Source organism: Protopterus annectens, chromosome 1.part0, assembly GCF_019279795.1.
Source record: "Protopterus annectens isolate FY-2018-M chromosome 1.part0, PAN1.0, whole genome shotgun sequence".
Classification (NCBI taxonomy): domain Eukaryota; kingdom Metazoa; phylum Chordata; order Ceratodontiformes; family Protopteridae; genus Protopterus; species Protopterus annectens.
This window is the reverse complement of record NC_056725.1, coordinates 629,434,470-629,578,648: the sequence shown is the minus strand read 5'-3', so window position 1 is coordinate 629,578,648 and position 144,179 is coordinate 629,434,470.

The following is a 144,179-nucleotide window of genomic DNA, read 5'->3' as shown; positions in this document are numbered from 1 at the left end:
ATCCATTCCAGGGAAACCTCCTATGAGGGTACTGCTCCAATCATGCATGCAAAGTTTGTCCATTAATAAGGGGAGTCTGCTGAACATCCTACTACCAGTCCTCTCAAAAAGGCAATACACCCCTAGAACCCCTAAAATTACCCATACCTCTTATTGTATAGTTTATTTATATGAGGGTTCCATCATAGGTGTTTATCCCTGAATTTGACATTGTGTATGTATTATGGGGGCCAATAACTTGATACATTCCCAAGAGAGTACTGTTAGGTTTGATAGAGAAGGATGTCTGTTTAGATATGTTGCATAGGCAGCAGATGCAATGGAGTGGGTTAAGTAGTTGTCTGTGATATGGTGCATAGTTTTATTTGCTGTGGGAAGGATATAAAGAAGTTTAAGGTCATTGCCCTGTCTTAAGAGTCTGAATGTGAATTGATTTCTTAGGAACATATTCAAAGCCCTTCCAATAACAGCATCACTTTTGGTGTTGGGTCTAAAAGAGCGGTAGGCTTCAAACCCTGCACTACAAGGGAGCGATCACTGTTCTGAAGCCACTTATCAGAATCAGAATATACTCATGTATGTTTAGTTTCAAGAATTAGGAAAGCCTCTAAGGAGTGCAATGTCTTGTTTCGGCTTACAGTATTGAGCGGCACTATCTTTGTATAGTTTTGATTTTTGTCTATGTAGGTAATTTGAAGATACCGACTTTTCTTAAAAAGACACTGTGGGGAAAGAAAAAACTTTAGCCAAGATACAAAAGACATGAGAAGGGAGGTGCAGGCCATCCCTGTAAAAGCAGCTATGGCTGTCTGTCATCTCATCCTTGGATGATATATTCTGGATACCCTTAGAGGAACATCAGTAGCTAAAACAATTAAAGTAAGCTATCTTTTGTTTCTGTTGTGGCATCATTCTTTACAGGTGTAAGATGTTGCTACCAATTGCAGATGCATATCCTGAGAACTCCATCATGTCCTCCTTCATATGATTGAAGAAGGCGTGCCACAAGTTACTTTCTTCCACGTATGTAATAACCATGTTATAGAAGTACCTGGAATTAAGAGGCTTGAGGGTCCTAGTATGGCCCTACTGGCACATGACATGCAGCTACTCATCACTCTGTCTTTGTACAGCCAGGTCAGTGGTGCATCTGCATGTCTAACTATGGTGTCACCTATAACTAAGATGTTACCTGATGAACTGGCCTTTCCTTGCTGATCTAAAGGCTTTGGCTTGAAAGTTGAAAGACCACTTTTTATAGTTAGATTTTCTGTAGTCTGTGTATGTTGTTTTTTTGTAGGTAAAGGATGTCTTCTATACAAAATCTTCATTTAGCAGGCCTTTGTAGTTTTGACAAGGACTTATTGGTTAATATAGAACATAGCAGGCATGATTGTGTAACGGGGTGTCAGAACTGACAATTTGCTAGGTGCAGTTAACAAGGTTACAGTGTCTGCGCCTGTACAAGTAGCACACTTGGCTTTGGAGATGAAAGATTAGAAATCCATGAGTTCTATTACCACAGCAGGTACTTGGATTAATGTTTTGGCACTGACACTACAGTGTAGCATAAGTTTGCACTGTGCTGAGTGTGCTATTCTTTACAACTTAGGAAAATCAACCACAACCTATTTTACTAATGACATGGGGAAACTATCTTACAATACCCAGCAAAAGAACCATACTCATCAAGAAGGAGACTCTGATAGCACACCACCATAAATGGAAGGAAGTGAGTATAGTTTCCCAGAAATCAATATGTAAGAATTCCAGGAAGCCAGGACATACACTTTACTAGCATCCCGAACAGCCACTACTCTGCACCTGTCAGCCAACTACAGAGATGTGTCAGACTCACTGTTAAGGAATTGCCATGCTTTTTAGCATTGCTTATGTCTAGTGGATTTTTTCCACCAGCAACATACTTACACAAAAAGATACCACTGTTTTGAATCTAATAAAGCAGACCTCCTAGCCCACATCTCCCCACTATAGCATTTAAAACCCCTGTTAGTACCGCTTGATCTGAAGTAATCTTGTAACTGACAAAGGTGATCACCATGATCACCTTCAATAAAGATCTGAAAAAGGAGTCTTCCTTGCTGTGTTTTTTTTTTCTTTTAAACTGGAGCTCAGGAAGTTTACATTTATCATTCAAAACTGAATGCTTCTTCTTAACTTTCATCTGAACTGCTACTATCTGGCATATCCTACTTACACTTATCTATCTATACACACACACACATACACACACACACACACACACACACACACACACACACACACACACACACACACACACACACACACACACACTCAAGCATATATATACATACACATTTACATTATTTACATATTTTCAATACCATATTGATTCTATTTACATATTTTTGCAATTCCTTCATTAGCAGTTCAAAACAGTTTTTGTAAACACGTCTTCCATTCCCCATTTCTTTAATTTTCATGTATCCTTTGCAATACGTTTTCCACAACTATTTTCTTATTCTGCCACTGCATCTTTGTCCCTTCTATTGGTGTTATATAATAGTCCTTCAAACCTTCTTTTCCACAATACTTGAATTGTAACATTTTATCGTCCTTATCAATTTACTCCTTCCTTTTACATATTTACCATTTACCATATTAATTTCCTTGAAGTCTTCCCAACTATATATATTTTAAACTTTTTCCTAAAAGGTTTATTCATTTTATATTCTAAAAGAACAATATTTTGCAGTTTCCTCTGCCTTACAATCATAACATATTCTTTCTTTAATTACTTTATTCAATAAGTCAATGAACTGAAATTCAAACTCAGAGCCAAGGCCATTTAAGAGTATGCCTAATTTCCTTTCCCATTGAGTATTTACAATTTGCAAATCTGTTCTCTAAATTGAACTTAAAGGTTTCTAAATCATCCAAACATCTAATAAATTCTGGTAAAGAATTTTACAATCTTTCGACCCTTGCTTGAGAAAAGGTGGACTTTAATCTTGAATTAACAGAAGCAGGCTTAAACGATTACTATTTCTTCTATAAAATCTATGTCTATTAAATTATATTCCTAACATAGCTGCCACATAATAATCATACAAACACTTATAAGTCAAGATTATGTCACTCCCTCAGAAGCCTATAGTCTGCAGAGCAGACAGATAAGTTCTTAAGCCTGTTCTCCTAAGTCATTGACTCATGACATTTAATTTGTCTTGTTACCATTTTCTGAATGTGCTCCAGGGACTTCAACTGTCTGAGGTTACAAGAACAAAAAGATCCTTCATATTCAATAAGTGGGTGAACACTAGTAACATACTTTTGTCTCTGCTAGAAAAACAGTGCAGTAAATTGTTAATTAAGCCATAACCTCTAATTACTTGTCTGGTGTTAGCCTCATAATTCAACTGAAAATCAACCAGGATACCCATATCTCTTACCAAGCCTGAAGGTTTACATATTTGATTATCCAGCATATATGAAAATACTAAATTCCTTTATCCATATTGATCTCTTTCCATATTTCTGGGACATATACAACTTCCAAAGATTTGTGAAATAGTTAATTTATACAAACGCCAGACTCAATGCAAGTACCTTACAAAAACAGCCAGTTAAGCCATCTGGCTCAGGTGAGTCATTAGCTTTAATATCCTATAACACCTTCCTTATGTCCCCTTCCTTGAAAAGTGGGCAATCCACAGATATAAGTTTACATAAACAGGAAGTATTTTTTTGCATGAAAAACTACAAAAAAAATCTTCCATGAACATATTCACAAGAATATTAGGCTTCATAACATAGTCAATGCCATCAAATAAACTTAACTTTGAAAGATCATCTAACCCATACCATCTGACATGTTTGAATAATGCCTTTTTATTGTCTTTTAGATTATATGCCAGGCTAATCTCATATAAAGACCTAGTACTGATTTTTTTTTTACTGAAATAACTTCTTACAGTTATTATTATAAGATAACTTGTTCTATAATGAAGGACAAGTCCGTAATGTGGAATGTTTCCATAACTTCCTCTTTCTATTTTTAATTCTGGATACATGTATTAACAAGTTGCTAACTTCTTTGCATTTCAAATTGGGTAAAGACCAGTGAATGTTAGGCTTGTTGAGGTCAACAGCTACTATATCAAAATCACCAAGAAACACTTTGCAATATATTTACAAAGTAGAACATCATCTGCTTTACTGATATTAGGAGGATGATAAAAAAATTGCTATATTCCTGCAGTGTTTCTTATCTATTATTTTCTCTGCTAAGAATTCAGTATTGTATTAGCAAACATAGGGGAGGGTGAAAATCTTGATGAAATATAAAGAGAAACTCACCCACCCTTCTTAACTGTCTACAGACATGATTTCCTGTGTATCCTGGGATAGGCAAATGTCTTCTATTATCACAGAGCCAGGTTTTATTTATTAGAAGAATATCAAATTCAACACTTACTATAGTAGCCTCAAGATCTGATATTTATTATTAAGGCTTCAAGTATTGGACAAAAGACATGACAAACAGTTCTTTCCATTACTACTCAAAGCCCACTATTCACTCTAAAAAGATTTAACCATCTTTATTATTCCTCTACTAGCCAAGTGATTACCTTGATTTCCTAAACGGAATATATCATTACAAAATACGACTAATTTATGTCCAGCTTTTCCCAAATACAGATAACATCCACTGCCCTCTTTGAAGATTCTTTCCTAATACAATTCATAAAAGACCTTGCTTTCCCCTTTAATGGCACCACAAAAATGTGGTGTAGGAATAATAACACAAAGACCAACTTGAAATCATTAGCCATATGTAAATCAATCATTTCCCTCATCACCTTTAGTTCTAGTAACATCATTCATTTGAGATACAACAATGATTGTACTATATAGTGTACTATTAGTACACATTTTATTTATGCCATCTATAATATCTTCTTTCATGCATGACAAATAACTAAATCCCTCTTTAATGTGGGAACCAGGTTTTTCACGCCACTTAAAATAAAGTCACCTATTATTAATATTTCCTTTCCTCTGTCATTGCAGAGGTTAGATGAATTGCTTGACCAAGAGGTTTGATTATTTAGACTTATGGGGAGAAATATTTGTTAACGAATGCCCTATAGCCCTTCTTTTCCTTTTCAGACTATGTGGGGGCTCACTATCTATCTCAGAACATTCAATGTTACTCCCTAGTTTTAGTTTCTTATTGTGAACTACACCACTGTTACTTGTAGTCTTTGATGTAACATCACTGCATGAATCAGTATCTATCAATCCATATGACTTAGTCATAATTTCTCTGTGTATGACTTTCACTATCTTGATCAAAATTATAAATAAATACCATTGAATTACTTAGAGAAGTCTGCATATAACTATTCAATTGTTGAGTATTATCTCCCCCCAAAGTTTCTACTGAGACAATTTTGACACATTCAACCATTGTGTGCACTTCAACAGTAGTCTTATTTAAAAACAATCTGTGTTGACATAAAAGACCTTTTTAGTATCTTAGCCACAAGGTAAGCAATATTTTTCTTTTTCATATGTTGTTTATTACCAGTGGAAAGAACTTCAATATTTATTTCACAATTTTTACAACTTTTACCTTCATATCCCATACATTTTAGACTTAATGCATCTTAGCAACTAACTTCTAAAAAGTAAAACCATAAACAATAATCATCTATTTGACCAATATTCAAAAAGGGTCTCTCTCTCTCCTATGTACAAATTAAAAACTTACTAATTGCAAAAAATAAAAATGCAGCTTTAACTTATTTTGTAAAACTTTTACAAGAATTAATGCCACACTGCCACTCACTGCCCAACAAGGTTGACACTTAAGTCTTTGCCTCCTTATGAGGTGCATCTACTCATGATGGGAGATAATATAACAGTCAACACACTGCCTTGGTGTCAAGACACACACCCCTTTAACAAGCATGTAATGTTCATGTTTCAGATGTAAAAAAAAAAAATCAGCTGCATTTATTCCCTAAACCTGTGGCTTTAAAAGACAATCAAGAAAAGGATCTTTGACACCGTAAATGCCTTCTGTTAATGAATAATAGCATCTCCTTGTGGGTGGAGCAACTATAACAGCCGACATATCACCCTGAAGTCAAGACATGCCTCCCTTTAACAGGCATGTACTGCCCATGCTGCAGATGTAAAAAAAAATAAACTTGTGTTCTTAAATTATATTTCCTATTTCCCTCAACAGATAACTTAGTTAACAAAATTCTCTACAGAAAACTCCCCAGCTTCACAGAAATCTTCAAACATGTTCCTTCTTTGCTTTATCACATTTTTGTCATCATCTGATAAATCACTCCATGGATATGCAAGAAAAAAGTGTTGCATATTTTCTTCAATACTACTCACTCCTTTTCTCATTTTGGTCATCAGTAATTTCCATAACTTTTCCTTACTGACACATTCTTTTCTCCGTAATGTTTTTATTTTTGTCATCCCTTAATTTTATGTTTTCTTTTCTCCATATCTCTTCATACCTCTCATATAATAATTTCCCACCATTTTATTCTCCATTTTTCATACAATCAATAACTCAAAACAGGTGCATTGATGCAAAAAAAAAAAAAAAAAAAAGATTTTTAGATCTTCTACTTTTTTGTATATTCCTCTTTTAACAGGATTAAGTTTTGAACCCCAAATAAAACTGAAAAATATTCTAGCAATTCCTTTTCCATTTTTCATGGAAACATATTGGATTCACAACTGAATAGATAACACAAGCATAATTCCCACCTTCTTCCTCCTAATTTCACTTTTCCTTCTGATTTTCTTAGAGTTTCAAATGTCAAGGGGGATTCATAAAAGTTACCAGAAAGTGTAGACTACATGTACAGTTAGTATAATCTTTCTAAATGACTAGACAGTACAAAAAATGTGGTAGAGATGTTCTTGAATGCAGATCATGTATATATAGTTTACACTTAGTGTACTCTTACTCATGAATCCATCTCACCCAGCATAAGCAAGTTTACCTAAAATATATGTATTTAACATATGCACATTTTTATAATATGACAAATTGAAATGTTTTTCATCATACCAATATTTTTATTTCATTCAGTTTCTCTTTCCACTGAATCCCTAGATTTTCATATTCCCTAAACATGACCCTTAATATATTAATGCCCATCCAATTATAATACATTTCATTCAACCTCCTTACTTCACCAAACCTCTTAATTAATTCATTCTTAATCTCACCTTTTCTAAAAAAATGTCAATTCATATAACACTTTCATTCAGTCCTCCTCTATTTTTGCTACAATAACCAAATCAACTGCATAAGACAGATATACTGGTTTCTCAATTTTGTTTCCCATCTTTCAACATACTTCATCAATTTCTGACATAAACATTTGAATAATTCCATTTATTACTAGAAGAATGCACATACTTAAGGAATAGCCCTGTGTAGCTCTTTTCACATCCATGTATTTACCATAACTTTCACCCATGAATTTGCATAACTTTTTTTCTAGTTTCCACTATTTTTAACTTATTTCATATGCTTGCATAATTTGTAATATCTCCTTATGATTTACCAAATGCCTTCTCTACATCACATGTAACCAATCTTATCTTGTTTTCCTGGGAAATTATATCTATCATTCCCATTACTATTATTAACTCTTCTGTTTACACCAAACACACCAGCTCTTCTTACTTCATTTAGTATTTTTGCAGCCTTTTCTTAATTCTATGCAAAAATATTTTATAATCAGTATTTGAGAAAGTAATAGGCCTTCAAATTATTATGTCTTTGTTTTCATCTTTCTCAATATAAATTTTATGTCCATGCATACTTCTTCCTGGACTATCCATTTAACTAATCATTCATATAATACTTTAATCTAATCTTCTTTTTCTTCCATTTATGTTTGCTTGTAAAACTCATAATTAAGTCCATCTAATCCTGGTGCTGTTTTTTTCTCTATTTTACTCTCTTTTTCTCTTTCCTCTACTTACATTATTTCTTTTTGTTCATGTCTTACATCACCCATTTCATATATCACAGCCATTGATTCTTCTTTTATTCGCAGTTGTTTTGCTAAATAGTGCAATAGCTCTTCTTTCTTACATTTTAGGAAACATATTTGCCTAAATAATATATTTTTAAGATTCTGTCTAGTTTTGTCATATAGCTTTCTTTCTGTCTCTCTGTTTTTATTCTTTTTCATTTTTTCTCAATTTCTGCTTGAAGCTTTTCCATTATTTCTTTATGTTCCTTTTTAATTTTCTTTTTTGTTCTACTTTATACCATTAAAACAGTTTTTTTATTCTTTTCTTTAAACATTACCCACCATACAGACAAATGTTCATAAAATTCCCTCATTAGCATATGTTCTTATAGTTTCTTCCTCCACAGCTTAATTTCCTCTGTTTAACTAATTTGATTAGTAAACTATTTTATTCCTTTTCCTTCATTACCTCATTATTCAAAGCTATTCTTGCCCATAACTCTGTGATCAGAAAATTCAGTAATTTCGACACCTCTTACTATTTAATTAATTCCATTAGAACACATTGCTTAATCCGTCTCTGTTTAAATGTCTCTCTCTGATAAATCCATACTTTTTTGTACCAGTAGTCCTCTACATTTTATAACTTCCTTCAATACTTTTACATATTGTTTTACTTTCTCTTTCTCTTGCCTTAAATTACTTTTAATGTCTCATGTCATAATAATAAGCAAGTTAGCTAAAACATATTTTTAAGACTTCTAACATGTTAATGAATGGATACACTGCAAATAGTCATACACAGCTTTCTCTTTTCCTTATGTCAAACATTTCCATCCTATCTGGTTTTGGAACTGCAAGATGTTTAAATTCTTCATTTATTATAAAAATCCCTATACCTGAGCTTTCCCAATTTCCTGCAAACCATATAATTTAGTTTCCCTACAAGGCTTCACTTCTATCCCTTTTTGCTTTGTTAATACATATTTTATCTACTAAACATATAATTTTTCCTCTGTGACTTTCTTACACAATTCACCATTAGCATCTTGATATCATTTCTAATACTGTTCACATTAAAACTTAGAATCCTTAAATCATACCTTCCTTTATTTCTTTTTGTCCAACTTTTATTTTAGTTTTCTTCTTCTTAGCCTTCCTCCAATTGCCTTTTTGTTCTTGCTCTTCTCCTGTGTCATATTTAACCTCCTCTCCTTCATTACTTCTTATCAAATCATACCTATTTTCTATCTGTAGTAAAACATATTTTTCCCCAATATTTAACTGCATTTCTTCTGAATTCATTGCATGTTCTTGTATATTTTATTCCACAACACTATTTCATCTTATTTGCTATTATTTTCAGTATTTTCTTCAGCTATTCTTTAATTCTGTAACATAGGACAATCAAACTCAAAATGCCATTGGGCATGGACTACACTTCACAGTTTTTAGGTGTATGTCCCTCCTCTTCATATTGCTTGTATCTTCTTTTTTCACAGTCCTGTACTAAATACCTCTCATCACCTCAAAAGCAGGCCTTTGGATGGCCACAGTATCTCATGGTCCCCCTCTTTCCAATAACATGTATTATATTTTGAACTTGGTGCATCTTTCTCTCTATTACATTTAATTTGGCTAATACTTCCCACCCCAGTCCACATATTTCTTTCATTAAATACTTATGTCATGCACTTATTTACAAATAGATTAAAAAAAACTTCATCTCAAGAGTGTCAATGTCAGAAGTTCTGAATTGCACGTCTTCTTTTTATGTTGCAGTCCAAAAGTCAAAAATATATTCTGCTTGATTGTCTGGTTTACATTGCTCTTTCAAATTCTGTAATTCATGTGCTGGTAATCCACATCCTTCTAAATCTGTTACAATAATTTCCTCAGTTCCAACATGTTTAATCACTTCTCAATCTGCTTCTTACACAGCGTTGCCACCTTTCATTGTGGCTAAAACTGGAGTAAAGCCACACTCCTTGCATCACCAGTAACCCCACCCACCCCACCCCCTCTCCCACCTATATTCCGCCCATTTTGTGACATCACTATTACATCACCTGGAGGGACACCCTCTTTTTCTATTCCTATTGCCTGTTTTTGCCTGATTTACTATGATTTTCTGTAAAAAAGCATAGTAAATCAGACAATTTCCAAACAAACAAAACAAAAAATGGAGGGGTGGCAACCCTATTCTTACAAAATATACATTCCTCCATCTCATGGCATCCTCCATCTTGGATTTCTCACAAACAAATCATTAGCAGCCCTCTGGTGCCATCTAGTGGTTATAATGTAATAGAACAAGACAAAAGACTGGGGTAAATTCCATTATGCCCTGTCCAAATTTCCCCTTGTCAGTATGAGTACCACCCCAAAAACTGGACACTGCCCTGGTGGAAGTAACCCAGTCAACAAACAGTAAATAAAAAATAATTGAAGACAGGCTACCCTTTACGGTTAGTAGATACTAACAATTTTCATAAATAGATTTGTCTAGTGAAAAACAGAAATAGTTGTCAATGATCATGAGGCAGGTCTTGCATTGCATCAATGTGCCTAATACTATAAAGCTGGCAATAGATGGTAAGGCAATCTGTGATTCATATGTATAATGATTGGTGAAATAAGGGTTACTAATGAGTTTTAATGAAGTACAATTGTAGAAAAGGGTATACAGCCCAGCACACAAGGAGAAACAATGAGTTAAAGCACCAGAGTTGCAATTATATATGTACAGCAGCAGTACTTGAAGAGTACAAATATCGGTAAAAAGTATAGCAACAATAAAGGATACCTGAATCAATAACTACCAACTTCACTTGGGTGCCACAATAACAGCTTAGTAGAAGTGATTTGGTTCAGGTTTCACAACATCTTAGTACAGTGATGAGACAATCAGTAGTCTAGAGCAACGACTGGACTCAGGGTCTGAATGTCCACAGCAGACAAAGCAAATGATTAAGTAGAAAAGGCAGTAAGGGCAATTAGAGTAAGTTACAGTTTCTTAAAAATGAATATAAATTGTCTCAGATGCCACAACTGCAGTTTTAATGCAAATTTACAAATTATAGCAATAACCAGACTTAGGTTCATATTGCAAACAGCTGGCAGAAGCAGTGACATGAGACAATCAGCAGTATAACTACAGCAAGAGAGAACTCTGTGCTAAATGATATGGATACTATCTGCAAGTATTTTCAGTAGCTATTCTAAAGTACACACAGCTGCACTTGTACATCTGCAACTGTCCCCAACTGTGCTCAGTTGTCACTGGAGTTCTTAAATAATAATAAGACCCATTTGTTAACCAGGTTGGCCCATTGGATACACAGTCTCATTTCAAGTGTGACCCAGGAACAATATCTAGTTAACGGACTTGCTCAAGGTAGGCAAATGAAGGCTGATGGAATCAAACCCTGTATTGCAGGAATTACACATCACAGCCTTAACCCTTGGCACCATCTGACATACACACCTGGGTTGGTACATTTGCAACTATTCACAGATGTACTTGGTCATCTGCAGGAGTGTGAGATGTCCATTTGGATGACGTCATCTGCTCAATTCAATACCTAGTGAGTAAGAGTTAGAGGTGGCACAATGTCACAGTTTTTTTTTTTTTTTTACAGATCTCGACATGCAAATACTTGGGACATTCATATAAATAGCTCTCAACAGTGATCACCCATGCGGACTATACAGCATGTTCCAGGTGTGGTGCAGTTTAATTATGAGGTCAACTCTGAGTAGGTATCCTCAGCATCCTTGTGTGGTCATGCAGCCAGAGTACATAGATGACATCTGCAGCCAAAATGATTTGATGCAAACAAACCAGGGCATGCAGCCAATTAAAAACACACTTCTCTTGCAATCAATAGCAAATTTTGAACAGAACAATAGCAATACCCCATCTCTTGTCAGGAGCTTGCTTGTTAAACCAGTTTTAAATGCAGAAATCCACCACAGGACACAATACAATGAAGTATTTAAAATCAGCACAGACTCACTCTAATTTAAGTGCTAAACAGAAACTTGTTGTTAAATGTAGTAAAATGCGGTTATGAGGTCAAGTCTGAGTTGGTATCCTTAGGTGTCTTGGTGTAGTCGCAGCCCAGCAGAGTACATCAGTGAAGTCACAGATACTGGATTTAAACAAACTAGAGCACACACGCCAATTAAAAACATACTGCCCCTGCACCAATAGCAACTTTACCTACAACTGTGTGTTACCAGGAGAAAACTTGCTTAAACAAGTTTTAAATGCAGAAATCTGCCACAGCACAAAAAATATAGTAGAATGTTTAAAATCAGTACCGGCACAGTCTGATTTAAGTGCAAAACCAAAAACTTGTACTTACCAGATGTACTGGTGCTTGGTAATTAGGTTAAGTTCGAGTAGATATCCTCAGGTACCCTTGAGAAAAAATAAGAAAGAGAACAATTAATGAAATTATATATGCAAATTAGATATAGTTGTGCTGTATTGGCCTTCTTTAGTCTTGTAAGCCTATAGAATTTGTAAATGTTGTAGCCTCGGTCAATTAACTCCTGCATGCTGCCTTTTTCCATGCTGGTCAATCTGATGTCTAATATTATACCTATTTCCTAGACAGCTCTGATTCTGTCTTATTATAGTTCATTAGAACAATATTAATTTGTAACTAGAAATGATACAAAACTCCAAATATCGGTCTGAACTCTGAATTTGGCATGATGAAAAAAAAAACTGCAGAACTGTGTCACTGGCCACAGAAGTTATTCATATTGTGATAATATAATTCTCAACTTCTTGACTAAATTCTGTTATTGGCTTTAATCATAGCCTTCTTTATGTGGGTGTCTTAGTGTTTAATTTTTGCAAACTCCTCACTCCTAAACTCTTCTCTCATTCTACACTTTTCAAAATAACACCTCCTGTTTTATAATCTTCTTTTAGATTATTGAACTTTGGCTGAAGTAGCTTGAATTTCTCTTTATTAAGTTTTCGCTGGAATCTTTCTGCCATTCCTCCTACCTCTTCAGTAAGTTCCCTTTGAAGGTTTTCACCTTTATCCTATACTGCCTCAACTGTCTTACTATTATCTGTAGAAGAAACAAAGTTATTCCCACTCCCTCTTTTATGGCCTGTGAGGATAGGACTGAAGGAATTACAGACCCTTAGGTTCATAGGTTCATAGGTGTTTACTAGGCTAACAACCACAAGGGCCTTTTTAAGCCTAACAATGCATCCCAAATCTCTGACAAGTTCTGGTACCCTTGATAAGTGTAAGGACGGGTTTAGGTGATGAAACATTTACAAGCAGGGGCCTGGGAAATTAATCATTTACAGGTTGCCTCTGTCCATTAGAGACATGGGCACCAAACCAGGGATGAATTTCCTGTTGCTCATCCAATTGTCCAAGTTGCACTTGAATGGGTTAAGGAAGAACCCTGCTTCACATGGATGAGGAGTAGATGGGGTAGTCTCTGGATACATACTTATCTCTTCAGCAGGTCCTATTTATATCACAGGCAAGATTTAAGTCTTTAGAATGGGTAATTCTGGTGCTATTTGTTTTGTGGATATGAAGGAGGTCCATCAGAGTGGGGTCTGACAATGCCCTGTATACCAGGTATGGATCTCCCCTCAACAGTCTGCATGAAACAGAATACAGGGATAGGGCCTTGAGGCAGTCTGCAGTGGACATTTTACTTATGGCCCATATTCTTTTAGTAAGAAACCTCTGTGGATGTTCCAGTTGTTGGATATGCCTGGTTAGGTACATACAGAAGGAGGCACTGTACTCAGTGATAGGTCTGATGAATGCCAAATACAGTGGAACAATAACTTCCTTGGACCTAGATGTCATACCTTTGTTTATAAGTTGTACAACATAGAATGAGTTCCTCACTACTGTAGATACATGATGGTCAAAGGCTAGATTACTGTCTGTGTGTGTCCCCAGTTCCCTGATTATTAGATCACCTCTAAGGGGTGTGTTGTCAATATGATTGTCACCACGGGTGGATGACTTCCCGAAGGATGCTATTATGCATTTCTTGGCATTTAGTTTTAGTACATGGCTCTGACACCAGTTGTTTGTCTGTGCCAGTCCTTCCTGCAGAACATTTGTGTCAGTGTGAGAATTCAATGACACCACCTAATTTGCAGTCATCTGCAAATTTGGTCAGCCAGAGACCATTGAAACTGGCCTTGATTTCAGTGAAGTAAATGACAAAAAAGAGCATTTCAAGGAATGATGCCTGAGGGACTCCACTTCTGACTGGCCTCTTTGCAGAGGTGGACTCGCCAATTTTAACTTCCTGGGTCCTGTCTGTGAGCTAATTAGCTATCCACCAGGTGACATATGGGTTTGTACCTAACCTCTTGGGTTTGTCACCAATGCCCGAGTAGGATATTGTGTCAAATGCCTTGGCCAGGTCAAGGTAGGCAGTGTGAACCATTTTGCTCATTATCCATTGCTTTGGTGACCTTCTCAAAGAAGTCCACCAGGTTGAGTAAGCATGATCTGCCCTTGACAAAACCAAACTGAGTTAGGTCCAGTGCCTGGAGGTTTACTATATCATTATTGATTATTTCCATGATAATTCTTTCTATGGCTTTGCAGGTATGACTAGTGAGACTTATGGGTTAGTAGTATCCAGGGTCTGCAAATGTCCCACCTTTGTGCAGAGGGATGACTGTTGCTGTTCTCCATTTATGAGGCATGAAGTCTTTGTGGTGCTACAGTTAAATAGCAATGCCAGAGGGCCTGATAGGTTGTGTTTCATGTTATTTAGAGGGCATCCCGGGATATTGGCTGGGCTCACTAATGCAGTGTTCATGGCCTTAGAGAGAGCATTAAGTACCTGTTACCTGTTGATAGCAGGAGGAATTATATTTGATGGTATTTTCTGAGGGAAGGTTGAGGGGTATGGAGGGGTAAAGTTGGAGCTGAATTTATCAGCCAATAGGTTTGTTACATCTTCGGGCTCAGTATAGGTGGCTCCATTTACAAAGAACTCTGCACACAATTGTGCATTGCCTTTGAGGTTGTGGGCATAGCTAAAGAATGCCTTGTGATTGTCCTTGGCTTGGGATGCCAAATTTACAACAGATTTGGCTTTGGTAGACTTTATTTGTCTTCTGTGTTGTTTGTTTAGTTTGATGAGAGTGCTTTTATCTTCCTGGGTGCTGCACCTCCTATTTTTCGCCATGATTTTCTTTCTCCTGTTATACAGGGTCTATATTATATCATCGAACACTTAAAAAAGCGAACGCTGATTGATCGACCTAATTTAAGCGAAAGCTTACAATCTCGAACTGTCAGATCAGCGATTTTTTTTCCCAGGGAAAAAAAATGCTGATCCAAAACACATACACACAACACAAGCACACCAAACAAACAGAAATCCACACACATACACCTAAAATCTGATACCTAACCCTACACTAAACTATGCACACACCACTAACTACCCACTTACCTTAACCCAAACCCTAACCCTAAGGTCCGTCACTATCGCACACTCACCTCACCCGCTCCCTAACCCTAACTCACTTAAATCCACCCTAACCCTCATGTCCACTCAAGTGCACACACACCTAATGCGAGCCCTAACCCTAACTCACCTAAATCACCCTAACACTCACATCCACACAATCGCACACTTACCTGAATCCAACTGGCAACTTTCCACCATAACACTGAAAATACTGAAGCAACAGAAAGAGACAACTGAATTCTTTCCCTAGGAAAAAATTTGAGTTTCTGCTGCTTCGATATTTTGCAGTTTCGCGAAAATAAGTTAGATCAATCAGCATTCGAGGATATAATATAGACCCGTTATACAGCCTATTGATGTTGTTATTCCACCAGGGCGGCTTGTTTTTTTGTTAGTTCTGTACTTCTTCCTGGTGGGTACCGCTGCCTCTGTGCAGTTATTAACATGCTTGCATATGATTTCTATAAAGAGTTTGCATAGGCAGCAGTGTTCTCAGGGTTTATGGGGGCTTGAAATGTTGCCAGGTTATCACTTAATAGAATGAAGTTAGCCTTAGAGTAGTTCCTCAATATGTCATGTTTAGTTGGAGGTCCAGGTTTTATTTTTACTTCAAAGGAGACTATTTTGTGGTCTGACCTTACCAGGGAAGACATTACACTAGGGGGTGTGCAGCACTCTCTCATATTAGTGATGTCCAGATCGAGTGGTTGCACCCCTGGTTGGTATATTGACAATCTGGTCCAGGAATTTTGGTTTACAAAATCCAGGAATTTCTGCGCATGTACATTTGGTGTTGTATAGGATTCCCAGTAAATAGTGGGGTAATTAAAGTCACTCATGAATATGGTATTGTGTTGGATGGTTAGTGTTTCTAATAAGTTTACATACATGGTATAGGTTTCCTGGATCATAGAGGGAGACCTATAGCTTGCAAGGAAGTTGTATTAGATTTTGCCTATGGTGATTTGAACATGGAGCAACTCAAGTGTATTGTCCTGTTTGACCAGCTTTGATATATATTTATTTTGGATGTAAATTGAGACACCTCCACCTTTAGTCCCTTCCTGTGAAGTCGCTGGCCTATATGTGTGGAAGGGATTATATCCTTGCACTGTTGGTGTGCTGTCCACAGCTTTAAACCACGTCTCAGTGACCACATAGACATCATCATTCTCTAGGGTTTAGAGAGCTTCTAGGGAGTCGAGTTTTTTGTTTAGACTCCTTGTATTGAGAAGTAATACCTTTAGATTTTCTTGTTTTTGGATTTGCTATGTCAGAAGTTATTTCAGTTTGGCATTGCCTAAAAAATACACCATGGGGGAAGACAATGTTTTAGCTAATATTCAAATCCTAGACAGGGGAGGTGCAGACCACCCTGGAAAAACAACATGGTCTGTTGACCATCTCTTTCCATGCTGACAGATATTGCATTCCCCTTAAAATGACACCAGAATCTAAGCCAGTTATTAAAGTCAGTCATCTTTTGTTCATATTGTGGCATCATTCTTGGAGGAGGTAAAATACTGCTCAATGCTAGAATCATACCAGCCTCAGACACATATTCTGAGAGCTCCATGATGTCTCTCTTCATATAGTCTAGGAAAGTATGTCTCAGGTCATTTACACCCACATGGACTATAATTGAGTCATACTGGTCCATGTGGTCTAATGACCTGAGTGCATGTGTAATGTGGCAGATCCTAGCTCCTGATTAGCAACTGACCGTGACATTCTCCTTACTGAGCCTGGTGAGAGGAACATCAGTGTGCCTCATGATGGAGTCTCCAATGACCAGAATGCTGAATTGTGCGGTGGCTTGCCTTATGGGCTTAGAAGTAGAGACTCCATGAGATGTGGCTATATGTGTTGATGTGGGTGTTGTTTTGAAAGAGTGCATTTGAGGTTGCTGAGGGTATTTGTTATGTGTACTTCATCTAGGTGGCCTTTGATGTTTAGAAAGGTTACATTTAAGTGCCTTAGCATATGTGGGTCTATATGTCTGCTTTGAAATGTGTGTGATGGGTGCAGTGCAAGTACTACTGACAACCTTATTGACATTAGGAATACTTTTATGTGAGAGCTTTGCCTCCAGTGACATTGTGTAAATACATCTCTCACATACCATATCAGTTTGTTTGAGAATGAAGTCATTGTCAGTAAACATGAGACAATTTCAGCATTGTCTCAGGATGCCCATATCCACCAAGCTGATAATAAAGATAGTGAGAACGTTCATATCCATGGCAACAGACCCTTTTTTATTGATTAGACAGTTGGAGTGAGAATATAAAGCAATGTCAGGAGTATCCAGTTTGCAACTCTAGGGACATTGCTTGTCACTGCAAACTAGTCATCTTGTGTGCAACTAGCTATTGGTGAAATTTTAATTGAGGTTTTACAGGAAAAATGTCACTCAAGGTGTCTGTGTCTATACAGGGTCTGCAAAACACTTGAGGAAACTAATAAGTAGACCCTGAACATTTAAGGATGAAGTATTTCGTCAGATATTTTGAAGTTAGAAAAAATCAAGCAGTGCTTACTGAAAACAAAGAATTACCTTGTCAAGAATGATGAAAAGAGGGGAGTTCCATGAATGGCTACTGCCAGAGTATTACTAGAGCTGGTCTCACCACAGCTTTTCTCTACTGAGCTATAATGTTCCTTTACTTCTTCTCTCAACAGAAGCAAACATTAACACCAATCCCAAGATGAGAAGCAGGCCACAGCCCATTTAGTGATCCTAGATGAAGCTAGGGTCTGTAGGCTTGTTGTAGCCTTTTCCTGGTAGATGCCTTGAATAGCAACCAAAGTAATCAGGAATGTCCAGCACAGACAGTCACTGCCCAACAAGAAACAGTCAGGAATCAATGTACCCTGCTCCTTCTCTCACCAGGGGTGAAATATAAGCACAAATTCCAAGCTGTCGCCTATGAAGAAGTTATTAGGCTTTCCAGTAATCAGCAGTCTCTAGGAAATAATGTCCCTGTGCTCCTTCTCTCACCAGGAGAAAACAGAAGCATTAATCCCAAGATGACTACTGAGAGACAGAATAAGAGCTCTCCAATAACTGGTAGTCTTGCAATAGATGCTGCAGATTTTAAAGGTAAGATGAAGAAAATGGGTTCATATCCTAAGCACTGCAGTATGCACTAAGTAATTAGATATGAAAGATGGGGTAACTTAAGCTTTAGCTGTCTAAGTGTAAAGACACTGATTTTAAAAGATCAAGATAGAGTAAAAGTGGGTAGGCACTTTGTATTCTGGTTCTATGGAATACAGTGAGATGGCCAGTAAACTAAAATAGTTGAAGGGGAGTGATTTCAAAAAATGATAATGTTGTGTTTACTAAGTTTATTGCAGCAAAGCTTTCAGGCAAAATACCCTTCCTCAGTGCTAGCATTGACTAGACTAGCACTGAGGAAGGGTATTTTGCCCGAAAGCTTTGGTCCGATAAACTCTGTTTCTAGAGTTGGATTCATTTTCTTTGTTGCTATATTCCTGATCTCCAGTTACCATTGTATCAACTTTTGGTCTTCAGTGTTGTATTTACTCACAACAGCCAATGAAAGGAGAGAGGGAAGGACATATGTGGTCAAATTAACGTAAGTGACATGCAACTAGAAAGACAGTTGTTTTGGGGGAAAAAATTCTGTGTGACTCACAAGAGACACAGCTGTGGTCTCTCTCCTAATTTCAATATGAAATTAAAAGCAGAATACAAGTAAAACACAGCATAAAGAAAACAAATCACAGTATACAAAATATAAGAAAGCAATAAAGTAATACAAAATATAAGAAAGCAAAAGCAAACTAACCTTTCCCTTACATACAAGCTGTGGCAGAGTGTGGGTGAGCCTTTTCTTACTTCTCTTACTATATATATCTCCTGTCACAATTAATCTAACAACCGCTCTTTTTTCCTGTCACATAGTAGCTCTTTTATTTATTTACTGATTTTGTTGACTGGGGTAGTCCAAATGGGCTGTGGTAGCATCTTTTCAGTGGAGGCCAAGGAAGAAAAGCTTCGGTAACCAAATAGGTCATTTTATGCAAGACAGAAAAATGTAAAGATTACAAATTATGATATGGACATACAATAAATGAAAGACAAGCTATACATGAGAAAATGTGCAATCAGTAAAATGTAGAGTCACTACATATTAATACAAAACAAGCTGTCGCTTACAGTAAGGTTTGAAATGTCAAATTACAATTACACATTTATGGATAGCAGAAATTAGAGGAAGTATGAGAGAGAGGAGTAGACAGCAGAAAGGAGGTAATAAGAAAAGAAAGCAGAGAGTAGGTGGGGACAGTTGAGTATTGTGTATATTTGTTAGGTGATATTGAGAAAAGTGAAGTTGACATAGCTGTAGAAGGTATTCAGTACGAGCTGGAATTTTGCTGGAGAGAAAAACTTTTACCCATTTTTTTACTCATTTGTCTGGCATTTAGCACAGAGGATTAAAGCTCTTGTTAATGAATTATTCATGTAGTCAGTGACACAGTGATTGATTCCTTCGGCCTCCAATTGCCTACTGTGTGTCTCTGGGCAAGTCATTTAACCAGGCTGTGCTCCATGATTGTCCCTGAAAAGGAGCACTATATCTGCTGAGTTTACATAGTTAGCATATAGTTAAAATAAAATAAAACTTTTATTTTAGTTTCCACCAAATTCCACTACTTCCACATTATCTGATAGTCTCTGGTGTGGTACACAATCCAAGGCATTGCTAAAATGTATGTATGCCACATTTGGTGAATTTCCTTGTCTTGCTGCAGCCAAAAAGTTAAATTGACTTAACACTGTATAATCTTTTGCCACAAAAGAACAGTGTTATTTACCATGTAAGTTGTTAACTCTTAGGATCTGAGTTATTTGATCAGTACCTTCTGAATTTATTTTTGTGATGCAGATAATAAGGCTTACTGGGTTGTCATTGCCAGGCTTGTTTTGGTGTGTTAAGATCGTGGTTCCTCTCTGGTCATCATGAATGACAGCACTACACAATAACTGATACTGCTGATATTTCAAAAAGTTAGCAAGTATCAAGTATTCCCTCAGCTCATTTGTCTTTTCGGTTCTTTTATTTCTGTTACCCTGCTTCTTTACTTATAATAATAGTAATAATCTTGCTATCAGTTCTCTCCTCTTTCATTATTTCCTTTAGAATACGATACCCTCTCTGTGTCTTCAGTCTTGACTCCTGATGCAAACACTCATTTGTAATCTCAGACGAATCTGCCTCATCATGTATTATGTTCCTATTTGTTTTCTTTTGCCCCTGTGGTTTCTGCATTTCTGTTTCTACCTTCCTATGCTCACTTCTGTACTTTTTGTTTTTGTTGACGGCCCTGTCTGCAAGCATGTCTAGTGGCTTTGCCACTGTTGATGTCCTTTCTTGATTCCTCCTGTTCCTGTCTGTAACCTCATTTTATTTTGTTTCTGAACGCTAATTCCTCAGCTCTTGCAACATCTGTAATTCGGTGTTAAAACACACCGCCCTCTCTTATCCTTACTCTTTTCTTTCTTCTCTAAGTAGTTTCTCATGTTCACAATTCCATTCACACTTTCTGTAGTTCTACTTCACACACTTTTTGCAGCCAAAAAGACAGTGCACATTCCCAAAATTTTCAAATATTTCACCCTTTTTTGTAATATACATTTCAATAGTCCCAACATACACTTATGTCCAATTGCTTGTTCCCATTTTTCCCCAGTACAAACCATAAAAAGGGAAAGGTATTATTTACGTGTGCCTTTTTTGGCGAGATCCCATATGTTATCAATTTTGGTTAGTACTACTGCAAGAATATTTCGACTGTATAAAGTCAAAACCATCACAACACCGACACTTCACAATCACAAAACCAAAATATCGAACATACACAATATAGCACACAACACACAAACCATAACACCCACACCACCAAACAATTAAATACAACAAAACACCACACAGACACACACCTACACTACACAAATGTATGGAGGCAAGTCCCCTTGCACACCCACCCCCCTACTTATATATATACTAACTCTGAGATTGCACAAAGAGTAAAGAAAAAAATAATCACACACAGCCAACACACACTACCATACCTCCACCTCCCTATCCTAACCCACTCATACAAGTTAGAAAAACACACATGCACACTCACTCACCTTAAACTGCAGACACCATCCCAGCCAAACACTTCCGCAAAATAACGTACATGCATAAGCACGAATTTGGCATAGTCCTATTCGCGCTTATGCACTTTCGTTATTTTGCAGTTTCGACTTCATGGACACGAATTTCTAAAATTCAATATTTCAGCAATTCATGTTTATGAAGTGAAACCGTATATGCATGTATTGCAGTATATAGCACACACTGGAGACAATCTCTTTGGTTCAAGTGCAGTTTATGTACAGTGAAGAAATAAAAATTGGAGTTCATGTGCAATTTAAACAAGAATAATATGCTATTGCTTAATATAGCTGCTGCTTGCTTACATGCACACACACACACACACACACACACACACACACACACACACACACACACACACACACACACACACACACACACAGACACACATGCAATACACACACACAGACACACATGCAATACACAGACTTACACACACACACACACACACACACACACATCTTTCCTCTTTCTGGAGTGATTAATTTTCTGTTTTTGAAATTATGCTCTGTAGGAAATGATGTGTTTAGTTTATTGGATGTCTCCTACTTTCTAATTAGGTACTGTACTTAAATTTCAGGTTTCAGTGCTTTTATTACTGCAGAAGTGAACTTCATTTGTATCATACTGCTGATTTCTGTTTTGTTACACATCGTTTTATTATTTGTATGCAGATGTAGAAATGTACATGAATAGCAAATGTGAATTTTTTATGTTTGATATTGTTTTTTATAGATTTACTTTTTTCTGTATTTCTGGATTTGACAGTTTTCTCTGCTAGATGATTTTCTATGATTATGGCAGTTTGCTGGACAGTGAAGCCTGGGGACTTATTTGTAAATGTTAGCTCCAGGTGGCCTGTATTAGTTTCTTCCTGGCATTGAAACAACTTTGATGCGAGGTAGCTGGACATTTGATGGGTTAAATTTCCTTGCCCATTTTATAAATATAATATCTATGTAACTATGCACAAGCATATACACAGACATGCACCTGACTCTCTCTTTATATATATATATATATATATATATATATATATATATATATATATATATATTAGATATAGATATAAATAAATACACACATATATATAAAATCTTTCTCCCTCTCTCTCTATATATATATATATATATATATATATATATATATATATATAAAATATATATATATATATATATATATATATATATATATATAAAATCTATATATATATAATCTATATATAATCTATATATATATAAAATATATATATATATATAGATAGATATATAGATATATATACATTTACAGTGTAATGGGTTGTGTCAAACCTTTTTTTAAATCAAAGTTCACACCTTGTTGAATGTGTGGATCTGACTTTGTGTTGGAGCTTCACACTGAGGTTTAAGAATTTTTCCATTTTCCCTACAGTTGTCAGATCTCAGAAACTGGCATGTATAAGTAGCAAAGGGTGTATGGGGGCTTGCCCACATGCAAAAAAAGCTTTTTTCTAAAGTGTTTTATGCACCTTTGATTGTTTGTGTGGTGATGGGATTATGTTTGTCAATATTCATGTCAGTGGTATAATGTTTGGTACTCTTGATGTTGGTAGTTTCGGTGTTCAGTGTCCATTAGAAATATAGGTGCTAAAGGTGGGGATTAAACCTTGCACTTTGTGTTTGTGAGGTAAGCATCTTAAATACTGTGTCATTCCCAAAGTCTTAATTTGCAGGTTTATGGGTGAGTTCTAGGCTAGCCACCCTTCTGGACTATTTTAAGCCTTTCTAATTTCCCTTTAATGAGAATCAAACCCAGTACTTCTTGCCTCTGTGGTAAACATTTTAAATATTAAGCTAATTCCAGCTCCTAATTTAGAGGTTCATAGGGAAGTACTAGGCTAGCTGCCCTTGTGGACTGTTTTAAGCCTAGCAAATTTCCTTCAATGAGACTCAAACCCTGTACCTCTTGTCTGTGCAGTGAACACATTAAATATCAGATGCTAATAGTTTCTCTTTTTCCATTTTAACTATTTCCATGCCAGTTTCAGTCTCCCAATCATTTCAGTGGGTATGTAGTTTTGCCACGTTTAATTAAAATAGGATTGCTGCATTATTTTTCAACAATGGATCTTATCAAGTAGTGAGAGGAAGCTACCTCTGCTGAATATGTCTTTACATTATTTTGCAGCTTTTATTACTACTTGTAGTTTTTTTTCATTACCCCTGGAAATAAAATGATTCAAAAATAGACAGAAAAAATAAATTAAAGTAGTAAAGAATAAAGAAAAATAAACCCAGTTCACCGAATCAGAAAATATCATTATCAGCAAAATAGCCTGGCATTAAAATCTGCTGTAAATGAGACAATGCCTAAGTAAAACACAAAAGCAAATTGTCACGTTCCACTTTAAAAAAGATACCAGACACCAGAGGATCTTTGACGATCTTTATTACTTGAACATATAAAATAAATGCATCAGACTTTATTAAACATAACCTTCTTTCATTGAACAATGATAAAACATTAAATGACCATTCATAAGGGCAGCATACCACCAGTCACCCCTGGGAATAAGCATTGTCTTCTGTCTGCTTGCTTATCCTCACACTTCCAGGCAGCATTCAACTGCTCACCTTCATCCCATCACCTCCTTTCTAACCAAACCACCAAGTCCAAGGAGCGTCCACACACTCACTTCCACCACTCCAAAATTCCTTCCTCCAATTATACACCAGTGGTGGAACAGAAGAGGGGTAAGCCTATCCTTCTTCTCTGCCCCAGAGCCTCACCCCAGTCAAACACTGAGAATCTCTAACACCCACAACTTCCATCATAAAAAGGAGGGAAGCGACAGGCGGGCAACAAAATCATGCCAAAATGTGACTGCCAGCAGATCACTCCCCACCTAAAAGCCCCAAAGGCCCTCCCCTTTCCATACCTCACTTCCTCTCTTCATCCTTCCACTAGTTAACCTTTCATGCCTACTCTCCTTATAAATCTGTCCTGCTAACTATCTTTTCTACCTCACCTTTCCCTAACCACCCAACTACACCCCCCATAAAGATGTCCCATGACAAATTTGTCTGTTCCAAACATCATATATAATTCTAACAAATCTTAGCATAACTCTCACTACACTGCTACAATACCACAAGAATTAAAGAGATGTTTAAAAAAAGATTAAAGTTTGCCTCACAATTAAACTACAAAACCAACTATATGGCAGCAACTTCATAAAAAGATACATAACCTTTGAAAAGCTGTATTTGACAAACAATGCAATCACTGCATCCATTTGCAGATTGCTAGGAAGCAACAATCCAGCCTTTTAATTTTAATTTAATGAAGTAATTTGTTAACCATTCACCATATATCACAGTAATAAGACTGGATTTCTTGATTACCTTAGTGTCACTTTTAGAACCTGTGCTAACATTCAGAACCAGGTGCTGGATGTAGTAAAATCTTTTTGTTTCAATTTATGAAACATTTTTTAAGATACAGCACCTACTATCTCAAGTTGATTTTGCAGTTGTCGTTCATGCATTCATAGGTTCATAGGTGTGTACTAGGCTAATCCCCTGGGGCCTTTACAAGCCTAGCCATAGGTTTACCCTGGCATAGTGCCACCTGACCTTAGTTCCCAGTGCCTCTGTCGAGTAGAGCCACTGGAGTTATCCTCACTGTGAATTTTCTGTTTCCCATCCACGCATCAAGATTTCTCTTGAAGAGGGTCAGCAAAGTGCTCTGCTTGACATGAATAGGAAGTCTGTTCCATATCATGGGCAGTCTCTGGGTTATGAACTTGTCCCTCCAGCATGTTCTGTTAATTGTGGTAATGAGGTTGAGGTCTCTGGAGCGTGTGGTGCGGAGGGATTGGGATTTCTTTAGATGTAGCATTTCTAACAGAGCTGGGTCAGACATGGCTTTGTAAGTCAAGCAGAGATCGTATCTAAGTAGGTGATATAAGACAGAGAATAGCTGGATTTTGTTGAGTCTGCCCATATAGGACAAGTGTTTAAGGCCTAAGATCCTCTTTGTAAGGTACTTTTGTGGCCTCTCCAGTTGTTGGAGGTGTCTAGTGAGGTACATGCCAAATAGGGCATTGTACTTGATGATTGGCCTAATGATGGAAGAGTAGAGGGAGACAATGACCTCTTTCTTCCAGGATGCAAAACCCTTTATAATGAGATGTGCCACACATAAGGACTTTCTGACCACAGTGGCAATGTGGTGATCAAAAGAGAGGTTGCTGTCAACCTGTGTTCCCAGATCTCTTATAACACCTTCTGTGTTCAGTGGACTACCATCAATGTGGTAATTCATGGGAACCGGGTTTTCCCAAAGAGGATGACGACACATTTTTTTGGCATTGAGCTTAAGACCATGGTTCTGACACCAGTTGTTGGTCTCAGTGAGGCCATTCTGTAGGGTGTCAACATCACTTGGGAAGTTAATAATAGCTCCCAACTTGCAATTGTCTGCGAAATTTGTCAGCCAGAGAAGTAGACACCAAACAGGAGAAGACACAGGATCGAACCCTGTGGGACTCCACACATGACTAGTCAGGAGTCTGACTTGGAGTCAGCTACTTCCACACTGTGGGTTCTATCTGTTAGCCAGTTTGCAACCCACCTAGTGATATAGGGGTTGATGCCAAGCTTATTGAGTTTTTCTATGATTCCTGAGTGGCGAATGGTATCAAAAGCCTTGGCCAAATCAAGGTAGGCTGTATGAAACACCTTGCCTTCATCCACAGCTCTGGTGACTGACTCAAAGAAGTCAACCAAGTTGAGCAGGCATGATCTACCCTTCATAAACAAACTGTGCGGGATCCAGAGATTGGAGATTCCCTATATCCTTCTTTATTAGGTCCATGATGATGCATTCCATAGCTTTGCATATCAGACTTGTCAGACTAATGGGGCGATAGTTCCCAGGGTCTGTACTTGATCTTCCTTTGTGGAGGGATGACTGTAGCAGTGTGTCATTCGGTGGGGAGAAAGCCTGAGGTGAGGCTGTGATTGAACAGGGCCCACAGGTGAGGTGCCAGTTCACTCTGCAGTTCATGTAGAACACAACCAGGGATATTGTCAGGTCTGATAGAAGCTGTATTCTTGGCCTTGAACAGTGCTGTTTTAACCTGTGCAGCAGTAATACTGGGTACCTGGCAATCTACTGGTATTGTGATTGGTCCTTTGGGGGGGTAAAGTTGGCACTGAATCTGTCGGCCAGTATAATGGCAATATCTGTTGGCACGGTATAGGAGGTACCATTGTGCAGTAGCTCACAGCAAATCTGGGTATTGCCATGAAGATTATTTACATAACTATAGAAGGCCTTGTTGTTGTCTTTACTATCTGCTGCAATTCTGTTTTCATAGCTAGCTTTAGAGAATTTGATGAGGGATCTCAACTTTTTGTTGAGGCTGATAAGGGAGTTTTTCCAGTCTTGGAACTTCACCGTATTCGCATCAATTTCCTTCTTCTGTTGTAGAGTTTGTTTATGGCAGGGGACCACCAGATTGGCTTCCTTTTTTTGGAGGAGAATGTCTTGGTTCTTTTGGGTATGGTGAGATTCATGCATTTTTGTATATGTTTGCACAGTGCATTGGTGTATGATTCTGCAGTCATGTAACTATTCTCCATTTGCATGGGTGCCGTGAAGGTAGCCACCTCTGTTTTAAGGAGCCCAAGGTTAGCTTTGTAGAAGTTTTTTATGGTGGTTACCTTTGTGGGGGGGGGGGTGGATTTCCAAGGTGATTAGTTTGTGGTTGGATCTAACCAGGGAGGAGCTGACTACTGGTGAAGAGTAACAGTCACCCATGTTAGTAATGACCAGGTCAAGGATGCTGGTGCCTCTAGTGGGGGTAAGAATGAGCTGGTTCAGGGCACTGGAATTCATCTCTTCAGTAATGAAATATTGCAATACCCTATACTTGGGAAGGAATTAGAGGGCACATCATTGGGTGCTGTTTAGCCCAAACTCTGCAGCAAGGCTTATGACAGGTACAGTACATTGTTAGCACACCATGTCTGTTTTTCCAGTTTGCCTTAGGTTCCTCTGCATCAAAATATTATTACACACCTTAAAAAGATGCAAAATGAAATCCTGTAACAGTCAGTTGATGGTATTTATGCAGTAAAACAATGTATGGCTTGGTAAAACAACAGTAAAAAAATGTTGAACATTTTGTTTAAAATAAAGGTAACTCTTGGTGTCTAACATACACAAAGTCTCATTGTTATGGTCATCGGAAAGAGACATCCCTTTGGCAGAAGATAGGAAGCATAAATCCATGGAGTAACAAAATCATTTGTGTAAGTGTCAAGTCATGTGACATATTCTGATAGATGCTTGATATATGACAGTGGCTTTGTAATTCTGGGAATTAGCATATTTCCATTGCCATCCACAGCTAGCATGTAGTGTGTATTATCTCCCTTTTAAACATGGATAGCAATGCCTGGTTGTGCTTAGGGAAGCAGATTTCTTCAGTAGTTAGCACAATCATTACTAACAGCATAATTCACTGCTGAGCTCTAAGTACAAGTCTTTATAATACACATGCAATTCTATAACTTAAAATGACCACTCTGATTATCTCTGATTAGAGCTCCTTCAGCTTCCCATAAGGCTGTTTGAAATGTTTTGGTGGGAAAATAATGAGCACACTGACAGAATATTATTGGCTACAACCTCTCAAGTTGGCAGTTAATGGAGTTTTCATACTTAGCCAAAAGATAAAGAAGATTGAAGAGAGAGAGAGAGAGAGAGGGGAAGATACATATAAAGATAATCTGAGCAGTAGTGAACCAAAACAAAACTTGAGATCAGGTTTAAGGAGTAACATGACAGATGCAACATGGCAACATATCAGAAAAGAGATGGAAAACAAAGAGCTAAGAATACAGCAAAACTTCAGGTTCTTTGTTTAAGCACGAAACAACAATCCGACTTTAAGGAACTAAATACCACTGCTGAGTACAGAGCAAAATGTCTTATTAAGATATCATATTGACAAAGTAGTATGCATTTGGAGAAAACCGTGAAACCGAAGAGTTGTAGCTAATTATGCACTGTTCTTTGAAAGTGTAACTGAATTATTCTCAGTAACTACTTACAATTACTCATCTAAACCTACCCTTCAAAATATGAATTTTTGAGATTAAAAGTACAAACATTCTTAACACTGGATAAGCCAAAATAGACACACCATTAATTGGAAGAAGTACTAAAGCAGTCCTGAGGACTTTCATCTTGGAATATCACAAACTCTTAAGAGCTCTCAGCAGATTCTTAACCTGACATAAAAATGCAATCAAGGTAAATTATAATTGCAAGATTACAAGGCAGACTACAGCATATAAGTGCCACCAGCATCACAAATTATGTTCTGTCACCAACAAGGAACATGCAGTTAGTCCGGCCAGTAATATTCCTGCATCTCGTACTAGATGAAAACATGCCTAGACTGAGCCACAGAGCATGTATGTAGTTTGCAGACTGTGGCCAACAATAGTATCCAAGTTTGAATGTGAAGGTTCTAGCTGGTCAGAAGGCACATAATAAAGAAGGCCTACTGTCCTCATGATCTTTGACTATGCTTTTAGTTTAGCTGGAAAGGGATAGTTATACATTATTATATAACTGCATTGTTTTGGACAGGGCTTCTTGTAGAGTATTACATTTTTAATTTCTCTAATTTTTCTGTGTTTCTAATACCATGGTGGGAATGGACCACATTCTTAAGTGAAAGTATGATTCAAGTTCATGAAATCAATATTGTTTCAATCTTTGATGTTAGCCAGAGGTGCTCTTTGCAGCACCCACAGTATGCCCAGTAATGACTCCTTCTGCAATTCATATGGAGTTACATGTATCGGTAACATATCTAAATAAAACTGTAGATTCTTTTTTATAAGACCTGTTTCTCCTAGTACTATTTGAACTGTGTGGGTACCCTTCTTCCACTTTGCCCTTGTTTCTGCCTGCAAATCCCGGTATTTTATGACTTTGTGTCCCTCTGTACAATATAGTCACTAGGTGTAGTAATTTCAACGATCAATGCTACTTTTTACTACTTTTCATGGATTACTACATCTGGTTTTCTCACATCTATTTTTTGAACTGTTGGTAATGGGTAATCCCATGTGATATAAACTTCATTTTCTATAATACTTTGAGGTTCATGTTTCCAGTCTTTTTCAGCTGCTGTAATATTATGTTTGCACAATCCCCAGTGCAGCAGTCCCTCCACATTATTATGCTTTTCAGTGTACAGTCCTTCTACCATTAGTATATCACACGCAACAACAAGGTGTGTGACTGTTTCCATTTCTGTTTTACAAAACCTATATATGTCTATTTCTCCCACATGTTCAATGGACCTTGTAAACCAACGTGTGTGTAGCCCACTATCTTGGGCTGCCAATATTAACCTTTCATCTTTTGGTTTAAATTCACCTGTCCTTAACCATTCCTCTGTTCAATCCTGATCAACACAAGGTCGTTCTGAGAGTTTTCTATACTTTCAACTGTATTTATGCATTCTCCACCTTTCTTGTATTCTCTTCTTATCCTTCGCCTTATATTATTTCTTTTGTTTTTTGGCAGATTCAGTTACTGCCTGATTTTTATCTACTTCTGGTATGATTTCCATTCCCGCTTGACACAGATATGTTTCTGCTAAAGTTAGCAGGGAAGTCATCTTAGACTTATTCTCCACGTTTCAAAACGAACACTACATTTGGGTCTTGTGAGGTCAGCAGATATGTATGCAGTCCCACGATTGCAGATCTATACATGTACTCAATTTCAAGGATGCCCATACCTCCTTCAGAATGGGGAATATATAGTCTTCGTATGCACTGATTTTTATAAATCATGTGGTGAGCATGAAGCACCCTTCTTGCTTTCCTGTCCAACTGATCCAACACCTTTTGGGGTCAGTCAGTCATTCCAAAACTGTAAGTTAGGAAAGGAAGAGCAAATTGGTTTATAGCTTGGACTTTGTTCCTAGATGTCAGCGCTGTTTTCAGTGTTAATTTTAGTCTTCTAAAATATTCCTTACTAAGTTTCTTTCACATCTGTTCATGCTTTATCGTTGATCTTTCATCAATTCCCAAATATTTATACACTCCTTCTTGCTCTTTCGTATTACATTCCTGTACCAAACTGATGTTTTCTTGGTGCTGCAACTTTCTTGCTTTAAAGGTTTCTTCTGAACATTTGTCAAGACCAAATGATATTCTTATATCATCTGAAAAAGGTTTGACCACTTGCAGTTGTGCTTTCAGTTTCTCATCTGATGAGCTATACGGTTTTAAATCATCTACAAAAAGAAAATGAGAAGTCTTTATACTTTGTTGTTCTCTGGAAGCCAAATAATAGCCATGGCCTAATCTGTTAAGTAGACAGCTTAATGGGTTAAGCGGAAGACAAAAGAGGAGCAGTGACAGAGAGTCACCCTGGAATATCCCCCTTTGAATTTGTATCCCTGGAATAATAATTTGTCCTTTATCATACTTAACTGTAAAGTGGTTTGCCACTGTTTCCTGGTCACTGTAATGTAATCGATCAGTGTCGGGTATATCCTATACATTTTTAAGCACTTTTTTATCCATGAACATGGGATACTGTCAAATGATTTTCTGTAGTCTAGCCATACCATAGTTAGATTCTTCCCCTTTTTACAGTTCTCCATTATGACTTTATTTAACTTTGTTCCATATTACTTTTTGTTACCCTTTTGTTCTATTGCCATGATTGAGTTTTCTTCTAAATGACTGTAAACTCTGTCAGCATCAATTCTACTGTATAGTTTACATGTCGTCGGAAGGCAAGTTATTGGTCTATAGTTTTTAGGATAGCTTGTAGGTTCACTGTTAAGTAAGAGCATTAGTTTTCCTGCTGTTAACCAGGCTGGTGTCTGTTCAGGTTGCACATGTAAATAATTCTTATTCATTGGTAAATCTTCACATAAAGATGTTAATACTTTTAGTCAGAGGTTAGGTACTGCATCTAGGCCTTGGGTTTTCCAGTCAGGAACTTTTTTTAACTTTGTTTTAATCTCTCTGGCAGTTACTTCATCCCATTTCATATCCTGTACATTTCAACTTCTTATTCTTTCTTTTACTTCTTCTATCCATTTAGCATCTTTGTTATGTTCCACAGATCTTCATAGATATTTCTCCAAAATGTATCTACTTCTTCTTTTTTGGTGTTGTTTCAATTAATTTTGCCTTGTTTCCCAATTCTGCATAAAAATAGTTTTTTGGGATATCAATAAATTGTTTATTTTGTACTTTTCCTTTATATTTATCTGCATATCTTCTAAGTTTTTCTGCCTGTGCTGATTTTTTAGCTTATTATTTACAATAGTATATGGTAGATCCTGAGCTCTACTAATACTGCAGGTTGTTTTTATTACATCTATCTTTTTGTGTATTTTTCTTGATCTGTTCCCTCTTCTATACTCTTCGATCAGTGACACCTCTTGTCTTAATTGCTTTATAGTTTTCTCTATTTGATACTTTCATGATGGCGTGTGATGTCTCCCCTTCCTTTCCCTTATTACCCTGTGTTCTTGTGGTAAAACTTTATCTGTTCTTAATTTAGCTGCACAGTAATATATCCTATTTACTTCTGTTATATCGCACAAATCTCTATAAATAGTCCTAATTACTGTGTTCGTTTGTTTTATCAATCTTCTAACTTTCTGGGTTTTATTGACTTTCTGTAGTCTATTTCTTTCATCAATCTTAATATGTCTGTCCATCTCTATTACATCAAGCAACTCTTCTCTTAGATCTAAAAGACACAAAACTGCCACCAAAGCTTTAAAACTCACTTGTCCTGCACAAAATAGATCCATAGTAAAAAGCAAAACACCAGGACTTGGAGATGGCTGTAAAATGCAGTATAAAAATCGTTATTCGACACAAGCACTTTCGTGAGTCACCCCACTACTTCAGATATCTAATACATTTTAAAAACAGCTCTTGGTTTAAATATACACCCTCTTGGGACACATGATTAAAACCCACCAATACCTTGTTCTGATGTGAACAAGCACTTTCAATTTAAAGCAACATTCCACAAGAAACATGCTATTAACTAAGCTAGAAGTCTGAAACATATATATATATATATATATATATATATATATATATATATATATATATATATATATATATATATATACACACACACACTTCTAAAAGCCTATTTATAAGATATCTAGATCATAATTCAAAATTGCATAACATTTCAATGTGCAATCACAAGCACAAAATATATCTACACACATTTACATTTTCCACTTCTGTTCTCCAAAACACATACAAGCCTGTAACAAGAAGTCAGTAATTTATTATACAAACAGTTCCACAGCACATATTACCTAAAAAGATGCCTAGACTTTAACTTAGGACATGGGGTATATATTCATTTAATCCATGACCTCTGTCTGCCCTTTGTCGTATTATCCACTTAAATGCTTTAAATTGAAAGTGCTTGTTCAGATTAAAACAATGTATTGGTGGGTTTTAATCATGTCTCCCAAGAGGGTGTATATTTAAACCAAGAGCTGTTTTTAAAATGTATTAGATATCTGAAGAAGTGGGGTGACCTACAAAAGCGCCAAATAAAGATTTTTATACTGGATTTTATAGCCATCTCCAAGTTCTGGTGTTTTGCTTTCTCTTCTCTTAATTTTCTTCTAAAATGAGGGCACATTCTTTACTTTCCATTTCCTCTGGGCTTTTTTTAGAAAATTCCACAGCATCTCCCTGTACCATATTCTCTTCAGTTTCATCCCATGTCACCCTCTGCTCTTTTATGTGGGAACTCATGGGCCTATCACTCCTCAACATTGACTGTGTCAGAGTTGCCACAGTTTCCTGTTTTTTTCTTTGCTGTGCAACTCCAGCTGAACTTTTGTACTGGTTTCCTGTAGGAGGCTTCAAATTATCTTCATATGGCAACTGATCAGATGTTTCCTGCTCCACTGTTTTCTCCTTAATTTGGGGATCCGTTGCTCTGTCCTGCTGTGATGTTATCAAAATCAGATTTTGTAGACTAAATCCTTTACTTCACAGGTAATCCATAACCTCAAAGGTTGAGACGAAACAAACAAACTGCTGAATACACTTGAATAATCCCAATGACGAAAAAAGCAGGAAACAGTAGTTCACTCTGTCGATTTAATATAAAATGAAATGAAGACACAATATACATAAAGCACTTTTCATCTTGTAGATACAAAGACTTCTTCAGATGTAACAAACTACATTTAAAAATGTTTTAAATACCGGCCTTACCCAGTCATATGATCCCAGTCACCCAATAAGGTTACCCGTGGGTGAAACTTTTAAAACAAAGTGACAAGACACTTTATTTTATGATATTTGTATTATCTACAAAAGCACTTTCCACTACGAGTTTAATACACAGTACATAACAAGCTGATACCTAGTACTATACTACTTGTACAAACAATAAACATAACAAAAATGTGTGTAAAGAATCTGTAAAAAATCGTAGTATAACCTATGTCCCTGTGTGTCCACATGTAAAATCTACTCATTTTTTATATGTATATATATATATATATATCTACTCGTTATTTTATATACACATAAAAATTACTTAATAATCTATAAACCTACTATTTAAAATAGACCTGTATGTAATACATGGTAAAAAACATAGGCATGATTACCTAGTGCATTTTTAAGCAATTACTACATTCCTATTGTAAGTACTCATTCACCTTTCTAGAGCCTTGTGTTTAAGCACACTAACAATAGTACACATTTCATTGTGTATTTGGCCAGGTGCAAAGTTTGTCCAGCTTACTACATTGGTAAAACTGAACATAGGTTCAAGGAACTTATCTACAAGCATTGGTATGCCATTAATAAAAGTAAGCTGGACAATGCACTGGCCAAACATGTAAATGATCACCGCACACACAATTTTGGTTACATGGTGATAGACCAAATTCCATATGACCCAAGAGGTGGCCCTAGTACACTCATGCTGGAAGTTAGAGAGTTATATTGGCAGATCTTAACGAATGCATATAATTACCCAGGACTAAATGAAATGTGTACTATTGTTATCTATGAAAACACATATGTGCAGAGATCCACAGGACAGGTATTTTGCCACATCTTGTCATGAGTGGAAACAAACTTCATGTAGCACAAATCATTAATAATTCCTGTAAGTAATGTACAATTTGTATCAACTAAGCTCTACTCTTTAGACACTTGCCCCTTTTAATGAAGATTGTAGGATGTCTGACTTATAACACTTCCTAGATGTAATCTTGCATACCGCATAAATTCTTATACACACACTGCCAAGAACTGTAGATGTTTGCATTGGTTTTTGAGGCTGAACATTATATGGCTTAGCCTGTATTTTAGCAAAGAAGGACATCTGAGACTTGAGAATACATGGGAGAGGGTTAGAACCATTTGCTTGTATGATTGTAGGAACACTTTTCAGGGTTACTTGAATCCCTTGTTACAACTGGTAAAGTGTTTGGCCTGCTTTCATAGGACCACAACTTACTCATTTCAGACTGCAGTCTTATTTGCCGGTAGCGTCAACAGTGAAGGAAGTGCTGAATACTGACCTTTGAAAACTACAACATTGCAAATGAAAAGATAGGAATGAAGAAAACCAAACCATGCTTATACTAATTTCCATTTAATTTTAAGAATATTTCGTGTGAGTAAGGTTTGTTGCATTTATGACATCAGTGAATATGTCTTCTATTTTTTAAATATTTATTAGAATTTTTTAATATGTGTACTTGAATTTAATTTCTGGAATAAGTCATCTGTCCTTAAAGACTGTTTTCAGTCACTGGCTGAGAATTTTTCTCAAATTTACAGTTTATGTAATCAACAGTATAGCAATATGAATCATAACCCACCCCACACAATAAACCAAAACACATCTGAATTACATGCAGTACCTTACGATATGAAAAAGAATTTTTAAGTTAAATACCAAACCTATATGGAGGATGCTAATAGTTCAGAATGGTAATTCAGAATGGGACATACTGTATTTTCATTCCGAGTTTCAATATATGTAACTTATACACAGATATTATGAGAATGAAGATGCGCATAAGTCATAGTAATGAAATAAAGACATTTAGTTAAGCTGAGTGGTGCCCTACAGGTCAGAATATAGAGTTATCACAACTGACTTAAGTGACCACTTTTTTTGCTGTAGCATTAACATTGGGCTGATTTAGAATTTGTTTAAATTTTCTATGAAAATTCAAATTATTCTAAGTGTTCCCTTGCAGATGGAAGGAATTCTCACAGTTTTTTTAAACACCTTTATTAAATTTGCACTTAAGACATTGGCACGCATACTTTAATAAAAAAGAAGTCAAACCATATTAACATTTTTTTCATTTATATACATTACACATTATGTATACATTTTCTATCTTTACAACTCTCATTTAGTCAGCATTATATAAATTGCTGAACTCCCGCCTTCTCTTAAACCCACTTCTCCTCCTGAGCAGTATTCTGCATATATTGTTCCAACAATTTCCATTTATTTCTATGTAATATGCTCCTTCTCTTTTCTAAAGATTTTTATCTGTTTTACAATATCTGATATTTACAATATCCAATATTTCGAATGCATTAGATTTAGGTTTTGATTTTCATTTTTTAGTGCTTACTTTTTTGGGCAGACAGTAGAATTAAACTATAAGACCTCACTATATCCAGGCAATTCTGATTCTGTATGCCAGCACAAAATAATCATTTCCTTAGTTGCAGCCATTTGTTCACTGTTTTGACCCAGCACTGTGAAGCAATAATTTCTGCAGTACAACTAATTTTGGGTGGAAAAGACTCATTAGTTACATGCCAATATTCATAATAAAAGCCTTCCTAATGAGAAAAAGAAAAGCATCCTGCTTCAAAAGTTTAAAGAACAGCGGTTATCATAGTTAGTAACCTCATTGTTGCACTGGAAACTAATGAGCATAAGACAGGAGAGAGCAGTGATGTTTGTTGCAATTTGCTAGCAATATAGGTTGACAAATTTGGTTTCCAGTGTGTTGGGGGAGTGGAGGTTTAGTTTAAATTCATTTTTATGTTGGGCTGTATGCAGGTGCAATTACAATACATTGCTTTAGTAGCAGAGTAGCAGTAGCTGGACTTTTATGGACAAATAAAGAATGTGCGTGATGTGCTGTCAGATAAGAACAATAGGAAAGCCCTTGAACTTTGTGATATAACAGCTGTTCAGCAAGAAACACTGTTGTTTTGGTGATGGTACAAGAAATGCCATGGCAGGATTATTGCTCTCCATTAGTGCATTCATCAGTAAAGCTGTCCTGTAGATTGATGTGGCAGTGCTTTAGGAATGCAAACAGCCAATGGCAGAATAAAACTGAACCAATTAATCCAATGAACTGCACATTTACTGTTATGTAATCCTGCTTTGGAATACAGCATGCAGTGTACTTGAAGCATTGTCCCTTCAGCTTTAGCTGTAAGGCTTAGCAATCCTGGCTTTCAGAAAGAGTTAATCAATTTTTCTTATGTTATTAAAATTATTTCCAGCCACTACAATGCTGGTGATAACTATATTAAGACATTCATTCTGCAGTACAAACTAGGGCATCCCATGAGAGTATTAAGGTGAGCCATATCTTCTACAAATTCAGCAGCACATATTAGATTATCATTTCACCTTATTAAACTAAAACAATGCACTACAAATTTAAGCTGTGCAAACAAGGGTATCCCATGGCAGTATTATACTGAAGTTAATGTTTTTGAGTCATGTAAACTAGATCTTTCCATAGCAACATTGAAAAGAATAAAATAAGCTAAACATTTAGTCATGTAAACTGTGGTATCATGCCAGTGCTAAACAGAATCCAGTTCTCTACAAATCTTTTTAAGCTCCACAAATTAATTCAGTCTGTTAAATTGAAAATTCAGTCAGTGTAACCATTTTTCATCTGATAGAAGTATACATCTTTATTATATTTTAATTCATTATTTTGTCGGCTAACAATGTATAGGTAATTGTAGAATCCTACTAGGTGGTCATCAGTAAAATATGATTAACAGAAATCACTGAGTAAAACAACATATAATAAAACAGAGGTATTATTCTTGCACATTGGATATCTAGTTCTATAACACTAGTCATATACTAAACGTACTCATAAGATACAAAGTACAGCGTAAAGCAAATGAATGTTTGCTGCTTATGAATTTAAATCATCAAGCAGCATAACTTGCCAAAAATTGTCTAACTTGAAAATATTCCCAAAATATGTAATACTTTCTACACTGTTCTCAAAAATCTGGGAATAACTTTTACTGCTAAACATTCTATAATATATACAGATTACAGAAGAAACCACTGCTATAGTTATCTGTTCCTGGAACACATTATATCACATATATATCTATATCTTTCTGGGAGGTTAACAGTATAAGAACTGTGGTATTACATGGGGTCTGTTCTGGGACCACTTTTGTTTGTCTTTTTATAACCTCTCTCACTGGGCATGATTAGATCTGGCTAAATAAGTTTACAGATAATACCAAGGTGGGTGGGATCATTTCCAAAGTACATGACTAGGGATTCATGTAACAATATCTAAATTCATTATTGTAATGCCGTGAAATGCAGAATCTTGGTTATCCATATGCACTTAACTCTCGGTTACTTAATGAAACTTGTTGGGTGAAGGTTCTGGGTGTTATGGTGGACTCTGATATGAGTCTTAATGAACATCTAATGGGTTTATGCAAAGGTGCTATAGCATCTTAAGAAATACCAGACACTGCATTATTAGCCACAAAGCTAATGTTTTGCTGCCATTATATAAATCAGCTGTAAGGCTTATTATAGAGTACTGTGGGTTTTTTGTGTATAAAAGTCCTATCACGTTATGTGACTAGAAAGGGTACACAGGTCCCTTACTGGAATAATCACTGGATTGATAACTACTGCTATCAGGAAAGTTCAAAATAGCTATCACTTTACTGTATTTGTTACATGTTAACACAGGGGATGGTATTTTGATTTATAAATGTTTAATAAATGAGCTTTTGCCTGTCACACTGCATTTGTTTTTTAAATCAAGTAACTCTGGAAAAACGAAGTCAGCTTAAACCCAGCAGCAAATTATGAGACTCCACAAGTTGTTTTTAGCACTTTCATTCACTTTAATCTTCTGTGAACTTCCTCAGAAACAACTTCACCATCCATACACCTGTTTAAGTACTATTCAATCACAATTAATTTACATACATAATTGATGGCAATGAATAAAATTTAAAGACATATCATAAAAAATTACTGAAAACTATGTATAGTACATGTGAACTCTTAAAACATCCTAAATGAATACTTCTTAAGTATATGTTTAACACTAATATAACTATATCATTTGGATATGTAATATCACAATAAAAATTATGAATTCATTTCCAGGAAACATCTCATATTTATAGTTTCATTGAGACCTGGAAATTTGTCAGCTCCTAAAAATATTTGCCAAAAGGACTCTATACATTCTAATAAAAGTTTGAAATTACCACCAAATGTTACACTATTTACACTATCCAAAACAGCACATGTAAACTTTTTAAATTCATTACAAATGATAGAATGCCTCGCTAATGCATTATTTGTGTCTTTTTTCTTTATAGCCAAAATGTGTTCACTAATTCTGACTTTCAAGGCTCTTGTGGTCATTCCCACATAATAACTTTTTGATCCCCCTTTTAGGCCAATTATCTCAGCCCCCAAATGTAAGACAGAAAATATCTCCATTTGGTTAGATTACACTTTGAATCCAATAGTACAACATTCTAAATATTATTTAAAAGACTCTTGGCATCTATTGGAACAGCTTAGAGAATTACAACCTCTGACATCTGAATTCTTTCTTGCTTCATTGGATGTACAATCTTTGTACACTTGTATTGATCATGAATTTGGAATTGAACATTTAAGACAACATTTGGTTGCTAACACAAATTTAAGTAATATTAAGGTTAACACCATTTGTAGTCTTATGGAATGTGTATTACAAAACAACTTTTTCAAATTCAATGATAAATTTTATAGGCAAGTTTCGGGTGTGGCAATGGGGGCAAGGGTAGCTCCGGCCTATGCAAATCTGACTATGGCACAATGGGAAAACACTTTTGTGGCAAATTCTATTTACAAAGACAAGATCATCTTTTACACTAGATACATGGATGATCTGTTTTTTCTATGGAATGGTACCTTACAGGAATTTCATGACTTTGTTCATTATTTGAACAACACTACAAATTGTCTAACATTCACTGTTGGTGAATTTGGAACTAACATCAATTTTTTGGATTTACATTTAAGTTATGACAATGTACTTAAAAAATGTTCAAGTTCCATATATAGAAAACCTACATTTGCAAATCAGTATTTGCACAAAAACAGTATACACCCTTACCACATGAAGAAAGGGGTTATAAAGGGCCAATACATTCGTCTAAGCAGGTTGACATCTGACAATGAGATTTTTCTGAGTGAAACAAATAATCTAAGGGGATTTTTTGTCAATAGAGGTTACAAGTTGGCATGGTTAAAAACAATAGAAAGAGAAGTAACATTTCTTCGTGAGACCACAGCAAGGCCTATTTTAACAGTAGGGTCACTGGTCACAAAAGTAACAACTAAGAACAATAAGTAATTTAGTGGTTCCTTTTTGCTACCCATTTCTAATGAGATGTGGCTTATTAAAGACATTATTGTAAATAACTGGAAGATTATCTTGGGTAACCAAGATTTAGTGAACATTTTAGGCATTAAACCAATGTTCACTTTCAAAAAAGTAGTTAATCTAAAAAGTATACTTGAGAAAAAGGAAAATAGATGGACTACAAATAGAACGGGTGTCATACAAACTAAAGGCACCTTTTCTTGCCACTGTTGTAAACAGTGTAGATACATCACTAATTCATCTTTTGTGCACTTTAAGCATTTACGAACAACACATTGGTCAAAACAGTATTTTACATGTCACAGTACTATGGTTGTTTATTTTGCTCAGTGCCAAACATGTCCAAGTTATTATGTGGGAATGACCACAAGAGCCTTGAAAGTCAGAATTAGTGAACACATTTTGGCTATAAAGAAAAAAGACACAAATAATGCATTAGCGAGGCATTCTATCATTTGTAATGAATTTAAAAAGTTTACATTTGCTGTTTTAGATAGTGTAAATAGTGTAACATTTGGTGGCAATTTCAAGCTTTTATTAGAATGTAAAGAGTCCTTTTGGCAAATATTTTTAGGAGCTGACAAATTTCCAGGTCTCAATGAAACTATAAATATGAGATGTTTCCTGGAAATGAATTCATAATTTTTATTGTGATATTACATATTCAAATGATATAGTTATATTAGTGTTAAACATATACTTAAGAAGTATTCATTTAGGATGTTTTAAGAGTTCACATGTACTATACATAGTTTTCAGTAATTTTTTATGATATGTCTTTAAATTTTATTCATTGCCATCAATTATGTATGTAAATTAATTGTGATTGAATAGTACTTAAACAGGTGTATGGATGGTGAAGTTGTTTCTGAGGAAGTTCACAGAAGATTAAAGTGAATGAAAGCGCTAAAAACAACTTGTGGAGTCTCATAATTTGCTGCTGGGTTTAAGCTGACTTAGTTTTTCCAGAGTTACTTGGTTGCAGTGTCTTTCTGTTCTTTGATGTTTTTTAAATCATTCTACCTTTCACAGAAACAATGGGCTTTTGATATCTTTGTCTAGGTCTATTTCTTACCTTCTGACTTCCTTTTTTGAACATTTAGGACTGGCAGATTGCGAAATACCATTTCACTGTATATCAGGTGCTCAGGGAATATGGTACATTTCAAGAAGGCTTTGGATGAGTGATTTGGTATGTGGAGAAATCTGATAAAATGCCCAGATTGGCTCGTATGTAAGAAAAACTATGGTACCAAATGAGTTTTTAGTGCAGTCAGTAAATAGCAAAGTTATGGTCAAACACTAACTACAAGGAACTTATAGGCATTGCCCAGTTTTGGTGGACATTGTACTGTTGATCTCATTATAGACAAACCCCAGGATTCATAAAGCTTGCGCCAGGTGCAGGCGTAGCGTCAGCATTCTAACACCAAATATGGCCGACGAACGATCCAGGTACGAGCTTTTCTCACGTGCACTACCTGCGTAAACTACGCCCACACAACTCCCGGGCCCTGTATGCTAATTACCCCATGTACAGCAGTGTAGCATGCAAATGAAGGTATGTAGCGATCCAGGAGTGGTGCAGGCATAGTGAAAACATGCAGAAATGTAAACCATAGAAAATGGTTTACATTTTTGCAAACATAAAATTGGAGCCATGACAGCCAACCAAACACATGTATTATATTGTTAATATATGCCAATGGCTAAATATATAGTCACTGGCATAAAAAAATGTACAAAATATAAAATTAACATTTAATATATATAGTCGCACTATCGCGACATGGAAGCGCAGGGGAGCGGTGCACAAAGGGGATCGCAAGGAAAATATAAAAAATATTGAATAAAACTGCAATGTAACACATATCATGATTTCCCCATAATAGTCAATGGCAGGCATGCTACACCATACTATGGTACAAGGGCTGCTAAGAGGCTGTGACAGTGTTATGGACGGTAGCTAGGAATTAGTAGGCAATGCCATGCAAATGAGAGGAGTAATAGTGAATCACAGATTCCCTGCTGGTGTAAGGATGCACCTCACTGTGTAGTGTTATAACACTTGAGGTGTGCCCTTGAGAATAAAGATGAAATCAAGAGAGGGGGTGTGTCGCCATTGCTGTAAGCGCATTGAAGCATTGCTAAACCGGTTTGCCCCTAGCTAAGCAAAGCTGCAGGATAGGGGTGTGTTGAACTGGCCATAGCTTTGCTTAGCTGAGAGTACACAAGGTAACCAAGTATGAATGTGAATGGAGATGAAAACGCGCGTAAACCCAGTGAACGGGTTTGCTCGGCGCGCACTGCAGCTGAAAAAGGAAGGATATAGGAAAGAAATAAGGAAATGCTGCAGCAGGGAAATTGGAGTACAAATGACTAATTAACACCTAGGAACCTACAGTGGGTCATTGGCAACAGCTAACAAGGCTGCAAACAGCTACCTGCAGAACAGGAAAGGGGAGGGGCTGTACTGCAAAGAAAACAATAAAGTGTCAAAGCAGAACAAAGCCGATTTGCAGTATATCAGCTACAAGACACATTTTGCCATGACTGGGTAAGGAAAAAAACAAACAAGAAAGACGGCAGGTGGATGCATGCCTGATAATGGGAAGGGATCCAGATTTAAAAGTGAATTAAAGGGCAACAGATTAATCAAGGCAGGCAAGGATAACTCCACAGTAAAGGCCCCACACTTGCAGTATTCATTGTAAAACCCATACTTAAGATACTCTGCAACTGGAATAGCTCATACACACCCAATTATATCAGCAGCATCCATAGCAAAATAGTATAAAATGTGAAAGCACCTCACACACATTTGTATATTCCCATACACTCTGCACCAGTGGTGTATACAGATGGGGAACTTTTAGTATGTACATGTTAGGGGCTGCCATAGTTTTGATCCACCAGCATGTATTGGAGACTGAAGGTGGTGTGGAGGATGATGCACATGACCAGATCAGGCACCAGAGGAGGAAGAGAGTGTTCAGACCCAGGGTAACCTACCAGGGGCTACATGATCTGGAGATAGTAGAGTGCTACAGGGTAGACAGGGACATACTACAGCAACTTGTGGAGCTGTGCCAGCCACTCCTCAGAGCCAGAACAAACAGAGGGGAACTCATCCCAGTGGATACGAAGGTATGTGTAAGCCTGAGAATACTAGCTACAGGTACCTTTCAAAGACCAACTGGGGATATCACGGGTATCAAAGCATCAGCATCCAGGGTACTATACCAGTTCCTGGATGCCATGTTAACACATGCCAATGAGCACATATACTTCCCCTGAATGCAGGAGGAGTTGGCCAGCAATATGTGTCTCTTCCACTGTGTGGCAGAATACCCACAGGTACTGGGTGCAATAGACTGCATACACATACATCAAGTCACCACCCGGTGAGCAGGGTAGGTGCTACATAAACTGCAAGGGATACCTCTCCATCAACTATCGTGTGCAATGCCCAGAGCATTATCATGGATGTGTGTGCTGGCAGCCCTAGAAGCTATCACGACTCCCACATCTGGCATGCCTCACAGCTGTAGCAGGTATTTGCCAGGGGGAACATCCCAAATGGCCACCTGGTGGGGGATGTTGGCTATGCACTGGAACCGTGGATGATGACTCCCATTAGAAATGCACACACACACCCATGCAGGAACGCCATAATGAGGCACACACACAAACCAGAATCATCACAGTGCATCTGTTTGGGATGCTGAAATCACGGTTCCATTGCTTGGACATATCTGGTGGAGCCTTGCAGTACTCTCCAGGCATGTGTGCCCACATCTTCATAGTATGTGCCATGCTACACAATATGATCCTGTGGAAACAGCTGCAGCAGGGACAGAATGGTGAAGGCCCTCACTACCCACCACCATTGCCAAGGGCCCCACAGGCACAGAGGTACTCAGACCACGAATACTCTGAGTCAGCCCCAGTAGGCAGATGGAGGCGTGCCCAGTATGCACATGCCTTGGCAAGAAGGGAACGTATAGCACACACACTGACAGTGTAGGCACCTAGGGACTGACACCTTTCTCCACCTGCACACACAGTAAAAATGGATGGCACACACACAAGACTACCTGTAAAGTGTCATGTATAGGCAGTCTACTGTGTGCATGCAACATAGGCAGCTCTCAACTATTGCACACACAACTGCCATTGGCACAAGGTAAGTCCACACCTGAACAGTAAATTAAGCTATCAGCATGTGCTGATACTGTATGTATAGGTTCATAAGTAGGTACTTGGCCAACTACCAGAGGCCGTTCATAATCCTTGCCAAAATGTGTCAGCTTTTGCCACCCCAATTGATTCATTAACTGTCCCTCGATGGAGCAGAGCCAATGGTGGGATCCCTGGGGTGTATCTACTGTTCCCCATCCACTCTTCAAGGTTTCTCTTGAAGAGTGTAAGTGAAGGGCTCTGTATAATGTAGTTAGGGATGTTGTTCCAAAGTATGGGGAGTGTCTGTGACAGGAATCCATCCCTCCAGCATCTTCCAGTTATTGTTGTGGCAAGGTTCAGCTCATTACAGTGTGTGGCTCACTGTGACATGGATTCACATAGGTGGAGAATATCCATTAAGCCTGAGTTCGACATGGCTGTGTTGGCCAGCAGAGATCATATCTAGGTAAACAAGATGCCACTGAGTAAAGCAGGAGTTTATTCAGTCTGGCTGCATAGGGCATATGTTGGAGACCAGTAATCCCCTTGGCAAGGTACATTCGTGGACCTTCCAGCTGTTGGAAGTGTCTTCTGAGGTACATCCCAAATGGGTTATTATACCCTATGATGGGACTGATGAGTGATGAGTAAAGGGGCACTATAACCCCAGTATGTCTAGATGGGAACCCTTTAGTAATCATATGGCCTACATAAAAGGATGTCCTAACTACTTTGGAGATATGATTGTCAAAGGAGAGATCACTATCTACCTTAGTCCCCAGATACCTCATTACCTCATCTGTATTAAAGTGGCTGCAACTTATGTGTTAATATGTGGGTGCTTAATATTCCACAATGGAATGACCATGCAGTTAGTGGTGCTTAGCTGGACACCATGACTTTGACACCCTGTGTCGGTCTCTGTGAGGCCCCTTGAGGGATGTCTGTGTCATCTGGACTATCAATCATGGCTCCCAGTTCACAGTCATTGCCAAACATGGTCTGCCGTACTCCACCTGTGTTTGCCTGTACCTCTGATAAGTATATGGCAAACAGTAGGGCTCCCAGGACCGAGTCCTATGGGACACCAGTCATGACTGGTCAAGAGTTGGACCTAGTGACCGCTAGTCATACCATGTAGGTTCTGTGTGGAAGCCCATTGGGAACCCAACCTGTGATGCATGGGTGTATGTACAGACTGGTGTGTTTATCAATAATACCTGAATGGGGCATGGTGTCAAAAGCCTTGGCAAGGTCCAGGTAGTATGTGTGAACCACCTCTCCCCTCATCTAATGTCTTGGTGACTGTATGTAAGACATCAAACAGGTTCACTAGGAATGAACTGCACTAAACCAAAGTGACCTGGGTTGGGTCACGTGTTTAGAGTTTACCAATGTCTTTGTTATTGAGTGCCATGAGAATGCACTCCATACCATTGCAGACCAGGCTAGTCAGGCTTATGGGGTGGTAGTTACCATGGTCAGTTGTGATTCCACCTTGATGGAGTGGAATAACCGTTGCCACATGCCATTGTATGGGTATGTAGCCTGTGGAGAGGCTGAGGTTGAAAATCTTAATTAGGTGGGGGGTCAGGTTGTCTTGTACTGTTTGCAAGATGCAGTCTGGGACAACATCTGCCTCCACTGATGCTGTGTTCTGCTGTTAGAGAGGGCCATTTCCATGTGTGTCTCTGATGTGTGGGATACTGTACCTTTCAGGTAGTGTTGTGGGCTCTTTGTGGGGTGAAGTATGATCTGAATGTATCTGCAAGGATGTTGGCGATATCAGTAGGGTCAGCATATTTTGTGCTACATTTCACCGGCACAGTGCAAATCTGTGTGTCACCACTTAGATCCTTGACATAGCCAAAGAAGGCTTTGTGGTTATCTTTCAAATCCTTGCGTATTTTACTGCTGAAGTTAGCCTTGAATGATTTCATGAGGGACCTACGTATCATACTAATAGTGGTCACGGATGTCTGCCCTTCGTGGGATTTGCTGTTTGTCTGGAACACTGTCCTACTTCTGTAGTTTAGCCTGTTTATTGCAGAGGTCCACCAGACTGGTGTCCTTGTCTAGGAGGAGTGAGTCTTGGTTTACCAGTGATGGCACGATCCATATATCCATGTAGGTACTTATAGATTGCATTTGTAATTCTGTCTGTATCTTGAGCAGGGTTTCCCCTCAGCGTGGGGGCTGCTAAACCCCCCACCCCTGTCTCTAGTAGTGTAAATTTAGCTGTAGGAAAGGTATACACTGTAGTTTCCATGGGTGTGGGAGATGTTTGGGTGTGGAAACAGTGAATAGTTCATGGTCAGATCTAACCAGTGACCGATTAACCTTTGCTGTGGTGCACCTTTTGCCCATGTTGGTGATGACCACTTCTAGTATGTTTCCACCTCTCGTTAGGGAGGTTACCACCTGATACAGGCCATATGAGGTGATAAATTCCAGGAAGCGCTGGGCCTGGAAGTTAGTACTTGAGTAAGTTTCCCAGTTAATGGTAGGGTAGTTGACACTGACCAATGCCAGGGTGTGCATTAGGACTGTCATGTTTTCCACTGCCTCCAGGTAGGTGGAGTTGTGGTCCTGGGTCATGGAGGGTGATCTGAAACAGGCCACAGTTTACATTGCAGTTGTGGCTGATATTAGCTGCACATGGATGATCTCAGAGGTATCATGCTGCCCCACTAACCTGGAGGTGTAGGTGTCCCTGATGAATATGGATACACCCCCTCCATGTCTGTGTCAGTCCTTGTTCTGTGGCTGAAATGTGTGGTATGGGTTGCAGTCTGGTAGTGCTGGTGTGCTCTCAGGAGCCTTAAGACAGGTCTCAGTTACTGCATAGATGTTGACGTCCATCCTGAGGAGTGCTGTGAGTGCATGCATGTTGTGATCACAACCCCTGGTGTTGAGTAGCATAACCCTCATTTATTCTGCTATTGTGCTGTTTACAGAGCTGGTATTCACCTTTGAGACTCTCCTAAAAAAGGCACCATAGGTTGTCAAGAGCCTTGGCCAGTATTCCAAAGCCTAAGGCTGACACATAAGCCGGTATGGTATTGTTGCATGCATGTTTCCCATCTGTGCTTGTTTCTCATCTCTCCTGTAGATAACCTACTGGTAAGTAATAGAAAGCCTTAAACTTATACAAGTCTTCTAGCTTCCAAGATAGGCTTTTGGAGTAACTAAGTCTCAGTATTATGTATGTTCTTGCAGTAGTTAACTGTTTCCTGACTACATGGTGATTTCTCACTATATATTGTGATCTGAAAGTCTGTTTATTCACATATTATGGCTGTGATGGCCTGCACTTTAGAGGTTCACAGATAGCCTACTACCTATCTGCCCAAGGGCAATTAGAAGCATAGCTACAGTATGTTGGCTTTCTCTGCACCATTGATGAAGTAACTGAGCCTCTATCAAGCATAGCCAATGAAGCAATTCCAGGCAGAGTTGCTAGAAGCTGTTGAGGACTGGGGTGGTGGAGGGTGATAGGGGCACTTAGTGATCTAAAGAAGGCATGTTAATGTGACAATTCAACACCATTCAATTTCTCCAACAGGTCTTGCAGCTATCAAACTGGACGGGGTCCCCCACCCCCTGGCTGTATGGTTCTGGGACACATGATCCCAGGGGTGTATATTCTGTTACCCATTCACACAATAAGGTTTCCCTTGAAGTGTGTCAGTGAGGGGCTATGCCTAATGTAGTTAGAAATGTAATTTGTTGTCTCACATTACATTTGTTATATGTTGTTATTTCAAGAGTAAGTGAAGCTCAGTGGGTTTGGGGGCCTCCGCCCTTTGCTTAGCCTAGCTTACACATAGAAATCATCTGAATAGGAAATAGGTGGAAGCAACATTAATGTCAATAGTGTAATGGTTACAGCATCTGCATAATATCTGTGCATTCGAGGTCACAATCTCAATAAAGTCAGGGATGATTATCATGTTAAAAAGTATACCTTAACCACAGCTTGCATATATAGTTAGTAATGGTCTGTTTAATAAACATTCGAAACACCCATATAAACCCATGTGTTCTGGAGAGTAAAGTCAACAGAGAATGCAATGTTATGTAAGCACATAGTGAGATGTTACTTCACTGAAATGTATATATCCTGAGTAGTTAGCAGATGTGGCCGTGTTTGCGTGCACAGGTTATATGTTACACAGTTTGTTTAACTGTGTTTAACCACTGCTATAATGTCACACAAACACTTTTAAACATGCTTACAACTGCTTAAATGAGCCTTATTCTGGAATAAAAAACATTTTTAAAGCATCACAGGTGTTGAACCCTGGACCATACACATTATAGTCATGGGACTTACCACTAAGCCATCTGAGGCGGATACATGTTTCGCAGTCTTTAGACTACATCTTATACCATATGCATTCCACTGTAATGACAACAAATGGGACAGTCACTTTGTCTACATATGTACAGTACATTGTAATGTACTGTAGTTTGTGAACCAACACATACAAGTCTGCATATGTATTACTGTTACAAATGAATACGAAATATATATATATATATATATATATATATATATATATATATATATATATATATACGTCAGTGATGTCTGCATATAGATATAAATAAATATATATATATATATATATATATATATATGTATATGTATATATATATATATATATATATATATATATATATATATATATATATATATATATATATATATATATATATATATATATATATATATATATATATATATATATATCTACAGTTAAATCAATAGCCATATATGTAAACATCTATGAACACACTTTGTGACACAGAGGCAATCCAAAGGAATTGAAGTGTACACAAAACAAATGCAGCTCTGGTATTATAACTATTAATATTAACCTAATTCACCATAGAAGGGATGGTTGTTGTGTATGTGAAGATTGGGGTGGGGGAGGAATGATGGGAAATGAAATCATGCATCAAGGAGAGCCTGAGTCGGATGTTCAATAAGTGAACTGGAGGGGTATACATGGAGTATGGGGACAATATAAAAAGGACACAAAACAAGAACCTTTCTCATTCATAATACACCCTGTCATATCACATTGCAACACCTAATTTCACAAACATATGAACATTAACATGTATCAGACATATGTGCACCAACTGGCTGTCACATTTGTTTTCAGTAGTGAGGAATGCCTGTAGTAAAATGTATATTCTTTTTTTTTCAATAATCATTTTTATTGTTTTGCCAAACCATTATACATTTCACAGACTATTTAAATTATGTACAATATTGGTTCCAATGTTTTAGTTCGATTTTGAATTTCCCTATAATACATTAAGAATAAATATCATTTTAACCAAGTACAGGAAATTAAAATCACAAAAAATTAAACATAAAAGCATCTACAATAGACAATTATAAACCAACTCAAGCCAATAATTTGTATTATTTCTACATTTTCTATCTAATCCAAGAATGTGTTGGTACACATACAGAATGTCCTGACGGAAAGTGGATAGGAACCGCTACGCCAAAATAATATTAAAGATTTGTTCCCAAATTTTTATGCTGTTTATACTTTTCTTATTATTTCTAATTAACAATTTGTGCGCTAATATATGCTTAATCGCTAACAGCCTGAAATTTTGCCACGACACCTGTGCTGGGTTCAACCAATTTGTGGCTATATATAATTTCATTAGTAAACTAATATTCATAATTACAATCTTTTTTGTTTTGTCCAAATTCTCCCCGCGAATATGTAAAATCAGAAATTCCCAGGAGAGTGTTGAGTTTTGGTAACCCATTTTTTGTAGTTGTAACTTTAAAGAATTCCATAATTTATAAATGCACTTGCAACTCCAGAACATGTGTAACAGGTCTGCTGTCTGATCTACACACTGTGGACATTTAGGTGACTTTTTTGAATCAAATTTATGAAGTGTAAGATGGGTATAATATGCATTGTTAAATATCATCAATTGAGTAAAGACCAGTTTTTGAAGTGATACGGATTTTAATGTTAAGTTAAAAGTAAAATGTATATTCTAAACACCACAATATTTGTATATATCTCAGATGCCTTAGTGGTAAAGTTAGTGACTGTGGTGTTCATGGTCCTGGGTTCAAGACCTGCAAGGGCTGTTAAGTTATTTTGAGGGCCAGAATAAGGGCTGTTGGATACAGGTGGCTTAAAGCACTTTTAAGCAGTTGTAAGTGGGTCTCCATGGGTTTGCGCGGTGGTAAGCGGTGCTTAAACATGGTTAAAAGGAGAAGCACTTCACAGGTTTAACCTTTGCTTAACATCGCGCAGACCACGGGCAAATCTGCTTACAGCCGCTTAAATGTGCGTTACTCACACTTTCCCTGCCAGTGCCTACTCTGAGAGGTAAAATAATAATACCTTCCAGGATTAGAACCCACAGCCATGTACTCCATTCTCAGAGTAACCTACCACTAAGCTACCTACATTGTACCTATGCCAGTTGTGTATGCAGACAGGTTAAAACACAAAAGGGAGGAATGTGTTGAAATAGGACTACCCGCCATGTACCCAATGAAAGGTGTATGCTCATATATATATATATATATATATATATATATATATATATATATATATAGAGAGAGAGAGAGGGAGAGAGAGACATGTTGATATATACAGATCTACATATATATGTAGATATATAGATAGGTTAAAAACATCTACACATCTATGGATTTACAGATAAACGTATGCAATAATATATATTATATATTATATCTATATACATATATACACACACACACACATATATATATATATATATATATATATATATATATATATATATATATACACACACACACATATATATATATATATATATATATATATATATATATATATATATATATATATATATATATATATATATATAGATATATAGATATATATATAAATATATATACACATACATACATGTGTGCAGATAGCATCCGAAGTGTTCATATCTGAGTATAACATGGACCATAGCAATCACACATCCCCCCCCAAACAATATGAACATAACATATGAAGAGTATATGCCAATACACTATTACAAATATGTTCTATGGACACAGTCACCAACACAACTGCAATGACTGCAAATATCTATGACAGAAGTATACAGGCAGCTTTCATTTAGCAAAACTTTATTATATTCCGATGTATTGCCAAAAGGATTCAAGGACTAACAGTACCTGCATGCTATACAGGAAGCATTTAACAGTGCCTTAATGAATCAGCCTGCATTTACCATAGTATTAGTCCACTAAGGGATAGGCGTTCTCAAAGGGAAAGAACACCCACACACATATAGAAGTTATGTAAAGGGGTTCCTACACACCAGCATGTGCTATGTACACCCACCAACATCTACCCTAGAACTAAAATAATTACATCAATACATACTGTCATACAATAACCAATTATTCAACTACTGTACAACATCTGCTGAAACCTTAACATACCTGGACACAGACACACTAACATGGCCCTATGTGAAATAGTTGTTGTTATACAATTGAACAGCTGCTGATGTTACAGGGTTTGTATGAACTAATCCCGTTTCAGAGGGTTGAAAGGTTCGTACACCAGGAAGTGTTATCAAGTACTGATTATCAGCACAGTATGATGCACATTAACACCAAACTAAAGATGTCTGGTAAGCACACTGGAAACCCCTTAACATTATATGCATAGCTATGCAGCCTTGAGCTGGTCAAACATCCTGGACAGACTGAAACGTATGCAGAAGTATTAGGTACAGACAAACCCTGCACAAGTAGCAATGTTCAGAAATATAACAGCAGCACTCACATTTAGACCAAATCCTCTAGGCATTACACACAATATATTAGTGTTCGTCTCCATACAGCTGTTGCAATAGATTTCAAACAACACTTCCAGGCTGTATTCCTCACAAGTAAGGCAAAGGGACAATGCCCAAGTGGAATACTCAATTATACTCCACTGTTGCCATGGTATTGGCTAAGGCAGTAGCAGCGCAGCTGATGTGCATGTAATTAGCTACTTAGGAGCACCAATTGGCCATCAGGATAGCACATGTTACTGATTTGTAACTATAAAAGGTTGCCTTGTCACACATTCAAACCATCTGTATCTACCTGTAGGACAGTACAAAACACTGAAAGACAAACCGGAAATGAGTATTATACTAGTCAATAACACCTCCAATTACTAAGAAGGTATGTATAACATGCAGTATGTCTGTGTGTGTAGTACCTGTTCTGTAAGAATTACAGTGTTAAGGTAAAATATGCAATAGTAATGTGTACTTGTTTTATTATTTTTTTTTTCTCTAGGAAAAGTGAACAGAGTTTACAAGATATTGTAGAATTTATATATACAGTTGAGGCATTTTTTTTTTTATCTTTATCATTATTAGGCTGTAATACTAAGCAAAATGCATGTATATATAGAGGAAAATAAAACTAAAAGTTAGATATTTGTAATACACATGTATTGAAGGCGAATGTTAGACGCAATATATTGTTGTTAGAGTGGCAGCAGTACTGTTTAATAATTCTAATCTAGTTTTTTTTCTTCTCTTTTGGTGTTCATAGATCTAGCTCATATGGATATACTGCATTGTATTTTTTCTCTTTTCTTTAGTTTGTTTGTATTAGTCAGGCATTTGCATGTAATTATAAATGCACCTTATAAATTGGTATAGCTTAAAAACAAAATGGCATAGGGCTGTTTTATTATTTTTTTATATATATTTTTAGGGGGGGGCTTTCAGGGCTTGTATAGAAGAATTAAGGACCTTATTTAGAGTTTTAGTATATTCCTTTGGTTTGGTTATAAGGCTAGCCAAAATATTTTGATTACATTTACTAATATAATACATAGGTTTAAAATGGTAAGATATTTAAAATTGGTTCTGAATATGGGTACAGGGAGGCTGCTATGCAGAGTTGATGCATATGGTTGTGTACATTTGGAAAATAGTAGGTAATTTTGACATCCCCTCTGCTCTATAATACTTACACCCAGACTCAGTCACAAAAATCCTTTGATTTTAAAAATTTTGTTTATCTAACATTACAGAGGGATGGGTGGTTAGGCACACAAAGGGGGGGGGGTAGGAGAATAGAAGTCACTATGCGGAAAATACTAACACTAATACACAACAGTATATATTTATATTATCACATTGCTTATTGTACTGTATTAACACTAATCAAGAAATATTTTTACACTTTCAGAAATGATATCTTTAGATTCATGGAATGTTATGGGAATTTCAGACAAAAGTAAACGGAATCTAGTCATGCATATTATATATCAAAGTAAAACAATGATAACCTTTCTTCAAGAAACTCACCTGATCTCACAACTCTGGGACAGGGAGAGAAAAAGTAAATGGGTCAAGCATATAATAACTGCTGTACACAATTCTACTTCCAGAGGGGTTGCTATCATTATAAACAAAGCCTATCAGGGGGAAATTGTTTCCATGAAAACTGACTTAAATGGTCGATGGGCTATGTTTACCTCAAATTTCCATAGCATAAATAAACCTTTACTTTTCCTAAATATATATAGTCCCTGCTCTAACCAACAAACGTTTATTTATGAAATCTTTAACTTACTTATTGAATTTCCTAATCATTTATATATAATCGGGGAGATTGGAATGCAGTAATGGAACCTGACAAAGATAGTTCCAATAAAGAAACCAAGCAACCGCATATCATAAATATAGCCCTTAGTGAATTACAAAATACTTTTGAGCTATTTGATCCATATGAGAATTTCCAACATGTCAAAACAATATCCAGATATACCTTCTTTCTACGTCCCATAAATCTTGGTCTAAAATAGACGCCTTCCTAATCTCTCAGTTCTTTCGGTCGTATAAGCTAAAATACAGCATTTCACTTAGATCTATCTTGGATCATTCTAAAATTAATATATTCATAAACCTGCTAAATGTCAACCAAAACATATCTTAATTTAATAAGTGGACTTTAAACCCAAAAATTATTCAGAAACAAGAAGCAGCTAAAGAGATAAACAGTATACTCACTCAATTAGATGAAGAAATCATAGTTACTTCAATACCTTATGATAAGCAACGGGAAGCTGCAAAAGCAGTTATTAGAGATGTCATAATTCAAAAATCTGCCTGGTTTAAGAAAAAATATAATAATACCAAAACCACATTAGAATTGCAAATTGCATCAGCAGAACTACAATTACAACAAAAATATTCAAAAAAATTAGAGGAAAATGTATGTATTGGATGCAGAAACAACTACATAAGCATTTCTTAGAAAATTTAACTTTTTTAGAAAGCAGGTCTTTATATCAATACTCAGAATGGGCTCAAGCACCCTCAAGATTTCTAGCCAGGCTAATAAATATTAAGAGTGGCCCACCAAAAATTAAAGAATTACATTATGAAGAACATAAATTTCAGGAAAACCAAGACATATTAAATGTATTTGAGAACATATATAAAAGGATGTACAACATGCACTTACCACCCTCAAATGACAAATTTAATGAGTTCATTCAAAATTTAAAATTTCCACAAGTTACACAAGAACAACAAAAACTTTTAGGGGCACCATTACACCTACCATAGATAAAAGAAGCAATAAAAACTCTCAAGCCAGGTAAATTTCCAGGACCTGACAAATTTATCTCTGAATTCTATAAAATATTCTCAGAATCAGTCTCTAAAATCCTACTTAAAGTATATAACTATATAATACAACATGAGATAGCAGACATATATAAATAATTCAAGACCATCCTCCTACTTAAACCAAATTCTGTCCCGACGGATCCCACTAATTACAGACCAATAGGCCTCATAAATACTGACTTTAAAATCTTTGCTCAAATTTTAGCCAACAGATTGAAGAATATACTTCCCTCTATTATATTGCATAATCAGTTAGGTTTTATGGTACAGAGGCAAACAAGTGATAACACTCTGTTACTAGACATAGCTATCAGATTACTAAAAACAGATAAACATCCCAAATACGTTATTGCCACAGATGCTAGTAAAGCTTTCGACAGAGTCAATTTAAACTTTTTATTTAATATTATGCCTTTATTTGGTTTTCCTAAAGAATTTATTAATAAAGTTAAGGTTTTATATCAGATGGCCTCAACTTCCATTCAGATTAACAATAATAAAACAAAACCTATCCCCATTTCAAATGGCATGAGACAAGGGTGTCCACTTTCTCCTTACCTCTTTAATTTATACATTGAACCCCTACTTCTTTATATATCACAGAAATCTTTTCTACACATTCCAAAAGTATTAAATACTAACATTATATATTAGGCATTTGCTGACGACTTAAATATATACTTACAACTCCCCACAACAGATCTTCCTAAAATACTGACAGCCATTGAAAAATTTTCAGAGATTTCAAATTACAAACTAAATCCAAACAAATCCCAACTTTTTCCACTAAATCCCATAGGACATATGCACTTTTACTTCCCGGAGAACAAAATAAAGATAACTTATCAACTAAAATACTTGGGGGTAATATATACTCCCAATTTTAGTGAAATTATTAAAAATAACTTAACCCATACCTGGAATACTATTGAAAATGATATGAACAGATGGAAAAATATCAATATGTCTTTGTTATCAAAAAGCAGTATTGTTAAGATGAACATGCTACCAAGAATTCTTTTCCAAATGAACGCTACCTTCACAATTATACCTCAAAAAAAATTTATAGACATGGAAAGAAGTATATCCAGATTTATTTGGTATCCTAACTCTACTAGAATCAAATATGAAAAGCTTATACTTACTAAATCTAAAGGTGGGTTAGGGTTACCTGATTTTAAATTATACTACAGTATTATCCAGGCATATAGACTATGTCAAATCTTAAATTATGAATCAAACACAAATGTATGGTCCCCTTATGGACTAGAATTTGGTATGAACAAATTAAGACACTTGGGTGCAATTCTAGGGCTCTCCTATTCTTAAACTTAAACCAAAACTCTGTTTATGTTAAGAATTTACATCTACTTATTAAACAAATGGTTTTAACTACTCAAAAGCTCTTTTCATCCGTACAGTTATTAAATGCCCTACTTCTACTGCAACCTATACACCTTAATCCTAATTTGCTACTAAACAATAAATTGATAAACTTACAAGAGTATCCCTTAATAAGAGATATTACAGTATGGGAAATTTATAATCGGAAGGAATGCAAAATTACACAATTATGTGAGCAATTAAATCTCCCAAAGAAATACGTAATTATTATGAACTCACTCAAATACCTTGTAAACACTAAATTTCATACTGAAATTTTTGATAAACAAGATACTAGTTTGTCCCAGTTAATTCTAAAAAATCTAACTACCAAGGGGAAAACAATCTCTAGAGTCTATAAACTTATAAATGATATAAAACATCAGAATTGTACCTTATTCTCCTCATACTGGCAGAAGAAAAACCCACAAATTATTGAACAAAATAAAAAAGATGCCATCGAAAACACGCTCAAATTAAGCCCGTTCAAAAAGTTATTCTACACCCAACTTATGATTAACAATAATGCATACTTTACCCCTCAAAAAAATAGTAAATTTAATAACAAATACTCATCTGAATGCCCTCACTGCAAGAAACAACCAGCAGACATTTTACATGTTATGTGGGAATGTAATAAAGTTCATAACTTATGGTGTTCACTAAGGGCAAGACTAGAGAAAATGGGCTACCAAAAAAGTACTTTATCCTGGGAAACAGTTATACTGCACATAAATATGAATAATCTTCCCAGAGTCTTACAGCATGTCCTCATGACCATATGTTCTCTAGTCAAATTCTATATTACAAAGAATTGGACTATTGCAACCCCACTCACATGGGAAGGTTTTAGAAATGTAATCAAATACATTGCCTCCCACAAGCTACTATATATTACTAAGAAATGTAAATATTACCAAGAGTATTGGGAATACTTATTAGATTTCATTCTCAAGAGGTAAAAATATTAAATCTAAAAGTGAAATATGTAATATATGTAAGACAATCAATAAGGATATACTTAGTACCTTTTTAACATTGTCATTTTATAAAATTTCAGTAGATAAGTTGATTAAAAAACACATACCCTATATAAAGAGGTTTTAGTTTGACTTTCCCTAGTATATGTAATAAACAACTAATGGTACTGTTTTATTCTTCTTATCACTGCAGAATATGTGGTTAGTACAAAAACTGGATTTTTGAAGTGACTTCTTTGTATATATTGTATATAGAATGTTATGTTTTGTTGTATGTTGTGTGTTTATCTTATTGTATAATGTCTTATATGCTGTAACCTAAAAACCTGCAATAAAGAAATTTTTGAAAAAAAAAAAAAAAAAAGAATTACAGTGTAATCAATGCATATAGTGGAAATAGCTGTCTTGTAGCGATGTATTGTTGAGCAGTAGTAATGCTTGTAGCATTCTATGTGTGTACTGCTGTAGGTCACAAGGCAAACTCCTCATACACCACAAGGGATGATATGGGCTTGGAACTCACCAATTCACTTCCAGCCACTGTCAGTGTCAGGGTTGGTCCAACAAGTATGTGCTATAACAGGGGATAGTATATGTCGATATATTGTAACAGTAGACATACGTATGGGTGTATAAGTAAGATGAACATGTCAAAGGTGGGCTTACTGTGCAAATATGATTTGCATTGTGGGATATTGTGCCAATAATTGTGTAATGTACAGTATTTTAGGCAGATCAGTATTCCATTCTACATAGCATTTCTGTTATGTTATGCAAACAGTAGTTATGTCTATTGGCAATTACAATACTCAATAACAGGATTCATATCACTTGTATTCATCTGACAGTTTAGCAGCATGATAGCAAAGATAACTGGAAGAGCTAGGTAACTATCCACACACATAATACATGTAATATCCACCTCTCTAGTATCATTTGCAAGCAATAACAGCTGTGCATGTGTAGATGTTATGCAAATGTGTAGTGACCCCTGTTACAGGGCTGGGCCAAATGGCTATGTGCACACATATATAGAGTGGATATTGAGAGTAGAGACACACTGGTTGAACTACCAAGTTTGTGTAGCCTAACCTCTCATTGCCAACCTAACAGCTGCTTGCACATACTGTATGTAAGGTAGTGCACAGTACTGGTAATGAAACAGGCTGCATATCATCTTTAACTACAGTGTAACATCGGCAGTAGGATACGATGTAGGAGACAGCTGCCCATGTGTAATAGCCGCTTCACAGGTGATGGCTTACACTGTCTGATTATATCCTGATCATGTTGATAGTGGCATCAGAGTCTATTGATACATGACTCTGTTTGGGTAGTAGGTGTCTGTGCCCAACAGAGCTCGTGATCCTGGTGGATATGTGAGTATATACCCAGAAAGGGAAACAGACCTGTAGACACTTGCATCATCTGTAATCAACTATCAGAATGTGATGCGCTTCTCAGAGGAGGATTGCTGCTAAAGGTAGCTACAATGTTTCCATAATAGCCAGTGCTGTCAAGTCCATAACACAAATATTTACATGTGAGCATCACTGTCTAAAACATCTTCATAAGCAATAAGTAAACTAAATACAGTACTTGGTACTTGTAGTACTGAATGCTCATACAGGCATGTCCACTAGTCAGCTACTGGTGTTTACTAATGTCTGCTTTGTGTATGTGGCCATACTTGGGGAATGTAATCTCTATGCCACGTACACTGCCAAACCCACCTAACACCACACCCCACACATTGTCTGGGATGCAGCTACAGGGTTAAGCTGGAAAGCAGTCCAGTCTACAGCCATGACTGGACTGGACAGTCATGAGGTGTAGGTTAATACATGCATCTCATCATCACAACCAACACATACCCTTACCAGAACACAGTAAAGACACCCACACACACTACCAGAAATCACACACATTCACAGATGCTTCTAAGTATCTGACCAAACAAGTGACCTCCCAAGCTGGAAGAGACAGACAACGAAATACACAAACTGTATGACATAGTTTTCATAACTGTGCCACACCTCAGAACACGTGGCAGGAAACATGCCCAACAGTACTTATTTGTGAATGTAAACTCTAGCACTATGTTACATACCAACGTATACGAGGGAATACATACTGTCAGCTGCCTGTCTGCCATGATTAGCCACATACCAATACACTCAGACCACCTTTTGAACTATACACATGGCACTGGCATATTCCATGTTGTTGTGCAGGACCTGTGATGCAGTAGCCTGGACTGCATGGAAACACATGTAGGAACTGTCAGGTCATGTAGCCCATGCAGGTATGTCCCAAGGCCTGGGTAGCATTCTGCCATTAGACAGAATGGTACTGCAGTACAGGGACAACAGGATTGTATTCCACAATTGTCTAATGTAGTGGTGCAAGTCAAAGGGTATCCAGTATCTGCCTGCCTGGGATAACATGGTTGACAGACCATGATGCTTTGCCAGACAGGGCCTGCACCTGTCACCCATGGGAATCTGTATACTGCCTAGGGCTCATGCTTCCCCTATAGTACCTTCATCATGCATAGTTCAAGTGAAGGTCCACTGCTGTTACAAGGACAGCCAAGCAATAAACTGCGGGTCTCGCTACTCAATGAAATATGTCAGAAACACTATATGGACTGACATATGTCAATCCCTAACATAGAGAACATATCTGTGCAGTGACTGAGATGTGTTTCAATGCTCCGGAGAGTACACCTACATGACCATGTTATAACACATACCTCACCTCTTGCCCATTATCCTTTATTGGAACACACGGGCCGCAGGTGTATCCATATTCCTGAAGGATATGTACACCCCCACACTAGTTGCCCTTTCATAATTTCAGATGCATTATGCTGAGCAACTACCTTTGTGCCAAAGTGGAATTCAAGTTGCACCTTGCGACAGATCACCCACCATGCCGCAGATTTCCCAACTGTCATAATGTGCTGTAATGGGGAAGATTAGGTTTGAGACAGAAAACCATAATAATGGCTACTCTCAACTATTCCATTATGAACTGGGAAGACTGCTCATGTACCAACACCTGCGCTCAATGCATGTTGGATTCCATCAACCCCAATGACCTGGATCACAATAGTCACACAAACAGGGCTAACAGTATGCTACACATAGTCAGTCTCCAAAGCCAATGTTATGCTTCCTAAGAGCAAAGTGGTGACTCTCATGGCACCCATGCAGATGGACAATGCATGTTCAAATGCTGAATCCTATACAAAGGAACTTTAAGCAGTCACATACGTGCAGTGATTGTGCCATTGAAACAGAACCAAGATTTAAACAAACACAAACAAGAAGGCAAACAGGTGGTACCATGCTTTAAACTGTACCACAGAAGGTAGTAACTGTTGCAAGAGTGAACACACATGATTGTAGGTGATCCCTGGTCAGCCTCAGTAAGATACAGATACACCATATAAAACCACACAAAGCTAGTGTGAAACTAATCAGCCACATATTATGAGGCCAACCACAGAGCATTCTATAACTGTGTCATTAATCGTAATGGCAACAAGACCTGCTGTGCAGCACAGCACTATGGCATGGGAAGTACTGCACCTACAGAAATAGCCCCTGTTCATCCAGATAGGGTCTTGGAGAACCTAAACCCAACCCCCCCCCCAACGGGTACACATAGTTATATATCCATGCACACTACAGAGCCCCTATAATAACAACTATGCAAGTACAAGCTGTACTCTCTAAAGCCATACATATAGCTTTCATGGGACCTGTCAACATCCCAGGGTGTGTCCTACACAAATGTAAGAACAATCAGCTCTCCACATACACATCATGTTCAATCATAGCTCCATGTCAGGCTGTGTACACACTGAATGGTGCACAGCAACAGTTATCACACCCTACAAAGGGGGAGACACCACTGATAATGGGAAATAGTGCACTACTACCCTGCTGAGTCTGGTCTGTAACGCCATGAACCATGATCAATGTATTTGATGTGCTCAGTACAGATGTAGATGACAGTAAGGTTGATTCACACAACATATCATGACCTTGCCAGGTCTTAGGACACCATCACCCATACTGTGTTCCAGCTACACTCAGTAAACTAGGTGTATATTCCTATGTCACATGAGTGGTTTTCAACTGGACTGCTGGCAGAACCAACACTACAGAAGGTGTCTGACTAATACACACACATCAAACCAGTGCCAGCCACAGTAATACAGGGTTCATTCCTGGTACTCCCCCTCTTTCTTATCTATACCACACAGACTAACACAGAAGGCATCTGCCTATTGATGTTTGCAAATGACTATGAACTAGGAGCAATAGTTGACTCAATGTGTGCTGTGTTCAACATACAGAAGGGCCTTTGTGTGTCAGATGTGTGGTGTGTGATGTATGGCCACAATTTGACAGCTAAGTATTGCATTGTCAACCCCTATGTTAAAAACCCTGTACCCATGAACTACCACCTAGGCAGCGGTCAACATAATGTCAACTGTGTTTGTATGGGATGCAGCTGGACAGTAGTCTTTCCTTTGATAGTTACTTCACCACACCAGTCAGGTAGTCATATGTGGCACCCCTAATCATGACAGGGTGCCATCCATGAATATAGAGATAATTGTTCAGCCATACACAACACTCATGTGACCCATAATAGATCACATATTTCCTTTAAGGGTTATTGCCCATGTGTAGATGGCCTACACTGTCCTTCCCAGTCCCTAGATCCACTATGTAGCATGCAGCCTACCCTGAATAAAGCCATGTCCAGCCCAGAGATGTTGGACATGCTGCACTTAACACATCCTGATTCCAAATAAACACATACTTCATGGACATACACCTTTCTAGTACAAGGATCACAACATACCTGACAGATCTCTGTCCCATACACTTTACATTCTCTTGCCATACTATGCATCCCTGTCCAGTGAAGCTGCACATCGCCCCTCTCTGTGACATAGTGTGATAACCGCATGCCAAATATATCAGTAACCCTGTGGATCAGTTTTGTGGCACTGCTTGAAGTGGCCACTGAAACTTGCCTGTCTGTTGCCTACAGCTAAGTAACCCTTCTGCCTAGGCTCAAAAATGGCCCAGGGCATATAGCCTACTAGTTCACTTTGACCATACATGCTATACTTGATATCCAACCCTGCAAATAACATCAGGCTTGCTATTGTCCCATGTGTTTCACATGTGCAACACAGGCAATACATAGCAGGATGCTAAACAGCTGTACAGTGCCATGTAGATATATATGGCAAAACACACACATGTAAAACATTCTGTGAGGAAGTCTGCAGGGTCACAGGTCATGTCCCTAAAAGCTGTGTATGACTATATATGTGACATATACACAGCATTAAGTTCTATTGCATTAATGTGAACACATCCAGGCATGTGTTGATAGGAAAAGACACCAGTACAGGCAAACAGACATGCCCACATCAAGACAACATCCACATGGAGTATGAGCAATATCATCACATGACACACACATATATGGTGATAACATCACATCACCAGTAAGTGTCAAATGTGTGTGACGTAAACACGTCAGTGGTGTTAGTGTCATGTAGATTTGCAAAGACTTATTTGCAATCTTAATAAATGTGATACACATGTATGTTCAGCTGTACTTCTGTACTTCTCTGTGAGTTACTGTGACCTGTCTCCATCATTATGTCTTCCAGGTATGCCACGTGGCAGGCTGCCAGCATACACCTGCTTGGAGGATGAGGCCCTCATCCCATACCTCCTTGACAACCATTCAACACTCTTCAGCCATGTGCCACAGGATGCACAGCAGTGGGATGTCCTGTGGGAGGAACTTCACAGGAGGGTAAATGATGTTGGTGGCCACAATCGCACCTATCAGCAGGTGCGCCGACACTGCACCGACATAATTAGAGAGGTGAAACAGCTCGCAAATGCAATCACCAGGGAACAAGGTACAACAGGTGGGGGGCCACTCACCCAGCCCCCACTCACACGTACTGAGGAGCTACTGGCCAACCTGGGGACACGTGCAGACCTCCATCCACAAGTTTTAGTTGGTATTGTAGAGGTGGGTGTCTCTCAACCACCGAGCCTGGAGTTGCCTGGTAAGTTAGTACTGCACATATAACACAACTATATTTCACATAGTTACATGTGTTACTGTACAATATGTAATGTAACATCATATGCAAGGCATGTATGCACACATGCCCCATACTATAGTCTGCTACTCTATGTATGCACAGATGTGCATACTCCATAGTATAGTGTAATGTAGAGGCTTATGTGCTAACATGGACATTGCACCCTGTAACTATCACACAGGTGTGGATAATGATCTTACTGCTGTGACACTCCTATTTAGGTACCTTTGGCATTTTGCAGCAACAGCAGCCTGTGTCAGGTGAGATTGTTATTATTTACCAGGCTTGATAATGCACAGATCATATTAATTGCATTCTATCTGCCATAACACACATATGCATAATGTATGGTGGTCCTGTTAATAGACACTGGTCAGACCTGCAATGCATCACAGTGGTTATCCATGTGAAACAATTGAATACTATATGAAACACCTACACTAAACCTTCCAAATTGCCAGATGTGTGGACAACTGTGAATACAATGGTGGAGGTGTGTTTCACTGTAGGGACAGGTACTACATATCAGCATTACACATGCTGGGAATACAAACAGTACTTTACAGAGAGAATATGCGTGCACACACTCTAAATGTGTTGGAGCTGGAGTATGACTAGCCCACAGGATACACCCTTGTGGATTATACCCTTGCTATGAATGTCACATAATGTCATGTGCTATCTGACATGTCCATGACATGTAGTGGGCTGACTGCAACACTGCTCAACTATCCTGCAAAACATGATATCTCACATTACATACATACCACCTTTTGTCTGCATAACCCTGTCCTCAGTGGAGCATATGACATCTATGGGTGTATGTCATATGGGATAACACTGACATTTGAAGTAGATGGCTATCACAACCATTGGACAGAACATGTGTACACATGTCCATGGAGGATGGCCAGAGACATGAAGCAGCACACACAGTAGAAGAGATGCACATATGTGTACACCCTGTTGTACATTGGCTCGACACAATACAACTATGGCCTTTGTGTAATGGTGATATTGCAGATGTGAAACACTAAACATCATACATGCCTGTGCACAGCTTGTGTAGGCATAACATGAAACCACCACATAACATGTCTTGAACATCTTGAGTGTGTAACGACATGAAAGCATTCACCTATACAGTATCCAAATACATACATGTGTTGCACAACATACACATACAACCACATCAGGCCACAGATACAGTACATTCACCATGCTGGTGTCAGACATCACTGTCATGCCTGCTCCTCATGTGTGTGAGGGACACAGATGGGATGTGGGACATAGAGTACTGCTAAGTTAGCCATGTGTGGGCATAGTTGCCAGGCATCAGTAATATGGTTGCAGATGTGCAGGAGTGTCATTTGTATACCCTTCTGTGACCTGTGTCACACATTCCACATTAGGGTTTAGTGTGTATACAGCTCAGTGACATGGGTCACATTCCACATTAGATATGTATTGTATGTGAACACAGTCATGGCTATGAACTGTGTCAATAACTCACACTGTATAGCAATAGTAAAGCCCCATGATGCCCTACAATGGCTATGCACATCAGCTCAATGTGCAGTATGTCACTGCATAATTGTAGGGCGGACAGACAACATTGCGTTAGCTGAAGGCCAATGTTAGTATAACACATCCCTGCACTGGGACACCATTACCATACTGTAGATTGGAAAGGACACCATTATGCTATGCATGTATGCATGTCATTCAACACATCAGCAGAAGACATGTCATACTACATGTGATTGGCAAGGTCATACGCCACACATCAAGCTGGTGTACTGTAAACCTGTGCCGGTCTGTGGCAGCATTGCAAAGTAGAGACAGCCATGTCAAACATGTGTGTACAGCCACATGCACAATGTCTGTAGATTCAGCTCAGGGGTAGGCAGAATAATGTTGAACAGACATGCACTGCTTTGGGGGAGATATGCAGGCTAAGGCTCAGGCAAACATAGTATTCAGTCGACATACCCTTCTGCTCATGTCCTCACACATAGGGGCAGTGGCCAACACAAAGCATCAGTGGCAGATGTACAAAGGTCAACGATGGTCTGTTAACATGTGGTGCATGTTGCACACACCATGGCAGTGCGGTGCAATGGTGCATAGTGCATGCATTGTGTTGCAGGTATGGGGCATAAGCTACTAACACAAATGATGCAATACAGGTATGTATGTTAACTACCTCTATAATTGTGTAAGATGCATGCTGTCTGCTATAACACATGCATGCTGTTGTGTGAAACTCAGGGATGTATGATAACTACCACTATAATTGTCTAAGCTGAATGCCATCTGCCATATCACCTGCATGTTGCATGCCGTTGGGTGCCATAGCATGTGTCTGTGTGTCTGTGTTGTATAACATGTAATGTACAGTTCTTGTCTGCTCCTCAGAGGTGTTGATGTAGGTGTGTTGTCCTCCTGCGGTCCACCTGATGTTAGTGTCCCCACAGACTCTAGCAGTGATGATGAAAGTATGATTGAGGCACAGGCAGGGTTGTCATGGGCTGAATCTGTGCCATTGGTTGCCATTCCACCTGTATCCCCCTCATCCTCACACACAGTTCCCCTACCTACACATACCCCATCACCAATGGCCATAGAGGAAGGACAGTTGGCAGGTGGTAGCATGGAACAGGGAAGTGTGGAGACTATGGAAAGTGTGCCTGCACACCATGATCCTGGTCAGCTGACTGGTGATGACCCACACAGGCATGTGCCCAGTGCTGCTCGTAGGAGGACCACTGGCCAACATGCCCCTGTGAGACAAAGCACATCAGCTGGAGTCACAAGACGCATGTTTCAGGCTGTAAAGGAGGCACAGGCACGTGCTGAATGGCACAACAGAGAAGGTCTGAGGCTTCAGAGGTCTGCTGTCCATTCATTAACTGACAACATCCAGGCAATTGCAAATGGTCACCATCATCTTGCAGATGGTTTGGATAGATGATTGGGTGACATGGTGGGAGTCCTTGACCGTGGCATGTCAATCCTCGAGAGTGGAATGTCTGTGCTGGAACATCTGGTGGGATTGAGGCATTGGGCACTTGGACGTAGGTCAGCTACATCACCTGTTGAAGGTCTACATGAACATGCTACTGCAGATGCCCACTCCCATAGTGGTGGTAGCAGTAGCAGTGCAGCTGGTGCTGTGCAGTCCACACCAGGAGACAGTGGGCCACTTGCACATGGTCCTGGATGGTCTCAAAAGGGACATGGATCCAGTGAACATGTGTCATCAGACAGTACCCAATCTGGACCTCTGCCTGGTAGTGCCTGTGCAATCCCTGGCAGTCGCAGGTCACGTGGCCATGGCCAGACACCGTGAACTGTGAAACCTGCCTTGTACAGTCTGCAGCTGTCAATAATACCCCTGTGTAGGCCAGCCATATGCCAGACCTGTAAGCATGCATACACACACACACACACACACACACACACACCAGAAACAAATGTAGGGCACCTCAACACACACACGCATGACATCCACACATGCCCAATGATATCACAGGCCCTAACACACACACACATGATGTCATCCAATAGCACAGCCTAAGCCTCTGGCAAACATTATCACCCTATGCATATGATGATGCCTGTGGTACATCCCTGTCATCCACACCATCGGTGCAGGGACATGCTCATATGGTCTGATGCACAGGGTGAACATACTAGGTAGACAATTGTAGATTAATATTGTTGAGTAGTGTTGACAGGCAGCAGACATACCATGTATTACAGTTTTAGAATGCATTTTGTACATTTGACAGTATGTATCATGTGTAACAATACTAACAGCATGTTGATCATGATGTTCTGCCTTCCTCTTTCAGGTGTAGTTGCATGTGCTGGGGGGATGTCAGTGTTTATGGTTAGTGTCCCATAGGTATATGTTGACTACTCACAGGTCTGTATGACAATACCTGCATGCACTTTGTAGCTTCCACATCACAGTCATAATCTCCCATGTTTCAATTATGTTTACTGTTCTAATGATCCAAGAGTCCTCTCCACAAAAGTGGTGCCTCAACGGATCCTGGAAACTATCGCCCCATAAGCCTGACTAGCTTGGTCTGCAAAGCTATGGAAAGGATCATCATGGACCTCATAAATAAAGATATTGGGGACCTACAGACACTGGATCCTACCCAGTTTGGCTTTGTTAAGGGCAGATCCTGCCTCTTAAACCTGGTTGATTTCTTTGAAACAGTCACCAAGGCCATTGACGAGGGGAAGGTGGTCCACACAGCCTACCTGGACCTCGCAAAAGCCTTCGATACAATACCCACTGGCATTATAGATAAGCTCACCAGCTTAAATATAAACCCCTATGTCACTAGATGGGTTGCAAACTGGCTCAAGGACAGAACCCACATGGTTAGAATTGCTGGAGCCATGTCAGACTCCAAACCAGTTACAAGTGGCGTCCCACAAGGCTCAGTCCTGGGACCTCTCTTGTTTGGTATATATTTCTTGGTGGTACAGGCCAACACGGAAGGACTGTGGCTGACCAAGTTCGCAGATGACTGCAAACCGGGCGCCATAATCAACTCTCCAGCCGACACAAGCATCCTCCAAAAGGGCCTCATAGAAACAGACAACTGGTGCCAGAGCCATGGCCTCAAGCTAAACGCCAAAAAGTGTATAGTCATCCCCTTGCAAAACAAAGTGCACAAATTACCACATAGGTGGTAATCCATTAAGTACAGAAGAAGTCATTAGGGACCTGGGGACCCAAGTTGATAGCAATCTCTCATTTGACAACCACGTGGCCAAAGTGGTTAGAAAAACATTTTATATAGCCCACCTAATCATGAAGGGATTCACATCTAGATCAGGGAGGTCATCGTCTCTTTACTCATCCCTCATCAGGCCCATAATTGAGTACAATGCCCCTTTTGGGATGTACCTTACCAGACACCTGCAGCAACTGGAAAGACCCCAAAAGTACCTCACCAAGAGGATCAAAGGGCTCAAACAGATGCCATATGCTGCCCGGTTAAAGAAACTCCAGCTCTACTCAGTGGCATACCGCCTGCTCAGAGGTGATCTGTGCCTGACGTATAAAGCCATGTCCAACCCGGAATTAATGGACATGCTGCACCTTAGAAAATCCAAATCCCATCGAGCTACGTGCTCGAGAGACTTGAACCTCAGCACTGAAATAAATAGGACATGCTGGAGGGATTGATTCATAACCCAGAGGCTCCCTTCACTCTGGAATAAAATCCCAGTCCAGGTTAGGCAGAGTCCCACATTGACTCTCTTCAAGAGGAATCTTGATGAGTGGATGGGAGATCGTAGGTTTACCCCGGCTATCACTTCTGTGTCACTGTTAGACAGAGGCACAGTATACTAACCTCAAAAAAAGGCATAGCAAAATTAATTTAAAATGGGTGGCGAAAGCCAAACACACTCTGGCTAGGCTTATAAATGCCCTAGGGCAGATAGCCTAGTATGAATCTATGAACCTATGAACCTATGATAGCTGTGTAGTAAGCTACTGTGTTCAGAGCAGTCACATCCATAGTGGATGACATCACAGATATAGTTACCTGGTGTGGGGATGAGGTAAAAGAGTGGTATAGCAGATGACAAGGGTAAAGGCAAGTGAAAATAGTGGCTTCTCATTGGGAAGTAGTAATACCCACTGCCATGACAGGATGCAAACACAGACACACCCACAAAATCAGGGATTCACAGACACAGTAACACACACACACAGTTGCCAGTGTTTGGATGAGAACTCCTGCCTATGTGCAAATCATCATTATAGTACTACGCAATTACAAGACGCACCACAGAGATTACACATGTACAGGTAGTCAGAATGGCCTAAGATGGACGACATCGACAGGGATACTACAGTGCAGTGAGTGCATGTGGGGAGGGGGATTCATCAGTAGGCTATGTAACAACAAGCCATACCCCAGGGTGTACATGTTAACAGGCGGTTAGAATGCCCATCTAAGATTGATGATATCAACAGGGATACTAGATTGCATTGAGTGGATGGGGGGAGGGGGCATTAACATTTCACTGTGATAAAATACAGTCTTACTCCAGGGACCGGACAGCCATACACACACACACACACACACACACACACACACACACACACACACACACACACACACACACACACACACACACACACACACACACACACACACACACACACACACACTGTGGCATTCACAAAGATATACACCTATGTCACATACATACAGACACTTGACATGTGTGAGGTTCAACCACCTGCCTATGCCTTTCTTTCTACACTTCACTCTGTACTGGTGTCAAAACAGTGTTCAGGAGAGTGAAAAACATGTGGGATGTATTCCCAACCATATGTGACATATATGGACACACCCACACCCACACGTGCCAGTACTGTGAATCAAACACCTGCCTATCTCATGATAGGTATTACAGAGGTACAGCGCTATCGCATTCGCTACAAAGCATACTGACTCTTTCCTTTGCCAACTGTGCTAATATATGCACAATATATGCACATGGGAGGTATTACTGTTACAGGTGTCAAGAGGTTTGCCTTCAGTGTCATCCTTACTGCATTCTACATTGTCTGTCTTCCACTTCAATTAACAAAACCAGACCTTAGCAGTTACACAGGTTATTGTAGGAATGGTTGTAACACACCTCTGAGCTGTCCTCAGTAGTCATTCATCTGCAAAGTATCTCCACCACTTAGTAGTCATGTCCAAACATCTGTCCATACCTCATGTACAGCTTACTGTACTTTAAGCATATCACCATATACAGTTGGCAATGTTGAGGATGTATTGCAACAGCATGATGTACTAAGACAACAGTCACCTTCAAACATCAGACACTGCACATGCATGAAATCTAAACAAACATCAATACATGTACACATATGCGGTCTACATCAGGGAGTGGACTAGCAGGTCAAGAAGATACATTCCACACCTTCCCCACGCCATGTGTGAAACATAGCCGAGCATTACACCATACTGGATGCTGTATTCATGTACTGGTAGGACACAACCACCTTCACCGAGTAGCCAAGTGTACATATATGACAACAGCACATATCAGCAAGACACACACAGCATTATTCCATGTCATGCTACTACAAACTGTTACTTGACAGTTCCATGGTGAAGCCAGGTCAGTGTAATGGTCAACAGTGAGCACATCATATTTGCCACACACACCTCATATTTACTGGAAGAGTGCCAGCAATGTGCTCTGTTAGAGCTGGGCAGTACACTCATTCAAGCATGTGTGGGGTCTGTAGCTTGTAAACATCTCACTCCAGAAAGTACTGGCTATTGTGGCTCTAAGGCTAATGTCCAGACAGCACACAGCATGTATGGCTTGCAATTGTTGACATGGGGTATATGTAGCAGCTCTGGGCACACATGGCTGTACATGTCATGGACATATCACCTGTGACTACTCAGGAATATACAGAGCAGAGCTGGATTTCCCTGAGTCTGTCAATAAAAGCCTTGTGTAGATCCTTTGATCCTGTTATTTGGGTATGTTTGTAGGCATTGCATTAAGTGGGCATGTCTAATGACATACATGCCACATGGGGTGTTGTATGATATGATAGGTGTTATGGGTGACCGGTAGAGAGGGAATACTACCTCTGTTAACATAGATATCAAACCTTATGTACTGTTAGCATGCTATCTGCCATGTGCATGTGTATAATGACTGTAGCCACCTGTGTGTAGAAAGGATAACGAAAGCTATGGTAATGTCATTTATGTTGTATGAGTGTGGGATGTACATATCCAGGGCAGGTACAGTTAGGTCATATACAACCATGAGGGTGTTGTTTACTGGTGTACAGCAATAGTCAACTGTGTTAATGCTGACAACATCTGAGGGACCCTGGTATGTGTACAACTGAGCTGGTTAGAAACAGTGGCATTGCATAATACATTATGCAGCTGTGTCTGTACATGGGTACTTTGCACAGTTGATGTAGGCCTAGGTAGAGTCCACCAATCAAAGGTTATCTGATGGTCTACCATACTATGTCATACCACATATGGATGTGTGTTGGTAGTCTGGGGACAAGGTGGTGGATGTATATGAGGATACAACCTAGAATGCAGCATTTGCCACTGTCAACTGTACCTGACTCATCTGTGATGTGTTATGTCGGAGTAGTGGTCTTTACATGTGAGTAGCCTTTGTGAATATGTGGACACCACCACCTGGAATGGTCCGTACCAGTGTTATGGCTCACATGTCTGGATCTGAGTTATATGGTGGTAGTGCAATTGTGCACTACAGAGCCTTCAGTCAGGTGTTCCTCACTGCACAGATGTCAGTATTCCCCATTGTAGGTTTTTCATTGAGCAAATGGATTACAAAAGCCACACATCTAGTATTGGTTAGCATAAGCACCCAATGCAATTGTCTTGTAGGTGTCAGGGTGTTACTTCTGTGTGTAGGACTTTTGCCTTGGAGTGCAACTATATGGGTAAATGTGACCTAGGTATTATCCACACTCACTTGAAACATGGATGCATGTGCTCTGTGTCGAAGGCTTGTCTTTCAGTCATGACAGCCCAGAATGACAGACACTGGACAACCTCATAATAACAGCAGGACATTGGCTCATTGTTTTGGTCTAGCAGTTGCCACACGTACCATGACATCACTGTGAGTGGCAGTACTGTGCTTGGTAGCAAATGCCACATGTAAGATGATGGACAGCAGCAGATGTTGTGTATATAACCAATCTGAGATATACTTAGTGTAGCAGTCCTGCTAATAATGACAACTACTAACACAGCCGGGAGAGGTCATCTTGATACCTGCACCTCAGTACCATTACACAATGAGGCTCACACATTATGCTTGAACATGCCAATGTTCCAGGTATAATGCCACTGTCCACAACCTGCTATCAGTGTATGCCTTTCAGGGCAGCAAGGAGTGTGACACATGCTGTAAGTAGCATCTGCCTGTGTGTCCCAGTTAACCTATTGTCTGTCATGTCCACACATGCAAGATTGTGTATACTTAACATATATATGTCAGTACTTCATGTACATGTATGCATGTGTATCACACAGCACAGACTCAGATATATCATTTATGGGCCACATACAGGTATCTGGTAGTAAACCAGTATGATCTGCATATATACTGACAAGTAAGATGTACAACAGCTGTAAACCTGTGTGTTTACAATAGGAGTCCATTGCAATGTGTTCTGTACATGTAAGTGTATGAGCATGCACACTGTGGCCTTCTGTGGTTAGAATTGGAGTGCATCCCAAACAGCCCTGTGCTACTAAGTGTATGAGCGTACCCACTGCCACCTTGTGTAATTTGAGTCAGTGCATCCAAACAAGCCCTTTGTTTCTAAGTGTATGAGCATGCCCAGTATAACCTTGTTTAGCTGTAGTCATACTCCATCCCAAACGGCCCTGTGCTACTAAGTGTTTGAGCATGCCCACTGTCACCTTGTGTAATTGGAGTCAATGCATCCAAACAAGTTCTGTGATTATTTGTGTATGAGCATGACCACTGTAACCCTGTATAGTGATAGTAGTTGTCCATTCCACAGATGGGCATACTCCAGTTGAGGGCTTGTGGTGCTACAACTATACCTCTCAGACCTACCTATGTCTTACCTGCAGATGATGTGTCCTGTTTGTGCATACAGGTTGTAATGGACACTTACCTTAAGCACACAGGTTTATAGCTATGTAAATTTTGACTGTCAGTATCCCTGTTGTTGTCTTCAATCTTAGAAGGGCGTTCTGACTGCCTTGGAATGTGTAATTTCTGTGGCATGTTTCGTAACTGCATAGTGCTGTAATAATGATCTTTAGATAGGCAGGACTTCTGATCCCACCAATAGCACCTGTGTGTGTGTTTCAGCAAATGCCTGAGTATGTGTGTATTTTTGCGTGCATCCTGTCATGAGAGTGGGTTTTGCTGGATTCCAAAGAGATGCCACCATTTGCACTGGCCTTTATCCTTGTCAACTGCTAAACCTCTCTTTTCCCCTCTCCCCTCTCCCCACTACAAGTAATCAGTCCTGTGATGTCACCCAGCTCAGAAGTGGAATCAGAGTAAGTGTAATTGTATGTGTTCTGTGGCACATACCCACACTGCATACCACTGTACTAGTTACCTTTACATAGGCAAGACGTGTATGCACAATACTGGCAAGTGTGTGTGTGTTTGTTTGTGTGACTACCCAGTAGCCAGGCATACACATGTGTAATGTCTTTTAACATGCTGCACACCATGGTAACCATCTGTGGTGACTAGAGTCTGCAAAGTATTACATAGTTAGGAATGGAAAAGAATACACAGTCAAGAACGACTACAGTTGGGTATGTTATTTTCTTGTGCCACTGTCGAGCAGTGACACAGAAGTGGTTACCAGGGTGCAAGGCCATACCCATCATTCCCCCACCCAAACTCCACAATCCCCGGGATAGAGTACATTAGCCATCATTCTCCACCCCAAACCTCACATACACAACAAACATCCCTTCTCTGGTGAACTGATTAAGATTTAAATGTTATAAAACAAGAGATGCCTCTGTTCTGTGTACACGTCAGTTCCTTTGGAACCCTTCTGTGTCACAAAGGGTGTTCAGATGTGTATGTATGTATATATATATATATATATAGCTATGTCTGTGTATATGCATATATATATATATATATATATATATATATATATATATGTGTGTGTGTGTGTGTGTGTGTGTGTGTGTGTGTGTGTGTGTGTGTGTGTGTGTGTGTGTGTGTGTGTACATCCCGTAGGTGCATATCTATATCTATATATATATATATATATATATATATATATATATATATATATATATATAGTTATGACAGTTGTACAGATGTAGACTTGTCTTTGTTGTTTCACAGAGTACAGTACATTCAAGGGTACTGTACATATGTACACAAAGTGACTGTCCCATTTGTTTTCAGTACTGTGGAATACCTGTAGTAAGATGTGCATTATAAAATCCATAAAGCATGTATACAGCTTAGACGGCTTAATGGTAAGTCCAGTAACCTCAGTGTGCATGGTCCAGGATTCAAGACCTGCAAGCCTTGTTGATACTGTCAATTAGGACTAAATAAGACTCTTTTAAGTGGGCATAAATGTATTTTCATGACAGTAAGCAGTGGGTACACACAGGTAACAGACATGTACAACTCGCAGTACACTTAAAATATCCTTTTTTGGCAATCCTGCTGATGTCACCCACCTACGAATACACCTCTGGGACTGCTGAAACCCAGTAATCTCCATAGCACATGCTGCAACTGTGTGATGCTGTAGTGTGATAAATCAGTTGAGTAGGTGTTCTAATCCCAGACAGAGCAACTGTGTGTTTCTGGCTGAGAAAAAAATGATGCTTCTTAGAGTATGCACACTCTTTACAATTCACATGCTCACCTTTGGCAATCCTGCTGATGTCACCCATCTAGAAATACATCTCTGGGACTACTATAACCCAATAATCTCTGTAGCGTGTGCTGTAACTGCGTAATGCTATAGTGTGATAAACTAGTTTGGTAGGTGTTCTAATCCCAAGCAGGCCACCCGTGTGTGTCTGTCTGCTTGAGAAGAAGCAATGCTTTTTAGAGTATGCACATTCTTTACAATTTGCATACTCACCTTTGGCAATCCTGCTGATGTGATCCACCTATAAATACACCTCTGAGACTATTGCACCCCAGTAATCTCCACAGCACATGCTGTAGCTGCATAATGCTGTAGTGTGATAAACTAGTTATGCAGGGGTTGTATTCCAAGATATCGCAGGTGCGTGTGGTTGACAGTCAGAGCCTGTGTGGAGGTGGCTGTGAGTGTCTAACTACTGGACATGTTGGGGAGTGTTTTTTGTAGTTTTCCTATATGGTGTCCGTATTATATGTCACAATGTCCATCTCACGAGGAGTACAGATGTCAATCAGCCAAGGGACTGTGTTGGCAAGCCATACCCCTCCATCTGGCAAAAGACCTGGTGAACAAAGTATACAAACCTACTATTACCCAAAATACATTCTGAACCCATGTGTCATACACAAACACTCTTGCCTAGAATATCCCGCTATGTTGCTAGTACCCTGCACATTGATGACAGATAGTAGGCATGGTGTGATTGCAGTGGGCTGCAGAGGGCATGGCACCCTGTCTAGCAGTACTATAGGCACATAATTGTGGACAATGTGCCTTCACTATGTTCCCCACTGGATGCCTGCAACATATGTGGCACCATCAAATGTGATCCACAAAGGACATACAATGCCTTACACACATGCCCTGTATGGACAGATGCCACTGACACCAGGGAATACCTGTATCATGCTATCAATGCAGGTGCAGGGTGAACCTGCTGTCTATTAGCAGGTCCTGCCACACCAGGCCAGTATTGGCATATCTGATAACAGTCTGTGTACACAAAATGTGCCAGCCAAACCAGGCACACTTGTACATGTCACTGTACATTATTGTGGGACGTGCACATCCCAGGCAATGTCCATGACAAGGACTATCAAACACAGACATGGCATGCATTGCAAAGCAATGGCCATAGACAATGGTAACCAGGATGACAGGACAGTTCATACAATACCCATCTGTGTGGGACATTGCAGACACTACACACCTGAACCACACTGCACACCATTGTTGGGTGGCATGATGCCAAGGATTACCCCTCACCCAGACTTTTACAGCCATCTTGCACAGCCAACCACTAGACACCCATGAAGCAATGCACACATGCTTGTCAGTACTGGCACCTTGTGTCTGCATGTGCGGTATGATGTTCCCAACCACAGTCACACCCAGTAGAGCTCCCATTGGCATACCGACTGATGTCAGACACATTCACATGCCCTAGCCCATAGAACTTCAGGATTTCCCCTGTGGTGCATGTAGTACCTGTGCATTACTGCAGAGTGGCAAACTAAGTAGTTAGGAAGTGTATTTGTGAGCCTGATAAAGTGTGGCAATGTGTCTGAGTACCTTAGAGAGTGTGGTTGTGTTGACAATGACATCTGCTCATGTGGACAGCCATGTGTGCTACACCTAATGTATGTCTACTATATCTCTGTTGCAGATGTTGCTCACCAGCACACATATATGTTCTTACAGCACACCAACATGTCAGCTATGTGGCACATGGAATAACTGCATGCACTTGTAATAGTAATGGCTAGTCAGTCAGGGATTTGAACCCCTGTACTGGTAGGTGTGTGACAGACTATGCTTAGGTTTTAGTGTCCAAGCCCTTCTCTGATGTACTTTGCCTCTGTCTGTCCCTCCCACACACTCTCTGGTGGATGTGGAGTTGTACACCTGCTCAGCAGCAGCTTGTGTTTTCCAAGTGATGGTTATGATCAGGTGATGGCCTCTCCACCTATTGCAGTCCTCCTCTAGCTGATTGCATGTGGAACAGCTGTGGTGATGTTCCCATAGCTAATTGTATGGAAACACAGTACAATATCTATGAACATCATGTTGGTGTTTGCCCATGACAGTCGCTGTGAGTGGAACCTGGATTTGGTGTTTGGTAAACAGCATCACAGATGATATCTGGATATTCCTCAAACAACATACACAGTAGAAAATAGCCTAAAGACAGGAGGATGATGTGCCAGACATGAATACAGCATGTAAGTGTATTTATGCTTCATTGAGACTACTGCAAGTTTAACAAGTTGTGTGTGGTAATGGCTATTCTGCATGTTTTAAAACTGAGAAGACAGTGCTCTGTTTGTGAGGGAACCTCCATATGTAGGGCCATCTGTGGACTGGTCAGTGTGTGGAACCATTTGTTTCTTGTGTTACTCACTGAACACACATCTGTGAACTTCAGAAGCATAGTGTGAGGATTGCAGTCAGTACATGGTGATAGTGATGAGAGTTACTGCCATCGCATCCCTGCTTGGACATATGTCACATGAAACAGTGGTATGACAGTCACTGTCTGAGGTTTTCACAGTGACATGCCAATAATGGGCCACTGTTCATAGCTGCAGTCACTAGTCTTCTACACTTTGTACAGATGTCATGCAGTATATATGCATGTGTTGTGCTCCCTCTGCAAATGTATGCCATCTGTTGTGTTGGGTTGATGGTCATATCTATGCATGCTGTTATAGGTAATCCTGAATGCTGTTGACTATTACTAAGCCATATCTGTGTTAAAACTGCAACAACATAGGCTGTATGGGATTGTAGGTCCTGGCGGAACCTCCTGTCCTACTTCAGCTGGCCATGGAACCAGGCACCAGCACATCTGGGGCCCAGCCTTGGACCTCCACCTCTGTCGGCACTGCACCACCTTCTGGTGGAACCACCACTGAGGATGGGGCTTGTTCCCTCTGGGAGCAGGTCCAGACAGGAACTTGTCCGCCATCGTACAGTCCCAGACATGGTGCATAGGGGGCTCCATAAGGGGTTTCAAGGCCAGATATGCCAGCTTGAGGGCAGAGTGTCACATTTAGAGGGTGAGCCTGCCCCTCCTAGACAGCCCTCAGCACAGCCACCTTTGCAGCTCTTTTGGTGCAGTGGTGGCTGCCCATGGGTGGAGACCTCCATCCCACTGTTTCCATCTGGGGGCTCATGGGCTTGTGACTGCCAAACACCCCTCCCCATCCAAGGTGTATCCCCCCATATGTGTCATATACCGAGCCTGTATGCTGTCTTGTCTGTCATTCTACCCAACCTATCCTCCATGAGCATACCTACTCTCCTTCCCCCACATCCGACTCTCACCTTACGGAAACAAAAGGCCAATTTGTTCCTAGAACATTTGCCCCATACATAGCTGTCCATTTCACACATGTGTCCACTGGATACATGTTACCTTTTTAATTTGCATCACAACATACTACAGTTGTCCTCACCCCTGTCTCTCAGGCACACGATCCTGGTATGCACATGACTCCTAAAGGTTCTAGGTACACGTGATGCAGATGACCCCATTGTGCACACGACACTATTGGTCCCGCTATGGTTACCCCATTTACCTTTTTCATGATGATGATGTCGCACACAGCACCTTGCAAAACTACTGTTCTCACATAATGATTGGACAGGAATTGTTGTGTTAATGTAAATAAAATGCACAGAGTAATGTATCTGGCCAATGTACAGATGTTTGCATGAATTAATGACACATGTCTGCCTGAGGGAGTCTTGATATTACATAGGACAGCACCACTACATAATACAGGTGTTGCTGGTGTTTCCCTTTTCATTTCTTTTTAATGCTTTGTTGTCACATGGGATGTTCTTGATATATCTATATATATGTATGTATCTATATCTGGACATAAACACACACACATACATCTACATGATGGAATACATTTCCTATACTGTTGAATGACTATGCTGGATGATATGTTTGCGATAACATCCAATGTCTGCATATCTGCCATGGCTTATTGGTAAATCACATTGGCTGTGGTGTGCAGAGTCCTGGTATCGAGACTTGCAGAGGCCATTTACTTTGTTGCTGAGCAGAACAAGGCCATTGGATACAGGGTAATTAAGGCACTTTTAAGCAGTTGTGAGTAGGTGTGCGCGGCTTTGCGTGACAGTAAGCAGTGGTTACTTTTTGTTACAGTCCCTTACACTTAGTTACCTTCTTGATTGCTTAACCTGTGTAGGCAGTGCTTACCCCCGTGCAAACAGGCTGAAACCTGCACACTGCTGCTTAAAAGAAAAGAAAAAAGGGGTGATAGGAAAGTGGTGAAAAAGGGGCACAAAGAGGGAAAGACAGTAGGCAAGGTAGCTTGGGATGTGCAAGAAGGGTGTAGGGTAGGTCCATAGCTGTCCATTTCTTCTACAGCAATGGCTATGCATATGCAATAAATTTGGTGGGACATTTGGACACTCACAACCCTGAGAGAGGAGCGAGGACAACAATAGTATGTTGTGATGCCAATTAGAAACGTTTAGATGTGTCCAGTGGACACGTGTGTAAAATGGACAGCTGTGTATGGGTGTGCTTTTTTGCGGGAACATATTGCCCTTCTTTTCTTTTATGTTTAGGTGAGAGTGGGATGTTGGGGAAGGAGAGTAGGTATGATCAGAGAGGATAGGTTGGGGTAGGATGACAGACAAGACAAACAAGACGTGTACAGGGGTGGTATATGACACATATGGGGGGAAACACCTTGGACAGGGAGGGGTGTTTGGAAGTTGCAAGCCCATGAGCCCACCAATGGATACAGTGGGACTGAGGTCCCCACCCATGGGCAGTCACCACTGCACCTTCACATCCCAGAAGGTGGCTGTGCTGGGGGCTGTGTAGGAGGGGCAGGCTCACCCTCTAGTTGCACCACTCGGCCCTCAAGCTGGCATAGGTGGTCTCGAATCTCCCTGTCAAGCTCCCTATGCACCACTGCCCAGACCGTACCACGGATGACAGGTTTCTATCTGCTCCTGCTCCCACGGGGGGGGGGCAAGCCCCATCCACTGTGGGGGTTCCACCCAAAGGTGGTGCAGGGCCAATGGACAAGGAGGTCCAAGGCTGGGCCCCAGATGTGCTGGTGCCCAGTGCCATGGCCAGCTGAGGTGGGACAGGTGGGTCCGCTGGGACTGGCCTTCCCATACGAGCTTTGTTGTATTATGTTTAAGGCAGATATGGGTTAGTAATAGTCAACAGCATTCATGATTAGTTATAACAACATGCATAGGTATTCCCATTACCCAGGGCATAAGATCTAACATAGTTGCAGAGCAGGCAGAACACATGCATATATGGGTAAACAGTGGCCATTACAACAACATGCAGGTTTCATTGATGGCAACAGGCCAGCAATATGGGTGTATTTGAACATGGCACATGCATAGAAACAGATGTGAATATTTATAAACCAATAGGACATATGTCCCAACAAATGGTAGGAGTGTAGACATACAAAATGAGTTGTGTAAAATGGTTATGTTTGCACATATGGTAGGGATGAGAGAGAGACAGACTTCAATTAACAACTAATACATCCTTGTAGTTTTCACAGCATTCATAGTCACTGCAGTGGTCTGTCCCTTACATGTATTATTACACTACCCAATGGAATTATATTGTACAATGGTATGTATGTAGATTAGTATGTACGGGACCTGTGTCTTATGTACAGGCTTGACAAGATGCAGGTGTTAATGCAACATGTTTTGAGACTGCTCTCATGCACTTTGGTTGAGATGCAGGGATGACAGGTATGTTTGCATGTACATTCTCTGACTATGTATAAGTCTGACTATCAGTTATATGTCATTAACAGCTGCTTATATTTCTTGGATCTTCACACTAATTTGTCAAGGGAAGAGGGCAAAAGGCAGGTGATGTGGGACATTTATCTGGACATACTGGGCAGATTGGAACAGTTGAGGAGTATGAATATGCATGCCACTCTCTATTTAAGCATTCTAGCAAAATCTGTACAGTTGTTAAGTGTAAATATGCATAGAGCTTTCTCTCTGAACATTCTAACAGACTGTGTGCAGTTGTGTGGAATGATTATGCATACAACTTACTAGCCCTCCTGGGATCCAAAGCCCTGCTGTTTGTGACAAAAGCATTACAGTTAAGAACACTGTACACTGTGCTATCAGGCAATTGTTGTGAGGCTTTGCAATGCATTTTTTGTAATATGACTGACCTGTTTGCACTTCCGACATTGTTATACAGCACTTCATACACATTGTATCTGCATACCACAGTGTGGATAACACTGCTTACTACAAAAGTACTATTTAATAACTGCAACATTACAACAACATATGACTGCAGAGTAAACAGAAGCAATGCAGGGGTTACACCTTTATTTGCAGCATATTACACTATTCTGTATACTGGTACAACACTTTCTCAGGCTCTTGCATTTTTTTGTTATGACAGTATGTGCAGCCTATTTACTACCCTGCCTCATGACACATCCTTTGCAGCCTAGCATCATGGGCTTGCTGGTTCACAGCGTGCTCATCTGCAGTGGTCTGGAAAGTACAGTGATATTTAGCCATACCTATCCATAGTATACACAAGCTAGGCAATTATTAACTACATAGTGGAAGGAGTACTTACTCAGTTCTGGGGCATTCTGCACCTGCCTTACATCCTGGATCCACTATTCCAGGGCATCCCCCCTCAGCCGCTTCAGGTCTGTATGGTGGTGCCTGACCTACTCACCAGTCTGGGGGACACCTGTGGCACTAGTGAGGTCAAGGTCAAGACTGTCCCAGGCCTCCGTTTTGTACTGCAAGCCCTGGTACTGGCCCTGCAGTAGTCTCCTGTCATGGTGCTTTACCAGGAGCCATACCATAAATTTGGGGTCCTGGATGCCTCAGCACTGCACTCTAAAGCAAGTGCCTTCTCCCACTCCAGCCATTCTGCCTGCAAGGGGATGCTACAACCAGTTATGAGCCTTGTTCCCACTTCATCGGTTTAAGTAGGGCCAAATTCCTGCATTTTTCAATAATTGGCCGGTTTCGAAAAGGCTAAGCTATGGGCACACATGCTTACTTCAGGTTGGCACTGTTTAAAGAGGTGTACCTGTGGGCATATTGTATTGGCTTCCCTACACATTGCTTACAATTACTTAGTTGGGCTGTGCAGCGGTTAGCATTGCTTATTGGTTATCTAGCATTATATTTGCCTTTTGTCAATGATGTCTTACTCATTACAGGCTATATATGTGTCTGGTATCCGTCATTCATGTGTACATACACTGTATGGGGTCCTGGGGACTTCTGAACCTTATTACAGTGACACCTCAACTCTATGTTTACTGCAGTACTCCAATTCACATATTTATGGTCTGTGGCAGGTTATAGAACATTACACTGTACATAGATTCATTTAACATATTTGATTTGTTTCCCTGTTGTAAGCATTAGTTTGCTGATACCTCCTTTATATGTATTGCTATCATGGCGTAGTGGTTTACTACTATGACTGTGATGTACAGGGTCCTGTGTTCTAGCCTTGCAGAGGCTGGTTCTTTTGTTGCTGGCCAGAACATGAGCTGTTGGGCACAGAGTGATTAAGGCACTTTAAAGCAGTTGTGAGCGGGTGTGCTAACCTCCAGATACAGTTTCTTACACTCAGTTAGCCTCTACATTGCTGCACCAGTGTGATACTCGCATATCGGCGGCCAAACAGGCTTACACTTGCTTGCTCCCGCACTTGCAAATGCACTGCATTTGGTATTTGCATCTGACACTCACACCCCTGGGTGGGAGTGAGGACTATGATATTATCTTGTGATGCCTATTACATCGGATTACATGCCTACGGTATCGGGAATGGCTGCCCATTAGGCATAAGCATGCCATTCGACTGTACGGAATCCGCGTCCTGTCCATAGTTTGATTCATACTATTGGTGTGTTCCTCTTACAATCTGCACATGTCTGGCTAATACATGGGAACTGACACCATTCAATACAAACAAGTAATTGGGTTTTGGAGCCCACATCCTTCAGCCGAGTCATGCTACTGCATACCTATTATTCTATCATCTTTCTAAGGTTGTAAGTGGAATATGTGCTTTCTGTCCCTATCAGACCTCTCAAACTATTGGGGACAAATATCAACTGAATCAGGGACAAGTCATGACAACATTATAGACACATTTAAAATATTAGTGCTATTAACTTGACACATTGACAGACTCAGAGCATATGAATTAATACACATTTTCTGAGGTAAATGAAGTTTATAACTCTTAATTGTTGTCATTATTCATTACATGTAAATCACCACCTTTCCTCAAAAAGTAACTAGTTTTAGGAGGGATTAAGTGGACAGAGTTAGAATTTGAGTCAAAATCAGGGACGTCCCTGGAAATCAGTGACAGTGGAGAGGTATGGTCCCTATTTGTTCCCCCAATGGTTTATGTCATGTCCAGTGGATTTGCTCTTAGGGGTTGAGAGGTATAGGCGTAAGCTATGCCCATTTTGGAATATTAATTACATCCCCGGGGTGGTCTTAATATGACTGCGCCAGCCAACACCTGCACGCCTAGGCCCATAATTGCATACCCATAGTTCCCCACACTGTCCCTCCTCTACAGCACTCATCCTTACTGTGGGTGCAGGTGGGGTATAAACACACCACTACACACTGCCCACTCTCCATGTGTTGGGACACATGTCGTACGTTGTGTTGACCCATGGGTTATCAGGCTTGCACAACCTACTGGTCCATGTACGTTTACAGCCTGGTTTGATGAATCATTACAGGGACTGACTCCGATGATCAGTAATTTTTGGGGTGTCCCACAAGGGACATTGATGTTTTTGTTTCAAGATTAGACCTGGCAGGTCTCTCCCACTGGTAGTATCCTGCCGGTGGTCTAGAAAGCAGTGGTGTGTTTACTTTTATTGTGTGTCTGTATGTCTCACCGGCCTAGCTGGGGGTGGGGTGTGGGTTGATGCTACGTGCTACACGTTTGTTGATTGGACCCCTCACCCACATATGCATGGCCTGTGAACATACATAATTCGTAACTGCTGTATCATATCCTAGCTATATACATGTGTATACTTACAGTTATATATATATATATATATATATATATATATATATATATATATATATATATATATATATATATATATATATATATATATATATATATATATACACATTACAATATACAGATATATCTGTATATGTATGCATACATGTATATATTTATATATTGCTGTCTATATATATCTAACAACATATGGGTCTATGGGTGTCTGCATATGTATATATCTATATGTGGGTAAGTATATGTATTCTGTCTCTGTATGTATACATTTGTACTACGGAGAGGGAGAGGTATATCTCTATGTCACTATGGGTAGGTATACACACACATACCTCTACGTATATACATCTACATCTGGTTATTCTGTTCCTTGCCATGTAGATTACACTTTGCTGCAGTGGGACTCGTAGTGGGTGTGGCTGCTCGTTGGGCGATGCCTCTGCCCAATGAACACTTTTGCTTACATCTCTGGGGCTGTCCATATAGGCCCACATCAGCCAACACCTGCACACATAGACCCATAACTAGCTACCCATAGTTCTCCCATCCACACCTCCTCTACTGCACCCATCCTTACTCTGGGTCCTGGTCGGGTCTGAACACACCACTACACGCTGCCCACTCTCCACTTCACGGGACCCATGTCATACATTGTCTCGACCCATGGGTCATCAGGCTTTCCCACCCTTGTATTCCGGGTATGTACACACCCCAACCAAAATGGTCGGTGTATTACCTTCCTTAGGTCTTATGTAAATTTTTGGGGCATCCCGCAAGGGATGCTCCTGTCTGTGTTCCAAGATTAGATTTCACAGGTGCACTGTGTACCCCTCCACCCCGGTTGTATCCTGCCTGTGGTCTGGGGAGCAGTGGACTATTTACATTGTTTGCAGGTTTGTGTGTATGTTTCCTGTGTCCGGCTGGGGGGGGTGAAAGGTCATGCTACATGTTTCATGTTTCTTGCTTGGGCCCCTCACTTCCATTGGCATAGCCTGTGAGCATATGTCATTCTTGTGTGTTGTTTCCTATCATAGCTGTATATCAGTGTATATCTACGCACACACACACACACGCACACACACACACACACACACACACACACACACACACACACACACATATATATATATATATATATATATATATATATATATATATATATATGTATATGTTTGCAAACACACATATATATAAATATATATATATATATAAAAATATATGTATAAATATATATATTTATATATATATATATATATATATATATATATAATTTATATATATATATATATATATAAATATATATATTTATATATTTATATATATATATATATATATATATATATATATATATATATATATATATATATATATATATTTATATATATATATATATATATATATATATATATATATATATATATATATATATATATATGTGTGTGTGTCTGTAAAGCAATGCATACCCCGCACAAACGCACTTACACATGCTTACTTGTGTTTATATATGCTAAAACCTGCTTACTAGTGCCTTATTCATTATGACACTGACACTTCGCTCCAGTTCACTTTTAATTGTTATTTTGCAGGTTATACAGCAGACAGATTTCAAAATATGTTCATAAACAGATTACCGATGGAAAATGGTATGTGCTGTAGTGGGATTCGGAACGGGAATGTCTGTCCATTAGGCGGATGCTCTAACCAATACACTATTGCTGTGCTGCTTCATTTGCATATATACCCATATACCCATGACTCCTGGTTCCCCAAACACCCACCCCAACACCTCACTAACACTGCAGTCATCCATTCTCCAGTTGGATTCGTGGTGTATCCACACCACTACACATTGGCCACTCCCTACTCCTGTAGACCCATCGCATCGGTTGACTCACTCCACGTATCCTCAGAAATCCCAAACTTTTAGTCCACAAACATTGATGACGTGAGCGACCAAAAGGACACTATTTGCAATTCTTGGGTTGTCACACATGGGACATGCTTGTCTTTATTTCAAGATTAGACTCTATACTTCATTACATCCTTACTCCCGTTAACATAACACTACAATAAATTAATAAGTGTGACTATGTGGTAATGCACACATTACACATGAGAGCTAATTATGTATGAGTTCAGCGTAATTCTTTTACAAATAGACCGGTTTAGTAATTGGCATTGCCGTAGCAGGCAGATCACAGGAATGATTCCATGTGTGAGAAAGTCCTCACATTTGATTTTTTTCAGCACAGCACTGACTTCGGACATTATACACACTTCTGCGTTTTATCATTTTCGTCCCTTCCCTCTTATGCACAACCTATTATTCTATCTACTGCCGAGGTTTGTAAGGGCACATTCATGTTATTTATGTCTGCAAATGGAATGAATGTGTTACAGAGAATGTTCTTCTACATATAGATGTATGCATGTGTGTATGCATATATACTTATAACGAGCTAGCTGACCTCCATGAGGCAGTCCAATTAGAACCAGACCATCCAACCCTGACACGCCTGGATCCATAATTTCATACCCATAGTTCCTCCACACCACCCGAGTTCAACATACACGCATACCATCCGCTGTGCAGTTGTTATCGCAGCGATGACACACCTCCACACATTGCCCTCTCCCGAGCATTAGGGGCCGTACACTTATGTTGTCCCAACCCATGTATTCTCAGGCTCTCCCACCATTTAGTCGATGAACATACCTGCCCTTGCTTGTGTATTAGTCGGATGGCCAAACAGCCTATCAATTTTTGGGTAGTCCCACCAGAGGCTACCCACTGATTGTAAAGTAGACTTAGCAGATCAACAATGTTACTCCCACTGATAATATCCTGCCTGTGATGTGAGTAGCAGTGCTTTGCTCACTCCTGCCCAGCTTGATATGACATACGCTGACAGCACTATAAAATACTGGAGTTGCTGTTGATTCCCTTGTCATTCCTTTTGTATGCTTTATTGTTATGACGTTCATTCTTCATAGATAGATATATATATATATATATATATATGTACATGCCCTCTGCACTCGCACACATTTCCTGTACCTACTTGTATACATTTCCTATGCTGGGCACTGCTTACACCCGTGCAAGCGCCTCACTCAGACTTGCTTATTGGTACTTATATATGTTTACTGCTGCTTATTTGTGCTTACACCTGCTTACTAGTGCCTTATTCATTATGACAGTACCACGTTGATTGAATGAAATTTAGTTAAACATCTCATGCGTTGCTCTTATGTCGGTTTTACTGCAAAACAACCTTCATTCCACATGGAAAATGATATGTATTACTGTTGGATTCAAACAGTGAATGCCTGCTCGTGAGGCAAATGCTTTAACCACTACACTATTGACGTTTACATTGATTCGGTATGTTTTTCTCTATTTGAATGATTTTGATGTGCAAGCTATGCTCGGCAGAGGGCAGCGACATGCAAACACGCTGCGCTTTGCTTACACTTTTGATATTGCAGCAACACAAATGTATAATAGGGACACAGGGAATCTAATTGTGAAAGTTCTAGGGACAGGGTTCAACATTCCACTACATGCTTGTGTGTTTACTACTTCAATTTTATTTCACTGTTCGTGGACACTCTTGTATGCTTAGCATAAATTTCGGTATCCACGGACACTGAATTATTGACTTACTATTAGAGGCGGGCTCTAATAGTAAGCATAGTAGGTTGTGCAACTGTTGGGGCATGTTTACGCCTCTGTAAAGCACTTGTACACGCCCCCTGCACTCGCACACATTTCCTGTGCACGTCGAGGGTGCGGCGGCGTGCCCTCATACATATTCATATGGTGCTACTGCACCATCTGTAATGAGGATGCTCAGCACAAGGCTAAAACCGTCCTTGCGCCGAGCTTCATGAATCCCGAGGCAAGGCTATGCAGATGCCTTTTTATTCTGCTAGGTCATTACTGCATGTAATTACATCCATTCTAGTTCTAGTGTATACACACACACACACACACACACACACACACACACACACACACACACACACACACACACGCATACAGAGAAAACCATGAAAAAATGCATCAATTTGCTTTTGTGAGTGAAAATAAGATTTGCAACTTATCCATGAAGTAAAAAGGGACATACTATAAGCAGCTTAACATATGGCATATGTAGTCAAATATTTGTAGCTCAGCATGACTAGATAGAACATGTATATCCTGGCTGGACAACCTGCATATTTCTCAATGAAAAATATTCTGTTGTGAATGTAACCATGTCAAAACATAGAAGTAAGACTGCTCCATCTAAGTAAAGTACTGCGTGAGTGAAACCTTGTAAAAGCACCAAAAATATTCCTGAAATTAGTTCAGTTTACTTCTGCCTGTATTATTAATCTTCATTTTCATCTTCAAAACCATAGATTATGCTTGGGCCTTACCTATAATACCAGATTTAACTTCTTGTAGGAATTACACCATTAAAGTACCAATCAAATCACATTCATAAGGGCAGGTACATTGGTATGAAATGACAACATATGTTAACAACAAATGGCCTTTATGGCAGTCTTTTTAGGAACAGAGATTTCAAAGAAAGAACTCACAACAGGAAAACTATATGATATTATTTTCTTTTAACATAAAATTTCAGAGCAGATCCTAAGTGCAGACGCAACATAGTAACACGCACAATGACATAAAGTGGCATTGTATTATTTCAATGATTAAACTGGGGAATAAATATTTAATAACTGTACCAGTGTTGTTGATTTTTCACAAACCTGAAGGATACAGCTCTGAACTTTGTATAAGATTCTAGAGGAAATGTTGCTGATCAACATGGTATTTCTAGATAGAAAGTTTGTTTCTGGAAAAATAATATTTTACATGTTTAAAAGGACACAATGGCTGACATGTTCTGACACATTTCATATGTTCCACTTGGTAAATGCTACATTTCTGTTATAGTTTACAGGCACAAAATATGAGTTGTCCTGCAATGTATACTTAACACTTGTATCAGTTTGCCATAGAATGAAGGTTTTAGTTCATGGGAAACAATAAAAAATAGTTTCCTGCGTAATAATAATCTACCATCTACAGACTGATTTTGAAATTAAGCAAGTAATTATATACATGTCAAAGATGTTACACTGAACTGTGCCATTCATTTTTGTTTTATTCATTCCTTTTCCCATAACCACAAGTGAGAGGTAGCAGCCAAGCATAAACAATAAGAATATTTCTCCTTACTGTACAGGGATATCAATAGCATTGAGAGGATGAAGGTGAAAGGGATGGAGTGACAGATTGCTGCAGCAATGCTGTTGTGTGGAATATTTTGTATGCAAAGAGCATATTTTAGTATGCTGATTGTTTAAAGCAAAAAATAAAAAATAAAAAAAATAAAAAAGGACAGTCTTGTATTTCAGCCAAGCATGCCTTATATCTCCTTAGACAGAGTACTGAATTTTCTGGAAGGCAGGTTGCATAGCATGATTAATTCATTATTTACTCTTTCTTTGATAAGTCAATACTGAAAAGTAAAACCCAAGTGTAGGCAGTAGGAATATTTCCCTTTATATGAGTGGTAAATTGCTTATTTTCTCATTTTACTAACAACATTCCTTTAACCAACTCTGTTTCAATTCCGTTTCAATGTCTGATATTGATAGGTCCTTGTTGTAACTTTGAAACAGAAGGTGATGAAGGTCTCTGGCCATTTTAAAAGCTTATTTTTGTGTAAAATAGCAGTACTCTCAGGTGACTTTTTACAATTTACCCTTATTTTATTAATATTTGTTGTGTGAAATACTAATGCTCTCCAATGACTTTTTTTGCAGTTCACACTTATTTTATTATTGCTACTGTTCAGCTGACTAATCTCTTATCTCTTCCTTATCCACACCATACAGAGTGCTTTGATCTTTTTTATGTGGTAGAATGCTCTCTTATATTTGTCATAGTTGCTGTTAAGGAAAGTCTTTATTTTTTAAATTATTTTGTGGTTTACCTTTCTCTAGCTGTGATATAAGTAATCATGGACTGTGATTGTAGAATAATGCCACACAAAGGTATAGTATGCATAGCTATCTTATAAGTGTGGGTAACACCTCTCCAGTTTGGCATCTACTTTTCTGAAGTAAAAACCAATACCAAAAGGCTCTGGCTAAGACTGCAACTGCAAGCTAGGAGTAGTCACTGAATACCCAAATTAAAATTAGCCATTCTGCAGGAAGGTTTATCCCAAATAAATAAGTGGTGTGAAAATCATGGGCTGAAACTAAATGCCCAAAAAATGTGTTATTGTATTCTTTGGGAAGTCGTCTACCCCAGGGAACTACCATATCGACAATATGTCCCTAAATGTTGACCTAGTTGTTCAGGATTTGGGGACTTATGTGGACAGTGGGCTAACTTTTGGCCAACATGTGTCCATCGCTTTAAGAAAGTGTTTCTATATTGCACAGCTTATAAACAAATGGATTGTGTCTAGATCTAGGGATGTCATCACACTCCTTTACTTAGCCCTCATTAGGCCAGTCAGTGAATATAATGCCTATTTGTCTAGACACATGCAACAACTGGAATGTCCACATAGATACCATACTAAAAGGATACAAGGGCGGAACAACATGTCCTACATCAACCGACTCAAAGCACTGTCACTATACTTGGCATCCTACAGACTGCTAAGAGGTGACCTGTGTTTAGCATACAAGGCATCCTCCAACCCATTACTGATGGATTTACTGCACATCAGCAAGTCAAACGACATCATAAGTACTCAGTCTAGGGATCTAAACATCTTCTGCAAGATGAACAATATGGTTGGAGGGACAGGTATATCTCGCAGAGGATACTGCAGCTATGGAACAGACTCCCCATCTACATTAAACAAAGTTCATCCCTGTCCATATTCAACTGCAACTTAGATCTATGTATGGAAAACAGAAAATTGAATCCAGGACTTCCCCCTGTATTACTAATGGACATAGGCAAGTCATAAATGCTTTATCCCATGCATGAGTCCCTTCAAATGCTTTATCTATGGTATGATCCCAGTTATTCCCAAGAGTGGTAATATATAGTTATGGGTAAGGCCAGTCTATAACCAAACGAGATAGGTTATTTTGAGCACAAAAAGGGAAACTGGCTTGGCTTAAAATTGCTTGCAAGGGCAGTTAGCCTAGTACTTAACTATGAATCTATAAAAATGAAAAAAAAATGTGGCATTTGAAAAGTAGCTAATATGATAGCATGTATGTTTTAAGGTAGATTTAGCTCATCTGCCCTGAAAACATATATGCAAGTCTACATCACTTAAAAGAATTGGAAGATTACTCAGTATTCTATGACTGTGGTTAGATGTATAGTTTGCAGTCACTTTTTACACTGGTACTTTGATACATGCAATGCTGCTAAGGAATGCAGTCGTAAATAAAATACTGAGAGTGATATCTCATAGTTTCCTGTCAGTCTGTAGTGTGTTTTTTGTAACCCTGGCTTATTGTATGACAATCAGTTTGGATAATGTACATGCTGCCATAGTAGTTTGCCAGGCTGGGTCTTAAGTAGAGTAGCCTTTTTGACTCCTAACCTGACCTTCCTTAACCCCCAGCTGTATCCCTAGTTTGCCTCCCCCAGTTACTTCTTTCCAGGTATCTCCAGATGTAATGTAACCCTTCACTGGCTGGCCTTCAAACTTTTCTGAAAGCTGTCCTTGCAATGTTTGTTGTACGGACTCTGGGAAGTGAGAGTTTCAATGGGTAGTTGTGGATATGGACCAGGGACTACCATTAATGTGGCAGCCAGGCAAGGTTTTAGCTTGTGAGAAGGGTAGGAGCAATAACATTAGGATGTTGTCATCATTACCTTGGAATATTGGCAACGGAGGCTCCCAGTCTCTAGTAGAGAGTTCCAAAAATCATCTACCCATGATAGGCAAGCTGGGCATCGGCTGCTTCATCTTATCCCATAACCAGCCCCACAGGCAGCCTGAGTCTGTTCTCAAGTTCAAACCACTAACAGTGCAAACAGATGCCCTGCTTTTACACCAGTGAGCTGGCTAGCCATTTTATATTTTATGCTTCTCTTTGTGACAAGTTAACTGCAGTTCTGAACATTAGTAATGTAGGCAATGGATAAAAAGATCAGCATTTCAGTCTGCCATGATTTATGATAGAGATTCATAAGTTTGGTATAGGCACTGTGCTGGCTCAGAAAATTAAGGCAACAGACAAATGTAGCTTTGGAAACAGATAAGCCATGTGATTTGTAGTGAGGATAATAATGTAAATTGGTGTTGCACTTATGTTCTGGTGGAGATTAATACGTTTGGCTTTCTGAGCCCATGTAGGTTGCAGTAAATCAAAAAGGTTTTGTAGTATTGTTCTATATGCCTATAACCCTGTTTGTTTCATAACTAAGCCACATTATTAATGCGATATCATTAATTACATTCAAAGAATGGGGTGCCTAGCTAAGATTGTTATAATATATATATATATATATATATATATATATATATATATATATATATATATATATATATATATATATAAAATGTATGTGTGTGTGTGTGTGTGTGTGTGTGTGCGTGTGTGTATGTGTATCCAGGCTTCTCAGTTTACAAAATATCTAAGCATCATCCAGGAATGGATATTTTTAAATTTTTTTGCTCAGCACTAACTATATTACTAGCTTTAGGCAGTCATTTTCTGTTCTCATGGTTAAATGGATGCATTTTAAATCTGAATTTTATATGCTCAAATAAGCATGAGATATTAACACCCTGTTAATGCAAAAGGACAATTTAAAAGGGGCCACTGTTGTGTCATTTACCAAGTCTGACTTAGAGGATACTTGAGACAAAGCAAAGTAGTTAATGTGCTACATTTTCAAATGGCCACACTTCGCATCTAATGCATATGTTGTATGCCACAATGCAAAATTCACTCTGCAGAAAGTTCAACTAACTGAATGGATTAATTGTTCTGCAGGTTACTGTAACGTAAGCTTTAGTCTGATGAGTTGAAATGTCACATGGCCAGAAAACCATACTGGCCAGGAAGATGAGAGTGACATTAAAGTCAATAATAACATCCCCCGCCCCACCACGTAGAAAGCTGTGCTGTGGTATTTTCTACTTCTGAAAATGTTTCACTACTGTAATGGTTTTACTGCTGGCTATAATTGTCTACTAATATGTACTTTAAGAGACATGCAGGTGTATAACTAATCTATTTCTCCTCATCTAAAGCTCTGGAGTAGGCACATTTATAAGGCCACTGTACTGTGATTAATAAAGCCTATGCAAACATAATACGTTACCCTAAGTTCACTCCATGAAGTGCGAATGTTTTTACTATGGTATGTATCTACCACTATGTAAGACCGGAATTGGAGGTTGAGAGATCTAAGAAAGCACCCACCTGAATGACTACATGAACTAACGTTTACACCATTTCTGCTGTGATCTAACTTGCACAAGTTCAAATCCTGCCTTATAGACCAGAAAATCCGATGTAGAGAACAGGACATCTTACACTAATACAAATTGAATGGAATGTGCAACTGTTGGCAAGAGGGAAATGCATACCCCCTGAGTTTTGCCATACTCTTGATACAGCCTTATATAAACTGCATATAAATAATGAGTAGTGATGTCTCTGCTTGATTCATGTCCCTTTTCCTTGACACGTTGTACTTGTTCCACAGCTCAGGCTCTGAAAAGCCTACTTTTAAGTTTTTTTCGGAATGAGCAGTACTGAGCTTATTCGAGTCAACGGGATGATTTAAAAGTTTCACGGACTAGGCAAATGTTATATTCCTCCACCAATCTTTCACGTATGTATCCAACACTTTTAACTTGAACTTTGTCAATCCAAATAGAAAACAAAGTGTATTTTACATAACTTCATGGATGTGGTTCATTCACTGCTCAGTTATTAAACTTAACTGTATCACATTTTCCTGAAATACATCTGCATAAACACAACTAATTCACTTATAGTATCTGGAAAATAAACTACAAAGAAAATGTCTGTATTTTGCTGGGAAATGCTCCCCTGCACCCCCCCCCCCCGAAAACATGCAGTACTGTTTTCCTCCATCACCTTCTTCATACTTAAATATTCTTGTGTAGAAAAAGATTTTTGATTTTGATGCAAAAACAAAAGTGTTTTCATGCATTAAGAGTTCCTAGCACTTTAGTTAGACTATTTCATTTAGGGAAGTATGAAGGACATAAATGTCTTTCTGCTACATGAGGGAGTGGAGCAGGAGGGTATTTCCCACTTCCAAAATTTAGACTCTTTTTTTTTTTTTTTTTTTGCAGTTTCTATATGGTGTATTTTCCACTATCATGATGTACACATATTCATCGCACTATCTATATACTGTTTTATATATATATATGGTTCCCTATCAGAAGCTTGAAACACTATAAGCCTGAAAATCAAAATCCTGAAACCAAAAGCCTGAAAATTCAAAAAAATCCTGAAACTCAAAATCCTGAAAACACAAATAATGCTAATATGTCACTATAAAGACACTAATATCTATCAACTGAATATTTGTCGCTATTGCATACATGCCTAACCTGCGCCTTAACCTACTAACACCACAGGGCTAACAAAGCCACAATGACGCCAGTATGCCCATTTTGTGTTTTCAGGATTTTGAATTTTCAGGCTTTTGGTTTCAGGATTTTGATTTTCAGGCTTATAGTGCTTCAAGCTTCTGATAGGGAACCATATATATATATATATATATAAATATATATATATATATATATATATATATATATATATATATATATATAGGTTTACAATCACTTTGACAAAGTGCAGGATACCAAGATGCACATGTTCAAACTGCAGTTTGCAAATGTGCATAAAAACAAACCAAAAATGAATGATTGACTCCATAGCTGTGAATGCTAGTGTGCATTCGCTGTTGTGAAGTCGATCCTCTGCACGGAGATCGCACTACAGTGGGGATTGGGAAATGTACCCATTTCCTCACTGTAGTGCGATCTTAAGAGTTCATATATATAATTAGCAGGGGGTGTGGGGGTATGCAGTGGGCTTACCCCCCTGCAAAACATTAGTTAGACATGTCTGTCTGGTAAGGTATGCTGGGTAATGTAGACTATGTCGAAAATGGACTTGTCGACATTACCTGTTTCATCTTTATGCCTTTCCGATGTTTGTAATTTCAAGTGTATTTATTTATTTATTAATTTATTTGTTAAGTAAGCCATTACTCGATGGAATGCCTTTCAAGGTTTTGATACTAAACCATATATATATATATATATATATATATATATATATATATAGAGCTATAGATATAGATATAGATACAGAGGGTATAATAAGTTTACACACCCCTGTTAAAATGCCATGTTTTTGTGATATAAAAAAATGAGACCACAATAAATCATTTCAAAACTTTTTCCACCTTTAATGTGACCTATAACCTGTACAATTCAGTTGAAAAACAAATCTGTTAGGGGAAAAAATATAAAAAATAAAAATGTACAATACACTGGTTGCATAAGTGTGCACACCCTTAAACTAATACATTGTTGTGTGTGCACACCCTTAAACTAATACTTTGTTGAAGCACCTTTTTATTTAACTACAGCATTCAGTCTTCTTGAGTAGGAGTCTATCAGCATGGCACATCTTGATTTGGCAATATTTGCCCACTCTTCCTTGCAAAAGTGCCTCATATCTGTCAGATTGCGAGGGCATCTCTTATGCATAGCCCACTTCAGGTCACCCCACAGATTTCCTATTGGGTTTAGGTCTGGGATCTGGCTGGGCCATTCCAAAACTTTATTTTTCTTCTGGTGAAGCCATTCTTTTGTAGGTTTGGATGTATTCTTGAGGTCATTGTCGAGTTGAAAGGTGAAATCCCTCTTCCTCTTCAGCTTTCTAGCAGACACCTGAAGGTTTTGGCCCAAAAGTGACTGGTATTGGGAATTGTTTATAATTCCCTCCACCTTGACTAAAGCCCCAGTTCCAGCTGAAGAAAAGCAACCCACAGCATGATACTGCCACCACCATGCTTCACTGTCGGGATGGTGTTCTTTTGGTAATGCAAAGTGGTGTTTTTGCACCAAATGTACCTTTTGGAATTGTGGCCAGAAAGTTCATCCTTGGTCTCATCAGACCATAACACATTTTCCCACATGTTTTGGGAGACTTCATGTATTGTTTTGCAAATTTTAACTGGGCCTGGATGTTTTTCTGTGTAAGAAAAGGCTTCCGTCTTGCAACCCTACCCCATAGTCCAGACATATGGAGAATACGGGAGATTGTTGTCACATGTAGTACACAACCAGTATTTGCCAGAAATTCTTGAAGCTCCTTTAGTGTTGCTGTAGGTCTCTTGGCAGCCTCCCTGACTAGTTTTTATCTTGTCTTTACATCAATTTTGGAGGGACATCCAGTTCTTTGCAACGTCACTGTTGTCCCATTTCTCCACTTTTTGATGACTGTCTTCATTGTGTTCCATGGTATATCCAATGCTGTGGAAATGCTATGGAATTTTTTTGTACCCTTTTCCTGACTGATACCTTTCAGCAATGAGATCCCTTTGATGCTTTGTAAGCTCTCTGCAAACCATGGCTTTTGCTGTAGCAGGCAACTGAGTAAATGTCAGGAAAATCCTACTAGGACAGCTGAACTTTATTTGGGGTTAATCAGAATCTCCTTAATTGATGGCAGGTGTGTACCCAAGAAGACTAAATGCTGTAATTAAATCAAAAGGTGTTTCAAGAAAGTATTAGTTTATGGGTTTGCACACTTATGCAACCAGCGTATTGTGGGGTTTTTATTTTTTATATGTTTTCCCCTAACAGATTTGTTCATTTTTCAATTGAATTGTGCAGGTTATAGGTCACATTAAAGGTGGGAAAAGTTTTGAAATGATTTATTGAGGTCTCCATTTTTGTATCACAAAAACCTGGCATTTTAACAGAGGTGTGTAAAAATTTTATATCCACTGTGTATGTGTGTATATATATATATATATATATATATATATATATATATATATATATATATATATATATATATATATATCTATATATAGACACAGGCACACATACACACACACACACACACACACACACACACACACACACACACACACACACATACTCACACACACAGATACCCATACACTGACACATGAATGCACAGACATATGCGCATGGGCACACACACACTGACACTCATACACACAGAAACCCATGCTTAGAAACATGAATGTGCAGACATATGTACTCGCGTGTATACACACACACACACACACACACCCATATACAGACACATGAATGTGCAGACATATGTGCACACACACACACACACACACACACACACACACACACACACACACACACACACACACACACACACTAATATGTTATAACTGGTGAAACAACAACCCATCTATTTACAATATAGCTTTGTTTCCTAAGCACAGCCATAAGGTCATAACACAAATAACACTGTAGAGCATATTTAAAAATGAGGTGTTGCTTGAGTCTACAGAGCTATTATATTTCTTACATGATTTGGGTGCCAAGAAGTTCATCCAGGATGTTTAGGGTTACTGTGGTAATGTATCACAGAAAAGGTCATAACATAACTGCCTTCCCTGCCTCAGTATTATCCTAAAGCAAAACTACTGTAGATTTATGAGCACATCACTTGCCAAGATAAAACATCACAATATCCTTCTGAACCTATTACTGATATTCCCATCTTATGCTGTTCAACGTCTGACAGCTTCTTCATCTTATAGCTGTGTGGATAGAAAGGAAGATATCTTAACAGCTGAGAATGGAACTGGTTTGCAGTTGGTCAGAAGAGCTTCAGTGCAGAAATATAACAGACTGCAAAGGTTTAAAAGCATGTAAGATAGGAAACATTATAGTTACTCCAAATTAATAATGTGGATTACTCTGTGAAATATTTATCTGTATCCTTTAGAGTACTGATTACAATTAATTTTAGAATACTCAGTACTAAATAAATTTTGAACCATAAATGTGAAGTCTTTTATCATCATAGAAGTGACTATGACATTGAAACAGACCTGAAAGAAATGCTGATCATGGTAACATCTAAACAAATGTTGTACTGGCAAGCTCAAGGGAAAAAGGAAGGCAAAATTACAATTGGCTGTGATTAGGAGCAAGGAAGAGTTAGATGCAAGAAAAGGATCAGGATCCTGTGATTACTCAAAAGGAAGAGGGCTTAATGGTGAGCATGATTAAAATAGTACAGTTGTGTAAGTTAAACTTGCCATAAGAATAAATGTTTGAATGGTCACTCCTGCTGTAGCCTTAGCTATATGGGTTATGTCCTGCCAAGGATATAACAGCTGGTCAGCTTCCAAAGCTTCAGGGCATCTTCCACACACCCAAACTGTCAAGTAGCTCAAGCTGAGCTGACTAAAAGACAAGTTTTGGGGCAGTGCCTTTCAGAGCTTTCCTTAGACAGAGAGAGAGAGAGGGAGAGGCTGAGCCCTGAAAGGACCATGCTTGGATCAATAAAAAAGTAAATGTCCACACCTTGGCTTAAAAAACACACCCAAAAAAAAAAAAAAAAAAAACAAGGGGGATCGAGGGATGGAGTGGCTACTGCAGCAGTTATGGTATATTTAACTTACACAGCTATATTATGTTCCTCATATAGCAATATGAGTAAGTTACCTAAACTAACTACATTTGGGAGGTGGAAGGAGAAGAGTCCAGAAGCCCCTAGAGAATGGTCCTAGCAAAGCATGATCTGGGCCTAGAAGGAATCAAACTTATAGTGTTTTGTAAACGTATGTGCAGAAGACCAAGTAACAGCTTTTAAAATACTTCTAAAAGCCAACCCTTTTCAAAAAACCATAGATAAAGCCAAGGCCCTGGTACAGTAAGTCTTGGTCCTGCCTGGTATAATTTTATTATGGTTAGTACAACAAAATGCAATAGCCTTAGACAACCATTTGGAAATAGTCTGTTTTGACACAAGTTGTCCCTTCTTACTTTCACAAGAAATGAACAATTGGCCCAATGATCTGAAAGCTTTAGTTCTGATAAGGTAGTACCTGAGTCATTTATAGACATTAAGGTATGGAGTATCCTTTCCCCTTTCTTTTTAGGTTCAGGAAATAAAACAGGAGATGGATAGTATGACTTAAAGTAAACCCTGACACCACTTTAGGCATACAAAAGGATTAGTTCTGAAAGAAATCCTGTCCTTTTGGAAAATGAGATATGGCTGAGAGCTTGCAGCTCAGATACCCTCCTTGCAGAGGTCAGAGCAATCAGTAAAACTGTTTTCCATGTTAACAACATCGGGTCTGCCAGATTAGCTGGCTCAGATGGAGCAAATGTTAGTTTCTCCAAAACAAAATTAAGAGGACAACAATTTTCTTGGAGACCTCTTATGCAAAACCCCTTTCAAAAATTTTTGACATGAAATTGCATTTAAAGAGGAGGATCCATGGGCAATCATGCTGAAATGACTGATAAATGAGCCTTGAAAGTGGAATAAGAAAGGCCATATGATATTAAATTACACAAATTTTGTAGAACCAGATGACAACAACTAGCCCTGAATGGTGCTGTTTATGTTGTTCGCACAAACTAGAAAACATTTTCCATTTACTAATATATGATTTTCTAGTAGCCGGCTTTTCTGCCTCCATTAGTACCTGCTATATATCCTCAGTAAACAGGTACCTAAAAGGAATTAAGACCATACCATCCAGGCAATCACTTTAAGTTGATTGATGTCTGGGTGTATCAAACACTCCAGTTCCTGTATAAGTAGATCCAGTCGGTGAGGAAGCTTGTGGGAATTGCCCCTTGTCATTTCCAAAAGATGAGAGAACCACAGCTGCCTGGGTGAGAAGGGAGACACCACAATGATCTAGGAGGATTCCTTTTGAATCTTCAGAAGTACCCTGGAAATTAGTGGAATGGGTGGAAAGCATACAGGAACATTCCTGTACAAGGAAAATAAAAGGCATCTGTCTTCCAGGCCTTCTTGCATGGGGTTCTGGAACAGAAACATACCAGCTGATTGTTCAAAAAGAGGCAAAGAGGTTTACTTGAGGAACTCTCCACAGACAGATCAAATTTTGGAAAACCCATGATCTAGTTACCATTCATAAGGATCTTCCCTTGACTGGCTCAGCTTATCTGCCACACACGTTTGCTCTGATGGAATGTAGGATGCCTGTAGAGTGAGACTTTGCTGTGAAGCCATACCCCAAGCTAACATGGCTAATCCATAGAGGGGATACAATCTGGTTACCTCAAAGCTTGTTGATGTACCATAATACTGTGGTATTGTCTGTAACCATTTAAAGAGGTCCTAGGACCAAAGATATCTCAAAGACTTGAATGTCTCAATCAGGGCAAGCATCTCCTTGATATTTATGTGTTTTGTGTGTCCTTGGTGTATCACACCCCCTGCACTTTTATCCTTCCTAAACTGTTCTGCAAGCAAAGTAAGGAGCATCTGTGGTGACTGACAACTTTGGGACATGTAGGGAGAAGACAAGATCTGGATTTAAGGATATCTGTTGTCTCCACCAAAAGATTTCTCTTCTGACAAACCCCAGCACTGGCACTTGAAAAGGGTGTTAGTGATGGGAACAAAGAAATGTCAGATATCATGGACAGTCTTGCCAGAGGTATCATGCAAATTATAGATGCCATAAAACCCTTAATTCTGAGGTATTCCATCACAGTGACCAATGTATGAGCCACAGGAACAGGTCTAGATAAAGATCTATTTTTTCCTCTGGAAGAAAAGTTCTTTGAACTGAGCTGTCAAGCTGATATCCCAGGAACACAATCCTTTGTGAAGAGATCAAGAATTGTGATAGCCCTTTCCTGCTTTAAAAGTGTTTTTTTTTAACTTATATCTGCTCTAACTTTTGAAAAAAAAAAACAAAAACAAAAAAATCCTATCTCTGTACTCATTTCCCACCTTTCTAGAGCTAGTAGGGTCCGTTTTTCAGAGTTTGCCGAATTCTGGGCTCTTTGTAAGTTTTTGTGTTGCCCAGACCTTTCTGAGATAGAGGGAAGCTTCTCTGTTCATCAGTGAGAGTCGTGAGCTTTAAAACAGCCTATCTGTCACCTGGAGGAGTGATTTTAGCTCAGAATCTGTAGTTTTATTGGCCGATTTGGGCTATTTCTCTTCCTTTCATCTTTCTGTTTAAAAACCCGTGTTTGTGTGGTTTTTGTGCTTGTATTACCTCAGCAAAAGTCTGCCTGAGTGTCCCGCAGAGTCCTACAGTGGCAGAGAGCAAGAAAAGGAAGACTTTGAGTTGATTAAATATCTCTGTTTTGCATTTTATTGCTTATTTTTGCTAGCTGCATTATTCCAACCATTTTTTATTAACTGTGCTACTTATTTGAACTGTTTTTTTTTATTCTTATATTGTTGCATTTTAATTGATCATTTTTAAGTATTTTTCATCTATTTAATTGTAAATGGCTACACACTGAAGTGGGATAGCCGTTTCTTGCTTTAAAATTGTTTTTTTACTTGTATCTGCTCTAACTTTTGAAAAAAAAAAGACAAACAATTGTATTTCTGTACTGATTTCCTACCTTTCTAGAACTAGTAGAGTCCTGTTTTCAGATTTTGCTGAATTCTGGGCTGTTTGTAAGTTTCTGTGTTGTCCAGACCTTTCTTTTTTTCAAAACAGGTTAATTGTTTTAACATATAAGAGAAATATCATAACAATTTTATACAAGTAATTAAAAATAGATATTATTATAATATTCAACAAAACAACTAAAGTATTTACAAAGACATCCACTACAATCAGATCAATTAATTAAACTAAAATACCATGCTATTGAAATTAGAATTTTTTTAACAAATTTTGTAAATTATCCCATACAGTATAATAAGATGTTTTTCTAGTTGTTCTTGACCGAATTGTGTTTATTTCCATATGGCACACTATATTCATAACATTTTTAAATTCATTGAACGAAGGAGGTGTATCTGAAATCCAATTTCTGGTTATTATTTTCCTAGCCACTGCTAGAATAGACCATAACAAGGGAAGCTTAACCTTTTTAACACTTTGAGGTACAGGTGTGTTGAATAATATAAGAGATTTAGAAATAAGGCTTGTTGGCTGTTGGTGAAGCACCCTCCAAGAGGAAAAAATGCTGAGAGAAGAAGGGAGCCACTTTTGAGATTTTAAGTATTTTTTCTCTGTTTATTTGCTAAGTTTTTTCTGCATAGCTGCCTAGCTTGAGCATTTTCTGGTTTGTTAAACTTGATTTCTGTATTAGTAGCTGTATTTAGAGCACAACCAAAAGCTGTTTGCTGAATTTCCTGTTTGCACTTAATTTTAAATCGTTTTTTTCTTAAAACTTGCATATTTTCTGTCCTTGACCTAGCACTCTTGTGTGGGGTCATTTACTGCACTGTTATAACTTGATATTACTTGTGAACCTCTGCTATCTCTGTAAAAACAAAAACAAAAAAAAATCTTGCTTTTTTCCCACTTTTCTGAGAGTTAAAAAAGTTCAGTTACAGGCTTGCTGTTCCTGAACTGTTTGAAAGTTTCTGTGAGGCCATTTTTGCTTGGGCTGAAGGAGGGTCTCTCTGTTGATCAGTGGCAGTGAATAACATTGAGCAGCTTCCCTGCCCCCGTAGAGGTGGTTACTGACTTGAAACTGTAGTTTTATTGGCCACTAGGGGTCATTTCCAAAACTCCTTCATCTTCCTCTCTTAAAACCTAGTTGCCTCGTGGTTTGGGTGTCTTTTCAGGCTTGTTGGCTGTTGGTGAAGCACCCTCCAAGAGGAAAAAATGCTGAGAGAAGAAGGGAGCCACTTTTGAGATTTTAAGTATTTTTCTCTGTTTATTTGCTAAGTTTTTCTGCATAGCTGCCTAGCTTGAGCATTTTCTGGCTTGTTAAACTTGATTTCTGTATTAGTAGCTGTATTTAGAGCACAACCAAAAGCTGTTTGCTGAATTTTCTGTTTGCACTTAATTTTAAATCATTTTTTTTCTTAAAACTTGCATATTTTCTGTCCTTGACCTAGCACTCTTGTGTGGGGTCATTTACTGCACTGTTATAACTTGATATTACTTGTGAACCTCTGCTATCTCTGGAAAAAACAAAAACAAAAAAAAATCTTGCTTTTTTCCCACTTTTCTGAGAGTTAAAAAAGTTCAGTTACAGGCTTGCTGTTCCTGAACTGTTTGAAAGTTTCTGTGAGGCCATTTTTGCTTGGGCTGAAGGAGGGTCTCTCTGTTGATCAGTGGCAGTGAATAACATTGAGCAGCTTCCCTGCCCCCGTAGAGGTGGTTACTGACTTGAAACTGTAGTTTTATTGGCCACTAGTGGTCGTTTCCAAAACTCCTTCATCTTCCTCTCTTAAAACCTAGTTGCCTCGTGGTTTGGTTGTCTTTTCAGGCTTGTTGGCTGTTGGTGAAGCACCCTCCAAGAGGAAAAAATGCTGAGAGAAGAAGGGAGCCACTTTTGAGATTTTAAGTATTTTTTCTCTGTTTATTTGCTAAGTTTTTCTGCATAGCTGCCTAGCTTGAGCATTTTCTGGCTTGTTAAACTTGATTTCTGTATTAGTAGCTGTATTTAGAGCACAACCAAAAGCTGTTTGCTGAATTTCCTGTTTGCACTTAATTTTAAATCATTTTTTTCTTAAAACTTGCATATTTTCTGTCCTTGACCTAGCACTCTTGTGTGGGGTCATTTACTGCACTGTTATAACTTGATATTACTTGTGAACCTCTGCTATCTCTGTAAAAAAAAAAAAAAAAAAAAATCTTGCTTTTTTCCCACTTTTCTGAGAGTTAAAAAAGTTCAGTTACAGGCTTGCTGTTCCTGAACTGTTTGAAAGTTTCTGTGAGGCCATTTTTGCTTGGGCTGAAGGAGGGTCTCTCTGTTGATCAGTGGCAGTGAATAACATTGAGCAGCTTCCCTGCCCCCCGTAGAGGTGGTTACTGACTTGAAACTGTAGTTTTATTGGCCACTAGTGGTCGTTTCCAAAACTCCTTCATCTTCCACTCTTAAAACCTAGTTGCCTCATGGTTTGAGTGTCTTTTCAGGCTTGTTGGCTGTTGGTGAAGCACCCTCCAAGAGGAAAAAATGCTGAGAGAAGAAGGGAGCCACTTTTGAGATTTTAAGTATTTTTTCTCTGTTTATTTGCTAAGTTTTTCTGCATAGCTGCCTAGCTTGAGCATTTTCTGGATTGTTAAACTTGATTTCTGTATTAGTAGCTGTATTTAGAGCACAGCCAAAAGCTGTTTGCTGAATTTCCTGTTTGCACTTAATTTTAAATCGTTTTTTTCTTAAAACTTGCATATTTTCTGTCCTTGACCTAGCACTCTTGTGTGGGGTCATTTACTGCACTGTTATAACTTGATATTACTAGTGAACCTCTGCTATCTCTATAAAAAAACAAAACAAAAAAAAAATCTTACTTTTTCCCACTTTTCTGAGAGTTAAAAAAGTTCAATTACAGGCTTGCTGTTCCTGAACTGTTTGAAAGTTTCTGTGAGGCCATTTTTGCTTGGGCTGAAGGAGGGTCTCTCTGTTAATCAGTGGCAGTGAATAACATTGAGCAGCTTCCCTGCTCCCCGTAGAGGTGGTTACTGACTTGAAACTGTAGTTTTATTGGCCACTAGGGGTCATTTCCAAAACTCCTTCATCTTCCTCTCTTAAAACCTAGTTGCCTCGTGGTTTGGGCATCTTTTCAAGCTTGTTGGCTGTTGGCGAAGCACCCTCCAAGAGGAAAAAACGCTGAGAGAAGAAGGGAGCCACTTTTGAGATTTTAAGTATTTTTTCTCTGTTTATTTGCTAAGTTTTTCTGCATAGCTGCCTAGCTTGAGCATTTTCTGGCTTGTTAAACTTGATTTCTGTATTAGTAGCTGTATTTAGAGCACAACCAAAAGCTGTTTTCTGAATTTCCTGTTTGCACTTAATTTTAAATCGTTTTTTTTTCTTAAAACTTGCATATTTTCTGTCCTTGACCTAGCACTCTTGTGTGGGGTCATTTACTGCACTGTTATAACTTGATATTACTTGTGAACCTCTGCTATCTCTGTAAAAAACAAACAAAAAAAATCTTGCTTTTTTCCCACTTTTCTGAGAGTTAAAAAAGTTCAGTTACAGGCTTGCTGTTCCTGAACTGTTTGAAAGTTTCTGTGAGGCCATTTTTGCTTGGGCTGAAGGAGGGTCTCTCTGTTGATCAGTGGCAGTGAATAACATTGAGCAGCTTCCCTGCCCCCCGTAGAGGTGGTCACTGACTTGAAACTGTAGTTTTATTGGCCACTAGGGGTCATTTCCAAAACTCCTTCATCTTCCTCTCTTAAAACCTCGTTGCCTCGTGGTTTGGGCATCTTTTCAGGCTTGTTGGCTGTTGGTGAAGCTCCCTCCAAGAGGAAAAAATGCTGAGAGAAGAAGGGAGCCACTTTTGAGATTTTAAGTATTTTTTCTCTGTTTATTTGCTAAGTTTTTCTGCATAGCTGCCTAGCTTGAGCATTTTCTGGCTTGTTAAACTTGATTTCTGTATTAGTAGCTGTATTTAGAGCACAACCAAAAGCTGTTTGCTGAATTTCCTGTTTGCACTTAATTTTAAATCGTTTTTTTCTTAAAACTTGCATATTTTCTGTCCTTGACCTAGCACTCTTGTGTGGGGTCATTTTCTGCACTGTTATAACTTGATATTACTTGTGAACCTCTGCTATCTCTGTAAAAAACAAACAAAAAAAATCTTGCTTTTTCCCACTTTTCTGAGAGTTAAAAAAGTTCAGTTACAGGCTTGCTGTTCCTGAACTGTTTGAAAGTTTCTGTGAGGCCATTTTTGCTTGGGCTGAAGGAGGGTCTCTCTGTTGATCAGTGGCAGTGAATAACATTGAGCAGCTTCCCTGCCCCCCGTAGAGGTGGTTACTGACTTGAAACTGTAGTTTTATTGTCCGTTTTGGGTCTATTCCTGCTTCTTTCCAGCCTCTGCTATCAAGCACGCTTTAATGTGCTTTAGCGCGATTTAGCGCAGAGTTGCCACTAGAGCAGCATCGGGCAGTGCTGGTTAAACAAGGTTAAACTCTTTTTGGCTCCAGAAAGTCTGTTCTTCAATTTTTCCCTTAGAACTGCTCTGTTAGGAACCTAAACAGTTTACACCTTCACTAAAAAGTGCAGCACTTGTTCCAAATAGCTTTTTCTTCTCAAAAAGCTCAGCACTTGTCTTATAAGCATATCCCTTGTCTTATAAGCATTCTCTTTGCAGGTCAAGCACTCCTATATTATACAAATCTCTCACTAGCAAAACCCCCCAGGAGTGCCCACTTCCTTGCTAAGCCCACTACTTTTCTGTCTCATACCAACTCGTAATTCTTTCTAGCATGTCGAAGGGTCAGATGCTGGCGTCCTCTCCTGCCCAGTTGGTGAATCTGGGAATTCTGAGACAATGTTACAATTGCCTCATGTACACGGACAACCCTCTCCTCCTCCCACGTAACACTAACACTTGTGAGAGATGCAGCTATTTAGCCAGACTGGAGGCTGAGCTCTCTCAACTCAGGACTGGCAAGACCAGGCAGGAGGAGAAGGCAACTACACACACCACAATACCAGTCTCACATAACTCAACAACACCACTGAATCAAACACATAAACACACTAAGACATACTCGGAGGCTTTGAGTAAAAATTTACCTAAACAGCAGAGGCCTCCAAAGCAGACACCCAAGCAACTGCAAACTCAATACACCACACAAACAACACATAAACAACAAAATCAGTGTGCAAAGCAGTCACTGCCCTTAAGGCCAAATGCAACACCAAACATACTTGTCATAGGTGACTCCATAGTCAAACACACTGATGTCCCGCTCACCAGACTGAGTAAGGAGAAGGTCACAGTAAGCTGCCTGTTGGGCGCTAGAATCTGCCACATAATGCAAGCACTCAGGTCTCTCAACAGCAGGTACAAGTATGACTCAGTCATTGTCCACACTGGTGTCAACGACCTGAGATGTACCTCCTTGGACTACATGAAAAGAGACATTGAGGAGCTCTCTGATTATGTAGCCCAGGCAGGTATGACCCTGAACTTGAGCAGTATCCTACCTTCACCTAGAATGATGCCACAATACAGTGATAAGATGATCAGCTTTAATAATTGGCTTAAATTCTGGTGTCATTCAAAGGGGATCCAATGTCTGTCTGCCTGGGATGACATGCTGGACAAGCCACGCTGCTTAGCAAGGGACGGCTTGCACCTGTCACCCCTAGGCTTCCGGATATTGGCAAAGGCTCTTGCCACCCCCATAGTGCCTTTTAGGCAAGGCTCAAATTCTAAACCTACCACCCTAGAACACAAAAAAGGAAAAAAACTAAGGGTAATGCTGCTCAATGCCAGAAGTCTCAATCTCAAGATGCACGCACTCAAGGCCCTTCTCAGTATGGAGAACATCGATGTCTGTGCTGTGACAGAAACCTGGTTCAAGGCTCCTGAGAGCACCCCAGCACTATCAGGTTTCACCTCATATCATGCGTTCCGGCCCCAAAATCCGGACAACACCAAGAAAGGAGGGGGGGGTGTCCATATTCATAAAGGACACCCACACCTCAAGGCTGGTGGCAACACACGATGCATCGGAGACCATCCAGGTGCAATTAACCATAGGCAAGACTGCTCTGCAATTTGTAGCATGTTACAGGCCACCCTCTCAAACTCAGGAACCTCACATGGCCTTCCTGAAAACATTGGAGGGGATAAATGTATCTCCAAACACCATCATACTAGGTGACTTCAACTACCCTAATATAGACTGGGGACACTGCTCAAGCCCAAACACTCTAGCCCAAAGGTTCCTGGAGTTCATAAACTCAAATGCCATGGAACAACTAGTCACCATCCCCACAAGAGGAGAAAACATACTTGATCTCATCATCACGAACATGGGATCACAATGTTCAACACCGGAAGTATACCCCTCACTGGTGAGATCAGATCATAAACTAATCTCGCTGGAGGTCCTCATCCCGCCCCCACCTGAAATAAAAAAGACCACAGTGAAAAACTTCTCAAAAGCCGACTTCACACTTCTAAAACTAGTGTGGTCTCCTTTAACGCCCCGAGCCAGTGGTAAACATTACTCAAACCGCTGAATCACTTACAAATGCCTTCTACCAGCACCTACAGGACTGCATGGATCAGGCAATCCCAAACAAAACTAAGACTCTTTGTACCAAAGGCAAGCTTCCAGTCTGGTGGACCCCAGCCATAAACAAGCTCTACAACAAAAGGAGGAAGCTACTACAAGATAGAGCAAAATCCTTGAAAGGTAAGACACCTTTGATCATTATAAGTAAAAAACTAAGAGCTCTCATAAAATCATCCAAGGCAAATTTTGAGAGAAAAATCGCCAAGGACTCAAAAGACAATCATAAGGCCATCTTTAGCTATATTAGAAACCTAGGAGGAAACTCCCAGATATGCTCAGAATTAGTTCAAAATGATGTGAAGATTACTGAACCTACACACATTGCCAACATACTGGCTGACAGGTTCAGTGCAAACTTCACCCCTCCCCCCCAAAAGGAGAGATATCTATACCAGAGGATTGTAGCCCCCCCAAACATCTCCAATGCCCAGGTGAGAACTGCTCTCTCCAAGGCAAAAAACACAGCATCCATGGGACCGGATGGTGTCTCCAGCTGTGTGCTCCACGAACTCAATGAGGAATTAAACCCGCAGTTAGGACAGCTGTTTAATCTTAGCCTCACCTCAGGATACGTACCCAAGGAGTGGCACACTGTGGTCCCACTTCACAAGGGCGGTGCCTCCACCGACCCTGGAAATTACCGTCCCATTAGCTTGACAAGCCTTATCTGCAAAGCCATGGAGAGGATCATAATGGAACTCATAAATAAAGACATAGGGAACTTGCAGACTTTGGATCCAACCCAGTTTGGCTTTGTCAAAGGCAGATCATGCCTTTTAAACTTGGTTGACTTTTTCGAGACAGTCACCAAGGCCATTGATGAGGGAAAGGCAGTCCATACAGCCTACCTTGACCTGGCAAAGGCCTTCGACACAATACCCCACTCAGGTATCATCGAAAAACTCATCAGCTTGAATGTAAACCCATACATCACAAGATGGGTTGCAAACTGGCTAAGTGACAGAATCCACAGGGTCAGAGTTGCTGGAGCCATATCAGACTCAAAGCCTGTCACAAGTGGTGTCCCACAGGGCTCAGTCCTGGGTCCACTCTTGTTCAGCATCTACTTTTCTGAAGTACAAGCAAACAGGAGGGTTATGGCTGACAAAGTTTGCAGATGACTGCAAACTGGGCGCCATAGTCGAAAACACATCTGACACAGATATCCTTCAGAAGGGCCTCACAGAAATGGATAACTGGTGCCAGAGCCATGGCCTAAAGTTAAATGCCAAGAAATGCATAGTCATACCCTTCGGGAAAAACAAGGTTACCCCTAGCTACTATATAGGTGGCAATCCACTGAGCACAGAAGAAGTCATCAGGGATCTGGGGACCCAGGTTGACAGTAGCCTTTGTTTGACACTCATGTTGCTAAAGTAGTTAGGAAAACCTTCTACATTGCCCACCTGATCATGAAGGGATTCACATCTAGATCAAGGGAGGTCATCGTCCCCTGTACTCATCACTCATTAGACCTATGATTGAGTACAATGCCCCATTCGGAATGTATCTGACCCGACACCTGCAGCAGCTGGAAAGGCCCCAAAAGTTCCTCACCAAAAGGATAAAGGGTCTCAAAATATGTCTTATGCTGCCCGACTGAAAGAACTCCAGCTCTATTCAGTCTCATACCGCTTGCTCAGAGGTGACCTGTGCCTGACATATAAGGCCATGTCAAACCCAGATTTGATGAATATGCTTCACCTCAAAAATCTAGATCCCTCAGAACCACAAGGGCGGGAGACTTAAACCTTGACACGGTTATTAATAGAACGTGCTGGAGGGACAGATTCATCACCCAGAGACTCCCTATGCTGTGGAACAAAATCCCGGTACATGTGAGGCAGAGCACCTCGCTGGCCTTGTTCAAGAGGAATCTTGACCAATGGATGGGAGATCGCAGATATACCCCAGGGATTACTTCAGTGTCACTGCTTGACAGAGGCACAGCAAAATAATAGGCATAGTTTTATTCAAACTAAAGGGGTGGCGAAAGCCACATAACTATGGGCTAGGCTTATAAATGCCCTTGGGCAGATAGCCTAGTATGAACCTATGAACCTATGAATCTGTAAAAAGAGCCTGCAAAAATTCATTAATTGACTTCCAGTATTCTTTCAATGTTATACAGTCATAAAACATATGAGCCCAGTCAGCATTAATTTCTACATTACATCTCTTACATAGATTATCTTTATTATTTATTTTATTCATCATCAAAGGTGTATAAAAAGATCTATGTAAAAATTTCCATGTATAAAGTCTCCAGACAATGAAAGACGTAGTTCTATAGGCAGATTCCAATATATATTGTTTATCTTGTTGATTTGGTGGGTCCCCATTAATAGAAGTGAAATAATTCCAGTATGTATCTACACTGTAAAAAGTTTCTTGTCTGATAATTTTATGTATGTATGAAAAGTTTACCTTTATCAGAAACTTTATGTTGTAAATTTAATATCAAGTAATCAATCAGTGTTGGAATAGATTCTTTAACTGTTATAGACATTATATCTATTTTATTAATGAGATGTTGTCTAAAAGTCTGAACCTCTAACCAGCAAGTTTCTCTTAGATCAAATTCTTGTTTTAAGAAATCTAGATTTTTAACTTTATTATCAGATATCAACTGATACCAGTATTTTAGATCATTATCTATAGCTAAATGAGTTCCTTCAGAAGTAGATGACAAAAGCATACCCTGAGTATACATTATAGGGAATATAATAAAATTCCATTCCCTATACTTAGGGTGCATGAATATAAAGTTACGATGGCTAATAATAATATTTAATGGGTAACAAACCATATGTTTAGGTGTAATAGGTGAAGTACAAAATTCCTTTAGTAACCATAACATGGAGTTATTTACAATCATATTTTTATGTGTTAAGGAGATTTTTGCCCAGACCTTTCTGAGATAGAGGGAAGCTTTTCCTTTCATCATTGAGAGTGGTGAGCTTTAAAACAGGCTATCTGTCACCTGGAGGAGTGGTTTCAGCTCAGAATCTGTAGTTTTATTAGCTGTTTTGGGCTATTTCTATTCCTTTCATCTTTCTGTTTAAAAATCCGTGTTTGCACAGTTTTGTGCACTGTGCAGTGGCATTTAACTGCGGTTAAACTATTCCTGGTGCCAGAAAGTTGGCTGTTCAGATTTTCCCTTAGAACTAGCCAGTCTTCTAGTTTTTGTGCTCAAAACTGTTTCTTTCTCTTGAACTAGCCAGTCTTCTAGTTTAATACTCAAAACTGTTTCTGTACCCTTAAAGTAGCCAGTCTTCTAGTTTTAGCTCTCGTAACTGTTCCTGGTCCTCCACAGTTGTCCAACTCTCACTGAAAGCACTAAATAATCTACAATTTACTGCAGCACTCAACTTTCCTCACTAATCAGGAGGAAATTAGCTCAGTACTTAAATTAATAAGCACTAACTAGGCATGTCCAAGTGTCAGCTCCTGGTGTTTCTCCTGCCCACCTGATAAATCTGGGGATCTTGGGGCAATGTAGCAATTGCCTCATGTACACTGACAACCCTCTACTCCTACCATCCAACCCTACAACCTGTGAGAGATGCACTTATATAGCCAAACTGGAAACCAAGCTCTCTTAATCCAAGACTGGACTAGACAGTCAACAGGAGAAGGTTAACACCACACCGCACTTAACACATAGTCCACCAAAACCTGCACCTCCCAAACCCACACATAGTAATACAAAACACACACCTACATTCACGAAGGTTCTCAATAAAAATCTGCCCAAACAGCAGAGACCTCTAAAGCTGAAACGCAAGGAACCACCACCCTCCAACACTACCTGAATGACACACAGCCTACAAAGTCAGTGTGCCACTCAATCTCAGCCCATAAGGCAAAACAACATACCCAGCACACTAGTCATTGGTTACTCTATAGTCAGGCACGCTGACATCCCCCTCACTGGGCTGAACAAGGAGAAACTCACTGTCAGCTGAATGTTGGGTGCCAGGATCTGCCATATAATGCACACACTCAGGTCACTCCACAACAAGTACAAGTATGACTCCGTCATTGTCCATGTTGGAGTGAATGACCTGAGATGTACCTCCCTGGACTACATGAAAAGAGACATGGAGGAGGTCTCTGACTATGTGGCCCAGGCAGGTATGACACTAGCCCTAAGTAGCATCCTGCCATCACCCAGAATGATGCCACAGTACAAGGACAAAATGATTGACTTCAACAATTGGCTAAGATTCTGGTGTCATTTTAAGGGGATCCAGTATCTGTCTGCCTGGGATGACATGATCGACAGGCCACAGTGCTTTGCCAAAGATGGCCTGCACCTGCCACTGCTGGGATTCTGGATACTGCCTAAGGCTCTTGCTGCCCCTATAGTGCCTTTTTTAGGAAAGGCTCAAATGTCAAATGCACCACCATAGTACACATAAACAAGCAAAATCTAACAGTAATGCTACTCAGTGCTAGAAGTCTAAACCTCAAAATGCACACACTCAATGCTCTCCTTAATATGGAAAACATTGACATCTGTGCAGTGACAGAGACCTGGTTTAAGGCTCCAGAGAGCACCCCTGCATTACCAGGCTACAATTCTTACCACACCTTTCAGCTACCCAACCCGGACCAAAATACTAAAGGAGAAGGCATGTCCATATTCATAAAGGATATCCACACCTCCAGGCTAGTTGATAAAACATAATGCCTCCACAATTATCCATAGTTTCATAGATAGATTAGTGTTTAAGTATCATTTTTCTGCATTTTCATAGTTTCATAGTTTCATAGATTAGTACTAAGCTAACTGCCCTTGCGAGCCATTTTAAGCCTAGCCAATTATCCCTTGTGAGACTCAAACCCTGCACCTTGAGTTTGTAAAGCAAACACCTTAACCATTAGGCCACCCCTCCCAATCCAGGTACAATTAATACAGGACAAAACTGCAAGTCAGGTCGTAGCATGTTACAGATCCCCTGCCATGCCCCAGGATGCCCACTCCATATTTCTCGATATACTGGATAATATTAAGATACAGCCCAATACTCTAATTTTGGGAGATTTCAACTATCCCTCCATCAACTGTGAAAACTACTCATGTATTAACTCATTTGCCCAATGTTTTCTGGAACTCATCAATTCCAATGCCCCGGACCAGCTTGTCCATACCCCTACCAGGGGTAGCAACATCCTGGACCTGGTCATTACCAGTATGGATAATAGATGCTCCACACCAGAGGTCAACTCCTCGCTGGTCAGGTCTGACTACAAGCTAATCACCCTAGACATCCATATCCTGCCCCCCTCCCCATTAAGGAAACCACCGTAAAAATCTTCTCCAAAGCCAACTTCATGCTTAAGTCAGAAGTGGCAAACTTAATTACACCCACACAGATGGAAAATAGTGGCATGACTGCTGAGTCATACAAATGCACTGTATAAGCACATACATGGGTGCATGGACCATGCTATCTCCAACAGAACCAAGACACTATCCTCCAGAAAAAGGAAGCCAATCTGGTGGTCCCCTGCCATAAACAAGCTCTACAACAGAAGGAAGAAACTGTTGCAGAAAAGAGTAAAATCCCTTGACTGCAGGAACTCCCTGGTCAGCCTCAGCAAGAAGCTGAGATCCCTCATCAAATCCTCCAAAGCTAGTTATGAAAATAAAATCGCCTTGGATTCTAAAGACAACCACAAAGCCTTCTACAGCTATGTCAAGAATCTCAATGGCAACACTCACATATGCTCTAACTACAGCACAATGGCACTACATTTACCAAACCAACTGATATTGCCAACATCCTAGCAGACAGGTTCAGTGCTAACTTCACCTCCCCTCACCCCCCAAAGGGTCCATCCCTATACCGGATGATTGCAAACCCCCTGAAATCACAGCCGCACAGGTGAAGACTGCATTCTCCAAAGCCAAGAACACAGCATCTATGGGACCGGACAACATCCCAGGCTGTGTTCTGCACAAACTATAGAATGTACTGGCACCCCACCTAAGTTCCATGTTCAACCATAGCCTCACTTCAGGCTTTGTGCCTAAGGAGTGGCACATGGTGACAGTTATCCCACTCCACAAAGGGGGTGCCACCAGAGACCCTGGAAACTACTGCCCCATTAGCCTGATGAGCCTGGTCTGCATGGCCATGGAATGCATCATCCTAGAGCTTATAAACAAAGACATAGGTAACCTCCAAACTCTGAACCTCACTCAGTTTGGGTTTGTAAAGGGTAGATCATGCCTCCTAAACCTGATTGACTTCTTTGAAACAGTCACTAGAGCCGTAGACAAGGGTAAGGTAGTGCACACTGCCTATCTTGACCTTGCCCAGGCTTTCAACACAATCCCCCACTCTGGTATTACAGATAAACTCACTGGACTAGGCATAAATCCTTATGTCACAAGATGGGTGGCCAACTGGCTCACTGACAGAACCCACACAGTGAAAGTAGCCTACTCCAAATCAGACTTCTGACTAGTGACAAGCAGAGTATCACAGGGTTCGGTCCTGGGTCCTCTCCTGTTCGGTATCTACTTTTCTGAAGTCCAGGCAAGTACAGCTGGTCTCTGGGTAATGAAATCCACAGATGACTGCAAACTAGGAGCCATAATTGAGTTACCTAAGGATGTGGACATTCTACAAAGAGGTCTCACTGAGACTGATGCTTGGTGTCAAAGTCATGGCCTAAAGCTCAATGCCAAGAAGTGCATTGTCATCCCCTTAGGGAAAAATACCATACCCATGAACTACCACACAGGCGGTAGCCTACTAAACACCAAAAGTGTGATAAGAGACCTTGGGACACAGGCGAATAGTAGTTTCTCCCTTGATAATCACGTCACCACAGTAGTCAGGAAATCCTTCTACATTGCACGCCTCATCACAAAGGGATTCTCCTCCAGAAAAAGAGAGGTCATCGTCCCTCTCTACTCATCTCTTATTAGACCCATAATAGAGTACAAAGCCCTGTTTGGCATGTACCTTGCAAGACATCTGCAACAGCTAGAAAGCCCACAGAAATACCTCACTAAGGATTACCTGCCTCAAACAGATGCTGTATGCCGACTGTCTCAAAAAACTCCAGCTCTACTCCATCACATATCTCCTACTCTGAGACAACCTCTGCCTAATGTACAAATCCATGTCTAACCCAGACCTGAGAAACCTCACTGTTTTGCCTCTGAAATACTGGCACTTTCTAGTAATCGTTTCAGAGAAAGAGAACCCCCCCCCCCCCCCACAGGGAGAATCAGAAACTGAGCTCTTCTCTAAGTCTGAATCATAAATCTGAGGAAAAAATGCATCTACCCATGCACCTTTCTATTCAGATTCAGAATCTTGAATCTCTTCTGGAAAATAGGAATCCCTCTTTCTTTTACCAGAAGCTACTTTGCAAGAAGGATCAATAGTCTGAGTTACACCCCAAGCCAGACCAAGTAAACTAATCCTTCCAAAGAAAATTGAGGAGGGGTAGATACGTTGTTTAGTTTTATGTTTCTTTTTGACAGGAAAAATGGGGTCAACAGTGTTACTAATGGCAGCAGCAGTTTCCCCAGGGATAGGCACAGCATTCTGCTGCAAGAAGGAAACCCCACTGAGGGGATGCCAATTACTGCAGACGATGTGGCTAACTTTCAGTCAACAGCATCTGTAGGTACTACAAAAGAGGGATCCATGGTAAAAAATTTGCAGTCTGATGCACTACAAATGGCCATCTCAGAGTCACCCACCTGCAGATAAGGCAAATTACTAGCCTGCTGTGGTGGCAAAGGCTGTTTGCTTATTTTCTTTTCTTTTTGTGGCTGGAAGAAGGGTTGAGCATGGGGCTGGTAGTCTGTTTCGTGCTTATGCCAAAAATGGCACCTCTTTCCTGAGGAAGACAAGCAGCAATTGCTGGTAAACACTACCAGTCCACAAAAGTTAATTTTTGACAGAAAAACACAATAAAAGGCAGTTTAAAACAATATTCCAGCCCCACAAAAGTTAAATAGACACAATTTCTCCACATAAATGAATGCTCTATTTAAAAGTATATTATAGTCTTGAGACAGTCTATTAAAACACAACACTTCTATCTTTAAAATAACTTTCCTGAAGAGAAAATTAATAAAACATCAACAAAATTTTACCCAGAGTACTTAACTGCCCAGCAAAGGGAAGCACAAGCTGGCCATCAATCCTTCAAAGCCTCAAAGGAGTGTACTCTTTGATGGCGGTAAAGCTCTGAAGTGTTTTGTGGCCCAACTTGTCTTTTAGTCAGCTCAGCTCTAGCTAACAGTTTGGGTGCATGGAAGGTGCCTGAAGCCTTGAAAGCTGGCTGGCTGTTGCATCCTTGGCAGGATATAGCCCATATAGCCTAAGGCTACTGAGCAGTGATGAATAAGATGAGCAGCTAGCACCATTTAAACTGCTATGACAGTGATTAGAATTTAGAGACTATTTTATAGTTTTTCAGTAATATCATTCTCAGGTGTAGCCAGGTATACTCACTGTATGTCACTTCAAGTTTAGAAATAATGCATTTATTTTGAGCAATAAGACATTCTAGAATTTAAAAAATAATAAGACAATATCAGCCAGCATGTCTAGTTAGCTATTAGTAACACAAGTTAGACAAGAAACTACTAAATCCACAAAGCAGGACCTGACAAAGCCAAAAAGGAAATCCAACAAACTACACCGAATGTTGAAATTTTAATGTAATACTTTAAAGTGCTTTTCATCTGCAAAATATGCAGACTTCCTCAGAAACACATTTAAAAACTTTAACCGCTCTTTATAAAAAGGATTCAAATAAATTCAATTACCTAATTAGTAGAAACAATCAATTTAACAAACAATTAAATGTTTAAACAATGAGTATCCAAGGATACAACTACCATTCAACAAGTTAACTCCACCTTCTTCCTAAAGTAAAAGCGAATTACTATTTCAAGTCGTAGGTTTGTAAGCTTGAAAACTCACTCTAATAAAACCACAAAAATAACATATTATTTTATGACTTACTTATGTTAAACATAAAATCAATAAAACTACTCTCAAAGTGTGATACCACACATTGTCCTAAAAAACGTACATTGCTTGTAAAAACCGATAAAAACATAATTCTACTAAAAAAATACACAAATAATAAGTGCATGAATAATTAATTCATACTAATACTACACAGTACGTTGTAAATGTATGTTAATTCCAATAGAAATTACATTCAATACTAAGTATAATACTGTAGTCTTACTGTGTTAGAAAATTTTTTTATGTTAATCCATGTTATACTACTGGAATCACAACCAACTCATCTCTGCAAACTTTTAAGTTTTAGAACACTGCTTATTGAACATGATTCATTCAAACCTGGGAATGTGTATGCATTTAACCTGATCTGCCATTTAAGTTCTGATTCTTCTAACAACAGGGGTAATGGAGCACCCCTCTTGTTTTCTTGTATTTGATCAATGACTAAGAACCTAAAACTATGTTCCGTATAACTGGAAATGTGCTTGGCCAGTGCATTAACCTCTTTTTCTTAATAATGGCATACTGGTGCTCATAAATTCTTTCTTGTAATCTCCACTCAGTTTTACCCACGTAAAACGCGGGGCATCTTTGGCACTTAGCCAAGTATACCACCATTTTTGAATTGCAACTGGCTCTACATCTCAATTTATATTCCTTGCTTTGCACTACAAATCTGTTGCTTTCTGCTATGTGCTTACATTGATTGCAATTTTGACATTTAAACATCCTAGGTGTTCTCAAAAGGATGGCACTAGGTTGTTCTAAAAATCGCTTTCAAATTTTTACCCTTCCTGAAGGTTACCTCTGGACATTCTCCTACCTTAGTGTAAACCATGGGGTTACTTTTAAACAAACCCCAATTTTTACAGATAATATCAATACAATAATAACTATACATGTCATATGTCATAACAAGCCTAGGTCCCAAGTGTTTAGTATTAGTAAGTGTGCTAGATGTACAAATCAGGCCAGGCATATTTATAACATCTGTGTTGACTCTACTTTCTGGTACTGCTAATTTAATGTTTAGTATGGGTTTGTATACACCATTCACCCTTTTATTCTTTACTTCATTAATCAGGTTATCTATTAAATTTAACGGGCAACCTCTATGTAAAAACATACTCTTTAATAATTCACACTCCCGATGAAAGTCATCATCCTGGCTCACTATACGGGCTGCCCTAACTAGCTGACCCTTAACTACTGAGCGCTTTTGATAATTAGGATGACAACTAGTGAAGTGTAAAAAGGAATTTGAGTATGTATTTTTCCGGTGAACACAAGCCACGTAACTTTTTACCTCTATATTTTTAGCTAACCATATATCAAGATAGGCTATGACTTCATTACTATATGTTGAAGTAAAACGTAAAAAGTCAGAAGAAGTATTAAACGAGTCTATTAATATTTTACCAACCATGTCATCACCTTTAAGTAAGATAAAAATGTCGTCTAGGTAACGTGTATAGAACGCAATATGGGGCATCAGTGTATCATTAGTGAAGACATACTCTCTCTCCCAGTGGGCCATAACCAAATTGTCTATACTGGCCCCACAAGGGGAACCCATGGCAACCCCAACCTTCTGTAAATAAAAGTTGTTGCCTAACATAAAGTAGTTGTTATATAATATTATTTAAAGGAGTTCAATAACGAGAGAAATTTCTCTGACAGTAGCTCCATTTTTCTTCAACATAAGGCTCACCCATTCTATAGTTGGCTATTAGTATTTGGTTTGGTAGTTTTTATTTATTTACTTATCTGCTATTGAAAAGGTATTATTTTCTTATTTACTGTTTGTTCACTGGGTAAGTGGGCTGGTCTATTAGGCCTTTTCAGTCATGACCTTAGCTCAAAGACCACAAAATATATGAAGGTCTTTCAATCAACAATATCATATACAAAATGAGTACAAATCAAAATTCAGAAGATAGTAAGATGGAATGCAGATAAGGAAATATTAAAAGTTTAAGTCAGAATGCATTGATAAAAAAAAAAAAATATATATATATATATATATATATATATATATATATATATATATATATATATATATATATATATATGAAATGCAAGCTAAGCTGTGCATAAAATATGGTGCAATCATACATATAATCCATAAACTCCTATATACATGTGAAGTTTCTGTGTATAAGGTGCCACATAAAAGACTAAGAAAAATGTATTAAATGTATTGTAGTATTCATAATATGGGATGGTAAGTTACCTGGCCATTGGCATGGTAGCAGATGCAGGAAGATTCAGTAAAAAGATGCTCTTTAAGTGGATCTTTAAAGCTTTTAATGGTTTCTAGATTTTTTTATGTCTTTAGGCAGATGATTCCAGGTAGCAGGTCCCAGTTTAGAAAACGCTCACTCAACTGCAGTGGTTTTAAATGGGGAGTGTATTAGAGAGAAATTGTTGTCCTGTGTACTTCTGAGTACATAATGGTTGTCTTGGAAAGGTAGTTTCACTCTTAAAGGGGTGGGGTGACTGTTTTAGCACCTTGTAAATTAGAGTACTTAGAATAAAAGAGGCCATGTGAGGCAATAAAAGCCACTTGGAACTTTTTAGCAAATTGCAATTGTATATCTGGGAGTCTGCTACTAGAATGAATCTTCAGATTTTATTCTCAGCAGTCTGTATTCTGTGAGCATTGTGGGCTGAATGCATAATGAGAAAACGAAGGTCATATTTAAGTGTGTGCATTCAAATATTTTAGCAATAACTATGAGCAGCAGATGAAAATAATTGACTGTTCTTGTAAAATAGTTTTAATTGACCAAGGAATTTACTACTTACAAAATCTGCCCATGTGGTAAAGGAAAGGCTAATGTTGAGTATTAGGCCTAGGTACCTCTGTTCAGTGACATTAGCTATTGATGTTCCCATTAAGATCTGTTAAGAGAATAAGAGGAATAGTGGGTGATTTCTTGACTGAGGCAAATACCATGTGTGAAGATAGGTGAAGGCTGCCAGCCTAGCTAGATAGAATTTTGTAGATAATTCTGTAATTTGTAAATATTAATGTAAGCCACAGGCTTGTTCTCTTAAATGTGAAAAGACTGTAGTGGATGTTGAACTGGAAAAAAATGTAACAACATTGCACTCTGCTGTAAGAAAGCTGATAAGTCAAGCATTGTGAAATTCTTTGATCTAAAAATTGGAGCTGAGATGTCTAGAGAGAGACATTCTGCCTATTGATTTGAGGCCAGAGTTAATGCCTAGAATTCACATGTATAATTTATTTTATTGCTCTGGCTTCCTAACCAGCTGCAAGATCAAAAGGGCTATTAACCTCTGAGTTTCTGTTAGCCTGGGAACCAGAAAGAAATGATGTAATCTGAAATGAATCAGTGGTACTGTGTTATCAATTTAAGGACAGAAAGAATGAGGGCATTTGAGCATTTGTTTTGAGAACATCCAATTCACCAGCACTCTGCCTCTGTTCTATATATAAGTTTATTTTAGAACTGTATTTTCTCTTAGATATAGCTAGGAATTAGGAAGATTAGATTAGTTTGTTTTTTCTGTATTGATGTCAGAACTTTTCTACTGTATTATTTTAAGTATTTCTCTGTGATCTCTGAATTCTTGATGAGCACTGTGTAGTAAGAAGTATTGTCTTGTGTTTTTATTATTTATTATTAAATATTTTTAAACCTTTCAACTGTGCCTGTTTTATGTAGAGATAATTTAAGCTCTAGAGTACATTGCATATATGTGTATATATATATATATATATATATATATATATATATATATATATATATATATATATATATGGGTTACCTTCATTTGATCGACAGCCCATTTGATTGAATCCCATTTGACTGACAACTTATTTGACTGACAACTAGTACTTTAGTATACTTTAAGGTAAATAACAGGGATTTTTCCCCTTCCCCCAATGTAGTGCGACCCTGGAGTTGGTATATATAGTCAGAGGGTGTGGGGGTGAAGCCCCCCACTGATTTTCATTTAAATTCTGTACTTTTTGTGTTATTTTCTTCTTTTAAAGAAAACTCGGTGGAGGGCTTTGCACCTCACACCCCCCTAACTATATATTCCAACTCCAGGGTCGCACTACATTGGGGAAGGAGACAAATCCCTGTTATTTGCCTTAAAGTGTACTTAAGTACTAGTTATCAGTCAAATGAGTTGTCAGTCAAATGGGTTTCAGTCAAATGACATTTCGATCAAATGAAGGTAACCCTATATAGTGATACTGTACCAAGCCATTCCAAATAAGCCTTGACTGTTCAGTTGCACTTACCATTGGGAAAATAATATTGCACAGTATAATTGGACACCCTTTTATAAGGGCCTTTTTAGCAGCTGATAAATATTAGTGGGTGGTGGCAAGTGGTACTACCGTATAGTCTGGGTAATAGGGGCACAGCTGGAGAACCTGTGCCAGCCTTCCCCAGGAGTGTCTGTGTGGTTGTATATAACTCATCTCAAAGTGTGTGTGTCAGCTACTTGGGCAGGGACATGAAGCACTGGTTGGACAGAAAGGGTGCTGGAGGTTTTAGCTTGCCCACTAGGTTGAGATCTGGACCCTATAGGTGTGCCAGTGGGGTCTTATTGGGGACATGGAGAGAAAGGGAGAAACCAGCCACAGACTGACTGTGATCTTTGTGTGTTGTTATAGGAAACTGTCCTTTAATGTGTGTGTGTTTATTATCCTTTCCCTACACGGACGCCCCTCACTGGTGTTAGTGGGCCAGTGCATGAGCATCACACCATGATATTGTTTTTTTGGGGGTTTTTTTAGGTTAATTAGTAGTATGTTAATAGTGTACCAGGTGCATAACTGAGTGAAATTGTCATGAAACTTGGTTTGCAGGTCAGAGTAGCTTCTACTGGATTGCAGGAGCAGCATATCATCTGCATAGTTTATTAAGTTAAGATTTGGTAATTATAGAGGGAGATCATTAACGAAGAGAAGCGAAAAGAAGAGAAGAGGTCCTAGCACAGAGCCTTGTAGTACACCTGCATTAGAGAAGAGGTCCTAGCACAGAGCCTTGTAGTACACCTGTATTAGAGAAGAGGTCCTAGCACAGAGCCTTGTAGTACACCTGTATTAGAGAACAGGTCCTAGCACAGAGCCTTGTAGTACACCTGCATTAGAGAAGAGGTCCTAGCACAGAGCCTTGTAGTACACCTGCATTAGAGAAGAGGTCCTAGCACAGAGCCTTGTAGTACACCTGTATTAGAGAAGAGGTCCTAGCACAGAGCCTTGTAGTACACCTGTATTAGAGAAGAGGTCCTAGCACAGAGCCTTGTAGTACACCTGTATTAGAGAAGAGGTCCTAGCACAGAGCCTTGTAGTACACCTGCATTAGAGAAGAGGTCCTAGCACAGAGCCTTGTAGTACACCTGCATTAGAGAAGAGGTCCTAGCACAGAGCCTTGTAGTACACCTGCATTAGAGAATAGGTCATAGCACAGAGCCTTGTAGTACACCTGTATTAGAGAAGAGGTCCTAGCACAGAGCCTTGTAGTACACTTGCATTAGAGAAGAGGTCCTAGCACAGAGCCTTGTAGTACACCTGTATTAGAGAAGAGGTCCTAGCACAGAGCCTTGTAGTACACCTGCATTAGAGAAGAGGTCCTAGCACAGAGCCTTGTAGTACACCTGCATTAGAGAAGAGGTCCTAGCACAGAGCCTTGTAGTACACCTGTATTAGAGAAGAGGTCCTAGCACAGAGCCTTGTAGTCCACCTGCATTAGATAAGGGGACCTAGTACTGACCCTTGTAGTACACCTGTATTAGAGAAGAGGTCCTAGCACAGAGCCTTGTAGTACACCTGCATTAGATAAGGGGACCTAGTACTGACCCTTGTGGTACACCTGTATTAGAGAAGAGGTCCTAGCACAGACCCTTGTAGTACACCTGCATTAGAGAAGAGGTCCTAGCACAGAGCCTTGTGGCATTCCTGTATTAAATGTACCAACAGCAGAGGGTGAGACATTGCTATGGACTTGGAAGGTTCTGCCTTTTAACTAGCTGTAAAACTAGCAGATAGTGTTATTTCGAAAGCTGATTCTTTTTGAGCTTGTTTAACAGAATGGTATGTCTGACCATTTCAAAGGCTCAGTCATGTCAACAAAGAGACCTGCAGTAATAAATACCTCATTCAGGTTGAAATAAATAGTATAAGTTGGCATTACCAATGGAGTAAAGATACTGAAGGCATTGTATGTCACACAGCAGGCCATGCTGTTAGTGTGCTGCAGTAGTTGCTTGTATAAAAGTTTTTCAAATATTTTGGTTACATGGCACAGGGTGGAACTAGGTCTATAATCCTTCAACCCATTAGGAGAAGTGACTTTATACAGAGGAATGATAACTACATACTTAAATGTTGGTGAAGCAGTGCCAGAGGTAAGAGAGAAGGTAAAGATATGAGTAAGGGGTTCAGAGATTTTTGCAGCTGTGAGCCATAAGAAGGTGGGATGAAGACTGCTGGATTTAGATCCTAAATTGTTAAGTCTGAGAAGCAGAGACTTGCTCTGTTTTACTGAAATTTCAGAGAAGTGGAATGTTGCTGCATAAGAGATAAAGATCAGGGTATGAAGGTTCTTTGTTGGTGGGGGGAATAAATTGTTGGAAAGGCTTTAGTTATATCTCTTATGGTGGACTGCAAAAGTGGGCATAATCATTAGCAAAGGTGAAATGACTTAGTGTTAAGGGCTCATTTTTGGTAGCTGAAGATTTATATAATATCCATGTTGTGTTTTATTTCTTTCCAAAACTAATTAGGTCAAGACCAGTTTGCTTTCTATTTCAGTCTAAGGTACTGGGCTGTTGCAGTATTTGTTGCAATTCTTGTTACTTTCCTTAAACTCAGAAAAGCTTGGTGTAGCTCTCTATTGCTGGGGTTCCTTTTCCAGTTCTCCCAAGCTGAATCTCTGGCTTTAGTTTTGTTTGTTATATCCACTGAAAGCTAAGGCTGCACTGTGATCTAAGCCTTCTTTTTGGAAATAAGTATAGTGTATCCTGAGTTTTGGTCAGTATGTGTTAAAAAATTCTAAAGCAGACGTGGGGTTCAGACATGTCATATAAGTGAGTCCAGTCTGCAGCACTGAGTGGGGTGTTGAGATTTGGTAGCTTATTATTAGGGAAAGATCTTCCTTCAGTTATTTGAGGATTTTTATATGTTATGAATGTCCAAATGGATTTAATGGGTGAATGGTCACTATTTTTATTATAGTGGTTATTAGGACAAGAGCCAGGTCTAGCATTGTTTCAAGTAGGAGCTTGTATTATTTGGGTCATGCACTGCTTGGCGTGGAGTTTGAATACATTCTAGAAGATGGTGTACTGTTGCAATAATCAGGATTGCACCCCAGTAATATTTTACCTGTGCCTTAGGGGCGCTTGACCAATGTTCACTGATACAATAATTCAGCTGATGTAATGACAGACAGATGGTTATCTGTTGCCATTATTACATCATTTTCAGTGTGCTTAAACATGGACAGAATTCTCTGTGTTATATGTGAACAATTTAGGGGCAGTTTCTCTGACCACACAGTCACAACACACTGAAATATTTTACAAAGTCGTTATTAAATAGAACTATTAACATTTAGGCTTTATATATTGTTAAAGACATAACCACCTAAAATAAGCTGGGTCTTGTTTTCCCAGTATTATGTTAATAACTCTTAATTGCTCTGTACTGCTTTTATTGATAGCAGCCTGTTGAATAATGCAATTTAATGTACTTTATGCATCATGTATTTAGGGTGGCCTAGGTGGTGCAGTGGTTAGCATTGCCACTTCCCAGCAAGAGACTCTCCAGTTCAGTCCTCGGCTGGGGTGTCTTCTGTGCAGTCTGCATGTCCTCCCTGTGGTCACATGAGTTTCCTCCCAAAGACATGCTGTAGGTGGATTGGACACTATAAATTAGCCCTAGGCATGAGTGTGTGTTTTCTGTGGAAGGTTGGGCACTGGGCTGGCAACTCAACACCATAAAACTCAACTGCCAATCATGAACAAGCAGGTGATCTGCTGTGGCGACCCCTAACCAGGAAAAGCCAGAAGAAGATGCATCATGTATTTAGACCCTAGTAATTCCTTCTAGAACTCTCAATATGTTATTTTTTGAAAAGATATTATGTCAGAAGATGTCAGAAAGACTAATTAAATGAGAATGTTATCTAAATATTATGATTGCCTTATAAGTTAGACACTATATTCTTTGAGTGACATGCAGTTAACACATTTGTTCTTTCTTACTTTTAGACCAACAGGTTTTCCATCTGTGTCATTTGTGTCATGGCCAAGCATTCAGTAAGGTTAGCAGACAGTGATATGTATGAGGGGGTGAGTATTGAACAGCTGTCAGCCTGGCTTTCCTTCAAGCATGAAGGAGACTCCATCATGTCCAGCAGTCATCACAGAACTGGTGTGAACAAAGCTAATGCTGAAATATGATGGGGAGTCTAGGGGACACCTATACTAGTGTATGTGCATTTAGTTTGTGCTCATTTCATATTTACACTTGATATAAACATATCCCAGAATTCCTCAGTGTGACACTGGCTGTGGCTAAATAGGCTCTTCCTCCTCCTCCTTTACCTTTAGTAGGAGTGCCAAAGAAGCTTGTTTCATATAAAAGCCTAGCACCAACCTGATACAGTGTCAAGTTCAGGGCTTGCCCATGGAAAGTGATTCATGGGTAAGGACATAACAGTGTTAATGACTGCAGCACAAGGAATTAGTGAAGGCAGAATATGGCAAAGTGGTGTGACACTGACAATAAAGTATGACAGGTTAGTTTATGTGATACAAAACAAAATGTATTTTCTTTATCATGTGGGTCAACCAAGATTACAGTTACTATGCTTATCTGTCTGTAATACAGCAGATTTTCATTTTCTTCCTAACACTTTCCAATTATCACCATATGTTTTAATATCAGTCACATTTTGTACTAGTACAAATTTCACTTCTAAAGAAAGATGATGACATCCTTCAACTGACTGTGTATACATTTAACCGAATAGTAATTTTCTTTGTAAATTCTAATGCTGCTATGTGATGCTAAAGAACAACATTTCACCATTTGTTGGACTTGAAAGGAGGTATGTATTTAGAGCTAATGCCCTCTAGCACTGTGGTGTGCAGGAATGCATTGCTTTACTGTGGGTCACTGATTTTGCAGCTTTTCAAAGTGGGTACAAATGTCAGTTCATTTTGTAATGAACACCAGAGAAACATGTTCCCTGTAGGCCCAAACATGTTCAAGATGACCTAAGTCACATAACAGAAACAAAATATATTTTTACAATTGCCTCTTTATTATGGATGTGCTAAAACCTTTAAAACAGAACATTCATTCATAAGGGATTAGCCAATGTAGCTAGCACACTAGCTGAGAACACAAGTACAGGCTTTCCTTCATCATCACTGCCAAATAACATTTGAAGCTGCAATACTTTTTTTCAACATGCTATCCCAGTATGAGCACTATGGACTGATTTTTTTTACTGAAGCTTTTTTTTTTGCATAGAAATTCAAAGCAACTGCTAAATTTCTGACTATTTCTTTTGTCTTTATAGATTTAATTGTAGTAAAAAGTTTTTCTTAAACACACCAGAAAGTTTCTAATCAGTCTTTTAATTCATAGTGTTAGAAAATCTCAGTGTTGTATACTCTGAAGAAAAAACAGTCCATGTAGGACTTTGCAATAAAACATTTAATTCTCGTTTGCGCACTGAAGCACTACAGAGCATGTTTGCCAGCCAGTTCTGTAGAAAGGCCGTGCCACAAGTGCCTGAAAATAATGTATATTGTTACAGAGTGGTATATTATTATCCAATGTATGACATATGACTTCTTTTTTTTATTTAAGAAGTCATCATTGTGAGAAAATGTATGTATATTTGAGTAAAATCATGATAACTTGGGAAAGGTACTTCCATTTTGTGTACTTAAATAAAACAATATCTGAAAGTATTTCTCCTAGAACAGCAAGTTATGAGTTTATTTCTATCAGTTTTAGGGTAGTTGCAGTTAAAACAGATCCTGTCCCATTCAAACTACAATCTCCTTATATGAAATCAACTGCTTTAAATGCTCTGGAAATTACAATGTGTGACAAAAAGTCACAAAAAGGCCACACAGTACAATGAGTGAAGTGCCCCATTAACAGCACAGCAGAAGTGTTATTCCTTTGTAGAATGATTGTATTATTATATATGCAATCATAAATTCAGTCACTATTTTTTTATTTACTCTCCCTTTCTGTAACATAATATTTCTTTGCATCTACCCTGAGTTGTCCACCATGAATCCTTAGCACTAGGTCCTTTTGGTTTCGCTTGAATAGGGTTAGGGAAGGGTTTTGTTTTACATGGATGGGAAGTCTATTGCAGAAAAGGGGGAATCCTCTGAGATGCAAATCTGTCCCTACAACATATATTATTTATCTCACAAGCAAGGTTTAAATCTGTAACTTGAGTGATTCTGCTGCTATTCATTTTGCAGATATGCAAAAGCTCCATTAGAGTGGTATCCAAGATGCCTTATATGCCAGGCAGAGATCGTTTCTCAACAGTCTTAGGAAACAAAACACAGACAGAGGGCTATGAGGTGATCTGAACAGGACATGTTATTTTCTGCCCAGTATGCTTTTTATGAGAACCCCTTGTGGATTTTCCAGTTATTGCATTTGTCTGGTCAGTTACACACTGAAGGGAGTGTTGTACTCAATGATGGCCCTGATGATGGCAAAATACTGTGGAACAATGACTTCCTTGGAGCTAGATGCCATGCCCTTGCTTATAAGTTGAGCAACATAGAATGATTGCTTTGCTACCTTTGACACATGTTGTTTGAAAGCCAGGTTATTATCTCCATGCATACTCAAATCCCTGACTACTGGTCTGGGTCTACTCTTAGGGGTGAGTTATTGATGAGGTAATTTCCTAGGGTGGCTGACTTCCCAAAGGTACTATTAAACGTTTCTTGAGTTTTTAACTGTACATGGTAAACTCATCTTCCCTTTGTTTACATTGTTTGCCTGGGAGGATGTATACCATTTGACAGAGTCCTCTAAGCTGCTTCTATTCTGTCAATGTAGTAAAACAGATGAGGGTCCTAGAATGGAAACCACACATCCAGAGAAAGATACTCCCTTCTTAGTCTCTTCTTTTTATCATTTTTAATTATCTGCACCCTGCAGTTACTCTTTCCATTAGTGTTATCATTCTTCTTATTTTGCATTGGGTCATCCGGTATTACCACCACCAGCCACGTATAATTTTCTTCCTTTGTTACTATTATTTATTTCTCTTCTTCAGTTGTATTCTTTTATTCTGGGTTTTTTCCTTCAAAGATGCATTATTTTGTATGTTTGTTGATCTAAATCTAATGTTTTGGGACATTTCTTCCATCTTGCTAAGTTACGTGATTTTGCTTCTTTTGTTCCATTAACTCAGCCCCAGTGAATATTTTTGCATCATTATCACAAAGGCAGGCATTTTTGATACAGTTTATTTTGTATTCTAAAAATAAGAATGAATGAATTCATTGCTTGGGATGTCCTATCTCTCTTATATCACAACAGGGATGACAAACTGTAAGTCCAAAATGTGTTTATAAGTAAGGACACTTTGAGTTACAACCAACTGGAGCTAGCACGTTTGCCACCTCTGATGTATGACCTTCCAATAGTGGTTGATACAATTAAGCATGGAAAGATCAGTTGCTTAAAATGATGTTTGCCAAAACTGTAGCATATACTCTAATTCCTTTTTCTTTTAGCAGTGGAATGTTGCCCGGAAAATCAGTGTTTTATTTTCTAGTTTTTGAAGGGAAATGTCTGTTGCCTTGTGAATGGTTACCCAGAGATATGTATGCAAAACATAAAATCAACAGTACAATGTTTTACTTTACATATAGTTTCCATACTTCATATTATATAGTTACTAGGCACCATCTCCAAAACCTAAGAAATATATGTCACTTTGCATCACTTCTGACAAAACTATTGTATGCATTCAATAGACATTCCCCGGGATTCAATAAACTCCATGCAGGAATAGTGCTATTCCTGCAAGGAGTGAACCATGTCCGTTTCCCCTTAGCTTTAACAGCAGCACGCCTTGCATATTTATGAAGGTGCGCTACTGCTAAGGCTAAATGGACATGAACACTACTGAGTGCAGGGGGGGTGTTTAAGTAGTGCAAACACATCTAACACGCCCCTGCACTCAGAAAGTGCTGCACTGCACTTTTAAAAAGCTTTTCAGTGTTCGTGGACACTGAAATCAAATCAAATAGTAAAACGGTGTCCATAGACACTGAAATAGATAGGGGATCAATAAAATAATACAGGGGGTGTGTGACAGGTTCCCCCTGCATTGTCAAAGTGCCTGTACAGCACTTTGCAAGTGCTTTCAGTGTCCACAAACACTGAAAGTAGCGATTCCAATAGGAAGCAATGTGGGGGGGGGGGTGACAGGTACTGTCACACACCCCCTGCATTGTCAAAGTGCCGTATGGCACTTTGCAAATGCTTTTGGTGTCTGCGGAGACTGAAAGCAGCTATTCCAATAGGAAGCAATGCAGAGGGTGTGTGACAGGTACTATCACACACACACTGCATTATCAAAGTGCCATACGGCCACATCCCTCAACTGTACAGGTTTTTGCAGAATGCCCAGATGCCTGCCTCACATACCTTTCAACCTCCTAGAGCAAGAAATCTGTACAAAGCCATAAATAATGGGGGGACAAAGGCAAAAATAGGGACACTTTTCAAATATTGTACTTACAAACCTGGAAAGTTGATAGAACAGAATAACAGATTTTGCATTAGCTGGGATTTTCTGAATGGTATGAAGTCTGAAACTCAAATGTCTGTCAGTATGTTCTGACTTAAACCCTGAGTGATTTTCCAATGATTTGCTAGAAAACCACAGTCATATGAGAAATGGACCACAAATATGAGGCTGGACATTCTGCAAATATCTGTACAGTAGAATAATTTAAAAATTATACATTATAAAGTGGTATTATTAATATCCACCTTTTTTACCCATTCTAAGGTATGTTTAAGCATAGCTGAGTGGGTTTGCACATCAGGGCCCTCTGCTCAGTATTGCTTAAATATCTCATAGCAGCTAAATAAAAATATATCGCTCAAATATTAACAATGAGATAGGATAGTGGTTAGAATCCCAGCTTTGCACGCAAGAGTTCATGGTTCAAGTATCAAGACAGGCATTTGTTTTAAATGGGAAAGGATTGTTAATTTTTTTATGTTAGATTATCTAGTAATTGACATATGTTACCCAGGGTAGTGTAGCAGGTCCAAAATGGAATTGTGAGTGCCCTCTCTAAAGCTAAAAACACAGCATCAATGGGACCGGATGGTGTCCTGGGCTTTGTGCTACATGAACTCCAAGAGGAACTAAACCCACACATAAGGCTGCTGTTTAATCTTAGCCTTACTACAGGATACGTACCCAAAGAGTGGCGTACGGCAACAGTGGTCCCACTTCACAAAGGCGGTGCTTCTACGGACCCTGGAAATTACCGCCCCATAAGCTTGACGAGCCTGGTCTGCAAAGCTATGGAGAGGATCATTATGGAACTCATAAACAAAGACATTGGGGACCTACAGACATTGGATCCTACCCAATTTGGCTTTGTCAAGGGCAGATCCTGCCTTTTGAACTTGGTCAACATTTTTGAAACAGTCACTAAGGCCATTGATGAGGGTAAGGCAGTTCACACAGCCTACCTTGACCTTGCAAAAGCCTTTGACACAATACCCCACTGGGGCATCATAGACAAACTCACCAGCTTAAATGTAAACCCATATGTCACAAGATGGGTTGCAAACTGGCTCAAGGACAGAACCCACAGGGTCAGAGTTGCTGGAGCTATGTCAGACTCTAAGCCAGTCAAGCGGTGTCCCACAGGGCTCAGTCCTGGGACCCCTCTTGTTCGGCATTTATTTTTCCGAGGTACAGGCAAACATAGGAGGATTGTGGCTAACAAAGTTCGCAGATGACTGCAAACTGGGCCATAATTGATACTCCAGCGGACACAAACATCCTTCAGAGAGGCCTCATAGAAACAGATAATTGGTGCCAGAGCCATGGCCTTAAGCTGAATGCCAAAAAATGTATAGTCATACCTTTGGGAAAAACAAGGTACCGACAAATTACCACATAGGCGGTAATCCATTAAGTACGGAAGAGGTAATCAGGGACCTAGGGACCCAGGTTGACAGTAACCTCTCATTTGACACTCACATTGCCAAAGTGGTTAGGAAGACCTTCTATATTGCCCACCTTATCATGAAGGGTTTCACATCTAGATCAAGAGAGGTCATTGTGCCCCTGTACTCTTCTCTTATCAGGCCAATGATTGAGTACAATGCCCCATTTGGGATGTATCTCACCTGACACCTGCAGCAGTTGGAAAGACCCCAAAAGTTCCTCACCAAGAGGATAAAGGGTCTTAAATATATGTCATATGCTGCCCGACTGAAAAAACTCCAGCTCTATTCAGTCGCATACCGCCTACTCAGAGGTGATCTGTGCCTGACGTACAAGGCCATGTCCAATCCTGAATTAATGGACATGCTCCACCTCAGAAAATCCAAATCCATCAGAGCCACGAGAACAAGTGACTTAAACCTCAACACAGAAATAAATAGAACGTGCTGGAGGGACAGATTCATAACCCAGAGGCTCCCTACACTCTGGAACAGAATCCCAGTCCATGTTAGGCAGAGACTCTCACTGACTCTATTCAAGAGAAATCTCGATGAGTGGATGGGAGATCATAGGTTTGCCCCGGGGGTCATCTCTGTGTCACTACTAGACAGAGGCATAGTAAACCAAACCCTAAAAGGGCGTAGTATTCTCATCCTAAGGGGTGGTGTAAGCCACATACACTCTTGCTAGGCTTATAAATGCCCTAGGGCAGATAGTCTAGTACGAACCTATGAACCTATGAATATAACATGTGAAATCACCCGTGTATATACAAGGGTTCCATACAGTATAGTCACACCCAAAGGTAATGTAATAAAAGCACATAGGGGGATGTCATGTACAGTAAATCATATACACTTAATAATATGTTGGTAATGATGAATTAATCTACAATCCTGATATTCTTTTAAAATGCAAACTGAGCAATGCTAAGTAGTGCTCAGCTATGCTTAGCCAGTGTAAGCATTGCTTAAATGTAAATGCTAAGCAGCATTCAGCTCAGCTAAGTGGATCTGTACAGTGTTAAGCAGTGCTCAGCAATTACCCCTTTAAGCACTGTTCAACTCAGCTTAGCGGATTTGCGCACTGCTTAGCTGAGCTTAGCATTTTCAAAATGGTCCAATGACAGCAAAGGGTGGGAATATGGTCTTATTTAAACCTTACAGGTGGGAATACAGTCATAACCTGTTGTAGTCTGATCTCTGCAGGAACCATGTCAGGTGTTGGACAGGGTTAACACTTTTGGGTGAAGCGCTGGGACATTTTGGAGTCCAGGGTCATGGCTGGGCTCCTAGTATCAAACCATGAAGGCAAACTGCTGCAGGCCTAATACCAGGGCTCACAGTATAAAGTGGAGGCCTAGGATCATCTGGCAGACAACCTCACCAATACCACTGCTACCCCCTGAACTGGTGAGCAGGTATGGCATCACTATGCTAACCTAAAGTGGAGGAAGGGGGCACTCTTGGCCCAGTGGATCCAAGATGCTTGGGACAACCATGCTCCAGCAGTTTGTAAGTATCACAGATTTAAGTGTATCAGATTCTAGCCTGAGTATGTGATAGACAAGTATGCATAATGTTTGCTTCTCACCCCTACAGCTGCAGCAGAGAGAGCTAGTAAGATTGAGGCCAATGCAGACAGACTGACATGAATGCATCGTCAGGCTGGTAAGTACAGATCTAACTTGCAGTATATAGTGGCATAAAGTAGAAGGATTACATTGTTTACTGCCAGTAGGAATAGTGTGTACTTTGTCTAGTGAATAAATTATGTTTGTCACACTAATATTGATCCACAGGATATCCATTAATAAAAGTGTCATTTCACTGTAATAAAGATGTATAACACAAACTGTTGTGTTTACTGTGGTATGTTGTTGTAGAAATAGAAAGTGTACAGGTTCATCACAGCAAATATGGCATTGACAGCATGAAGTAGCTGAGGCTGTTTTGAGTACCAGATAGTATGCAAAACAGTAGAATGTGGAGATGTAAACCAAGATATAAAGGAGATATAAAATATTGTATGCACTAAGTTCTGAACCCTGAATAGCAATGTCTACAGTATTATAGTGTGTCCCCTGCAATACTGCATTCTTGTGTTAATCTTTGACTTCCATATAGTAACATTTCAAAGGATTAATACATAGTACAATAATGCATGAATGTCAGGATTGCAAGGTCAGACTGTCTAACCCAGAGAGTATTAGGCAGAAATCAGTCAAACAAGAAACATCAGTTTCCTAGTAGCTTCTTGTGATGGACAATATCCCTGTTGTTTATTTAAGCACACCCAAACACAGTTCGAATCCAGGGAGTGGTACTGAGATTTCTGCATATATACACTAAAGAAATCCTGAATATTTGTAGAAACAGTCAGAAAGTGTTAACAGATATTTTCTCCGCAGGTCTTACAAGTAAAGAAATGTGTGTAATAGCTATATGAAGGGTACACTAATACACCGTGTACAACTGTTCCACTGTCCAAACCCATATGCCTGCAAATGACAGCAGGATAGGCACATACACCATGCACTCTCCCCGATACATGTTCCTCAAGTATCATGCTGTCACAGCTAGTAGTGACCACTGCCAATAACCTTGGACACAGATACGAATCCAGGGAAGTATGCCAGTAGCAGACTCACACAACGTCAGTGCACGGTACCCCTTCTATGTCAACTATGTAACCCTAACATGTACAAGCCCCCTCCAGTAATGCAGCCATTGTCCTCCCAGTCTGCCCCACACCATTACAGATTTACAGTCTAATGGGTATGTATGTGCTACAGAGGCTATGGGCCATAGGTAGATATAAAGTGAGGGCAGACCTGTAGAGTATTGAGTAGTACAGGTATGACAAATGGAAGCCTGTACAGTTGTTAATGGACTTTGTTCTCTCCACCCACCCCTCATCTGCATCAATAATTACTATTCATATACTATGGGTATGCTGTTCTCAAAACCTATTGTTGGGACATGTGTTCTATTATTGTTCATATATTTTAATTGGTTTCATATTAATATACCTTGTTCAAATACTATTACTGGTGGACTGCTGCCATCAATGTAACTTGCATGCTATTAAAATGCTTACTGTTGTTCCATTTATGCATGTGTTCTGTTTGCTAAGCAAATGTTTCAAATCTGTTGGTTTGGGTTAACTGGAACACCCATGCATGCTGTTATGACTAATTCTGAAATGTTTTGTTCATGACTAACCAATATATCTTGGATAACCTCAACACCATAGCACATTTGGGAAGGCAGATCCCAGCAGATCCACCTGTCCAGCCCCATTTGGCCATGGCACCGGGACCAGCAAGTCTGGGACCCAACCTGGAACTTCCTCATCTGATGGTCCTGCACCACCTTTGGGTGGAACCACCTCAGGGGATGGGGTCCACCCCCCCTAGGGTGTGGGCGTGGAGAGGAGCCTTTCCCCTGTTCTGGGTTATGGTGCGCAGTGTCATCCACTCTGAGTTGGATGGACATCTGCGCCAGATGGAGGGCCGCCTGATGTACCTGGAGCAGCAGGCTGCCCCTGTTGTCAAGCCCCCAGCACAGCCACCTTTGGGGCCATGAAGATGCAGTGGTGACTGCCCATCGGTGGGGACCTCGGTCCCACTGTATCCATTTTGGGGCTCATGGGTCTCTAATTCCCAAACACCCTCACTATCCAAGGTATTTAGCCTCCTCATGCGTCATATACCACCCCTGTCTGCTGTCTCATGTGTCTTGTCTGTCTGTGAATGCAACCTATCCTTCCCAACCTACCTCCCCAAACATACCTACGGCTTAGCCCTTCCACAACATCTCACTCTCACCTTAATAAAAAAAATGTAATCTGTCCCAAAATCATTGCCCCATTACATAGCTCTACATTTTGTCCACATGTCCAGTGACATAAATCAATCAACACTGAAATTACCCTGCAAATGTATGTTGCCAACACCCCTCCCTATGGGGTGTGAGGCTGTAAATCCCAAATTTTCAACATCAGTCACAGTTGTTGCTGTAGTAGAAATGTAGAGCTATGGTCCTTTCCTAAATCCATCCTGCACATCCCTAACTGGTTTTCCTAATGTTCTACCCCTTGCTTGCCTCCATTTCACCACTTTCCTATCACCCTTTTTTCTTTTCTTCAATTAAACTTAGCATGGGTGTAAGTGGGAGTAAGCGGTGCTAAGTGAAGCTAAGAGAACTTAACCATCTTTTAGCATTGCTTAGCTTTGTGCAAAACCACACAATCCTGCTTGCAACTGTTTAAAAGTGCTTTAATCACTCTGTCTCCATCAGCCCTTGTTCTGACCAGCAACAAAATAACCAGCCCTGCCAAGTCTCAAACCCAGACACTGTGTACTACAATCACAGTAACATACCACTACACCATCTGAGTTGTGAGGATTTGTAATGCTTGTACTAACATATCATGCATTATGGTCATTTCACATTAATGAAAAAAAAGTCATCCCTACCAAGACTTGAACCCAGGGCCCTGTGCACTACAGTCATAGCACTATACCTCTACAACATCTGAGCCATAGGAATTTATAATGTTTTTACAAACATATCATGCACTATAATCATTTAACATAAGGGAAAAATATATCCATAGCACTCTTTTATATATATCTATATATATATATATATATATATATATATATATATATATATATTTATAGATAGATATGTATATATATATATATATATATATATATATATATATATATATATATATATATATATATATATATAGTGACATTTTTGAAATATGGCTGTTATACGTGTTGAAGTCTGCCAGAGTAGCATGGTTTGTTTAACATACATTTTCTGATAGATTTCAGGTCTGAAATACAAATTATTGCCATCATTTACTGATGTCAATGCTCACATCATCCCAGTGATTTGTCAGAAACCCACAACTGTTATGGGGAGCAGACCAAATACATGAGCCACTGGACATTGGAGAGGTATGACTGTAGCCAGTAACAGAAGAGAAAAAACACTGAGAGCTGCCAATCATGTCAGCCAGCACCTTCTGAACCACAGTAAGACCAACATGACACTACCCCAAATCAGCTATATGGAATTACCCATCTATTTCCAAATATATCATGCACTACAGGGATGTAACTGTAGGGGAAAGCAGACATTGGTGACAAATTGTCCACCCACAACCATTTGCACAACAGTCACAGCAACATACCAGTACACCAAATAAACTCTAAAGTATAACGACTATTTGAACAAACATATCCTGATTGCTAGTCACACACTACACCAACACATACTGCCCAACTCACAGTCTACTGGGAATCCTGAGGTGTTACAGGACATTTCTCATTATGCTCCTACAAACATATACACCTGATAGACCACCAGCAACTGTAGCAGCATGCACAGTCAGATAGAAAAGGATCTATGGCACTCACATCTGCTATTCTCCCTATGCAGCCCAACAAACATTTACACACAGCACTGCTACACAATATTGCTGGTCTGTTAACAGTTACCAGACATACATAACTCTCAATTGTACAGATTTCCACAGAATGTCCAGGGTGTAGGACTATATGGCCACTGCCCCATACCACTTCTGGGAGTTCAGTCATTAAATAATGATATGCCATACCTCTGAACCTCTTACTGCAAGATATCTGAACAAAGCCTGACATACTTATGGGACAGGGGGCCAAAAAGAGGGACATATTTCACATAATGGTGTTACAAACTGAAACAGTTGCTGGTGTTACAGGGTTTGTTGTAACATAACATCCCTGAAGGATATAATGTTTGAAACACTAATGGATGTCAGCATTTACTGACTACAGTCCTCACATTGTCCTACTGATTTCCCAAAAATAGAAATTGTCTGAGTAACAGACCAAACATAACAGGCAAACCTCTGGGCAGTCTGTGGACATCTGGACAGTTGAGAGGTATGTCAGAGACATATCACTGTCAGATGTCAAGTCACCCAGAAAAATGCATGTCCAGACAAACCCTGTTAATCTAGCAATCTTCTATGTGTATAACAGCAATATTTACTTACAATCTAGACCCAGTTCTGGAGCTTTGTCTCCCATGTTGTTGGGCTGTTTCCATATGTCTTGTTCTAAGAGGTATTTCTGCTTACCATCTCTGAAGCTGTAGCCCCCACACCTCCATAATGCCCTCCACACAGGTAAGGAAAAAGGGCAAGGCCACATGAAGGACTTAATTATAACACTGTGTTGCTATGGTATTGGCTAATGGAAAGACAACACAGCTGCTCTGATTACAAGTAGCAAGGGGGAGAGACCGACTAGTGCACAGGCCATCACCTGATCATGAGTATTATCTACAAAAGGCAAGCTGCTGCCTATGCAACACAGGTCTGAACCCATCTACACAAAGACAGACTGTGACTATACAAACCTAAACATTTGCATTATTCTGAGTAAACTCTTCAGCACTATAACAAGTATGTCAGTCACTTAAAGTTGTAATGGAATGCAGAATGTGGGATGCAATAATGTGAAATAGGAAGCTAAACACTAGGTTGCAACAAGACCTGCTGGACTCACATGCTGCTGTCATGCAACTATGGCCATTCCTGCCTTCCCTGTCTGCAGTGACATGGATCACAGCTCTAGCCCCTGAGTCACCCCAGCAAAGGTCAGCTCACGTATGACTACTACTGGAGTGTCTGTTGTCTGTGTGTGTGACTGTGACACTGCTAAGCCAGCTACTTGGCATGTTGTAAATATTCATATATCACCTGTGAAAGCTACTATGATACATATGCTTGTCTTACAAATGTAAGACACTTATATAGGGTATGTGCATAGTAAACAACAGGTGCAGAAGTGTGTGTTGAACTGTATCTTATATACTGAGCTCATACCTGTCAACTGTCCAGAGTTTTGCAGACTGACCACATGTTTGCCTCATATTTATAGTCAATGTCTCATACAGTTGTGTATTGTCTGGCACATCACTGTCAATCCATTAAAGACTGAAGTCATAACCCAATAGCATACATTTGAATGTCAGATGTCATAACCTGCGCAGTAGACTTGTGAATGCAAAACAGTCTTTGCTGGCAACTACTTGTGTATCAGCTAGATTCATAAAGTGTCACTATTTTCTGGCCTTTGCCCACCAGTGATGTGTGCCTTTGTGCAGATGTCTTGCTCTAACAGGAGCTAGGTGTCTTACCATGAAACCCATGTCAATGCAAGCGTACCTTGTCCTGTAGGATGCCAACATTTGTGCAGTCACTGACACCTGCTTTGCAACTGTGGAGAGCACACTATCCTTGCCAAGTTACTCATCCCATCATATGTTTAGACCCCAAATGGATGTCTGCAAAGCCACAGGAGGTGAAGTTTTAAACATTATCATACATATACACACCTCCAGGCTGGCCAAACAGTATGGTGCATGGAAGACATCCCAAGTGCAGTTAACAGTTGATAAAACACCTACCCAAATCATAGCTAGCTACAGACCTCCAACCATAACTCTGGACACCCACCACACCTATCAGGATTTGCTGGAATCTGTCAGAATTCAATTGTCTACCCTGCTCCTGGGTGACTTTAACTACCCAACCATAGTCTGCATGACCTATGTCACCTGAACATGAATGCATAGAGATTTCTCAGTTTTGTCAATAGCAATGCAGTGGATCAGCCAGTCAACACTCCTATAACAGGTGGACATATCCTGTACCTGGTCCTAACCAACATGAGTAGCCACTGCAGTAGTCCTACAGTGTCATCCTCCTTGGTAAGATCTGACCACATAGCCATCACTGTTCAGGTCAGTATCTCCCCCGCTCCCCCTTGTCAGGGTCAAACAAAATAAACTTTACACAAAGAACTATAAATCTCCTCAGAGCAGATAGAAGTAGCTTTACAGCTGCCGTCCCATCAGTTGGAACAAGCAGTAGTGTCCAAGCCCACACCACAATGCTATGTGAGTACCTACATAGCTGTATGGACTCAGCAATACCTGACAGGACAACATCATCTCCCTCAAGGTAGGGTAAATGTCTGTGGTAAAGGGCAGCAATACACAAATACCATAATAGGTAGAAATAATTGCTGGACAGTGCCAAGACGGAGCAGATGCCTTATTGGAAGCAATGTCACCTTGAACTGAACAAGCAATAAGGTCACAGATGAATTACCCTAAGGCTATCTTTGATTGCAAATTGGACACATCCACCAAGGCCAATCACTAGGCCTTCCACACATATGTTTGCAATCCCAGAGGCAATACCCAAATCTGCTCTGTAGTGGTGGTCAATAACACCACAATCACATATAGCATAGATATAGCCAACCTGCTGCAGACAGGTTCAGTGTAAACATCACCTCCTGTCCCCCCATCAGTACACATGTGCATGCACAGCACCTGCCCCCCCCATCATCAGGAAGCAGGTCCGTAATGCCCTCTCAAGGGTAACACACAGAAGTCTCCATAGGCCTGATATCATCTCTGGCTGCATCCTACATGAAATCAGGCATGAGCTCTCAGCTCCATTACACACTGTAGTCAACCAAAGCCTGAGCACCAGTGTCATCTCATCTGTACAGAGGGCAGCCACTGTCATCCCTATACACAAAGGTGGAGCAATCCACTGACCCAGCCAATCATATGCAAATCAGCCTAACTAGCCTGCTCTGCAAGGGTATGGAAGGCAATATAAAGGACATTATGAACAGGGACATCGGCAACATCAAAATGCCTGAGCCCACACAGTATGGTATTTTCAAAGGGAGATCAGGCCTGTTAAACCTGGTCGACTTCTCTGAAGTGGTCAACAAACACAAGGACGAGGAGAAGATAGTGAACAATGCCCACCTTCACCAAGCCCAGTTCTTTCACAATAATTCCCAGGTGACCAGGATACATACACCTACACAGCTAGGCATCAACCTGTATGTTACCAGATGGGTAGCAAACTGGCTCAATGATAGTACCCACTCGGTCAAAGTAGTGGAGCCCACCTCTAGTAGTAGAGTCATCCAGTGCGGTGTACCACAAGGATCGGTCTGGGGGCCTCTACTGTTTGAGATATACGTATCTGAGGTACAAGACAAAAGCAGTGGTCTGTGGCTGACCAGGTTTACAGATGCTTGCAAGCTGGCCACTGTCTTACATTCCCCAACTGATGTGAACATCCTCCAAGAGGCCCTCACCCAAATTAACGAGTGGTGCAATAAGCATTGCTGCAAAATAAATGCCAGGAGATGCTTCATTCTCCCTGCTATGGCAGATGTCATCCACACTAATTATGACAGTAATAATGTACTGAGCATGCAATCAGGTGTGAGGCGACTTGTGCTCCAAGGTTGGTAGCAACCTGATAGTTTCCCACCATGTGTGCACCATTGTAGGGAAGGCTGTCTACATGGCCCACCTCATAAATATAGGTATGTCACCCAGGGACCAGGCGGCCACAACATCCCTCTACACCACCCTTATCAGATGCATTACCAAGTACAATGGCTCCTTTGGCATGTACCTTGCCAAGCAAATGTAGCAGTTACAGAGACCACAGAGGTTCCTGCCCAGGCAAATCCAGGGTCTGCAACACCTATCCTAGACAGATAGGCTGAAAGCCCTGTCCCTGTACTCAGTCTCATACAGACTGATCATAGGCGACCTATGTCTGGCATACAAGGCCATTTCCAAACCAGTCTTGATGGCATTTCTGCATATCTGTAAGACAAACCACACTCACACAACCCCCATGCAAGGCCCTCACCTGGTCTATGACATGTATAGTACTTGTTGGCAGGAGAGTGTAGTGTCCCACACAATACATTCTCTGTAAAATATACTCCCTCCCAATGTCTAGCAGAGCATGTGTATAGCCCTTTTGAAGATGAAGCTGGACGACTGCATGTGAAATGGATGAGACATCCCCTGGGGTCCAGTGTGTGTCCCAGCCCAACATGGGAAACAAGTGCTGGCTTTGAAGGGACATGGACAAAAGTCTGGGCCAGTCTTATGTGAGCATCAGGGCCAATACCCTGGTATCATCTTATCAGGCTATGCACCTAGTACTTTACATGTTTCCTGTACATATTGCAGACTGTCCTGCAATGTTTTCTGAAATGAATCTCTGAGCGTCTGAACTGTGTAGGTACTGCAGTGATAGTGTATAGTCTTGTTCCGTCATCAATTATCATCACATATCATTACACCTTGTCATTGGGTGTGGTCTGTATAGCAGTAAGTCAGCTCTTACACTACATGCATATGCACTTGGTGACACTGTATAGCTTACGCCAACAGCCTTGCTCTTGGTCACAATTATCATTCTGCTACTAGGCCCATCACACAGTAGGATTTGTCACCCTTTGTTGTGGGCCTTACAGTAGCTGTGAAGGAGATGGAGTGTGGCAGGCAGAACTACTGTAAGGTCTGCCCTGACGGGCCCATAGGTGTCAAAGCTGTGCCAGACTGTACCCGGAGTTTGTGTGTGCGTGTGTGTGTGTTTGTGTGTGTGTGTGTGTGTGTGTGTGTGTGTGTGTGTGTGTGTGTGTGTGTGTGTGTGTGTGTATCAGCAAACATTATACTACAAGATATTAACTTTCATATGTTGTCTTCCCCTCACAAGTGAACACGGGGTTGGTGTCTCTCCCCCTCACAACCTGATGACAGTGTCTTGGTGGACTCCCATGATGATGGTGGACATAGTGAGGTACAGATGGGGTCGTTGGTGCCTGAATCTGTGCCATTGTTTGGTATCCCACTTTCATCCACCATGTCCCCGCACACAGTCAGTATGCCCACACATGCCCAGTCCCCAGCAGCCACGGATAATGGACAGGTTGAGGGTGGTGGCATGGAACAGGCTAGTGTGCTGACTATGGCAAGTGTGAGTGTAGACACCAGCCATAGCCAGAGAACAGGTGAGATCACACACAGGCAGATGGATAGGGGTGCTCGACAGAGGACTGCTGCCCATCAAGCCCCTGTCGCAAGGGGCACAGCAGGAGTCACCAGACGCATGTTATGGTCCATCATGGAGGCACAGGCGTGTACTGACTGCAACACCAGACAGACTGGGCATCCTGAGGCAATGTAGCAACTGCCTCATTTACACTGACAACCCTCTCCTTTTTCCTGCCAACACTCAGACTTGCAAGATATGCACTTATATATCCATATTGGAAGCCACACACTCTCCAGCCAAGACCAGAATAGCTAGTCATGAGGAGAAGGTCAAGACTTGCACCATACCACATGGAACACTTAGCCTTCCAGAATACACACCAGCACTGTTTTCACATAAAAACACAATCCACATACCCACCTTCACTGATGCGCTCAATAAAAATCTACCCAAACAGCAGAGATCTCCAAGGCAGAAACACACTCGACCACCACAACACAACACTAATCATGAGACACATAATTCTCCTAAATAGTGTGCCATTCAACCAAAGCCCCTAAGGCAAAACAGCATGCCCAACACACTAGTCATAGGTGACTCGATATGAGGCACACTTATGTCCCACTCACTAGGTGGAATAAGGAGAAAGTAACAGTCAGCTGCCTATCAGGTGCCAGGATCCACCACATAATGCACGCACTCAGGTCCCTCAACAACAGGTACAAATATGACTCTGTCATTGTACATGTGGGTGTGAATGACCTAAGATGTACCTCACCAGATTACATGAAAAGAGACATGGAGGAGCTCTCAAATTATGTAGCACAAGTGGGTATGACCCTAGCCCTGAGCAGCATCCTACCATCACCCAGAATGATTCCACAGTACAAGCAGAAAATGATTGAGCTCAACAATTGACTAAGTTTCTGGTGTCATTTTAAGGGGATCCAGTATCTGTCTGCCTGGGATGACATGATTGACAGACCTTGATGGTTTGCGAGAGACTGCCTGCATCTGTCTCCCCTGGGCTCCCGGCTACTGGCCATGGCTCTTGCCACACCTTTAGTGCCTTTTTTTAGGCGCTGTTCCAATGAGCAAATTAACATCGTAACACATACAAACAAATGCAATCTGCGGGTCATGTTGCTCAATGCTGGTAGTCTAAATCTCAAAATGCACTCGCTTGAAGCACTCCTTAAAATGGAAAACATCGATATTTGTGCAGTAACAGAGACCTAGTTCAAGGCAATAGAAAGCATCCCTGCATTACCAGGCTATAACTCATTCCACACCTTTCGGCCCCAGAACTTGGACTGAAGCTCCAAAGGTGGTGG